Source organism: Lepisma saccharinum, chromosome 2 (assembly GCF_977018435.1).
Source record: "Lepisma saccharinum chromosome 2, izLepSacc3.1, whole genome shotgun sequence".
NCBI lineage: Eukaryota > Metazoa > Arthropoda > Insecta > Zygentoma > Lepismatidae > Lepisma > Lepisma saccharinum.
Genome location: NC_139230.1, coordinates 138,923,019 through 139,067,197, shown reverse-complemented (window position 1 = coordinate 139,067,197; position 144,179 = coordinate 138,923,019).

Here is a 144,179-nt window from a genome sequence, read left to right as displayed (position 1 = left end):
TCAAAGTTCAAAAAAATGTGGAAATATTTGGGTACGCAAACAAGGCAAATAACCACTCAATCACACTTGACACCTTTTGCGGATGGAACCTGTAAAAAGAAAGGCTGTCCTGCCAAAGAAAGTTTCTGCTCAGTAACATCCTAATGTCAGAATCCTCTTCTAGCCAGGGTACAACCATAACCTCCAATCCAACAAACGCATTCCGTTTCATTCCATAAAGTTCTCATATCCACTTGGGGTCCGGATTCCATTTTTGTGAAACACACTTCTCCAAGGACATCAGAGTGCTTCCCGCACAATGGACTCAGGAGAATACATTCACCATAGAAAGTACAGCCAATCCATTTCCACACAATCTTGGCGAAAAAAATCCATTTCTCGAATATTACGGAGCCGACGTCAAAATGCATCCCGCATAATGAACTCCATTAAAGATAATCTTCTGAAATCGTGCTACGAAGATTAAATATACAAGGTATTTATACATCCTTGAAAACGTTTCACTTTAAACACTCACATGTTGAGGTACAAAATACATTTGTGAGATAAGCACATTACACTCGAAAAAACACCTCGAGCGAACTTCACTAAGTGAACACATCCTTGGGATCCTTGCAGGAGAAAAATACAGTACCAAACATACCGGAAATCCATCGGTGTGAGCCCGTCTACACCGTCACAGAGATCCAAATTCCATTTTCCAGATGATCCATCGACGAAACGACGAAAATGTCCAATCCAGGCTGCGACGAAAAATGCAAGGCAGCGTCAACCATTGAAGAGCAGGTGCATGCGAACCAAGCAGAATCTGTAGTGGCAGGTCAGCAGGTGGCAAGCCTACAGCAATCGTGCATATATTGCGGAACATATCTCCATCGAAGTAAAAACATGAATCAAAAATAATAACCTAAGCATTAATAAGAAGAAAGAATAGAATAGAAGAAACAAGAAGGTATAGAAAAGAATAATGAAAATAGTCACGCAACAATTATTAATCTGCCAACTTTACTACAATTTTGATTCCGAAGTATACAAGATAAGCTTTACATATTATGCCCCTGTCGGGGGGGGGGGGTATTCGGTAACCTAACTACAGAATTTTTGAAAATGCCCCCATCGTAAACAGCGGCGGCATTGCACATTTCTTACATTATATGACCTCTGAATGGTGCCTGTTAAATTCACATTAGGAGAAGGCGTCGCGGTTAATCTTGGTATCGAAGTATCATCTATTGTATCATCATTTGCAGGAGCCACGTCAAATTCGTGCTCCATAGAAGACGTTTCTTGGGCAAGGCTTAATAATTCAGCCAAAGTTTTAGGTTTATTCTGAAACAATAGGAAACCCCGAGTCTGAGGGCGCAACTTGTGCAAAATTTCGGCCACTAGGACGTCTTCTTCCCATACCAGATTAAGAGTATTGGCACAATCAATGATGTTGGAGACAAAAACTGACATAGATTCAGATCGTGTTTGACGGCGGCATATCTTTAAATTAATCAAATTCGCCACTGACGAGGCCGGTGCCATATTTTTCCACACTTGACATTTAAGTGCAAACCAAGACGCCTTAGCGGCTATAGCTTCACGCCAAAGGGTTTTTAAGTTTCCAGCAGTTATCAAAACTTACTATTAATTGGACGTTAAGCATGAATGTAAACAGTTGTTCCAAAGAAGTGCCAGTACAAATTGATAAAGCATCAATTTCAGCGTCCATATTACGTAACATGATTTTATCGGACAACGAGGAGGACACCTGAGAAGAAACAGCACTATCCTTATCAGGTGTACCGGAATCCCCTTCCCCCGATGAACTAAACAAAACCTTGGGCGCCTTGACGTAATCAACACGTTTAGGTGTCGTGGAGGGATCTAGCTGCATATAACCCTTTAATTGGGATATCGTAAAATGGGAAAATATACCAAAAATCCTACAAAAATATATATATATCAAGTCAAAAGCAAGACGCAACTCTCGAAACAGTAGTGGGGGGGGGTACTCGTTTGCTCTGCTACCATTGAATGTTGTGACGTGGTCGCGTCCTTTGAGTATAGTGGTATAAATTTTGGAAGCTAAACAAAAATATGAAATAGGTTTTGTTATACCAGTAAGTCCACGACCACTTCACATCAGCACTGGCCAAAAAAATAGAGCCACAAAAAAGGTTGGTTGTCAAAAAACTAGATCTGTACGAATATTCAAATACCCACAACCCTTTCCTCTTTTCTGCTCTATTCCACCATTTATTGCCACTGTGGTAAAATCACCATTCATTCCAAAACGATGACCACAGATATAATTGGCCCCCTTGCGCTGACTCCGAAATTAACGTGGATCACGAGCACCAATCCCCACCATACAATATACTTCCCAGATTATCTAATCGTCGAGATTTAATATTGGTTTCCGTGTTCGTGGTCTTCTAGCCACGAAAACGGAAACGCTCTCAACATATATATATCAAAAGCAAGGTGGAAAGCTAGTGAACGTAAAAATAAGAACCATTGGATACGTCAAAATTCATTTTTAGTGTCCATTTATTGTAACAAATTGTCACCCGGACAATTAGAAACATCTCCCCAACAATTTAACAAAAAATCTCTCCCTATATATATATATACAGGGTGTTGCAAAATACCTGTTACAACGCTTGGGAGGTGATTCTACAAGTAAAAACAAGGAAAAAATGTCATGTGAAAAAATGTCGAAATCGGCACCGTTTTCGAGTGACAGGCGTGCGAAAATCGCCTCACACCATGTGTAAAGTACAATAACTCAAGAAGGAAGAAATATATCAATGTCGGAATAAAATAATACAAACAAAATCGTACCTGGTGAATACAATGGTGCATCAATTGAGGCCCAGTGTAAATTGCGCAAAGAAAGTGGGGAATCCCCTGATGGAAAATACAAGAAATTTACTACTATCTTCTACATAATGTTGAGATCGGAATGTAGCCAGTAAAAAATGGCGACGTATGTCCACATGTCCCACTACTGCTGGGACACCGTCCCACACCCGGGAAATAGGAAAATAACTGCAAATCTCCTGTTGTACACGGTTCACATTGCGGTTCGAAGAAAAGAAACCAATTTGTCGCATGTCTCACTACTGCTGGGACACCATCCCAAATGGAAAAAAATACTGGAAAATCATAAAAAAAAGTTTTCAATCCCTTAATGTTGACACACTACTTTGCAGTACGAAAAACAAAAGTTAAACAATGGCCACATGTCGTTAGGCTGTACATACGTATACTACAAGAGAGCTCCCCAAAGAAAGTGGGTAATCCTCGAAGGAATGAAGACGGAGAATGGCGAGAAAACGCACACAATGGCATGTAACATTTCCAGGCACAGCACATCTGGAAGGGATTCCACTGAGAAGCGCACAACCTCCGCACATGCAGATCGACGGTATGAAGTACAGCGATATCCAGCATCTTCACTCGTACCTTTCACTAAAGGACACTATGTGGTGCTGATAGGGGCTCACACAAACACCGGTATACTCAGAGACGTTGTTGAAAATGTCCGCCATTGACTTCAAGACAAAGATGGCATCGGCGAAGCACTGATTGTCTGGTACGTGCAAATACCTCTGGCATGTCACCAATTGTCCCAGCAGCTTCACTAACACGAGCAACGAGATCCTCAGCACTTTCCACAGGGGTTTCATACACGAGCCTTTTCATTTCTCCCCACACAAAGAAATCCAGTGGTGTGAGGTCGGGGGAACGAGGTGGCCACGGTAAAGGTCCACCCCTGCCAATCCAACGATCGCCGAAAATATCGTTGAGTAAGGCTCTGGCTCCCCGGTCGAAATGTGCGGGGGCGCCGTCGTGTTGAAACCAGATACGTTGTCTACCTGCCAGTGGCACGTTTTCCAATAGTTCAGGTAATACGTCATGTAGAAACACCCGATAATTCCCACCACACAAAGTAGATGGCAAAATGTACGGGCCTATCAAGTGGTCACCTACTACGCCACACCACACATTCACTGCGAACCTATGTTGATGATGGCGCACAATGATTGCATGCGGATTGTCCATATCCCAGACGTGGCTGTTGTGGCTATTGAACATGCCGTCCCTGGTGAACATTGCCTCATCGGTCCACAAAACTATTGTTGGGAACTCTGGAATGGAAAGAGTTTGTTGCACGTACCATTGGCAGAAATCCATGCGTAGGGGAAAGTCCGTGGGCAGTATGTGGTGCACCTTATGCAATTTGTATGGGTGCAATCCCTCCTCTCGAATAACGCGGAACACATTGCTATGGTGGGTTTGTTGAGTACGAGCAATGACACGTGTGCTGGTGTCAGGACGGTCTCGTATCGCGTCCAACACGTCCTCTTCAAATTGCACAGTGCGCACAGTGCGGGGTCTTCCACAATCCCACCTACGGGGTAGTAGAGATCCAGTTTCACGCAGTCGAGCATCAAGTCTTTGAAAGAGTGCATGTGCTGGTAATCGCCTATTGGGAAAACGTTCGTGATACAAACGACGTGCTTCACGGCTGTTTCGGTTTGCCTCTCCATAAACGAGATGCATATCAGCAAGCTCGTGGGTAGAGTACTCCACCATTGTCTTGTTCGAGAACTGCCCAGAAACAGGGGCACTTTCCCTCCGAGTGACGGATCACAACTACCGTGATTAGCACCCACGTAATGTCACACAGGTGTCCACGCAGTTGTTGCAAACCGAGAAAGAACACGGGAATACGTACTCTACGTACAGTATTCCTTAGCGCAATTCAACCATACACACACGCCAGACTAAACTCCACGCTGCGAGACGCAGAACAAGACAGGAAAAACAACGGTCGACTACAGTCTCTACGTAGTATCCACCAACACTCATACGTAACAGGTGACCTACACTCACAGCGCCTCTAGTGGAGCTTTCTGTACCAATTAGCTGAAATCAATCTGAGCGTAATTTGACGGCATAGCGTCATTTTCGAGTGAATTTCCTATTTCCCGAGTGTGGGACGGTGTCCCAGCAGTAGTGGGACATGTGGACATACGTCGTCATTTTTTACTGCCTACATTCCGATCTCAACATTATGTAGAAAATAGTAGTAAATTTCCTATATTTTCCATCGGGATTCCCCACTTTCTTTGAGAGTCACCTTGCGCAATTTACACTGGGCCTCAATTGCTGCACCATTGTATTCGTCAGGCACGATTTTGTTTGTATTCTTTTATTCCGACATTGATATCTTTCTTCCTTCTTGAGGTATTGTACTTCACGCATGGTGTGAGGCGATTTTCGCACGCCTGTCACTCGCAAACGGTGCCGATTTCGACATTTTTTCACATGACATTTTTTCCTCGTTTTTACTTGTCGAACCACCTCCCAAGCGTTGTAACAGGTATTTTGCAACACCCTGTATATAATTGTCTGTACAATATAATAAAACCCACGTGGAGAAATAAATAATTCCCTTTTATCCTACATGTCGTTAAAAATTATAACAATGAACACCCATTAAATAAATACAAAATCATGTTTATGGTTTAGGTGATCGGAATCCTATATCGACGAAATTCTCAACAATCAAGATATCCAATTTTTAATTGTACTACGTTTGGCATGGAATAAAATGCACTAAGTTCCAAAACACTAAATGGATAATTCAAAAAAGACTATTCCTGAAAATCGTTACTGAACTAAAAAAAAAAAAAAATGACCGGTCAATTAACTTTAACATAAACCGAAATAAATTAAATTATTATACCCCGTTATTCCATGTCCAGACATCAGTCCAATGCCACAGTCAAATTCGTATGTCGATGCGGATCCGATCGCCCCCGCCCGTGACCAAGGGAGGAGAAGGAAGCTCCTTACTATACCAATGCCTCAGCTGCAACGACTGTTCTCTCGGGAGAAAACTTCGCCCGCAGGCGAAGCTTACCCCCTTTAGTTACAAAGTTCTCCGCTAGGGGAAACAGTGTTGCCAAATTTACCTTGCTCGAAGTCTAGAGCCGAGCGTCAGGAACACCATGACGCAAAACTCCTTGTTAGAATAACGAGGAGAATGTGGTGGAGCTTTTAAAATTATACGAGTTATAAGCAAACACCACAACCTCTCCCGACATCGAGAAAAATCAACACAGGCACCTTACAAAACAGTCATAAAAAAAACCGAGGCAACAATCCTAATAATTTACAAGCATAACAGCAATGACGAATAAAAAGTGAAAATACTAAACATCAAAGTTGCCCATAAATAGCATGAGTAGATATAATTTGTAAGCAGATAGTACATGGCAAAATTCCCATAATTTTCCTGTTTTTGTCCTTTTGTTTGTTTATATTTTTTTTTACATTTGTTTTTTTTAACCCAATAGTAATTCCCATCAAAAGAAATGCGATATTTGAAATATACAAGCTGTTATCCCAACACAATATGAACACGAAAGCTCCATTATATTAAAGAAGCCCACAGAGATATATGAAATCTCACTCAAGTGATAAACATACACAGATATATATATACAAATATGATAAAAACATGACATGAATATACCTTTCCCCGAATGAAAAGATGAAAATAGCGAACCAGCGCTTTTAATATAAATACAAATCCATCCCTATGATGGATACTGGAGATTCAAAGTTCAAAAAAATGTGGAAATATTTGGGTACGCAAACAAGGCAAATAACCACTCAATCACACTTGACACCTTTTGCGGATGGAACCTGTAAAAAGAAAGGCTGTCCTGCCAAAGAAAGTTTCTGCTCAGTAACATCCTAATGTCAGAATCCTCTTCTAGCCAGGGTACAACCATAACCTCCAATCCAACAAACGCATTCCGTTTCATTCCATAAAGTTCTCATATCCACTTGGGGTCCGGATTCCATTTTTGTGAAACACACTTCTCCAAGGACATCAGAGTGCTTCCCGCACAATGGACTCAGGAGAATACATTCACCATAGAAAGTACAGCCAATCCATTTCCACACAATCTTGGCGAAAAAAATCCATTTCTCGAATATTACGGAGCCGACGTCAAAATGCATCCCGCATAATGAACTCCATTAAAGATAATCTTCTGAAATCTTGCTACGAAGATTAAATATACAAGGTATTTATACATCCTTGAAAACGTTTCACTTTAAACACTCACATGTTGAGGTACAAAATACATTTGTGAGATAAGCACATTACACTCGAAAAAACACCTCGAGCGAACTTCACTAAGTGAACACATCCTTGGGATCCTTGCAGGAGAAAAATACAGTACCAAACATACCGGAAATCCATCGGTGTGAGCCCGTCTACACCGTCACAGAGATCCAAATTCCATTTTCCAGATGATCCATCGACGAAACGACGAAAATGTCCAATCCAGGCTGCGACGAAAAATGCAAGGCAGCGTCAACCATTGAAGAGCAGGTGCATGCGAACCAAGCAGAATCTGTAGTGGCAGGTCAGCAGGTGGCAAGCCTACAGCAATCGTGCATATATTGCGGAACATATCTCCATCGAAGTAAAAACATGAAACAAAAAAAATAACCCAAGCATTAATAAGAAGAAAGAATAGAATAGAAGAAACAAGAAGGTATAGAAAAGAATAATGAAAATAGTCACGCAACAATTATTAATCTGCCAACTTTACTACAATTTTGATTCCGAAGTATACAAGATAAGCTTTACATATTATGCCCCTGTCGGGGGGGGGGTATTGGGTAACCTAACTACAGAATTTTTGAAAATGCCCCCATCGTAAACAGCGGCGGCATTGCACATTTCTTACATTATATGACCTCTGAATGGTGCCTGTTAAATTCACATTAGGAGAAGGCGTCGCGGTTAATCTTGGTATCGAAGTATCATCTATTGTATCATCATTTGCAGGAGCCACGTCAAATTCGTGCTCCATAGAAGACGTTTCTTGGGCAAGGCTTAATAATTCAGCCAAAGTTTTAGGTTTATTCTGAAACAATAGGAAACCCCGAGTCTGAGGGCGCAACTTGTGCAAAATTTCGGCCACTAGGACGTCTTCTTCCCATACCAGATTAAGAGTATTGGCACAATCAATGATGTTGGAGACAAAAACTGACATAGATTCAGATCGTGTTTGACGGCGGCATATCTTTAAATTAATCAAATTCGCCACTGACGAGGCCGGTGCCATATTTTCCCACACTTGACATTTAAGTGCAAACCAAGACGCCTTAGCGGCTATAGCTTCACGCCAAAGGGTTTTTAAGTTTCCAGCAGTTATCAAAACTTACTATTAATTGGACGTTAAGCATGAATGTAAACAGTTGTTCCAAAGAAGTGCCAGTACAAATTGATAAAGCATCAATTTCAGCGTCCATATTACGTAACATGATTTTATCGGACAACGAGGAGGACACCTGAGAAGAAACAGCACTATCCTTATCAGGTGTACCGGAATCCCCTTCCCCCGATGAACTAAACAAAACCTTGGGCGCCTTGACGTAATCAACACGTTTAGGTGTCGTGGAGGGATCTAGCTGCATATAACCCTTTAATTGGGATATCGTAAAATGGGAAAATATACCAAAAATCCTACAAAAATATATATATATCAAGTCAAAAGCAAGACGCAACTCTCGAAACAGTAGTGGGGGGGGGGGGTACTCGTTTGCTCTGCTACCATTGAATGTTGTGACGTGGTCGCGTCCTTTGAGTATAGTGGTATAAATTTTGGAAGCTAAACAAAAATATGAAATAGGTTTTGTTATACCAGTAAGTCCACGACCACTTCACATCAGCACTGGCCAAAAAAATAGAGCCACAAAAAAGGTTGGTTGTCAAAAAACTAGATCTGTACGAATATTCAAATACCCACAACCCTTTCCTCTTTTCTGCTCTATTCCACCATTTATTGCCACTGTGGTAAAATCACCATTCATTCCAAAACGATGACCACAGATATAATTGGCCCCCTTGCGCTGACTCCGAAATTAACGTGGATCACGAGCACCAATCCCCACCATACAATATACTTCCCAGATTATCTAATCGTCGAGATTTAATATTGGTTTCCGTGTTCGTGGTCATCTAGCCACGAAAACGGAAACGCTCTCAACATATATATATCAAAAGCAAGGTGGAAAGCTAGTGAACGTAAAAATAAGAACCATTGGATACGTCAAAATTCATTTTTAGTGTCCATTTATTGTAACAAATTGTCACCCGGACAATTACAAACATCTCCCCAACAATTTAACAAAAAATCTCTCCCAATATATATATATATAATTGTCTGTACAATATAATAAAACCCACGTGGAGAAATAAATAATTCCCTTTTATCCTACATGTCGTTAAAAATTATAACAATGAACACCCATTAAATAAATACAAAATCATGTTTATGGTTTAGGTGATCGGAATCCTATATCGACGAAATTCTCAACAATCAAGATATCCAATTTTTAATTGTACTACGTTTGGCATGGAATAAAATGCACTAAGTTCCAAAACACTAAATGGATAATTCAAAAATGACTATTCCTGAAAATCGTTACTGAACTAAAAAAAAAAAAAATGACCGGTCAATTAACTTTAACATAAACCGAAATAAATTAAATTATTATACCCCGTTATTCCATGTCCAGACATCAGTCCAATGCCACAGTCAAATTCGTATGTCGATGCGGATCCGATCGCCCCCGCCCGTGACCAAGTAAGGAGAAGGAAGCTCCTTACTACACCAATGCCTCAGCTGCAACGACTGTTCTCTCGGGAGAAAACTTCGCCCGCAGGCGAAGCTTACCCCCTTTAGTTACAAAGTTCTCCGCTAGGGGAAACAGTGTTGCCAAATTTACCTTGCTCGAAGTCTAGAGCCGAGCGTCAGGAACACCATGACGCAAAACTCCTTGTTAGAATAACGAGGAGAATGTGGTGGAGCTTTTAAAATTATACGAGTTATAAGCAAACACCACAACCTCTCCCGACATCGAGAAAAATCAACACAGGCACCTTACAAAACAGTCATAAAAAAAACCGAGGCAACAATCCTAATAATTTACAAGCATAACAGCAATGACGAATAAAAAGTGAAAATACTAAACATCAAAGTTGCCCATAAATAGCATGAGTAGATATAATTTGTAAGCAGATAGTACATGGCAAAATTCCCATAATTTTCCTGTTTTTGTCCTTTTGTTTGTTTATATTTTTTTTACATTTGTTTTTTTTAACCCAATAGTAATTCCCATCAAAAGAAATGCGATATTTGAAATATACAAGCTGTTATCCCAACACAATATGAACACGAAAGCTCCATTATATTAAAGAAGCCCACAGAGATATATGAAATCTCATTCAAGTGATAAACATACACAGATATATATATATACAAATATGATAAAAACATGACATGAATATACCTTTCCCCGAATGAAAAGATGAAAATAGCGAACCAGCGCTTTTAATATAAATACAAATCCATCCCTATGATGGATACTGGAGATTCAAAGTTCAAAAAAATGTGGAAATATTTGGGTACGCAAACAAGGCAAATAACCACTCAATCACACTTGACACCTTTTGCGGATGGAACCTGTAAAAAGAAAGGCTGTCCTGCCAAAGAAAGTTTCTGCTCAGTAACATCCTAATGTCAGAATCCTCTTCTAGCCAGGGTACAACCATAACCTCCAATCCAACAAACGCATTCCGTTTCATTCCATAAAGTTCTCATATCCACTTGGGGTCCGGATTCCATTTTTGTGAAACACACTTCTCCAAGGACATCAGAGTGCTTCCCGCACAATGGACTCAGGAGAATACATTCACCATAGAAAGTACAGCCAATCCATTTCCACACAATCTTGGCGAAAAAAATCCATTTCTCGAATATTACGGAGCCGACGTCAAAATGCATCCCGCATAATGAACTCCATTAAAGATAATCTTCTGAAATCTTGCTACGAAGATTAAATATACAAGGTATTTATACATCCTTGAAAACGTTTCACTTTAAACACTCACATGTTGAGGTACAAAATACATTTGTGAGATAAGCACATTACACTCGAAAAAACACCTCGAGCGAACTTCACTAAGTGAACACATCCTTGGGATCCTTGCAGGAGAAAAATACAGTACCAAACATACCGGAAATCCATCGGTGTGAGCCCGTCTACACCGTCACAGAGATCCAAATTCCATTTTCCAGATGATCCATCGACGAAACGACGAAAATGTCCAATCCAGGCTGCGACGAAAAATGCAAGGCAGCGTCAACCATTGAAGAGCAGGTGCATGCGAACCAAGCAGAATCTGTAGTGGCAGGTCAGCAGGTGGCAAGCCTACAGCAATCGTGCATATATTGCGGAACATATCTCCATCGAAGTAAAAACATGAAACAAAAAAAATAACCCAAGCATTAATAAGAAGAAAGAATAGAATAGAAGAAACAAGAAGGTATAGAAAAGAATAATGAAAATAGTCACGCAACAATTATTAATCTGCCAACTTTACTACAATTTTGATTCCGAAGTATACAAGATAAGCTTTACATATTATGCCCCTGTCGGGGGGGGGGGGGGGTATTCGGTAACCTAACTACAGAATTTTTGAAAATGCCCCCATCGTAAACAGCGGCGGCATTGCACATTTCTTACATTATATGACCTCTGAATGGTGCCTGTTAAATTCACATTAGGAGAAGGCGTCGCGGTTAATCTTGGTATCGAAGTATCATCTATTGTATCATCATTTGCAGGAGCCACGTCAAATTCGTGCTCCATAGAAGACGTTTCTTGGGCAAGGCTTAATAATTCAGCCAAAGTTTTAGGTTTATTCTGAAACAATAGGAAACCCCGAGTCTGAGGGCGCAACTTGTGCAAAATTTCGGCCACTAGGACGTCTTCTTTCCATACCAGATTAAGAGTATTGGCACAATCAATGATGTTGGAGACAAAAACTGACATAGATTCAGATCGTGTTTGACGGCGGCATATCTTTAAATTAATCAAATTCGCCACTGACGAGGCCGGTGCCATATTTTTCCACACTTGACATTTAAGTGCAAACCAAGACGCCTTAGCGGCTATAGCTTCACGCCAAAGGGTTTTTAAGTTTCCAGCAGTTATCAAAACTTACTATTAATTGGACGTTAAGCATGAATGTAAACAGTTGTTCCAAAGAAGTGCCAGTACAAATTGATAAAGCATCAATTTCAGCGTCCATATTACGTAACATGATTTTATCGGACAACGAGGAGGACACCTGAGAAGAAACAGCACTATCCTTATCAGGTGTACCGGAATCCCCTTCCCCCGATGAACTAAACAAAACCTTGGGCGCCTTGACGTAATCAACACGTTTAGGTGTCGTGGAGGGATCTAGCTGCATATAACCCTTTAATTGGGATATCGTAAAATGGGAAAATATACCAAAAATCCTACAAAAATATATATATATCAAGTCAAAAGCAAGACGCAACTCTCGAAACAGTAGTGGGGGGGGGGTACTCGTTTGCTCTGCTACCATTGAATGTTGTGACGTGGTCGCGTCCTTTGAGTATAGTGGTATAAATTTTGGAAGCTAAACAAAAATATGAAATAGGTTTTGTTATACCAGTAAGTCCACGACCACTTCACATCAGCACTGGCCAAAAAAATAGAGCCACAAAAAAGGTTGGTTGTCAAAAAACTAGATCTGTACGAATATTCAAATACCCACAACCCTTTCCTCTTTTCTGCTCTATTCCACCATTTATTGCCACTGTGGTAAAATCACCATTCATTCCAAAACGATGACCACAGATATAATTGGCCCCCTTGCGCTGACTCCGAAATTAACGTGGATCACGAGCACCAATCCCCACCATACAATATACTTCCCAGATTATCTAATCGTCGAGATTTAATATTGGTTTCCGTGTTCGTGGTCATCTAGCCACGAAAACGGAAACGCTCTCAACATATATATATCAAAAGCAAGGTGGAAAGCTAGTGAACGTAAAAATAAGAACCATTGGATACGTCAAAATTCATTTTTAGTGTCCATTTATTGTAACAAATTGTCACCCGGACAATTACAAACATCTCCCCAACAATTTAACAAAAAATCTATCCCTATATATATATATAATTGTCTGTACAATATAATAAAACCCACGTGGAGAAATAAATAATTCCCTTTTATCCTACATGTCGTTAAAAATTATAACAATGAACACCCATTAAATAAATACAAAATCATGTTTATGGTTTAGGTGATCGGAATCCTATATCGACGAAATTCTCAACAATCAAGATATCCAATTTTTAATTGTACTACGTTTGGCATGGAATAAAATGCACTAAGTTCCAAAACACTAAATGGATAATTCAAAAAAGACTATTCCTGAAAATCGTTACTGAACTAAAAAAAAAATGACCGGTCAATTAACTTTAACATAAACCGAAATAAATTAAATTATTATACCCCGTTATTCCATGTCCAGACATCAGTCCAATGCCACAGTCAAATTCGTATGTCGATGCGGATCCGATCGCCCCCGCCCGTGACCAAGTAAGGAGAAGGAAGCTCCTTACTACACCAATGCCTCAGCTGCAACGACTGTTCTCTCGGGAGAAAACTTCGCCCGCAGGCGAAGCTTACCCCCTTTAGTTACAAAGTTCTCCGCTAGGGGAAACAGTGTTGCCAAATTTACCTTGCTCGAAGTCTAGAGCCGAGCGTCAGGAACACCATGACGCAAAACTCCTTGTTAGAATAACGAGGAGAATGTGGTGGAGCTTTTAAAATTATACGAGTTATAAGGAAACACCACAACCTCTCCCGACATCGAGAAAAATCAACACAGGCACCTTACAAAACAGTCATAAAAAAAACCGAGGCAACAATCCTAATAATTTACAAGCATAACAGCAATGACGAATAAAAAGTGAAAATACTAAACATCAAAGTTGCCCATAAATAGCATGAGTAGATATAATTTGTAAGCAGATAGTACATGGCAAAATTCCCATAATTTTCCTGTTTTTGTCCTTTTGTTTGTTTATATTTTTTTTACATTTGTTTTTTTTAACCCAATAGTAATTCCCATCAAAAGAAATGCGATATTTGAAATATACAAGCTGTTATCCCAACACAATATGAACACGAAAGCTCCATTATATTAAAGAAGCCCACAGAGATATATGAAATCTCATTCAAGTGATAAACATACACAGATATATATATATACAAATATGATAAAAACATGACATGAATATACCTTTCCCCGAATGAAAAGATGAAAATAGCGAACCAGCGCTTTTAATATAAATACAAATCCATCCCTATGATGGATACTGGAGATTCAAAGTTCAAAAAAATGTGGAAATATTTGGGTACGCAAACAAGGCAAATAACCACTCAATCACACTTGACACCTTTTGCGGATGGAACCTGTAAAAAGAAAGGCTGTCCTGCCAAAGAAAGTTTCTGCTCAGTAACATCCTAATGTCAGAATCCTCTTCTAGCCAGGGTACAACCATAACCTCCAATCCAACAAACGCATTCCGTTTCATTCCATAAAGTTCTCATATCCACTTGGGGTCCGGATTCCATTTTTGTGAAACACACTTCTCCAAGGACATCAGAGTGCTTCCCGCACAATGGACTCAGGAGAATACATTCACCATAGAAAGTACAGCCAATCCATTTCCACACAATCTTGGCGAAAAAAATCCATTTCTCGAATATTACGGAGCCGACGTCAAAATGCATCCCGCATAATGAACTCCATTAAAGATAATCTTCTGAAATCTTGCTACGAAGATTAAATATACAAGGTATTTATACATCCTTGAAAACGTTTCACTTTAAACACTCACATGTTGAGGTACAAAATACATTTGTGAGATAAGCACATTACACTCGAAAAAACACCTCGAGCGAACTTCACTAAGTGAACACATCCTTGGGATCCTTGCAGGAGAAAAATACAGTACCAAACATACCGGAAATCCATCGGTGTGAGCCCGTCTACACCGTCACAGAGATCCAAATTCCATTTTCCAGATGATCCATCGACGAAACGACGAAAATGTCCAATCCAGGCTGCGACGAAAAATGCAAGGCAGCGTCAACCATTGAAGAGCAGGTGCATGCGAACCAAGCAGAATCTGTAGTGGCAGGTCAGCAGGTGGCAAGCCTACAGCAATCGTGCATATATTGCGGAACATATCTCCATCGAAGTAAAAACATGAAACAAAAAAAATAACCCAAGCATTAATAAGAAGAAAGAATAGAATAGAAGAAACAAGAAGGTATAGAAAAGAATAATGAAAATAGTCACGCAACAATTATTAATCTGCCAGCTTTACTACAATTTTGATTCCGAAGTATACAAGATAAGCTTTACATATTATGCCCCTGTCGGGGGGGGGGGTATTCGGTAACCTAACTACAGAATTTTTGAAAATGCCCCCATCGTAAACAGCGGCGGCATTGCACATTTCTTACATTATATGACCTCTGAATGGTGCCTGTTAAATTCACATTAGGAGAAGGCGTCGCGGTTAATAATGGTATCGAAGTATCATCTATTGTATCATCATTTGCAGGAGCCACGTCAAATTCGTGCTCCATAGAAGACGTTTCTTGGGCAAGGCTTAATAATTCAGCCAAAGTTTTAGGTTTATTCTGAAACAATAGGAAACCCCGAGTCTGAGGGCGCAACTTGTGCAAAATTTCGGCCACTAGGACGTCTTCTTTCCATACCAGATTAAGAGTATTGGCACAATCAATGATGTTGGAGACAAAAACTGACATAGATTCAGATCGTGTTTGACGGCGGCATATCTTTAAATTAATCAAATTCGCCACTGACGAGGCCGGTGCCATATTTTTCCACACTTGACATTTAAGTGCAAACCAAGACGCCTTAGCGGCTATAGCTTCACGCCAAAGGGTTTTTAAGTTTCCAGCAGTTATCAAAACTTACTATTAATTGGACGTTAAGCATGAATGTAAACAGTTGTTCCAAAGAAGTGCCAGTACAAATTGATAAAGCATCAATTTCAGCGTCCATATTACGTAACATGATTTTATCGGACAACGAGGAGGACACCTGAGAAGAAACAGCACTATCCTTATCAGGTGTACCGGAATCCCCTTCCCCCGATGAACTAAACAAAACCTTGGGCGCCTTGACGTAATCAACACGTTTAGGTGTCGTGGAGGGATCTAGCTGCATATAACCCTTTAATTGGGATATCGTAAAATGGGAAAATATACCAAAAATCCTACAAAAATATATATATATCAAGTCAAAAGCAAGACGCAACTCTCGAAACAGTAGTGGGGGGGGGGGTACTCGTTTGCTCTGCTACCATTGAATGTTGTGACGTGGTCGCGTCCTTTGAGTATAGTGGTATAAATTTTGGAAGCTAAACAAAAATATGAAATAGGTTTTGTTATACCAGTAAGTCCACGACCACTTCACATCAGCACTGGCCAAAAAAATAGAGCCACAAAAAAGGTTGGTTGTCAAAAAACTAGATCTGTACGAATATTCAAATACCCACAAGCCTTTCCTCTTTTCTGCTCTATTCCACCATTTATTGCCACTGTGGTAAAATCACCATTCATTCCAAAACGATGACCACAGATATAATTGGCCCCCTTGCGCTGACTCCGAAATTAACGTGGATCACGAGCACCAATCCCCACCATACAATATACTTCCCAGATTATCTAATCGTCGAGATTTAATATTGGTTTCCGTGTTCGTGGTCATCTAGCCACGAAAACGGAAACGCTCTCAACATATATATATCAAAAGCAAGGTGGAAAGCTAGTGAACGTAAAAATAAGAACCATTGGATACGTCAAAATTCATTTTTAGTGTCCATTTATTGTAACAAATTGTCACCCGGACAATTAGAAACATCTCCCCAACAATTTAACAAAAAATCTATCCCTATATATATATATAATTGTCTGTACAATATAATAAAACCCACGTGGAGAAATAAATAATTCCCTTTTATCCTACATGTCGTTAAAAATTATAACAATGAACACCCATTAAATAAATACAAAATCATGTTTATGGTTTAGGTGATCGGAATCCTATATCGACGAAATTCTCAACAATCAAGATATCCAATTTTTAATTGTACTACGTTTGGCATGGAATAAAATGCACTAAGTTCCAAAACACTAAATGGATAATTCAAAAAAGACTATTCCTGAAAATCGTTACTGAACTAAAAAAAAAATGACCGGTCAATTAACTTTAACATAAACCGAAATAAATTAAATTATTATACCCCGTTATTCCATGTCCAGACATCAGACCAATGCCACAGTCAAATTCGTATGTCGATGCGGATCCGATCGCCCTCGCCCGTGACCAAGGGAGGAGAAGGAAGCTCCTTACTATACCAATGCCTCAGCTGCAACGACTGTTCTCTCGGGAGAAAACTTCGCCCGCAGGCGAAGCTTTCCCCCTTTAGTTACAAAGTTCTCCGCTAGGGGAAACAGTGTTGCCAAATTTACCTTGCTCGAAGTCTAGAGCCGAGCGTCAGGAACACCATGACGCAAAACTCCTTGTTAGAATAACGAGGAGAATGTGGTGGAGCTTTTAAAATTATACGAGTTATAAGCAAACACCACAATCACTAAGCCTCAATAAAATGGAAACATGCAGTAAAGGCAGTTGGAGAGTTGTGGTGATCACATCATATGAAAAACATGCAAGAACAAGAATATATGGAACCCTACTTATATATTTTGGAAACTTTACCTACCCTACCTAACAGTAAAAAAATACCGAGGAAACTCTAAAATAAACAAACTTTCCTATGAAGCAAACCAAAAATAGCGTAGTGGAAGTCAATAAACCCTAACAACAACAAGATTCAACAACTACATCAAAACAAAAAAACAACAACAATAATAATAATAATAGTAATAATAAAGTTTGTGGCTAAAGTTTTAGTTAAAAGTACTTGTTCCTTAGTGATTAGAGAATTTTTTTTAAATAAAAAACAAAACTCAAAGTTAAAAATTAATAAATATAAGATACAAAAGGAAATAAATAGAAAAATTACTAAAAGAAGTTGAAAAAATGTCTTTGCAAGTCTAAACTGCAATAAACACTCCTGCCAGAATAGATGAAATTGTGATATTAGAGTAAAAAAATGGAAATAAACTTTTAAAATAACAAGTTAAAAGTTGAAAAATGTCTTGTGAGTCCAAAATTTAATAAAAATGTAGCCTGAATAGATGAAATTGTGATATTAGAGTAAAAAAAAATAAACCTAAACTTCAGCTAAAGTTAAAGACACACAGTTTGTGTGTCTGAATTGCCATGCAAACTCTAGCTTGAATCGTTCAAATAGCGTTTTCTGAGTAAAAATACACAAAAAATGCGAAATATTGGCCCTAACAGTAAAAATGTGGTCAATTTTATGTGAATCCTGATGTTTATAAGTCTATAATATAAGTCCGTGGTTCGCAACCTAGAAATAAGGGCAAATAGTGGATCGCATCCACTTTAACCTGTAGATACTGGAAATAATTGTTCCTAGTTCAGCCAAATTCCTTACACTTTAGGTCAAATAGTCTTTGCAATGTTACAAAAGGCGGAAGAAAAAAAGAACGCGTAAATTACTTCCACAAAATAAAATTGGGAACCTCAAAGAAAATCAATACACGCGTGTAAAGAAATTGGCGGCACCTGCCTTCCATTCAGCTCCCGTAAGGGGAACATAACAATAGAGTCGTTTCTCTCCTCGCACGTCAATGATCGTTCGCGGTTTGGGGTGACGATGAATGCAACCTCGTAACAGGTTCTTGCTGTAAGTTATTCTTCAATTTTTTAAGAGCAATTATTATTAATAACATGCATTCTGCCCGTATACTTCGTTTTCATATAGGCTACATCGTTCAATTTCTTCGCCTTTAAAGCGAACATAGGCTAACGCCATATATTGTGTTATAATATCTTCTACCTCCGATCGCATCGGCACCGGTTGAATTCGGGTAAATGCAGATCCTTAATTATAGCTAATATGATCCAGCACCGTCGCCACATGACGTCATCGACGCCTGGAAACCTTGCCTGACGCCATCAAATGGGTTGTACACTAATGGAAAAACCATTAACTTCAAGTACCACGACTGAATAAATCATCCGTGACTCATATCCGGCTGAAACACATATATAAAGTACAACAATAGTGTTACAATAGTCCGAAAACGAACTCCATAATAGTGCCTTTTGTACATTAATGGAAAAACCATTAATTCCAAACTCCCTCGTCTGTATAAATCATCTGTGACTCATATCCGGCTGAAACACATATATAAAGTACAACAATAGTGTTAGATTAGGGTAAAAAAACGAACTCCATAATAGTGTCTTTTGTACATTAATGGAAAACCATTAATTTCAAACTCACACTTGTGCATGAGTCATCGATGACACATCTCCTCCTCCACCCCCGACACGTGGCACTTGATTAATTAACAATAGCGTCACCCCTCGATACTGAATAAAAAACCCATTAATGTCAATTAAAGGGTCTATTGTTAGGTTTTATCTAATTCCAATTCTACTGTCTCTACTTTTCCTTCTGAAGATCTGATTTACATCAATGTGAAAGTAGATGCGGAAATTCGTCAGTTCATCGCGGATAGTGGAAGTCAAATTTCGGTAACGGGAGATAAGAACATATCAGTCAATACCAAGCGACTTAATTTAAATACTGCTATTAGAGGGGTCACTAATAGTCAACTGACGGTTAAGGAAATTGTGTTACTACCATTTGGAATATATGGTCAAACATTTGTTCACCCATTTAGAATCGTTCAGAATTTTAATCAAGGTACTATATTAGGAAATGAATTGAGGACTAAATTGGTAATCGCTGTAAGTGCCACAATAATTCAAACACCGTTTTCCACATTAAACTGTGAAATGTGCCATGCTTTTTAATGTGGTAAACGTGAAATATGGCTGGTAGCCCTGTAAGTAGTTCAAAGGGCGTGTAAAGAGGTCACTAGCGTGAATGTTCTTACGGGCTGATGTACTGAACGATGCGATTTTCCAACACTTTCACTTTTGGCACTTACAACGTTTACCACTTTTAGTCCTCACTTCTTGAAGGGACAAAAGGCTAAGTTAGATTGTGAGGAAAATAAGATTACATCGCATAGATTCGGTACACCTCCTAGAAACCAAATTAAAAATGAGAATAGGAAAGTTTTTGACTTGTCAATCCAAGTTACCCGTTTGTTACAGCATGATGTTTTGCAAGCAGAATTTGTAGCTGCTAAAAAGATAAAAGTGAAACCCGATACATTTATGTATTCCATTTAAATTGGTTAATTCATATAACAAAGATAGGATGCTTTTGGAATCGGACCTACAGTTTCAAGAGAAAACGAAATTGATGGCTGTCAGAGCAATTTTTAACCAGGATTCGAATCTTATTTGGATCACAAATCCTTTAAATTATAATGTTACAAATATGAAAGGCACTATTATCTGGAAAGCTGAAACACGGGATAAGCCAATCATGAGTAACAATAATGATGAGAATAAGGATGAAATTTGTGAACAGGCACAGGTTTTTGCGACGGAAGAGTCAGGGAACATCAGTGACTCACGGGCGGACCCTAGACATTTTGATGTGAATCCGAATTTAGAAACCCAGCAAAAGGAGCAACTTTTGGCTTTTTAATTAAATATCCACATGCTTTAGCGTGGTCAAAAGATGATATAGGTAGAGCTACGATTATAAACATCGAATTCAATTTAAAGATGAAACAAAATTTCACTTAAAATCCTACCCGATTCCAGTTCACCTTCGTGATGAAATTAAAGATCAGATTGAGACATTATTAAAGCAAGGGGTAATTTCTTCTACATAATCACCCTTCAACTCTCAAGTTATCCTTGTATAAAAGTGCAAAGGGTGTCATAGATTTTTCCAGGATTGTCGCAGACTGAATCTATCGTCTGTATTTGACGCTCTGGGGGTGAATAATATCAATGAAATAATATACAATATGGCGGACAAGAAATATTACTGTACGGCAGACTTAAAAAGTGGTTTCTTTAATATCCCTCTCACCGAGGACAGTAAGAAATATACAGCATTTACAGTACCAGGAATGTCACCGTATCAAATGAATGTAGTCCCACAGGGCCACGTCAGTTCACCAAGTGCTAGTAGGCCTATATCGTCTGTAGTAGTGATGTATGAGTCTCCCCTTGAAGCAAATAGGATCCGTAGTAGACTAATGTTTTAATGTTTTAGCGAGTACAGACGGGATCAAATGAAATGTACACAGGAATTCGAAAGAAACGCTCCCCCCTTACGGTTATGCAACCCGGAATTTTATATAATCTAGTTTCGCCTGGTAGAGTAGTTCCCGAGAAGAGCAGTGTTTCCAAACCTATAACTGTAGCGTTTCCAACCCTGTATTGGTTGGTTGGTTGTTGATTTGGTGCTTTAAGTCCACAATACACAGTATGACTAATCGGGACTGGACCTACAGTTTAAAGTGGGATCCGAACCCCTTTGTGCCTCCACCAGGATCCCTTGATTACAAGGCGACGACATTACCACTGCGCCATCCAAGCCTGTATTGCTTCGTAGAAGACGAAACCTTAACGTAAACTTCTTCATTCGTGAGTTACATTTGGTTTACAGACTCACATTACAGGACACTCTTTTCCTGCATTGCATGTGTTCTGGAGCATTTATTTTTCCTTCTGCGGAGAAAATTCTGTTATTATTTTACATCTTTTTTTTCGCAGCTTCTCTACCATTTATTGGCTAATCGCAACAATGAGGATGAATGATGACCCCATGAAATTGATAAGAAGACAGTCATAAAGAAACCATGGGGGCTAGATTCATATAATTATTATTACTATTATTATCTTTCTTTTTTTACTTTACTTTTGGCTAATCGCAACAATGAGGATTAGTGTATGATAAAATGCATGAAGGAACACTCATAAACAATCATACCCAGGCCGGGACTCCAACCCGGGAATTTCGGCAGCGAGATCAAAAGCCGACGGCTTACCATGCTCGGGCACAGAGGCGGCCAATTATTATTAGTGATATTGTCTTAAGTAGTGTATTTTTCCACCATATTCTTTCATACAATAATGAAACGGATGAAAATTAAAATGTTAAAATATCTGCCTACGTTCTTTTTTTTTTTTTCTCCTTCCTTTTTTGCAATATGAACACCTACTGCACGAAGCCAAATTGTGGGAATACGAAACAGAACCAAGTTAACATATCTTGAGAGTGGAAAGTGTTAATACAAAATCTAGAAAAGAGTCATTTAACAGTAGCCTGATTGCTTTTCCATTTGTTGTATGGGAAGAATTGTGTGAAATGTGTGCGTAGTGGCAGGCAAAAGAGAATACAAAGATCGAATAGAGAGGCAACACTGTCACTGTTCTGCACTGCACAGACAACGCGTCTCGTCAAGTGGGCGGGGCACTGTGGGTGCGAGCGAGCTGCTGTTGCTTCTGCAAAAAGAACACTCACAAACAACTGAATGACGCTCCGCTTAAAATCTAGTCAATCGAGAAATAATTTTTTGAGGAAGTGAATTGAAATATAAACGCCAGAATTTGGTCTAAGCCACCTCCCTTCTCCCACCTTAAAAATTCTTGGGTGACAGGCTACAAACTATACTAAAACTGAATTACATACAATATTTTAAGACCCAAAGTGTGACCTAGAACGTAGTGAAAAATCACTGGTTCAAAATTCAACGTAATGACGATAAAATGAAGGTAGGAAAATGGATGTGCTAGAAAGTTTTACATACACACACACACATAGTTAGTTCCGTGTAGAAGATATTTCTTCACATTTTTCTCACCTTGGCTTCCTTGAATTCACGAAACTGTAAAGCCATAAACTCGTTAACACCCTATAATCACGGAGTTCCAGGTTCGATTCCTGATGGAGACACAACTGCCTAGTGGTTCGGATCCAACTTTCAACTGTAGGTCCTACTTCGGGTAGTCTTTTTGAGCATGAAATGGGATTAAAACAAAATTGGAACACGGCAACCCTTCACAACACACGCGCAGAGGCCGTTGAACTTAATGACTGACAACTATTATATACATCGAACTTTCAGCGAAGCTGGAATAAGGTCTATTTCCAATGCCAAATAGTGTGAATTTTCAGTCTCGTGGTGCCTTCTATACGAAGTGCACGCAAGTTATCTAAAAAAAATCAAATGTGAGGGTGAGTCGAGCTATGTTTAATTCAATAAGACTCTTAACTTCAAACATATTTTGCTCTATAGCTGTCGATTTGGAATGGGCATCTAAGATTGGTTGCTTAGCGGACCGGATTTGGAAAAAATCACGGACTGTCATAGTTCCAATTACACTACAGACATAGAAAAAATTGTTCGCATGAAGATGAGAGAAGAGGTGATCTCTTGAATGTCTCGAAATATATAGATAGAATATATAGTCAATCAAAAAGAAAAACAATGGATAATGTCCAATTAAGTCGAAACGCTGTTTGAACCAGTGTTCATTCACAGAGCAGAAGGGTTATTTTGACAAAATCCTGTTTCCCTGCTGGCTGCTTCGGGGAGAAGGGCTTTGTAACGTTGTCGCTTCTTGCCCAAGCGGTAGGCCTAATTCGTTGTTTGGCCACGAGTTCCTTCGTAGGTAAACGCGGCTACAGAGGATCACTGCCATAAAGGTGGTTCCCGCGCCGGCTGAAAGAGCGACGGGAATTTAAAGAACCATTGTCACTAACTTCAGACAAACATCTAATAATTTCCTTAGGTTTCGAAGCTGATCCGAAGGGACAACAAATACTAGAAAAACGACATGAATTAAATGATCGGTTGATCGTCCTTCTGTTGATGGATGGCAATTCATATTAACAATAATAATCGTAAGCTTATCATTAAAGAGTCAACAATCAAAGCTAATACGTATCTATTGATCAGAAATTACTAGAGTGTGAAAGTTGTTTTTGTATCTTTGTTATGTTAACCCGCTCTTCTGCCACTTTCGGCTAATGAGGATGAGTGACGATTGGATTAAATTGACACCATGATACCAATACTGAAGCCGTGGCTCGAACCCGGAAATTTCGTGGCATCGGAAGTGGACCATTTAACGCGCTTGGCCACCAAAGAGAACCGGCTCTGAGGCCAAGCGCTGTTAGTGGTGGACTAACGATCCAGACACCGAATGTTCCGGGTTCGAGTCCCGCCCGGACCTTTGTCAATTTCTTAATCTTCAGAAATCCCTTCGCAATCTAAGACATAACACTTTATCAAAACTTCATTTCCCTCCCCTCCACCTCAAATTTCATACTCAATCTTCCCAACAAAATTTCCATGCCAATTTTAGACATCCAGTTGATATTGCTCCCTCCAGAAAAGCAATCTAAGACGTAATAGTAATACACAAGAGTTGGGATTCCCTGCCCCCCAAAATAATTATCAATCCCGCTACCTGAAAATACCACTAACTTCATTAATCGCCCACCATAATTTCCCTATCAATCTAAGGCCTAATATGTAAGAGTTGGATATCCCCCCCCCCCATCAATATTACTTATTACCCGTAACAATTCCCCTGACAATCTACGAATTACTATTTGTATAACAGCAATGGATAATTGATAAATTAATTGAACTTGTGCCCTGTTTACTCAGTCACACTTCCATCACAGTCTGCGCCATAATGCCCCTCCCCCTGGACACCACTGATTTAGAACTGTGACAACGTGAGAGGTGTAATGTAACTAATAGTTAAGTGTTAGGAATGGGTGCATTTGTGCTGCGCATTTGAATTTCATGTGAATCAAATCTGTCAATAATGTGAATATTAATGTTATAGAATATAATGTAATGGTGCAGGTGTGTGAAAAAGTAACCATGAGCACCAAGGTATCAATAAGAAAGATTTGGAAAGATAAGTTGCATATGAAGATGTGTGTAATTAGTTTTGTTCTGGGATGTAGCAAAGAACATTGGTTAAACCGTGCGGGGTATCATGGTCAATACTGTGTCCATCCGCCGTTGGATTCAAGCACCGCATCTAGTCGACGAAGCAAGGATTGCCCGAGCAGATGTTTGGTCTTCCTAAACTCTCCCAAACATCAAACACGTGAGCCAGTAGAGCTTCCATTGTTCTCAGCTGTCTAGGTTCCCACTCTCTCACCATCAACGCCCAAATGTTTTATATTGGGAGATTTCGCTGGCCAATCTACTCTTGATATTCCTGGGTGCTGATTAGTGTTACCCACGGGACGAGACGGGACAGGCTTTTAAAAATTCGAGAAGACGACGAGATTGATCATGTGTCCCGAGACAAACGAATATTTTCGAGACGAGACAGCATTTCACAGCATTTCCACGAGACGAGACAGGCCAAAGTCTCGTCTCGTGGGCAACACTAGTGCTGATTAAACCAGATGGTGGTCGCTTTCGATGTATGGACGCTGCTGTTGTCTTGATCGAAAGTCACGTGCGGAATCTCATCTTCAAGGTGTCTCTCTCGCACGCTGGGAAGCATGTGGTTTTCCAGCACTGCGACGTATTCCTGCGAATTCATTCTCGAGGACACTTCCACCAATCCATCTACTCCAGACGAACTGATCCATCCCCACACCGCCACGGATATCCTGCCACTCCTAGCATGGGTAGAAATGTTCTCGGGGTCGTAGAGAGTGTTGTCGCGCCTCCAAACATAAACCTGACCATTTTCGTCAGACGAAAATACATTCTCGTCGCTCAAAATTACGATCTGCCAAAATTCTTGAGGAGCTGGTAAATATTGTAAAGCAAAACTGATCCGCGCTTCGTGATGGAAATGCATCATTGCTTCTTTCTTTGCCGCTCGACGGTGCCGAACTGTTGCAGCATGCCACTCCAGTTTCAACTTTTGGCGAATCTTCGTTGAAGCCATGAAGGGGTTGCCCTCGCTCATCTCAATGATGCCTGCATCTTCTTCCCTGGTTGTCTTCCTCGGCGGCCTTTGTTGGGTCGTGACTTCATTCCTTGGTCCCCTTCTTCCTCGTAACACCGAATCCAACGCCTGACGCATGAATTGTCCACACCAAGGGTCGTAGCAATCTGTTGTGCAGCAGATCCGCCGCACAAGAACATGCGGACTATCTTCTCTCTTGTAAATTCCGAAGTGTAAGGCATGATGAAATGATATCGTAAAGGAACATTCGGACCGAAGGGACATGCTGCACGTGGCACATGCCTCTTGAAAACACCTTATCATTGGTGCATGTAGAGTTTCACGCCCATTCCGGTGCAGAAAGTTTCATTTTATTGGTTCCGTTGCAAGTGACATGCTCAAGGCATAGATACGAGTAAAACTGCTGCAGGATCTCGAACGAAGCACCCACCCGGGCTCGAATTAAAGCCAAAGCGTGCTGGCAAAAGGCAACCGTGAAGTTACTGCATCTGAGATTTACGTCAAGCAGGGCCTGCGTGGTGTGTGCAAAGAAACTCACGCTTGCTTTAGGAAATAAGGATACTATTGAATCAATGCAATATAAAAGAGTATATACCGTAAAATATACATTATTATTATTGACTCATGCATTCCCTGAAAAAGAATGCATTGTTTTCTCGCACATTTCTGCCTGCAATGAATATAAATGTATAATCTATTAAATTAAGCAGGTGCATGCAGATTTAAAAATATTGATAAGATGATTGAATTGAATTGTTGTTTTTTAAGTCCACTTTGTGCACAGAAAGGCTGATTGGGACTGGACCTACAGTTTATAGTGGGTTCCGAACCACTATGTTCCTCCACCGGGTATCGAACCCGGGACCCCTTGATTAAAAGGTGACGAATCTACGATTGCGCCATCGGGGAGGCCCTAGTCCTCTTACGGAGATAATTCGTTCGGAGCAATAGAAATGCCCTATCAAAACAATTGGGGAATATTATTTTCAATGTGGATATTCTTCAGAAAATATGTTTCTAACAACAATTTACCTAAATAGTGGGGACGTGGGGTGAGAGATAGGGACGGAGTTGGAAGAGAGAGAGAGAGGGAAAGCACACAATTTTGTGTTCAGTGCGAACCTTTGGGATTGCTTTTTCATAGTGCACCAAAAACACAATACGTATAACCCAAATACAACCCAAACCTTCAGTGGCGAAATTGTGAGTCAATCACTCAACTGGAATAAAAAGTACGGATTTAAATCTAGCAGGCCAGAAGATAGTTATTGCGCTACCATGTGCTAATCCAAAGAAAAATCCACTTTTCCCGCGAGAATTGTCATGCCTGAGTGACATGTAGTTTACGTTAGTTGTGAGAGTTGCTTCAATTCCATTGCCGGCCAAGAATAATGATAGCGCTGAAAGCATAAAATACGGAAATGTGCATGTTTGGCGAGCTATGAGAAAAGTAGATCCTTGTGTTTTCTTTTCGAAATTTGCTCATTTTATGACAACTTTCAAATATAGCCAATGGCGACAGAGGATGAATGATGCTTCAGGGAAATTTATGAAGATTGAAGAAACAACGAAAAAGAAAAACTCATAATTATCAGAGGCTAGGACCCAAGAACCCTGGCTACGCAGCATGTTATGATATTTAAGTATATCACGGATTGCTGCTAAATCCATTCCTAGATATTTGTAATGAATGAACCCCCGTCCCCGCTACGAGAAAAAGAAAGACTATGAAAAACTACAGGATGTGAAACATTCACAATGTAATTGCATTACTTTACATCGCTCTTGGCTGTATTCCAAATGTAGTAAGAGTAGTAGTTTTTTTTTTTTTTGCCAAGGTATAAGTGTATTTGAGCGCAAGGGCTACCTATTTCATCATTTATAAAGAGTTAACTTCGTCGTTACACTAGCACCAGGCACAAATGCGTCAATTTCTATTTCGGTTATTTTACATCACTCTTCTGCCTCTTGAGTTAATCGCGATAATACGGATGAATTATCAATTTATAAAATTGTGACGGGACAAACTCAGTGATACATTCATGCCTGACCAGAGTTCGAATCTGGAACATATGACCTCGCTTCGCTAAAAAGGCTGGCAGAAATGTATCGGAAAAGTATAGGAGCTCCAAGAACCGGTTTCACGCAGCACAGACGATGAAATCATTTACAGCGACTCGCTGTGGCAGTGTTGCTCGTCACCCCCTCCCCCTCGCTCGCAGATAGCCTAGCCTTCTCAGCACCCCACCTGCTGATTCGTTTCAGGCATATTCCGTCTGGAAAGTTTCTGGCACCCCTCCGCCTCCGCCTCCCCTCTTCCAACCATGGTTAATAAATGAGACTCTTGCACTTTCAAAACCCTTATCGCAAGAAAAAGCTGGCATCAATTTTACACCACCATACTATAAGATTTACGCGGGAAACATTTCCTAACATATTTTCTTGATTCGAACTAAGGGCAAATTAAAAATAGTCAAAGGAATTATACACAAGAGAATTAAATTACTGAAAATATGGAAAAGCGCGATACCGAAATCTGTAATGAGTGCGAATGGAAAATCGAGAAAAAAAAGTATGAAAATATTCGAATAACTAGATTAAGAGAAAAACTTATCACGGCTCGAACAATGCAAATGAAAAAAAAAACGGGAATACGAATTGAAATATATGACAATATGAAGTAGGCTGAAGGAAGCAAATTTTAATAAACGTGGAAAGAAAACATAATCAATGGAGCGCTGGTTCGATTCGCGACGGAAGCTCATATTTGTTGTTCGAATCCTACTCTACACTGTTTGTTTTTATTTTTGATTTGATTTAGTTTATTTTACTTCGCGTTTTGTGCCTCTTGGCTAATTTGCGAAGATGGGGATGAGTGATGAAATGATGAAATTGATGAATGAACATTCACAAACAACCAAGCCCGACCGGGATTCGAACCCGGGACCCTTGGCTTCGCAGCGCGATGTGCTAACCACTCGGCCACAGGGTCGGGCATACACTGTTTGTCCAGATGCATTTACACTTAAAACAAACTTCGTGGAACTTTTTCCAAATCAGATGTCGCCAACAATTTAAAAACAAAAAGAATAACTGTGAAGGAAAAGTGCCGAAAGCGTTATTGCAAAATGGAAAAAAAAAAAAAAAAAAAATCTTCACATATTCGTTCGGAAGTGGTAAAAGAATAATAAAAAACTCAAGCATAAATGTTAATAACACTTGTTATTATTACCAGAGACATTCTCAAAATAAACTTGTTGTCCGTTGAAATCAAATCAAGAGGAAAGCAAGATCTCCACCCGGTCGCTTGAATCTCTGGCTAGATTCAAGAGTTGGAAACACTACGCTTCTCGCGAGCTGCTCTTCCTGGCGAAATGATGATATAAAATTGATAGATGATATAAAATTCCGGGTTGCATAACCGTAAGGGGGGACGTTTCATTCGATTTTGAGTGTACTTCCCTTTTCCTACCAACTCAGAAGCTAGTTGGAAACTCTCCATTGCTCCTGTATAGATAAGAAAGTGGGGGAGGGCAGTAGCAGACAAGGCCAGCACGCAAACTTGTTTCCAGCAAGCTTTCTGTTGGAGTCTTGGCAGTTTGTGGAAGGATTTTGTGTTCCTACCTCTCTTTCTCTCTTTCGATTGAAGAACAGGGTGCGACGATTATGCGATAAAATACGGTAATATATAACGATAAAGCTTTATTTGAAGATAATAATAATAGTAATAATAATAATAATAATAATAATAATAACCCGTGCCGCAACAGTCCGTGAGGGCCAGGTCCTGCCTACCGACTGCCGGCCTCACTTCCACCTGCCGAGGTGGGAATAATGGTGTGACGTATGGTCAGCAAGACAAGCCTTCAGTCTTTGTAGGTTTCCGTGGCGGCGTCACGCTACTCATTTGTAGCTCCCCAATTTCCTCACGACGGTGGATGGCCACCGGCCCCAGACAGGCGGTGTGAGCCACGATAAAGCAAGCAAGCAAGCAAGCCACTGGCCTCATACACAAGCCGAAATCTCAGGACCAGGTGTTCCGGGTTCGAATCCCGGCATGGGCATGGATGTTTCTGAGTGTCCATTCATCATATCATCACTCATCCCCATCTTCGCAAAATAGACAAAAGTCGCACAAAAAGCGAAGTAAAATAAAATCAATTGTTAGGGAAGAACCATATATCACACAATATAGGTGAAATTGGTGTTGGTTGACGTGAATTGCTAATATGCCTAAACTCTTAAAAATACTCTTATATCAGGTTTTCTGTATTATTATTTCAATTTTGAGGGCCTCCATGACAAAGTGGTTTGCATATGCTACTGCTCTATGAAACCGGAGACCCTATGATCGGTTGATTGTTTTGCAGTATTTTAATTCGCTTTTTGTGCCACTTTTGGCTAAACTCGACGATGAGGATGGTCGATGAATGAAGGGACACTCACAATGATCACCGAATGAACACAATGCCAAGGCCGGTGTTTAAGAAAGCTGTGCTAACAACTCTACCACGGAGGCCAAAATCCTTTTTAATGTATAGGAGAAATCGTTCTTTGATATCGAAATAAGAACAGTTAATATGCGTCACCTCGGAGTTATTATATTTTAAATTTCGAACAATCAATTGAGATTTATTCTTCACCATTCTTTTGCCTACATCAAAACTTCCACACAATAAGATCAATTACACTAAGGACAACAACGTTAGAGTCTATGAGTTAAGGAATGATTAAGCACACGAAGATGACGGAAAATAATTCACATGATTATAGTGATGCATTACATCAGTGAAATATAAATTTTCGGACATGAACAAAAATTGAATAACGCAGGGACACAATAACTGATTGATTGATTTATTTATTTTATTTCGCTTTTCTTCCATTTCTGGGTAATCACAAAGATAAGGATGAAAGGTGTGTTAAGATGAAATTTGTGAAAGGACAGCTACAAACGTAAATGGATGGGACACAGTCCAAACCCCAACGACCATTATACTGACCTTATGTCTAGACGCCAGATCCTCGTTAGTGTGTAAATGCACTCCATGGTCACGATGATGTAAGCATTGTAAAATTGATTTGTATATCATTCTCTTTTTTTTTCAGAAAAACGCGAGTTAAACTATTGCGCATTATGAGATATGCTCATTACTTCTCAGGAACACTCGCGACCTTCAACCAGTTTTATCCTTAAACAAAATTGCGGGTTATGGTGTTAACAGATACTTCCAAGACAATATCCAAAGAATACTGTCACATACGCAGAATGCGAAACATTTTTATTTTCTCGTTCCTACTACATCCCTGGGGAGTAAAAACGGCTGGAGCGTGATGCTGATCATTGACCTCCAAAATGGCCGAACTCGAGAATATGCGGCGCCCTACTGCCACATCCCCTAAATGTGCCTTCATGGCACGGTTCTATACGCACGACGAACTTTACCTTACCTTTACTACTACTAACTACTTATGCCAGGAATTTTTGTATTTTTGATCCTTCATTATGTCTCCATTGCTAACCTGGTACATTTGCAGTCATGACAGCAATTAGTCGATGCAATAAAAATAAGTCAAACTTAAAATGAAACAGTTGTCGTGCACGCGCACACACACACAAACACAAGGAGAGAGAGAGAGAGAGAGAGGCGGAGAGGGGGGTGGTAGGAACACAAAATCCTTCCACAAAATGCCAAGACTCTAACAGAAAGCTTGTCGGAAACAAGTTTGCGTGATGGCCTTGTCTGCTACTGCCCTCCCCCACTTTCTTATCTATACAGGAGCAATGAAGAGTTTCCAACTCGCTTCTGAGTTGGTAGGAAAAGGGAAGTACATTTCATTTGATCCCATCTGTACGAGAAATGTATTACAGCGTGCTCAAATATGGATCTTAATCACTTTGTCCACGATGTCGATGATTTATTTTGCTTTGATTTGATTTTGATTTGATTTGATTTAGTTTATTTTACTTCGCGTTTTGTGCCTCTTGGCTAATTTGCGAAGATGGGGATGAGTGATGAAATGATGAAAGTGATGAATGGACATTCACAAACAACCAAGCCCGACCGGGATTCGAACTCGGGACCCTTGGCGTCGCTATTTTGCTTTGGAAACACCTTAGAAGAAATGCTCATAACTCTGGAGAAAATGTATATTGAATCTTGCAATAGAGAAATGTAATTTTGGCTTCACTGAGATTATTGATTTAGGACATAAAATTTCGAAATTTGGCTAACGGGTCAACGACAAAATCATTGATTCCATCAAGAAATATAAGACACACACAACTGTGAAGCAAGTTCGCACATTTTTCGGATTAACATCTTATGTCAGGAAATTTTAAAAATCATACTCCGAGATTGCACTCCCTCTTCAAAAGTTGATAGGGAAAAATAAAAAAAAATCGTCTGGAATGAAGAACAGCAAACGGCGTTAGAAAGGTTGAAAGAAGCTTAACTTGCAGCTCCTGTAATGATGGCATATGACCCATTTAAAGAAGTAAGAGATTTTACTGATGCCAGCAGTAAGGCTATTGGCCCGATGATTTTACAACCTAATGCGAATGGTGATTTTCAGCCTATTTCATACTGTAGTACAGTGATAAATGACAATGAAACTCGACTTTCAACCATCGAGCAAGAATTGTTAGCAATCATATACGCATTTCAGTCATTTAGATTTGTTCTACTTGGGCGACATTTTCAATTATTTACCGATAAGAAAGCAATCTCATTCATTCGGTCCTCAACACAACTTTCAAATAAATTTCTTAGGTGGTCGACGCTGATGTCTGACTTTGATTTTACGCCAATTTTACGCAGAGAGACAGAACATGATCCACAGGATGAGGTTGAGGAGATTAAAAAGCCACGTACATTGTTATTGTTAGATGAGACGATTGATATTGCTGTGCACCATCGAGGGGATCCTTTTTTTGTAACATCATTAATATTTTGGAAGGAAAAGAAGACGAGGGGGTCGACGACGCTACCACTGCGGTTCAGATACTAATGAAATAAATTACACGGTTATCTATAAGGGATATATCAGGATATCTATCATCTCGATTATCCGTATTAATTCTCACAACTTAATTACTGATTTCTAGACATTTCATAACATTTTGTTACATCTCCTATGTGACACTTTTCAGTGTACTGCATTATTTACCTTCTACGTGGTCACATCGTCATTAGGAAAGTAAGGGAGGATAAGGGTTCATAACGAGGATGGGGTTCGATAGAACCACAAACTTGCAAATGGGCACGCAAAAAGCACCGACAAATATTACATAGGTACTAAAATTGGTAAATATCAACAGATTTCTCGTCATTTTCCAGGATTAGTCAATCAAAAACCAGCTATCTGCGAAAAAACACTTATGACAAAAATATGCAAAAATAGCAACTAGGAATTTCTTGTATTCCTCTCAGAAATGTCCTGAAAGTGCAAACGTAAACACCTTCATTTTCTAGCCAAGGGGAAAGAAAAACATTTTAGTACAAATCTTCAGCCTACTTATGACGTATTGTTATTGCATAAAGTTATAAATCAAATCTCCGAGTTCAGCCCACCCAATGTTATTCAAAAGTTGGCGCCACAGCTTCTAGCTGTCTCATTGTCAACGTGTTAAACCAGCTTTACCGTATTCAGTATATCTCTGAAACAGGCGAACGATAACAAGTATCTGCGCAAGTAGCGACGAGAGACGGCAACACGTGAGAGGAACGGGATTGCGTGGAGGGAAGGAAAGCGACTTCAGTTACCAGTCTTCGTAGCAGCGTGTACTGTCTTGGTCTGCCCGCTCGATTTCCCCTCCTTGTCTTCAACTACTTACTCCGGCCTTACTCCACAGTTAGTTTGGACAGGTTGTAGTCCAAGGCGCAACCCCCTCCTCCATTCCCAGCCGATGGTGACGACGATGTGTTGACGGATGCCGCGGGATTACATGACAATCAACTGATTGCATCGCCCATGGACCCTCCTCCCGCTTGCGGTTGAAATGTCGACTACGGCGCAACATAGGTTTTCTCGTCTTGGTTGAACTTTACTTCGATTCTCAGCCGGTCTTTCGGTAACCAAGGTCTGGGAGAGCTTCCGCGCCTGCACACTTCTCCCATCGCAACAGCTAGGTATTTCCCTGCAAAGAGTTCTGGTTTTGACGAAGCATGTGCGTCGAGGAAAGACAGGTTTAAGCAGCTGTGACCTACGGTGATATTCGTCATGTGCCGGAGATCTTGTGTCTCGAAATTCACAGGAGTGTGCGTGAAGGTAGATGGAGTAACCAACATAGCAAGCACTTCGAAAGGATCTTCAGTTTCGAAAGCTGCTCTTCTACCCTCGGAGAACTCCATGAGAATTGCCAAGCGTCCGCTCCTCTATTGTTTCTCGTTTCCAGCTCAGTTTGTTATATTGCGACTGCCGGTTTGGATTCCTTGCGGGGCAGGTCGGTAGGTAGGAATTCTTAGTAGGGTGGGGGCAAAGTCAATCCTAAAGGGGGCAAACATTTAATACATTGTGTCGCATTGGCACATATAGCGAGGTACACAGGAGCGTATCCACCCCAAGCTACAAGTAACCGGCAAGGGATGATATGATGAAACTCCAACGAACAAAAGAAGTTTGAGCAACATCAAATAAGGATCATTCGATAAGGACTTTTCCGGTTAATAGACAATTTATACGTACCAGCAGTTTTTGGCCTCCATGGACAACTGATTATAAAATAAATCGTGCTTTAATGTTTTCCTCTAGTATTCAGTGTGTAAGATTTTTACGCATAAGGAATGTAACGGGAATTCACCACCACCATTGTGTTAAGTGTTATGAAAGAAAAATCGAATAAATTAAATAATAATGGTTACATATTATCTGCACTTTGATGAATACTACAATAATTTGTAATACATTTCTTGTACTAGCTAACACATTAAAACATTAGTCTACTACGGATCCTATTTGCATCAAGGGGAGACTCATACATCACTACTACAGACGATATAGGCCTACTGGTCACGTTAACCATTTTGCAAAATATTGTGGCCGCGGTGGTTCAGTCGGTAACGCGTCTGACTACCATGCTCAAGGTCCCGGGTTCGATCCCCCGGCCGGTTCAAATCCGGGAACTTCTCTAACGTTGGAAGCGGCCCCGGCGCCCACCAAGCGTCGAATAACATGGGTGCCTGGGGGAAACCCTGGGGGTAAAGGCGGTCAGGAGCGTGATGCTGAAAACATCACCCCCACTCATGACCGGATTAAGAAAGAGTGGGGCGTTACCCCCACACCCCCTATACGCCTTCATGGCGTAGTGCTAAGCACAGGGGAGCACTTTACCTTTTTTTTGTAGGAATTGTATTATTTTATTGTTGAAATACATTAGGGTAAAGTGTCCAAATACCGTCCTTTTAAGCCAAATCGGCAATTCTGATTTTTTTTTTTAAAAGTTGAAAATAATTCAACAAAGGATTGAAGCAACTCAACTCCATACCTACTAGTACTGCTGGTGGGATTTAACTAAATAAATATTTCTTAGCCAAGAAAAAGTAAATAATCAAAGGAAAGGCAAATTTTGATTTTTCAAAAAAGGTGTCCTAATTCCGTCCCCCCTTTCCATTTATTATGTACTCATTTATTTTATGGGAAAGTTGATTAAAACAGTGTTATAATCTCTTGTAATAAATTTATTGAGATGAAAACGTGTTTATACAGTTATATCTTTTTACCCATCGAGACAAAAATTGCAAACAATGGTTTTGACTTTTGTTGAAGACATCTCGTGGCACCACTGGAAGCATTTCGAACACTTTGCCCATTTCTCTCCTCGCTTGTCTTGGGAGAAACGCTTTTCACGAATAGGACATGACGCATCTTCATCGCTTGAACTATCTTCGTCATCGGTGGACACCAGTGGAACTTGTGTTTCATCCTCAGAGTCGCTTGAACTTGAGTCATATTTAATTGTTTTCTTTTTGGGAGGTTTTGTCGATGATGTTCCAAGCTGAAAATAGAAACACTCTCCAACTTTGATATTGAAAATTTAATTGAATACAGGGAATTAAATAAACACTTAAGAGGTGTCATCATGTCAGATTCCCTACCTATTTAGGGACCATATATAAAAGAGTGTGGTTTTGTCAATTTGGATAGTTTAAAAAATGAAGGCACCCACTAGATCTGTTATTACAAACAAGCTAACATAGATTTTGTTTTTGATTCTTTTGGTGGTATTCCACCATCAGTTTTAGTTAGTTATCTCAATACTCCTAATCTCTATTATAGTGACGAGCGTATCCAGAGTTTTGAGGATGTAAATTGTGGCCACCTATGTATTTCAATGCTGGTCTTCTTATCTCAAATAAATAAGCCATCAATTGAAGATTTTCAGAAAGCATTGTGGCACCTGAAGCATCGTGGGAGTGTTCCATCTTACTAGTGAGACTTCAGTATTGAAACTTAGATTACACAATGATATTATCTATCCTAAATCTATAGCTCTTCGTGCTTTCTACAGTATGTATCTTGTTCCTAATATCACAGAACACAATAATAGGGTTGCAGTAGGAAATGAAAAGAATATTATCACTCCTGGTCAGTATAATCTATCAACATTACAAGCTCATCTGCTAGAGGTGTGTTACTATCACAAAACTCTGTTACACGCAGGGTGGAATTAGTTTCTGCAACTGAAACAGTTGATCTGGGTACACTTGGTAACTTACTAGGTTTTGAGAATAATACAAAACTTGAGTCTGCCATCAAACACATAGGTGGCAAAATTCCTAAATTCTTTGCCATAGAGACTTTGAACATTCATTGTAATGTAGCAGAAGGAATGGTTACTAATTCTGATGGCAGCATAGGTAGTCACAAACAAACTGGATAATAGCAACTTTCAACCCAAATTCTGAGTTCATGGAGTCTATCATGTACACACCCTACACACCTATCAATTTTCCAGTATCCCACAATCGTATAGACCACATAGAGCTAGTAGTAACCAACGAAGAAGGTGAAGTAGTAGATTTTGCAGGTGTCTCCACAACAGCAATCATAGAAATTAATATATAAATAACCATTAACATGGAGCATATTGAAAGTTATGAATTACAATCTTTTCCTCCCAATCGTCGTACATTTGCTAATCTCAATGAACCCAATCGTGAAATTGAATTTGACGTGTAGGTGGGTGACAGTTTTGTACATCCTCACAGGCCTGACGTATATATTAAATTTGAAGTAGTAAAAAATGAAAATAATGAAGTATTTCGCCCTCGTGCAAACATAAAACTAGTAGATAGTTTTGTGCCACACTTGTTCTCTCAAGTAGAAATTAGAAAACATGGTACTGTGATAGATAGAGTAGACTATCCAGGCATTACTGATATTGCCATAGGAACACTTACATTTTCCAAAGTAGATGCAACATATTACCAGGCAGCGGGGGGGGGGGGGTTCGAATCAGGGACCAAAATTCTGACAAAACCCACACAGTACTCTTCCCCATGGGTCTGCTGCCAGGTTTCTTCTCAGACTACAAGGACATCATATGGAAAGGTGGTTTGAAAATTACTTTACGTAGGGCAGCCAATGATAATAATGCTCTTATGCGTTACAGTACCTTAAATGCAGATGATACAACACTTCCCAACACCCTACCTGAAGCAGCCAAGTGTATTATGAAGACCATGGGGCTAAGAATACCAGTAGTAGAATACGAAACTAATTATGCTCTCAAATGCAAATCAAATATTCTGAAAAATCCACAAGTTCCTATTGGATTTTACACTTACCAGTGTGTCCAAAACTAGCCTCTGGTGGACATTACGAATTTAATTCTACTAATCAATTTACTAGTATACAGTATGATATGCCAGATTTTGTAATTGTACTGTTCCAGACTGGGAGAAAAAACACACTAGAAAATTATTCCAGCAAATTTGATAATTGCAAGATTAAAAATATTTATCTTAAAAATGGACGTAATGAGATTTTCCCCCGTGAAAATTATATTCTGAACATAGCACAATATGATTTTGTTAAATTATATGAGGCTTACACTGCTTCCAAAAGAGTGACTGAGGGAAACATATATTTATACTATACTGCCAGTGAATTTAAGGCACACAGACCAATGTGTGTCATCAACACGTCAAAAAGAAAACGTGTAGTAGTGAATGATAGAACAAATATCAAAATTGTATGTGAATTCCATGAGCCTCTGCCTGACAACACTTTATGTAGTGTTATTCTTATCGCAAAGAAGACTTTTGTATATTATGTAAAGAATGAGAGAGTCACAGAATAATTTTAGTTGTTTAATTTATTAGACTAGACTAGACTAGTCTCTCACATAGGATGCCTCAAAAGTTTTTTGTTAATATTATTATCCAAAATAATATTTAAAAAACTACTTTAGGTATAAGCAAAGCAGGGTGTTTAAAAAATAACTAGTAATCAAGTAGTCCACCCCCCATACCCACTCCCCACACACATATATATATACACCGGGTGGTCCATTTATAATGATAGTATGGAATATCGCATGCAGAATGCATCCAATCGAGAAATTGCACAGAATAAAAGTTTGATATTATTGAGGGGGTAAGCCAATGCCGCAAAATTTCGTCGCCGCCATCCACCCCTTAGGGGGGGGGGTAAATTTCAAATTTCAAATGGAACACCCCCATTCGTTTTACATATTTGGATTCCGTGTTGAAAAAGAAGAATTTTTTGTTTGAAAAATTTTGTAAAAAAATTGAAAATTTCGAACATTTATAAACATTTGTTAGTTTCAGATTCATTTTGTTCCCTTTATGTAATAACAATTTTGGTTTCCGTTGAGAACATTGCATAAACGAATTTTATTAAAAAAATGTGTGCAAAGAATTCGGCAAAAGAAAATTGTTTGCAATTTATGTTTTTGTGTAACAATAAATAATATTCATTTGTTCCAACTCTTTGGTTTCAAGGAACAATTTCATATGAACAACACTACTCACTACTCCATTCAGGCTCGAGCCATGTTGGACACAAAGTTTCCTGGTCGATGGATAGGACGTGGAGGACCCGTTACTTGGCCAGCTCGTTCACCCGATCTCACGTCACCTGATTTCTGCCTTTGGGGACTACTTAAATAAAAGTGCTACCACGAAGTTCCAACAACTCCAGAAAACATGAGGCAACGAATTATTGATTCTTGTGCCTCTATCACTCCTGACATTTTGGGACGAACAGTGTGGAGCTTCAGACACCGTGTTTTGAAATGCATTGAAGAGAACGGTCATCATTTTGAACATTTGTTCCTTTAAACATTTATTTGTGTACCTTAAATGATAACTAATTTGTAGTAACATACTTAATTTTGTTGTTCATATGAAATTGTTACTTGAAACCAAAGAGTTGGAACAAAATAACATCATTCATTGTTACACAAGAACATAAATTACAAACAATTTTCTTTTGCCGAATTCTTTGCACACATTGTTTTAATAAAATTCGTTTATGCAATGTTCTCAACGGAAACCAAAACCGTTATTACATAAAGGGAACAACATGAATCTGAAACTACTAAATGTTTATAAATGTTCAAAGTTTGCAATTTTTTTACAAAATTTTTCAAACAAAAATTCTTCTTTTTCAACACGGAATCCAAATATGTAAAACGAATGGGGGTTTTACATTTGAAATTTCAAATTTACCCCCCACGCCCCCCTAAGGAGTGGGTGGCGGCGACGAATTTTTTGCGGCATTGAATTACCCCCTCAATAGTATCAAACTTTTATTCTGTGCAATTTTTAGATTGTATGCATACTATCATTATAAATGGACCACTCGGCATATATATATACATACATATATGCGTATATTTTAACGTGACTAGAAAAACCGCTTGAGTTCTGAACCATTCTGAATTTTAATTTAATAAATCCAATCCATACTTCTACGTACATTTGTAGACACAACATCATATCCTTATCCTTTATCTTGATTGATTGATGTAATTTATTTTACTCCGCATTTCTGCCTCTCTTGGCCAATCAGGATATTAAGGATGAATGGTGACAAGGTGAAATGATGAAATGGCAATCACAAACACAAATGGACAGCACATAACATAAAACCCACTGACGATTATACTTGGCGAGAGTCAAGAAACCAGAGTCTCGTTAATCTCAAAATTCAGTCCAGGGTGCACTAGGTAGAAGTAAGGTTGACATTTGGATGTATTAAGAAAAAGTCATCCTTTAAACACCCTCTTGTCCTTTCATATTCAATTTTTTTTTATGTAGCATCAAACGTTTCGCGGTTCTTTCAGTACCTATAGAACATTTCCGCATACAGAATATAAATTTTACTGTTGAATAAGTCGAAATGCATACATTTGGGAGCAGATAAATTTTAGATAAACATCTAATGATTAAATGAATATAACGTTTCTGCGAATTCTAGGCCACCACTTCGAGAGCCTGGAAAGAGTTCCGCATTCAGTAATCTTACATCCACAGAACTCACTCCACTGCTGCTTTTGGTTCTTGGCACGACCACCAGAGTTCGCTTGTGCTTGGAAGCACAGGGTATCACCACACTGCACAGAAAGCCCATATGCTGAACAACAGATTTATTTCACAAAAGGAAATAAAAAGAAAACCTAGTACACGAATACTCCAGCTTTACGAGTATCAACAGCCAGCCCACTTCGAAACACGGATTGCACATAAACATCGTGCACCGCTCACAGTCTGTACAGCAAGTGTCTGACGTGAATCACTCGTCCCCACCGGTCAGCTGTTGCCACTTGGCAGTGCTGCTTTTACACAATGGTGGAATTTACATGCACTACACACCTTATGGTCATATCTCAACCTCCATGGAGGGAATAATTTTTGACATAGGAAAACATTATTTACAACACACGAAATATACAAGAAAAATATAAAAAGTTTAGTCCAAAGTTCAAAATAAATATTTGAATATAAAAAATCAACTTACATTTTTATCCGGTTCCACACTTCAGGATATTTGTTCATAAAATTCATCCAAATAAAATTTCCTTTTTTCTACACTACAATTCCATTTTTTCAAGTTTTCTACATGATGGTTTTCAGTTACTTTTCCTTTACTTAATTCAATTAAACTAAATACATCTTTTCTGAGATCCTTAAATACATAATAGGGACCTTCATATACATTACAATATTTTCTAATTCTCTTGTCAAGAAGACTACTGAGATAATGTGTTTTAAGAAATACCAAATGATGAATTTTGATCTCATCTTCTTTCTGTTGTGTTACATTATGTCTCAAGTTTCTCATCTTTCTCTTATTTATATCCTGCATAGTGGCTGAAAAAAGTTTATCATCCCAATTCTTTTCTTCTGTCTGGGGAATATTAAACAATTTACTACACTGGCATCTAACTTACGATTGAACATTAATTCCACTGGTGCATATCCTAAATTGGAATGGATACTATGGTTTCTTAAATGAACAATAATATCTATATATTTGGACAGTCTTCTTGACTTTCTGAACAACACATAAGCATCATTCTATTCAATTCTGCATGTACCCTTTCTACTAAATTAGAACTTACATGATAATTTGGAGTATACATTACTTTAATAAATAGAGAACTTAATGTATCCACATATTTCTTTTAATGGAATGTTGTAGCATTATCAGAAACAATACCATCTGGAATACCCATATGTCTGATGTATCCTTCTTTCAAACATCTTAAAATACTATCTGTATTATAATTACGAATAGGATAAACAAAAAGCTATCTTGTTTTTAAATCTTGAATTGTCAACAAATATTTTTTGCCACACTTGTTTATGACAAGTGGCCCTTGCACGTCAAAAAATAAAATAACACCATTAGAAGAAGAATCATGAAACGAAAGTACATTTTTAGATGGGTGTATATCAGCTTTGGTTCTATGACATACCTCACAGTTCTTAACATATTTCTGCACATCTTTTCTCATTGCAGACCAATAAAATATTTTATTCATTCTTCTGAGCATTTTGTCTGCTCCAAAATGACCCATGTTCTCATGATATGACCTTAAAAGTATTGGAACTAAAGATATAGGTATACACAACTTATAATTCTTAATGAAATGAAAATCACAATACAACAAAATTCCATCTTGTAACTTAAAATACTTTTTCCAGTTTCTTGATGATAGGCTCTAAAGTACCTATAGTTATGTCTCCAGATAAATAATCAATGATTGGTTTAAAAATTAAATCTTTCTTTTGTTCATCCATAACAACTTCTTTTGGTATATTAATAACATCATTCCTTAATAAATCTACTACATTTACATGCAACTACTGAGTACTTTGATCTAGAAAATTTCTAGAAAGATAATCCGTTAACAAATAATCTTTTCCTCTGCAGTTCTCCACTTGAAATTTATAATTTTGGAGTTGTAAAGACCATCGCAAAAGACGTGAATTCCAATTTTTTGCATGTCGAAGCCACATTAGGCAACGATGATCACATACAATAGTAAATATGTTACCTAGGAGATATATCTTGCATTTATCAATACAAAAAATAATACTAAGGCATTCTAATTCACTAATTGTAGAGCGTGACTCATAATCCTTAAGAGTTCTACTCATGTATGATATTACATGCTTTTCACCATTAATAATTTGGTATAAGTAACCACCAAGACCAACAGAAGATGAATCGGTTTGAATGTAATATCTGTTTTCAAAGTCTGGATGATAAAGTTTGACATCCTGTACAATTGCTTCTTTTAACACATCGAAACTAGATTGTTCTTTGTCTCCCCAGTGCCATTTTTCTCTTTTCTCAGCAACTCATACAAGGGTGAACATAAATTCGAAAAATTTGGAATAAACTTCCTTAAGCAAGTAAAACATTCAATGATTTTTTAAGACATTTAACATCTTTAGGAGGTTGTAATTCAGAAATTGCCTTAACTCTATCAGGGTTCATACTGATACCATCTTTATCTATGATATGTCCTAAATACAATTGTTTTTCTTTGGAGAAAAATGTATTTTTCAACTTTATGGTCATTCCAGCCTGCCTATGTTTTTCAAATACTTCTCTCAGATCTTGTAAATGTTTTTCAAATCTTTCCCTGCGTATACACAAATCATCTACATATATTATAACCGAGTCACTTAAAGTGTTACCTAGAACTTTAGACATAGCCATTGTAAAAGCTCGGACACCGTTACATGTACCAAAAACCAATCTCTTGAATCGAAATTGTTTTCCTTCAAAAGCTAACGCCGTGTAAGGCCTAGACTTCTCTGTAAGAAGTATCTGATGAAATCCAGCGGACATATCTATGACTGAAACATAAGGTTTATTCTTAAATCCTCTTAAAGCAAGTTCAATATTTATTGGGCGCAATTGGCTGGTTTTTTTATATAAGTTTATAAACCTAAAGTCTGTACACACTCTTATACCTCCAGAAGATTTAGGCATTACAACTAATTGATTTAAATATGGAGCTTCACAAATTTCAATTATATCCCATTCTAGCAATTTTTCAATATAATCTGTCACATCCTTTCTATATTGGTAAGGAATAGGGTCAAACTTACTTACTAATGGTTCTTGAGTATCCAGTTCATATACATTCATCAAATAAATGTTGAAACTCTACAACCAAATTAATCAATTGCTTTCTTTCTTCTATTGGCAAGATTTCTGCCTGATCTACCTTGTTTCTCAAATCTGTAGTATTGGCAACCATTTCTGATACATTTTTATTATTATTTAATCCAACATTCAAACATTCTTGAAATATACCATCTACATCTTCAGATACATATGGTAAAAGCTTAATCAACTTATTACCTTGAGCCGTCTTGAATAACAATTCATTACATTAAAAAAATCAATATGGACTCCTATATTGTATAAGAAGTCTAAACCTGACAAGACTTCTGCCTGATCTACCTTGTTTCTCAAATCTGTAGTATTGACAACTATTTCTGATACATTTTTATTTCTATTTAATCCAACATTCAAACATTCTTGAAATACAACCTTGGTGACAATGAAGTTCGACCAGAAAGGAATACGTGATTAAATGCACAGCACAGAGGCATAGGCGGTGGAATGGGTGACCCGCAGAAGTGATGCATGTGTGTAAGAGGAGGCGTGTGAGCAGGCAAGAATCGTGATCCCAGCATGTTGCACCCAAGGTCACGTAAAGAACGAAAACGGGGAACAATACGCGTGACATTGAACTTCGACCCATACGGAAAATTCCAGACAGTGGCGCATTCGATTGAAGCATGACGTCACGGACACGATAAGGGAGTCCGCCGTATATAAGCGCGTGCTGTGCACCGAGGAACCGCAGTGCATTTTCACCATGGCCAGGGACAAACCTATTGACAACACCGTGAAGAGAAGAGTGGTGGAGTTGCAACGGGATGGACTCCGTGAACGGGAAATAGGGCGCCAACTGAACTTACCCAAGTCAACCGTCCACTGCATTATCAAACCCCACCAAAATACGGGTACTACAGAGCCAGGTAAGGCCCCCGGTCGAAAACGCCTGCTGAGCGTGCGTGACCTACGGATATTTAGGCGCTATATCCAGACCAACAATCATGTTTCTTTGGCCGAATTACGACTGTGGACTCGAGAACGCTTTCACATTGAAGTGTCAACCAGAACCATTCTCCGTTACCTACAGCGATGCGGTTACCGAGTGTACAAGGCGAAACGTAAACCCTTCCTTTCCATGTTGAACAAAGGCAATCGACTACGTTGGGCACGAATGTACCGGGGAAGGACATTTCGGCAGTGGAACAGGGTTTTGTGGACGGACGAATCCATTGTCAATGTTGTGTACGGGAAAATACGGAAAACAGTCATTTGTCGGAAGGAGGAACAGAATGGAGCAAAATGTTATGCACGTCGGGTACAGAAACCTGCGTCAGTGATGGTATGGGGATGCATGACGGCATCTGGGGTTGGCCCACTACACGTCTGTGAGGGCATTGTGAATGCACACGCCTATACACGCATACTGGAGCGGCATCTTCCCACAGTGCGAAGGCACCTGTTCCACAGGCGGAGTCTCATCTTTCAACACGACAATGCCAGGCCTCATACAGCGCGGCTGACAAGAGAATGGTTGACTCGCCATCACGTGCGAACTCTGCCATGGCCACCATCGAGTCCCGACCTCTCGCCCATTGAGAATGTGTGGCGTGTTCTTAAGCGACGTGTGCAACAGAGGGGACCCACGACAATGGCTGCTCTTATCGCCTGCCTGCAGGAGGAATGGCACCGCATCGATGTGGAATACCTTGAACGACTCGTCCGAAGCATGCCCCGACGCATTGCCACAGTTATTCGCCAACGGGGTGGCGTCACACCATGGTAAACAGGATCCCCTCTAACAGTGGTCGAACTTCAGTGTCACGTGTAGATGGACGAAAATGTTTTATTTTGTGTGGATACCATACATTGCTGCGTTGCAGCGGAAATTTATGTTTTCCTTTGTTCCATGTAGCCTGCTGAATAACATATGTTCAGCATATGCATGTGTTCTCCTTCTTTCACAACGCACTCCTATATTTGTGACTGGTCGAACTTCATTGTCACTAAGGTTGTATACCATCAACATCTTCAGTCACATACGGTAAAAACTTAATCAACTTATTACTTTGAGCCGTCTTGAATAACAATTCATTACATGAAAAATCAATATGGGCAATATTGTATAAGAAGTTTAAACCTAAAAAAATTCCAACATTTAGGTTATTTACCACTACAAATTCTATTAAAATATCTTCTTCATCAAAACTTAGATTGACAATGATCTTGCCTAATACCTTTTGTTGTTTCTTGATAGTATAATCTACAAGTATTATGTCTCTTACTGGTTGTAAAATTGGTCGTGTAACTTCTTGAGTAATCTCTTTCCATTTATCTTCAGAGAGTAACGAGATTTCACTACCCGAGTCTACGAGGCATTTATAATCTACCCCATTAATTTGACAATTAATAAAGCATGTACCTTTATTTATTGTCTAACATTAATAGATAAATTCATGTCTTTTCTACTGGATTTCTCTTCTTCTATCGTCAAGTCATTATTAAAGTTAACATCTACTTGGCAAATATGTACATAAGTGTTAAGCTTAGGTCTATACTGTGATTCTATGTCAGTAGTTTTCAATAAAGTATCATCACTACTGTCAAAATCTTGTATCTTATGTTGGTATGACACAACAGCATTATCTTCGCCTATTGTACCCTGTGTCGTCATACTAATAGGCTCACAATTCATTTTAAACTTTCATGAGGCAAAAATGTAGAGGCTTCAGCTCTCAAAGAAGAATTTTCTCTTACACCACTACTATTATTCCTATTTGGAAAATTTACTGCAGGTACTACACCAGTATTTTCTTCAAATTCAGTATTAGTGCTATTTGTTCGCATAAGAGGCTTCCTCTGATTAAACCTATTATATGGATTATATTTATTTCTATCATTAAATCTACTGTAATTTTCATTTCTGTAACCTCCTTGGTAATCATTGAAATTATTCAGAAATCTATTGCTTACAGTATTATTTTCAGATTGGTAATCTGTATTGTTGATATACCTTCTATAGGATCTATAGATAGGACAACAATCTATCACGATTGTTGTTACCAACTTTTCTTGCACTATTATTTACATTTCTGGATGTATTAGGTTCAACATTACCATCAAACTTTCTTACATTTACTTGCCTAACAAACCTACTGAATGGCTTTGAATCTACATCATAGGAATTATAATTAGCTTCATGTCTTGAAACTAATTTAGCTGCAATTCCCAATGAGATATTGGGTTGATTAAGTATAGCCTCTTTTACTTTCATTGGCATTTGATGAGCAATGAGAATAAGTTTTTGCTGATCACTCATTTCAGGTTGATCTACATTTATCACATTTACCTGTGACCAGAAATAACCTAACAAACTTTGTTTATTCTCCTTGGAAAATTTCTTACATAGTACATTTGTTAAACAAGTACTCTTCCATGATGGACTTTCAAACACATTTAGAAACAATGCTTTAAAAGTTTCATAATCATCTATCAACTCTTTGTTTTGATCGAACCAATGTTTTGCAACACCCTTAAGAACCATGGGTTTTACTTCATGTAATGTTTAATTGGAATGTCTGAAATTACAAAACTATGTTCACTTTCTTTTAAAAACTGAGAAGCTAAGTAATCTGTAATTGTAGCATCGAAATTTGGCAACTTTCCAATATCAGAGTATCTTAATATACCATGCCTTTTCTTGAACCTTGTATTAATTTCAGATTCAGTTTCACTAGCTACATAACCTTTTCTATCTTTATTAAAACTAGATTTTCTTTTGATAACACCATTTCCACTTGTTCTTAAAGAATGACTAACTCTATATAGTTTTTTCTTATATTCTATTGAGCTTTCAGTATCAGAACTAGAAATATCAGACTTTGTACTAGTAGTTCTCTTTCTAAATGTAACATTGGAACATTTTTCTACTGAATATCTCTCATCTATTTGACTGGAACTTGAAAAACGTACATGACTAGCAATACTACTATGATTTTTATTTAAATCACTAAGTTTACTAGTGCTTTGCACTTGACTTTTGTTAGTTTGTTGCTGAGCAATGACCTGCAATGCTTTTAAGTCTTTCGAAATATCTCTTGACTGATAATCAAAGTCAACAAATTTATTTTTTACTATTTCTACTTTTGACGCAATGTCCGTTACTTGTTGAACACAACCCTTATATGTAATTTCACATCCTGCAATTTTATGTGATACTAAATTAACGCTTTGACTCAGGTCCTGTATTGTTTGATCTGTCTTCGTTTAAAGTTCTGTGAATTCTTCTCGTAACTGAACAATATTAGCATTCTGTTCACCTACTTTAGTAACTACTGTTTTGTACCTAGATTGGTCAGTACCGAGAATGGACTTCATTCCTCGAAGATCAAAATCACTGTTTCACGTTTTCATTCAACCTTTCTTGTAACTTCTTACAGTTACAGTTTTTTGCAACCTCGTCAATTTTTGTTTCTACCTGATTACGAAAATACTCAAAATTATTCATTACATCAGTTAAATACTCACGAGTTTGAACACACAAATCAGTAACTCTTTTTTCAACCTTCACTTCAAGACGAACAAATTCGTCGTTAAAGTTAGATTCAAATTGATCTAGTTTTGTAGACACGTTTTCGTCAACATGCGAAACGCTCGTTTCCACATTGGCAATTTTCTCTTTCACGTTAGCATCACAGTCTTCTACTAACTTTAATTTCCTTGTAACACTCTTTTTCTACTTCAGAAAACTTCGAAACCAACGACGACAGCTGAGAATCCATCTTTTTCATCCCTCGCCGCGACGTTCTCTTGCAGGGAGGTAACATTTGCTTGCATGGAGGCAACATTTTCTTGCATGGAGGCAACATTTTCTTGCAAGCCTGTAATCTGCTGCTGCAATACGTCTCCTAGTCGAGATTCCAACTGTTTCAACGACTGTTCAATGTCTGGTTTCGCTGGCATTTTGCTGCAACTAGTGGCCTACTTATCCTCTCTACTAAACGCACGTGCCTGGCAGTCAAGGACCATCCTCAACATTCGCGACCATCACAGCAGATTGCACGGAACAGCTGCTTACCTTCGTTATCAAATCAACCTCTCCCTTCGCAGCTCAATTCGTAATGTAACGGTCAGAATCTTCGTGTTTCGTTCTTCGGGCGCAACTTATCACCACACTGCACAGAAAGCCCATATGCAGAACAACAGATTTATTTCACTAAAGAAAATAAAAAGAAAACATAGTACACGAATACTACAGCTTCACGACTATCAACAGCCAGCCCACTTCGAAATATGGATTGCACACAAACATCGTGCACCGCTCACAGTCTGTACAGCAAGTGTCTGACGTGAATCACTCGACCCCACCGGTCAGCTGTTGATACTTGGCAAATGCTGCCCTCACACAATGGCGGAATTTACATGTACTACACACCTTATGGTCATAAGGGCTAGAAGAGAAGAGCGTGCGGATAAAAGTGTACGTCGTTGTGTATGGACCGAAAAGCTCGCGTAACGTACTTGCGTAAATACGTTGCGGATTTGCACGGTTGTATATACGCGCTTTAGAATGTGAGTCAGCTAGCGTCTGCAGAGTGTTTTTAATTTAAAATATTGGGACCACCTTACATCTTATTTTCTCAAATTGGGTTGGCTACGCATTCAAGAAATACGAACGCAGCACGCTCTGATTTTACTTTTCAAAGTTCTCAACCTTAAGTCACCTTCCTATCTCCTCATTCGCTTCCAATTTCTTCACAAATTTCACGATCGCGACACCAGATCACTTATCTCATCGTCTCTCTCTATCCCCGTCCACAGATCAAACTAGTTCCCTAACTCTTTCTCCAATATCCGCTGTAAGGCTGTGGAACCAGCTGCTAGAAAGCACTAGAGGAGTAAGTTCCGTCGCTTCCTTTAGCAGACGTGTTCGCCACAGTCTTCAGAGTGAATGAAGTCTAAAAATACCTTGCAGTTACTTAAATACAATTTTAAATTTTGTATTCCATATTTTGCATTTTGTGTATTATATATTTTGTATGCTATATTCAGCTCGTTAAGACTTCTTTGTATCGTATCAATCCATAGGATTATTCTTTATTTTTATTTTAACTTTTCCTAAGCTTCAATGCACGTAAGTGCATGCACTTGTTTACACCAGCTGTCCGGTCCTCTGAGGTATTTGAATTATGCTCAGTCGAGTGCTAAGCAGACTTTCACTTCCTGATATATTGAGGATGCAAGGTTTACAATAGGTAAACAAGGAGTAAGCAGCTTGCAAGAATAGGAAGGTTAAAACTGACTGATCAGCGTATAGGAAGTATCCAGAGAGAGGTGTTGAGAGAGACGGACAGACTGGCAAGGGACTCACTTTTGGTTTTGATTAGAGACAGGCAACAGCACTTGGGAAAAGATAGAAGGAGACCAGTCTGCCTGAGTTAGGTGAACTACTTACGAAGGATAGAGACAGCTTAGTTTTACTTTACTCTACGCGATCAATTTCATTATCATTCTTCTAAGTGTAGACAGGTAATTATCTTAACCATAACAAATATGAATTAGGTTCAAAGGTTCACAAAATCGAACGAGTTACTATTTGCCAATTCTAGTTGTATAAGTTGGGTATTCTATTTCAGTTATACCTTTCGCAGCCAAGCATTCAACTTGTCATGAAGACAAGTGGTCTCATCATTAACGAGGATGAATGGCGAATAGCTACATTTTCCATTAATCTATTGGGAGTGGTTGGTTCGATCCCATCATTCTAAGCATGATACGTGATGGAGATGCGGAGTTTTCACTTATTTCATTATGAAATAAATGAAAAATTAAGTTTTATTAACCAGTTTTGAAACCCCACCCCAAAATTTTTCAATTTGTCTAGTTTCCCTTTAGTGTGTCATGCAACAATTATTTTTGAGAATACATAGGGTTAAAAGATTTCACTCATGTTATCATTAATGGGGGAATAATATTTTTATGCCATGATAGATGTCGAGCTTTCACCTTGCTGACGAACAAGATGCAATTTTGGATCAATTGTTAGAGATAGCTCCAGGGTCTGAGAGTCCACGCTGTTCAATCTGTAATTACAAAAATCACTCACCCACCACCTGTTTTCAGAACAAGGGTGCTTTAAACGAGCGGTGACTGTCCATAGAAGAGACGTATGTGAAGTTTTTGTAGGGAAGCAAATTTCAGTCTTTACGTTCCCCTACGAGGAACTTATATACTATATGAACGTAGCGATAGAAGGACAACGTCAAAGGTTTCTTGTGGATTCCTGGAGTCAAGTATCGGTTACTAGCGATCGAGGTATCCTCTCGACTGCAAAACGTTTCAAAATTAATACGGCCATAAGGGGATTAGCCAAGGAACAAATTGAAATTAAAGAGATTGTTCTGTTAACACTTACAGTAAACGGCCGCAACTTTACGCACCCCTTTCGGGTGTTTCCAAATTTTGAACATGGGACAATTCTCGGAAATGATTTTTTAAGAGCTCATAAAGCAACATTGGATTTTGAACACAATCGACTTTTTTCGAGGAGGTTCATGACTCCTCCTGGAAATCAGATTAGGAAGGAACACAGGAAAACCTTCGACGTGCCAATCAAAGTTGCAAATCTGATCAGGGACTTATTCGTGCCGGAGTTTGTAGCACCTAGATGAATTAGAATTAAACCTAGGTCTCATTTGTATATTCCTGTCAAATTGACAAGCTCTATGAATCAGACATTAACTTACTTGGAATCAGATTTACAGTTTCAAATGGACACGGGCTTGATGGTTCCGCGGTCCATTGTAAACCCTGAGTCATCATTAATTTGGATTACCAATCCTAATTCTTACAAAATTATTATCAGGAAAAGTGCACACTTAGGTACTGCAGAGGCATTTCAAAACCCATCCTCCAGTCAAAGTACAGATGTTGAACGACTTAACGTTACGGTTGCCAAGGAAGCCGGTACCATAACTAAGACAGTTCAAGACATCACAAAATTTGATATCAATCCGGTACTAGAACCTGATCAGAAGTTACAACTTACACAATTGTTAGAAAGGTATGTAGATATATTTTCATGGTCTGAGCAGGACATTGGTCGCGCCACGAATTACACGCATCGTATTAAATTAAAAGACGACTCTGAATTTCACTTCCCAGCCTACCCTATTCCTTTAAATCCTGCGTACAGAAATAAACCAGCAAATTGACAACTTGCTAGAAGCAGGGTCCTATGAGTATAATATGTGTGTGTTTGGTGGGAGGATAGTGGACCTATGTGAAATGACTTAATCCCTACTTTCTATTTAATACAGTCATGTATAATTTTATGTGTTTGGTAGAGTGGAAGAAAAGGCTTTGTACGGCCTTAAGAGCATGCGGGACAGTACCCGCTGTCAGTGTTGCCAACTTAGCTCTTTTGAAGCCAGATCTGGCTCTTTCATGCACTCGATTGGCTGTGAACTGAGGTGCACACTCCCGTGCCCCACTATGATACCATCACTGGTTCCGGCCACATAGACCAATTTTGGCCATTATTATACATTTTGCACGTCACGTGCTATTGTTATATTGGCTGCGTCGACCCACCCCCTCTTATATGCCCAGCTACTTTTTTATAGCGCGGTGTTGACGGGAAATTGGCATAATGTTGTTACCAGGGAATCCTTTATTTTCGATTTCATACGACCATGAGATGGGTGATGTCGCCGGATCTAGATAGTGTAAACTAAGAATAAATTTTCATCAATTTAGAGTAAACGGTAAGAGCAGCGCCCCACCCCTTTGACCATTAACATTACCCTAGGAAGCACTTTATCCAGACTTCGTAAACCTAGCTACTTGAAAGTCAGTTTTTTCTCCATTTAAGGTAAAATTTAGCTCTTTTATGCGCACCAGGTTTGGCACCATCTTTAGGAGGCAAGGAGAAATGCATTGGGCATATTATTTGATTTGTTATCTTGGGAATATTAAACTTCCGATAGAATAGAAAATGATATCAATGGGAAGAGGGCACTTTGAAGAAGTGATTGTCAACAGAAAAGTCGAAACTCCCATCTGATTAGCCATAACTTGATATTGAAGTTAATTCTCCATAAGGAATACATGGGAATCCGAAAATTCCTTATTTCATATTTTTCAAATATCGTGTCGTATATAATCAACATAAAAACGCTTCCACTTGCAACATGCGAGAGAAATTCATACTCTTGGTAGACCCAGGTTCTTTTTTTAGTAGCAGTGCCCATTTGGGCCATATTGAAATAAATGCACAATTGGTGCGTAACTGTATCTCCTCCCCTTTACTCATGACATTTAAAACAACGCGTTAGGGTCATTTGTTCAAAGACGGCCAGTTTGTAAAGACGGCCTACCTGCAACGTTTTGTTGTGCAGCGCCGCACGTGGCGAAATTTGGAGCTAACGGTGCCTGTTCCAACACGCAGTGAGGCTTTCTGAAGTGGGGTGACATAAGCGCCGTGTTGTTTAAATGAAGCATCCAGCTGCATACTCATAAATACAAAGGTAAGTGATAAAAGTATAACGATCAAAATGGCTGATATAACTCTCTGGTTAATGAAAAACTCTAGATAAACAAGCGAATCTGTAGTTGTACAAAAGTCAGGTTTATAGGAGTGTTAGATGAGGTGTGGAGCATACAGCGCTGCTTCCTGGTTTGAATTCCATAACGTACAAGCTTTTCCTTTGTTATTTTCGCTGCATGATACGCGTTGGGGTAAGGCGGCCCCTTTTGTGCATTAGCCATGTGGGGTAAGACGGTCCCCACTAATATTGTTATGCTAGTGGAATGTGTCGTGAATTTAGATTAATAAATATGTGTCTTGCAATGATACAGTATGTAACATTCTTATTCGTACACACGGATTTTCAAAGAAAATGCTTTAATATCTGAAAGGAAATACACTCTTTTGAAATTGTTTCTTTACAATTCAATAACTAATATCATTAGGAACATAAAATCTTACACAAATTCTGTATAACCAATGACAATAATAAATTAAATGAAACTGATAGAGAAACATGCCATTTTCTGTACAACTTTTCTATTCGTATACTTAATAATATAAAAGAAAAAAGTATATTCAGAGCAAATTGACGGTTCTAATACTTTGATGCGTATCCTTTGGCTTTAATTACTGCTCGACACCTGTTCTTCATAGAATTAACCAGTTTCCGACATGTTTGAGAGCTTATTGTATTCCACTCGGCTTGCACAGCAGTTTTCAACTCTTGTTTAGACTTGACGCCTGCTTTATGGACTCGCTTCTTCAAAATGGCCCATAAATGCTGAATGGGATTTAAGTCTGGACTTTGAGCTGATGTTTGTAGTAGTTTGGGCATATTCCATATTAGCCAATTCATGTTAACTCGCGCCTTATGATCACTGTCATTTTCTTGTTGCAATCTGTAGATAGGCGGCATATCCATTTTTTGGCCACTCTGCTTTACATTGTTCTTCAATATGTACAAATAGACATATGCATCCATGATACCATCAATAAACTGGATGGTACCAACACCTTTGAACGACATACAGCCCAAATCTTTAATGACCCACCACCGTGTTTAATTGTTGAAACTATGTTAATGTGATAATTGTCCTTATTTGATTTTCTCCAGACCCTATTTATCCCATCTGACAGGTATATATTAATCTTGGACTCGTCTGACCATATGACAATATCCCAAAATTCCTGGTCCTTTTGGATGTGCACTTTGGCGAATGAAAGTCTATTCCTGCGATTCATCTTATTTATATACAGCCTCTTTCGTGGTACCTGCCATGATATCCATGCTTCCACAAGGCACGTCGGAAAGTTTGATCGGACATCATCTTGCTAGCAACATTTTCTACTAACGGTCGTAACTGAGGAACACTTAGTCAGGGGTTTTCTCGCACTCTTTTTAAAATAAAGCGTTCATCACGTATATTCAACAGTTTCTCTTTTGGTTTTCTCGGCACATTCTGTGTTGAACCTTTCTCTCTAAATTTACTATGTATTGAACTGTGGAGTGTGATTTATTGACTGTTTGTCCAATTTTTCTTAACGAATAACCTCTAAAGGCCAAATTTATAATAACATCCTTCAGATCGGAACTAAGTTCCTTCACATTGCCCATTTCCAACCCGCTGATAGATAGACGATAGGCCTACAACAATACCTATGCCAGCATTCCGCTTGACGGGGAGCACGCCTGCATGTTCAAACTTGTTACGGAGCTGCAAACTGCACGAAATCGCCCGAATAGCGGTGGCGCTGTATGCGAGGAAGATAGAAACTCTTGCCTGTACGAATAACAATCTTGCATGAAACAGCGTGTTTTTCTCTTTTCACACAAATTATATGCTCTGTTCATACACTTTGAACGTACATTTTTATTGACATTTGTTGGTGAAACCTTCATTAACATTAATTTCCAGGTACATATGAAAATTATTATATTTACTAGTAGATATGACATTTTTTTCTCGGAAATTCTATGTGTACGAATAACAATGTTACATACTGTATGTAGTACAACAGTTACAAGGCTCGCCTCCTTTATGAATGCACATAACATAACCAGGTAATTACCTGTCATTAGATTGTTTAGGCGGGAGCATGCACTGGCGACCAGAAACAAAATTGTCTAAATTAGTGTAAGTCGTACTTTTGTATTGTGTGAACTTTATCTTTGCTGTAAGCATATTGTAGGCTATGTTGTACGTTGCTTTTATATGCTGTATTCTTGTATTGTGTTTTATGTAGGCCTTTCTGTGTGGAAGAAAATATATTTTTTGCTTTAACTTCGGCATTGCACATAAAAGTCGAAATAAAATAAATAATAAAATAAAATAAAAATAAAACAAGGAAGCAATAAATGTAATTAAACTGAACCGTAGGTTGGATTTTAAAAAAAAGTTTAAAAAATCACGTAGGCCTATTGTTGAAAGTTAATCTGTGCACTGATATGTTTTTCTCTGCAGTTATATTCTATTAGAAACGTCATAGAAAGTTTAATTATCCAGAGACCCGCATTCAGTGCTTGTTTAGCAATATTAATCATTCATGATTTTCACATGCAGGGATGATAATGCATGTCTTCGGGGAGCTCTTCACTTAGGCTATAGACGTAGGCTAGTATACAACTATTTAGGCCTATTTCTCTTTTTGAAACTTTTCCAATTGTTTCAGATGCCACGAGACTACCAAAGAAAGACCACCAGAGGGTCATGGGAGGAAGATGACATGAAGAGGGCATTGGATGCCATTATAAGCAAAGAAATGGGGACAAAACTGCTGCAGCCAAGTTCGGTGTACCTCGCGCTACTCTTCGTCGTAGGTTACACCGCATCAACTCCTGTGGTGAGGTGAATTTAAAAATGAAGATGGGACTTGAAGAATGTCTGGGACAACACGAGACAGAACTTGTAGATCTAGTAACTAGAATGGAACGTTCTGGTTTTCCAATAACAACCTCGGATGTCAGGAAACTGGCATTCGAATTTGCCAGAAGAAATAACGCGAATCACCCATTTAGTGTTGAGAAACGTTGTGCAAGCTACGAGTGGTTACGTTTGTTTCTGAAACGTCACTCCCAATTATCCATCCGAAGCCCTGAAGCTCTGTCCAGAGCTCGTGCTACTTCTCTCACCAGGGAAAATGTGGACAATTTTTTCGATAAATACGAGGCAGTGCTGGAAAGGGAAGGTTTCATCAATCAACCACACAAATTATATAACATGGACGAGTCTGGCTTTGTCATGGACAATGAACCAATTAAAGTGTTGGCCACAAAGGGGAATCGTTCATTGAGTATTGTGACACAGTGTGAAAGGGGTGAACATGTTTCTGTTGTGGCGGCATGTAACGCAGCCGGACAATTCATCCCACCTGTTGTGATATGTAAGGGCAAGAGACGGAAAGAAGAATTCGGTGGTTCACTTCCCCCAGGCTCAATATTTTTATGTCAGAATCGGGATACATAACTGGGGAATTGTTCCTAGAATATCTGCAACATTGTCGCAAATATTGTTCACCTGGACCTATATTCCTCCTGCTGGATGGGCACAGCAGTCACACAAAATACCTTCCAGCGTTAGAGTTAGCTTTATGTGAGAATATTCACCTCATGTCACTGCATCCACACACAACACATGTCATGCAGCCGCTTGACAAAACATTTTTCAAACCACTTAAGGGTCACTACAAGGTCTGTTGCAACAGCTGGGTGAGGAACAATCCCAGTAAGCCTATAAATAAGTTTCGATTTGGTGAAATCTTTACTCATGCTTGGATCAAAAGTGCCAGTGTAGACGTGGCTGTTTCCGGGTTCTCGAGCACAGGTCTATACCCTGTGAATAGATACGCAATTCCACCACATTACTTCAACATCGCTGATTCTACTGACAGACCTAGGGCTACTGCAGACGATGTCACAGCCTCCTCCACAGGTGCAACCACTCCATCCAGTGGTCCCAACGCTGATGTTGGCCTTGTTCAATCTCCAGTCAGATCTAGGGCTAACTCACCTGTCTCAACCCCCACCTTCGAGCCCATGCCTTCAACATCTCGTGGGACCATGAATGGAAATGCAAGCATGGTGCGCTTTGCAGATATAATGAAGGCACCACGTCTTGATACTGCTGGGCACAAGAAGAAACGCAGATGTGCATCTTCTGAAGAGTTAACTTCCCTTGAATGCATAGAGAAAGCAAAATGGAGAAATGAACAGTCAAAAAAGGAACGTACTCAGGCGTAAAAGAGTTGTGCAGATCGAGGGAAAGGAATATCAATGAAATGTAGTAAAAACCATTGTTCTAAGTGTGGCGGTTATTATTACAATGTAAGTGATGGGAAGGATTGGTTCAAGTGTAACGATTGCAAGGGTTGATTCCATGAAGACTGTTTTGGGCGAGATAGAGTCCAGGTTGGAATATGTGCTGTTTGTGGTGCTAATGATGGTTTATAGTGGGGTACATGGAATATGGAATGCTGACTTTTTTCCCACTTGTTTATTACATTTAATGTAATTTTTCATATATCGGTGTACCATTTAAGGGGGGCCCATCTTTGCACAACCAACTTTTTAACGGTGGGCCGACTTTAAGACATGTTTGTAAAAACGGCCTACTTTACACTACCTGCAATTTTGAATTATTGTGCAGACAGGTCACAAGTTCAAAAGATTTTTTTAACAGAAAAAAGAAATCAAGTTAACTTGTTCTAGTGCAATGACAATACACAATAGAAAGTATCCCAAAATATGTTGTTTGTACGAAATACCTGTATCGTAGAAACAAAAAACATCTTGCTTATATATTCAAGCTACAGGGTTCGGCTGGTGTTGATAAAGAAATGAACAGACTGATAAAATCATTTTTTTGGTTTGAATTTATTTGTTGTTTTAATTCCACTTTATGCACAGTAAGGCTAATCGGGACTGGACCTACAGTTTAAAGTGAGATCATAAACACTTGTGCCTCCACAGGGTATCGAACCCGGGATCCCTTCATTACAAGGCGAAGACGCTACCACTGCGCCATCGGGGAGACCTCATTTGTTTGGAAAGGGATGAGAAAGGATGTGAAGAGTTGGATAAATGACTGTATTATCGGTGCAAAAACAAAACCAGATAAACACCCTGTTAAGGCCAAATTAGGTATGCATGTCATTAATAACGTAAGGAGCAAGTATTTGTAGATTTACAAGGCCTGTTGCCTACTGGGCCTCGTAGAGGGAATTTTTTGTTAAGAGTGTTAAATGGTTTTTCTAGGTATTTAGATGCTTACGCAATATTAAACGCTACTACAGAAAAAGTTCTGGATAAACTGATTAATTGTTACTTTGTTCATTTGGGTATACCGAAAAGATTGATTTGTGGTAGAGGGTCTTGTTTTATTAGTAAACAGTTCAAACAGAAAATGAAAATGTTTGGTGTAGAAGTATATTACTGTAGCAGTTATCATCCTAAATCCTATTTAGTAGAACGCTCACCAGGAGATTAACCGACTTATGAGATTATATTGTGAAGACATGCATAAAGATTGGCCGTTGTATGTTAGTACAATTGTTAACTTATTGAATTAATCCATAAATTAAACTTTAGAAGAAGCTCTTGTGTCAGTGCATTTAAATGAACAGATTGATGGAAATTTTGACAGCTATGTTTGGAATAGAAAATGAAATTAATGCCAACTGGAATAATAAACTAAAAATGGTAAAAGTCAAAACTTGTGAAAAAATACAGAAATTTGTAGGTAAACATACTGAAAAAGAAGCAGGGAGAACTGAAATTGTAGAAGTTGATTTATTATTTTTAAAGACTCATATCATAAGCATACTTCTTTAATTCATAAAACTAAATATTTAATTTTTAAATTATTTTCTTTAAAATTTGTTTAAAGGCCCTTATTATTGTATGAAACAGACTAGAAATGGAGTTTTTGATCTAATAGATTGTGATACTGAGGAGTTGGTAAGTGACCAACATGTAGAAAACCTTAAGTTATGGAGATGTTCAAGAAAAAAGAAAAATGAGTAGCTACTGTCGAAAATTGAATGTAACTAATGCTAGGTTCTGAAAACCGAAAAATACTTTTCATGTGAATTTAGAAGGTACTAAGTTTTTCCCCTTTTCAATGAGAATTTGAAGTATATTTAGTAATTATTTGGTTAAAAGAAATCAGATACTTTTATATTTTAGATAAAAATTGGAATATAGGTTCCTATGTATTTGTTGTATTGATGGTATATTTACAGAAAGGACGTCGTTGCCTTGTAATCAAGGGGTCCCGGGTTCGTTACCCGGTGGAGGCACATAGTGGTTCGGATCCCACTTTAAACTGTAGGTCCAGTCCCGATTAACCTTTCTGTGAATAAAGTGGACTTAAAACAACAAATGAAACAATCAATCAATTACAGAAATGTGTTTAATAAGAACTTGATATATTATTATATATTAATTATTTTTAGGTAGACAATGTACTATTTCAAAGGACAAAGGAAGGTGGAGGAGTAAGCAAATTTACCTAATATTGTATTATCATTTGTACTTTATATTATTGTGCTTTATAAAATGAATGTCAAATATAAATATTGACAATACTATGTGGTGATAGGGAATGGTGATGCGTATTCGAGGAGTGCTCAAAATGTGAATGACTTACCGTGGAAGTCAAGTAATAGAACTGTTCACATAGGCCAAACCTAAAGAATTAAAAATTGCTCATCTTTGACTCGAAATATTTATTTCTGTCCAGGGAGGGGAAGATTGTGACCGATTACTTTGGGTCACGTATAATAACGCACACGTAAGACGAAAGGTTGATTTCGAGGAACAGGAATTGTGCGTAGGAAGAGTGTTTGGTTTCAGTGAGCGTGTTTAGTTACATGTGCTGAGCCGTGATCCTAGCTAAGCAAAACAACTAGGACAACGGATGGCATAGTGTCGCAATAGGGGCTGTAACCATGCGGGTAAGTAACTGAATGCCATGGGAGGACATTGCTTGGCGTCATTGTGTTAATACCAATCACAGTCTTGAAGTTATAATGAACTGAGTGGTGAAAAATGACGTGGACAGTTGAGTTTGCGACACAGAAAGCTTAAGAACGACTTCCTTGGTTTCCTACTACCTCCTTGGTTGGCTGTAGTGCCATCAAACGTCGCGTTGTGAGTTCCTCCCGGTTGAACAAACTTTATCCGGGCGTCTTGGAATTACTTTTGAATACGTTAGGAAGTAAAAGTACACTTGCGAATAGTAGTTATTGAAAGTGATTGCTACAGTATAATCCCACACCATATTCTCCGAGAAAGAAAGAAGAAAACAGAGCAGTATAAGAAGGAAAGTATATATTGGAAAGTGGAAATAACACGATTTATATTGTAAAATATACTCTGATGTAGTGATTATCAGATACGAAGATTAATTTTCAAATATTTGCTAATCTTATTAATTGTTCACTAATTAACTAACTAAAGACTTGCGAGTGACTAGTCGGTCTGATACTATAAACTCAGAGCTCACAAGCCGAATCAGGTCAATATATTCAAAGCAATGGTAAAATGTCTCGTCTAAATTAGAAAGTAATGTAATAGATCAAAAATTAAAAGCAAAAAGAAAGACGGTTGAACGTTTCGTGTTTGAATTAAATACACTTATTATCGTATTTTCTTTTCTGTGTTCTAAATATTAAAATAAATACCTCATATAAAACAACAGATTTTATATTAATATCTAGGGTATTACTATCTTCCACTGATGATGTATTGCTTATTTCTCTAATATGAACATATAACTAAAATCTCATGATTATCAATTTTAGTAGTCCAGGTGCACCGGTTCTACGCCCTCTTTTGAGGAGCTGAAGTGAGGAGCTCGCCTTAATGGATTTCTATCGTAAGGCATGAGCTCTATTTGATGGCGCAGTGTTGCTAGCTCCTTACTCGAAAAAATCACCAAGGTTTTTGGTCTAACCTAACCTAAAGCAAGGGGCTGGCAACCTTTTTCTCGCAGTGTTGCCAGCTTCTCACTCGAAAAAAATCACCAAGGTTTTTCTTGGTCTAACGTAACCTAAAGCAAGGAGGTGGCAATTTTGCTTGAGGCTTGTTTTACAGTGCATAAAGCAAGGTTGCCAACCTACTGGTACTTTTGCCATAGTTTTTTACAAAAAAAGAGAGAGAAGAGAGGGAGGGAAGAGTTAAACAACCGACAGCCTACCTACAGCTTATTTTGTCTAACCTAGCCTAAAGCAAGGGGCTGGCAACTTTGCTTGAGGCTTGCCTTACAGCGCATAAAGCAATGTTGCCAACCTACATATACTAAACAAGGAAAGCGGGCACTGCCGTAAAAGAGAGAGAGGGATGGATGGATGGTAGTGCAGTATGTGTGTGCGTGTGTGTGTGTATAATATGTAGCATTATTAACTAGAGTGTGTTGGCAACTTGCTTACAACTAAAAAAATAGAGATGCCAACGTTGCTGTAAGATAAAAAGAGAGACTAAGCTGGCAACAGTGGTGAGCGAATACGTATTATTTCCAAGTCCCGAGCGCCAATGTATATCATGATTTTTGCAAACCTCTCTCGGGGCAACGATGCGCCACACACACACGTACGTACTTTTTTTTTATTTCTGTATTTTCATCTACTGAAATGACTGAAGGGGCAAGCTGAAAATCTGTAGTCAACTCAACCATGTAAAAACTTTGGGTGGGTGACTGCGGGAAGCCATCAATCACAGCCTATCTACAATTTTCATCGACTGTTGGGGGTGACTGACAGGATAAGCTGAAAATCTGTGGTCAACTCAACTGTGTTGTGTGGAAACTTGGGCGGGTAACTACAGGAAACCATCAGTCACACAACAGGAAGCTGTCAATCGCCTGGGGTGTGACTGCAGGAAGCAGTCCATTGAGTTGATGGTATCATTACTCGACAAAAATCAAGATTATTTGTTACTGCCGGAAACCATCAATCACACAACAGGAAGCTGTCAATCGCCTGGGGTGTGACTGCAGGAAGCTGTCCATCGAGTTGATGGTATCATTACTCGACAAAAATCAAGATTATTTGTTACTGCCGGAAACTGCGCAAATTCTCAGCTTTTGCGACGGCTATGTGATTGACAGCTTCCTGCAGTCGCACCCAGACTGTGCGATAAACTCAACGATATTTTTTTTCTGGATTGCACTAAAGGGCACACAAGATTCAAATCTACTGGGTGACTACAGGAAGCAATCACTCACACAGCTGTCATAAATTGTGCACGAAACAAGTTCTACTTGTTTCCGCTAGAATACAGCTGGGCGTCAACGATATTTTTTCTAGGAAAGGGCGTTCACGCATAGCTTGAACCAACCTTGAAAGTTTAGCTGCCGGCAGGTATAAGTTTCTATTAGAAACCTCGCGCACATCAGTTGCAGTCGAGTATTGCTACTAGATAGTCGTATAAAAGTGTTTGCTATATCAAGTGGAATATCAAGTGTAATAGAAACCGAATTAGTTTGGTCTGTCAGGTGTGTACCATATCAGCATAAGTTATATACACACAAGTAGCTTGACCAGCTATAAAACTAAAATTTACGCAATTATACTACTGTTTCGTGTGTGTTAAATTGCTAGCAGCTTTTTGTAGGTAAGTTTTTTTTTTTTTTTTATTATTTTTTACATGTGTGTGTGTTAATAATAATTGCAAGTGGTGTCAGTGAACAGAAAGTGTTGTCTTCATTAAACAACGAAATTATGCTAAACAAAAAATATGAGCATATATAACATGCGCTTAAAAAAACTATTCTTCATTGCGAATAACATAACTGTTAGTTATGATCATGTTAGTTTACTTATAGTGGATAGTATTGACGCGTGTACACTGGGTTGGATTTGATGTTTTAAGTCTATTTTATGCACGTAAGGTTAATCGGGACTGGACCTACAGTTTCAAAAACCACTTGTGCGGATATCAAACTTTCAATTACAAAACTATTACAGTACTATTGCAGAGGCTAGTGGAAGTACTGATAGATTTGATGTTTTAAGTCTATTTTATGTACAGTAAGGTTAATTGGGACTGGACCTACAGTTTCAAAAACCACTTGTGCGGATATCAAACTTTCAATTACAAAACTATTACAGTACTATTGCAGAGGCTAGTGGAAGTACTGATAGATTTGATGTTTTAAGTCTATTTTATGCACGTAAGGTTAATCGGGACTGGACCTACAGTTTCAAAAAACCACTTGTGCGGATATCGAACTTTTGATTACAATGCTACCACTACACTATTGCAAAAACTAATGGAAGTACATAGTTATTCGAATCTAATTTATTTAAAATATTTAGTTTTTTTTTTTATACAGGCTTATTGATTTTTAAACCTAATGTTAAATAAAATCCGACAATTATATCCAAATATACTTATGGCTACAACGAGCATTCGCAAAAAATGGCTTGAGATTTTTTTTGCTACGTAAACAAAATGGTCGACATGCCAAATATGAACAGGCTATATAGATTTGAGAGATGGATAGGAAGAAATTAATTAAAATTTAATTTCATGATTACAACACGAACTTAATGATTGATTGATTTAGTTTATTTTAACTTCGTATTTTGTGCCTCTTAGCTAATTTGCGAAGATTGGGGATGAGTGATGAAATGGACATTCACAAACAACCAAGCCCGACCAGGATTCGAACCCGGGACCCTTGGCGTCACAGCGTGATGTGCTAACCACTCGGCCACAGGATCGGACAAGTGTTGGTATATACATAGATCAAAGTTACATGGTTCTAGGCCCCATAGGAGCCGAGAAAATCAATGTCTTGGAAAATGTCTTAAGACAAATATCTTAATCTTTAAGAAAGTCGACTTCCGGTATCTCAAGATGTTACTTCCGGTCTGTCAAGAAAATTTTCTTAAGACAAAAATCTTAAGATGTTTTCCAAGATATTGATTTTCTCGGCTCCTAATTGAGCTAGGATGATGATTTTAGGTTTGTTGGATAGGATTCGACGAGAACTATTCGACTAGCAAATAAAATCGATTCTACCCCCTCAAGTTTCGGAAATACAGACAATTTTTTATTTTTTTGAGAAACTTGATTTGCAGGCTTAGTTTTTGCCCTAATTCGAAAATTTTAATAGCATTCGATACAAAATTAGAAGTACTCTACAACTTATTGGAGGGGTGATGACTACTGCCTGCTGTTTTCGAGTTATTTTGGATTAAAATTTCAAGATGCAATTTCTAAGATGTTTTGTAATTCATCAACTATGGGTTGTAGGAAAACGATTCTTGCTCTATCTGCTATCGCTCGACGAATACTATAAACATAAATAATGCTTATGGTTTGATTTTTAAAATGGCGAGCGGAAAATAACCATGTTTTCTGAAATTATGATTTATACTTCATACGCCAAGAGGGCTGAGGGTTAGAAAAAAAAAATTGTTTGGTAGAATTATGCACACATAATATTTTTGTGTTTTCTATACACAAGCTTAATTATTTTTTTTTCAATTATTTACAGGATTCATTAAGAAGCAAGAAATAGCATAAATAACACACTCCCATCAAACCCAACACTATTGTGAATTATTGCACAGTATTTATTTTGTGGCACTCCACTATATATATATAATAACATACCCACAAATATTTTCAACAAGATGCACTCCATGAAAAGTTGTCCTGTGTGCAAGAGAACCATATCAAGCCAAAATTTTGCAAGACATTGTCGCACCTGCGTGCCAGGCAAGCATTTGGCTGCCACCGAACCATGTCCCAGGTGCGGTATACCTATTACCATTAATAATTTGCAGAGACATATAACATCATGCAAAGTTGTCGTCGGAACATCTGTTCCACAACCGTCGACCAGCTCGACCAAGAGGAAGGCGGAAGCCGACTCGCCACCATCCGCCAAACGCGTCAAGCCTGTGGCGAAAGCGAACCAGTCTGCTTTCCAGCAGTTGTTAGAGGATTTTGTCATCACTTCGGAGAGCTCATGCGACGTGCGTAGCTTTTTGGAGAACGTGCGAGCCGAAATTATTTCCATCCTCGGCGATGCGCTTGCAACGCACTCCACCAAATTCTACGCATCGCTACGTTGCCAGTACAAAAAGCCGTCCGACGAAATTTACAACTTCTGCCACAACACAAAGGCGAAGACGTTGCATCTGGCGGATGTCGATAACCTCGAGGTCATCTACAACCAGTTTACCGATGAGCTGGTGGCGAAACAGGAGGAACATCAAGCTAAAGGCTCGGGGGGTTCGCTGTGTGGCGAGCCTCACGAACTGTGTGTCAAACTTTGTAAGTTCATACCTCTCTCCGCCTCCAGCTACGTCCCCTTACCACCTACCATTGCGGCAAAAAGGGCCGTCCTGAACATTCAGAACGGTGACGCCAAGTGCTTCGTATGGTCGGTGCTTGCAGCATTACACCCTGTCCACTGGAAAAACCATCCACACCGAGTTAACCACTACCTACCCTACGAGGCAGAGCTGGAAGTTGCGATGGCTGGGATCGACTACCCGGTAGAGGTCACGGACATTCGAAAGTTTGAGGCCCGTACACACAACCCTCGGTTGGCCATCAACGTTTACGGTCTCACTGACGAAAATGCGGTGTACCCCATCCGGGTGAGTGACGTAAACGTTGATGGTGCGCAGGAAATCCATCTCCTACTTATCAAGGACGAGACCCATCACCACTACACTCTTATTCGCTCGCTCTCTAGACTTGTTTCGAGCCAGCGGAGCAGTGATAGTCACCACGTCGAGGTGTGTCGAAGGTGCTTGTCAACTTTTGACAATCAAAAACAGCAGGATTATCAGCGCATCAGAGGTCCCAACATCGCTGCAGAGAAGCTCGCCAGCCACAAGATCTACTGCAATGCCAACGAGCCGGGTGTGACAGTCTTGCCCAAACCTGGCACCGTGGAACGTTTCCACATGCACGGTGCCATGGTGGAACACCCCGCTATCATCATCGCGGATTTCGAGGCCTTCCTCAAACCCCTGTCCACTTGCGATCCCGCCCCCGAAGTTTCTTCCACCACCCCTTACCAACTCCACGAGGCTTCGAGTTATGCATACGTTGTGGTGCGACGAGACCAGCACATTGCCCCCGAGCCCTACGTGTACCGCGGTCCCGACGCAGCCAAACACTTCCTCGAGAGGATGGTTGTCGAGGCCAACGAGATAGGGAAGGTACTGTTGGCCCCCAAGTCTATGCTCCCACTGTCCCCCGACGATCAGCGTAGACACGACGAGGCCATCGCTTGCCCTGTCTGCGTCAAGGAGTACATCGCCAACAACCGTAAAGTCCAACACCACGATCACTTTACCGGTAGGTATGTTGGTCCTTGGTGCAACGGATGCAACCTCATGGCCCGGGACCCGCGATTTATCCCTGTGTTTTTTCACAATGGCTCGGGATACGACTTCCACCACCTCGTCAAGCATCTTGGGTACGACGACATGCGAATCAACGTCCTGGCGCAGAACGAGGAGCGTTACATCAGTGTGAGCAAGTGGGTGCGAATCTCAGGAACACACTCTACCGTCGAGCTTCGTTTCCTCGACTCTCTGAGGTTCCTCCCGGCCAGCCTCGATGCTCTCGCAGGGAAGCTTAGCGACGAGCAAATGCTCATCACCTCCGCGAACTTTCCGAACTTGGACGCCGGCCTCTTCAAGCGTAAGGGAGTCTATCCCTACGAATACATCACAGACCCTTCCAAGTTCGCAGAGACGTCGCTACCTCCTCGAGCAAACTTCTACAGCAAGCTGCGAGGCTCGAACATCACCGACGAGGAATATCACCACGCCCAGTCCATGTGGCGCGAGCTGGGCTGTCGAACTCTCGGGGACTACCACGACGCCTACCTCAGACTTGACGTGACGCTCCTCGCCGACGTGTTCCAGACGTTCCGTGCAACTGCGAAGACCATCTACAAACTAGACCCTGCATACTTCTACAGTCTCCCCGGACTGGCGTGGTCAGCCATGTTTCTGGTGACGAAGATCGAGCTGGAGCTTCTTTCGAACGTGGACATGATGCTGTTTGTGGAACGCGCCGTGCGAGGTGGAATGGTCCAGGTGTCGCAGCGACACTCACGCGCCAACAATCATCACATGGCCACTGGCTACGACCCCTCACAACCGTCCAGCTACATCATGTACACGGACGTCAATAACCTCTACGGACACTCCATGATGCAGCCACTCCCTTTTAGAGGCTTCGAGTGGACTGACCCTTCCAACTTCGACGTCGAAAGCTTCGACGATTCGGAACATGGGTTCTTCGCCGAGGTGGACCTTGAGTTCTCCGAGAAGCTGCAGGATTTGTTCTGTGATCTCCCCCCTGCACCCGAGTTCAAGTGTCCACCCGATTCCAACCAGAAGAAGCTCGTCATGGATTTCGAGCCCAAAGAGCGTTACGTCCTACACTACCAGAATCTCCGGTGGTTGATGCAGCGAGGGGTCACGGTCCACGCAGTTCACCGCATCCTCAAGTTCGAGCATTCTCCATGGTTGAAGCCATATATTGAAGTCAACACCAAACACCGCACCGCAGCCACGTCCGAGCTTGATAAGGATTTCTTCAAGCTTATGAACAATGCGGTGTTTGGCAAAACTATGGAGAATGTACGGAATCGCATGGACATAAAATTGGTAACGAGGAAAGCACAATGTCGCAGGCTCGTAGCGAACCCGTTATTCAAATCGAGAACCATTTATAACGAGGAGCTTGCTCTGGTGCATATGAGGAAGGGTGAGGTAAAACTCGACAAGCCAATTTATGTTGGTGCCTCAGTATTAGACCTGAGCAAGCTGCACATGTTCGAGACGTACTACGACATATTACGTCCACATTATAGCCACAACATCTCGCTTCTCTACACGGACACGGACAGCTTGGTGTACCACGTCCACTCAGCCGATGCATACGGGGATATAGTCACGGCACCAGCTTTGCTTAACCTCTTCGACACCTCGGGCTATCCCCAGCCGAACCAGTACGGCATCCTGCCCCGAAACAAAAAAGTGCCTGGCAAACTCAAAGACGAGAAGGACGGTGATGTAATTCTCGAGTTTGCAGGTCTTCGCGCCAAGGCCTATGCCATCAAAGCCGAGGGCAGCGTTACCAAGAAGGCCAAGGGTGTCGGCAGACAGGTGGTTCGGGAGCATCTCGCATTCGAGGACTTCGTCGATTGCCTCAAGACCAGGTCGTCGGTTCTAAGAGAAGAACAGCGCATCCAGAGCATCGACCATATCATCACCACAAACAAAGTTAGAAAAATTGCCCTGGATCCCAACGACGATAAGAGGTGCGTCCTCAAGTGTGGTATTCACACATTGCCGTGGGGGCACTATCGCTTAGCAGAAAGCAAAACCTGCAACATATGTCCATCTTCAACAGAAGATTCATAAAACAAAAACAAAACAAAAAAAAACACTTTGACTGTCATTACAAAAAAAAAAAACTATGACCGTATTCTTAAATAACCAGCATGCCTATGAATTTGTTCGGTTTCAAAAAACAGATCATTATGGAAACCATACCAGATCATGAAGTCTTACCTTCCGTGTTACCTAAACTCAACGGTCTGTTGATCATTCACCTCAACAGCATTTGGACGAAACTGAATGACGATGTGGGCAAGATGTTTTATGTTTTTAATAACAATTTACATTTCTACGAAATTCCGATCGACGGGAAACTTCAAATCATCGTGAATCCGGAAAACGCAGGCGAAATCAAAATTTCTACCGGCAAGAACATTTTTCGAATCAAGCACGACAAGATGCTTTCTAACATTACGTACGATGTGTCTGCAGGAGATTATTTTTACATGGAACTCCTCGGAGATTACGACAAACTTATTCCTCTCTTCGTAGAATTACGAATCGTCTATCCTATTATAAATAACCGTTAACCAAAAATGCCTAACGACATTTTCGGCAACACCAAGCGTGTAGACCACGCAGAAGAGATTCTCATGTTGGACATTCGAGTTAAGAAGTTGAGGACCGATTTGATCGCTTTGCAGGAGACCTTAAACAAAAGTTTAGAGTCGGAAATCGCTACGCTCCAAACGCAATGTCTCGACCCCATTCTGAAAATCGATTCCGAACTGAAAACGCTGATAAAAAATTATGTCGACGTACCTTCTTACGACAGCGTTCAAAATATACAGTTGAGCGTGGATTCGCTTCAAAATGATTTGGCCAAATTACAGCAATTTCAATCGAAAAATGAAGATTTGGAAAAATTGAAACTCGAAATCGAAGAACGAACTTCCGCAATAGAAAAAAATTTCTCCGAACTTCAAACCGTCGTGAACGATATAGACGCAGAACGCTTGCATGTCGTCGTTTCCAAATTACAAGAAGAATTCACCAGCACGTTGGAAGAAATTAAATCCAAGTTGCAGACTTTGGAAGATACAATGACGAACCTACCATCGTCGGACGAACTGCAGGTCATCGGTAAAAGCGTCGCGAACATAAAAATTCAATTGGAGGCCTATCAAGATTTCGAACACATTCAAACCACCATCGCTACGCTTCAGGCGTCTTTGGAATTGATCAACGAAGAAATTAAAAATATTCACGCCGAAGCGAGAGCGTTGACGAGCATTCAAGACACGTTGAGCACGGTTCAGCAGAAGATCGAATATTTAGAAAATTTGAACGTCGAAACGAATCTCGCTCATTTTCATCACGTACTCGACAACATACAGGGTGACTTGGAATCGTTACGGACGAGCGTACCTTCGAGCGAAGATTTGGAAAAATTGAAAACGGCGGTGACGGCACTATCCGATTCGAGCGACATCAAAAGTTCATTGAGCGATCTCGAGAGTAAAGTGGCCAATCTCCCCACCTCCAAAGAATTGCACGTTTTGAAAAGAAACATATCTCGAATGCTGAAACGACTGGAAACGGAAACGGCGAACGTGGAACAGATTCGAGACGAAATTAGTTCGCTGGTGTCGACGCTGCCCACTTCGCAGAGCGTCGCCGACCTTCACACGCAGTTTACAGAGATGGGAAGCATCGTGAACGATCTTACCGAGAAGAGCTCGAAATTGAATCAAGTCGAGAACCTTCAGAACATCGTCGTCAACATCAGAGATCAAGTTGGAGTGCTGGAATCCACGCAGGAATCGACGCTGGCCTCTTTCGGTGCCAAGTTGCAAGAACTCAACGAAAACTACAAGCAGTTGAACGTGGAAGTGAAAATCAAACCGTCGTTTTCTACCGTAACGGATACCATAGTCGAGCATTTGCTGCCCATCGAAAATAAACTCGGGCAAGTTCACAGTAATCTGCTCGGCGTCGACACTAAATTCGCTAAACTGCATTCTCTGCAAGCCATCGAAATCAACAGCGTACCCAATCAACAGAGAATCTCCACGTTCGTCGAAGGTAACAAACTGTACATGTTGCATCCTTATCATCCGTACTACAAGTTTCTCCTCGATGGCACGATTCAGATAAACGAATTTTCGTACTGGTCTCACGGCAGAAAAGCTAGCGTTCCCACCATGACTTTGATATCGAATCGTGGTGTCCAGAAAGCAGGAAACATTCCTCTGGCACGTTGGAACGAAACGCGCAACATATATGAAATACACGAAGACGAAGATCTCACCGTTTTCGACGTGAGTGCCGGCGATAAGCTGATCATTCAAAACACGAGCGAAGTGCCACCCTCTTTGAATCCCATCACGCTTGTGCTTCTCTTGAAACGTAATCTCTAAACAAAAAAAATGTCTAGGCAGGCCATCGTCGAAGAATTGCATAAACCTGCACGCCGCAACTACGAACGTTTGGCTGTGGTAACCAAGGGAATCGACGACCTCTGGCAAAGTGACCTCGTGGAGATGAGTAGCGGCAATTTGAAAAACGTGCATAAATTGAACAAGGGCAACAAGTACCTCCTCACCGTCATAGACACGTTTTCGAAATTCGCATGGGCTCTACCTTTGAAAGCCAAAACAGGAACCTGCGTCACGGAAGCATTCAAGACAATTTTTCGCGAAAGCGGCGGCAGACGACCACGGTTTCTGCAAACGGACAACGGTAAAGAATTTTACAACGCCGTATTCCAAAAGTTTATTCAAAAACACAAGATTCGACATTATTCAACCTTCAGTCACATCAAAGCCAGCATCGTGGAAAGATTCAATCGAACCTTGAAAACACACATGTGGAAACGATTCACGCTTCGGGGAAATTACAAATGGGTCGACATCCTGCCGGAACTCGTCGACACCTATAATGATACGGTACACAGAACGATAGGCATGAAGCCAGCCGACGTTACCAAGTCCGACGAGCAGCGTTTAATTTCTACCGTTTACTGTCCAAAGTACACTCCCACGACAAAAAAAGCTAAATACAAAATTGGAGACCAGGTGAGGATCAGCAAATTCAAACGCACCTTCGAGAAGGGATTCACAAAAAATTGGAGCACGGAACTTTTTACGGTGGTTCGAGTTCTACCCGGAAACCGACACACGTATATAATAAAAGATAGTAGCGGCGAGATTTTGAAAGGAAGATTTTACGAAGAGGAACTCTCTAAAACGAAACACCCCGACACGTACCTCATCGAGAAAGTATTGCGTAGGAAAGGTGACAAACTGTTTGTCAAATGGCTGGGACTTCCGGAAAAGAGTTGGATCGACGCGGACGAAGTGATCTTGTGAGTACGTGGAACGTGGTGAAGCGTCTACCGGATCCGGAAAGTCAAACGAAGAAAAAGAACGGCGAGTTGCTTCCCGACAGCATCCGCTGTCTGATCGTAGGTCCTTCGGGGTGTGGGAAAACGACACTGCTCGTGGACAATTTTCTCCTCGCACCGAATTGGTTAAATTGGAAGAACAGGCACCTGTACGTGTTCTCGAAAAGTTTGGAGCAATCCAAATACCAGCAACTGATGAAACTGTACGATGGTCTGGACATTGCAACGTTCGCCTCGGAAATAAAACCACTCGACGATTGTCGTGAAAATTCAGTCGTTGTGTTCGACGACGCCATCCTGGAAAATCAAAATGAAATTCGCAACTTTTTCACGCAAGGTCGTCACAAAGGAATGGATTGCTTTTACCTGGCTCAAACGTTTTCCAAAATTCCAAAACAGTTAGTGCGCGACAACGCCAATTTCATATGTTTGTTTCGTCAAGATCACACCAACCTCAAGCACGCGCACGATGACTACGTAGGCGGAGACATGAACTACAATCAATTTTCGGAAGGCTGCTCTACTTGCTGGAACGGTGACGATTTCGGATTTGTGACGATCGACATGACGAGGAAACCCAACGACGGAAAATACAGAAACAAAATCAACGACTTTCTAAACGTTGCAACGTTGTGAGAAACGACGTATATAAATAACGTCATGACGAAACGAAAAATCGAGGACGAAAATCTCAAGTTGCGAAAATACCTCGCGAAACGCTTCAAAGGTTGGAAATCCGAGAATCGCGGATTCTACGAAGAGAAGAAACGTCAGGATCAACCTGTGATCGATGCCATCAGCAGTCTAGGTAAAGAAATTAAAAGTGTCACGGAACAAAATAAAAATTTGATTAATGAACTCGTACCGCTCGCAGCTAAAAGTTACGCCGTACCCACGCCTATTTCGAGCATTCCTTCGACACCGTTCGAACTGAAGGATGCACCGGCACGACGTCGAGCCATTGGTAGCACGTCGTCGTCTTCGGATAAAATCGAGTTGGGACCTTTGGCACGAGACTACCTGAGCACGGGGAAATTCGACAAGGATGAAGTGTTCGGATTGTATCCCAGCATGGAAACCAGCGAAGGCGGCGGTGTGGTGTGGAAGATTGGGAAATCGAAGGTGACCTTCGAAGGCAACGACATTAAAGTCAATTTAGGCGACAAGGATAGTTGGAACAGGTATCCGGGTACGGTTGGACTGTGGGAACTCGTCGCCAAAAAGCAGCCGAAAGATTACACCGACGAAGATTACCAGAGTTACAAGGAAATTCTGATCATGACGGATGCCTTGTACCAGAACAACGACGCCTCGCAGAATAGGGTGAAATCGAGCAGCGGCGAGAAGTACAGGAATCTCATCAAACCGATTTGGAACCAGGTCAAAACAGGCAGCGGCGTCAAACGCTACAACACGTTACCCAAAGAATTTGTTTGGGTGGACGACGTGAGGAAACTCGTGGATCGATTGTTGGTGATAGCCGGCGAAGAGAATGCAGGCAATCGTAATTTCTACAACGAGAAGGTTGGCATCGTGGACATGATCAGCACGAAACTTTCCAACTTCATCGTGAACGACGACAAGGGCATAGGTTACCTGATCAAAATCATCAACACGCTGCCTCCGAAATTCTGGAACGTGGCCGAAGGAAAAGGACTCGTGAACGACATCATCAACAAGTTACCTTTCGAGATGCATCTACCTGGCTACCAGTACTGCGGACCGGGCACCAAACTCGAGAAAAGATTGGAGAGAGGAGACAAGGGTGTGAATCCGTTGGACGCCGCATGCAAAGATCACGACATCGCCTACAACACCACGCAGACGGATCTGGATGCACGTCACGAAGCAGACAGAAAGTTAGAGCACGCAGCTTTCGAAAGATTCGTGAGTAGAGACGCATCGTTGGGTGAACGGGTCGCCGCACTAGGCACCACCATCGCCATGAACACGAAACAAAAATTGGGGTGGGGTATATAAATAACATACAGTAAAAAACAACATGGATTACATAACTAATTTGCCACCCGAGCTACTATCTAAAATCTTCAAGAAAGTAGTTAACGGAGATGTTAATAAACTTGTGATCATGGCAAGAACGATGCCGGAATTTCGCATCCCTTGTGAAATGGTTCTCAAGGACCTTCTTCGGGAGATCAGCGGCCTGAGGTGCGGTGATCTCAATATTCTGCTTTCGGCTGCAGGGGAGAAATTGGACGATAGGTCGGACGAACTGAACGAGGCGATGCAGGGAAGAAGACAGTATACTGATGATTGGTACAAGTCTATGCAGGAGAAGGATGATATCACTACGCTCATCCTCGCGTTTTCCGAAGCACGGACTTTCTTCCTCTGTTAAAAAAATAATAATATATATACGTGTCAAAAAAAAACTTGATATATAAATAACACACATCGTGAAAAAAATAATCTTCGGTATATATAAATAACACACATCGTGAAAAACAATTAAATTTCTCTCTAACACTCTGAAATTTTTTTTGATATGACGACTGAAAAAATAAGTGATCTCCAAGCATTAAAACAAATGCTAAATTTGTCAGTCGAGTATGTAAAAATTCAGGAATTGGAAGTCGACAAACCTTACACGATAACTTCCGGTTCAATCGTTTCTACCCAGTATGGTCCCAAGGTACGCCTGTTGCTCAACGCACAATACAGTCTATTTTTACCAGATCGATACGCTAACATGTTATCCGACGAGAAGCTATCTATTTTAATCGAGAACAAAACTCGAATCGTGTACAAGGGGACAAAGGAACTTCTTGGCAAGAAAACGAAGCACGTAATAGAATTTGTGTAACGACTGCGAGGCCTTGAAAATATATAAATAACATACCGTAAAAACTACACAAGAAAAAATCTCAGAATATATATATAAATAACATACCGTGAAAATAACTCATAGAGCGTCAACATGAAGCCCAAGGGTGTCGTGTACCAGATACCATATTCGAATCTAAAAAATCTAGGTGCTCTCGATGGGTTACTTACCAAGAAACAACGCGAGAAGAAACGTTCTTGCTTGTCGAAAGGACACGGAATGAAATTACTTCTCAGCACACCTCAATTGAAAAGATTGCAGCGTTCGCGGAAACAGCAAAAAATCGGAGGTTTCATATTCAGCATCCCGGCCATCCTGGCAGCATTGGGGGCCGTTGGAAGTTTGGCCGGCGGAAGTGCCGCCATTGCGAAAACCGTCATCGACTCGAAGAAGAACATGGCGGAATTGGAAGAACAGAAACGTCACAACCTGGCCATGGAGAAGAAGGGGAAAGGTATAACCAAAAAACAAAAAAGCAACCTCGATGCTTTGAAGAAATATAAAAAAAAGAAACAGAAGCACTCACCAACCGAGACATTGAATCTCTGATCGAACCGTTACAAATCAAACACTTCAGAGGAGTTTTCATGTCCGACTCGTTACCTTCAAGCGTCAAAAGAAGAGAATGCGGAGTAGTCAACTTGGACGGTCAAGAAAATCCAGGCACGCATTGGATATGTTACCACAAAAACGACAATGATAAAGCATTCGTTTTCGATTCTTTCGGAGGTGTTCCACCTGCAAATTTAATTCATTATCTGAAAACGAACAAAACCTCCATATACTACAACGACGAACGCATTCAAAATTTCGGAGACGTGAACTGCGGTCATCTCTGCCTCTCCGTGCTCGCGTTTCTCTCTAAAATAAATAACCCTACGATCGAGGATTTCCAGAAAGCATTGTGGAACCTCAAACAGCATCACTAGGATGGGCGTGTTCCATCTCACGAGCGAATCTTCAATCTTGAAACTCACGCTGCACGACGACATCGTCTATCCTAAATCCGTGGCTCTGCGTGCATTCTACAGCATGTACCTCATACCTAACGTCACCCAGCACAACAACAAAATTAGCGTCGGAAGCGAACACATCGTCGTCACGCCAGGACAATACAATCTTTCCACTTTGCAAGCTCAATTACCCAAAGGCACATACCTTTCTCAAAATTCGGTCACGCACAGAGTGGAAATCCTGTCGGCGACGGAGACCGTGGACCTGGGCACCATGGGAGAACTTTTAGGTTTCGAGAACGACACAAAACTCGAAGCTGGCATCAAGCACGTAGCAACCAACATTCCTAAATTCTTGGCCATAGAGACTCTGAACGTACACTGCAACGTGGCCGAAGGTATGATCACGAAATCTTCGGACGGATTGTTAGGAAGTCACAAGCAGACGGGAATCATAGCCACTTTCAAACCAAGTTCCGAGTTCATGGAACCGATCATCTACACGCCCTCTTCGCCGATCTATTTTCCAGTATGTCGCAACCGCATAGACGACATAGAGTTGGTGGTGACGAACGAGAAAGGAGACGTGGTGGATTTCGCAGGTGCCACTACGACGGCCATTGTGGAGATCAACGTATAATAAATAACATACATAGTGAAAATGGAGCAAATCGAAAGTTACGAATTGCAATCTTTCCCTCCCAACCGTCGCACGTTCGCCAATCTGAACGAGGCCAACAGGGAGATCGAATACGACGTGGACGTAGGCGACGGGTTCGTTCATCCTCACAGAGCGGACCTCTACCTTCAATTCGACGTGGTGAAGAAGGAAAGCGGAGACGCGTTTCCCGCAGCAGCAAACTTGATACTCGTGGACAACTTCGTGCCTCACCTGTTCTCGCAGGTGGAGGTGAGGAAACACAACACCGTCATCGACAGAATAGATTATCCAGGCATCACGTCGACGGCAGTGGGAACATTGAAATTATCCAAAACGGACGCAGCGTACTACCAGGCGGGAGGATTCGAAGCCGGGACCAAAATATCGACGAGAAGTCACACGGCGCTCTTTCCCATGCGTCTGCTGCCGGGTTTCTTCTCGGACTACAAGGAGATCATGTGGAAGGGAGGACTGAGGATCACGTTTCGAAGAGCAGCCAACGACAACGACGCACTGATGCGATACGCTACTTTGGGTCCGGACGGCACCACGCCGATAGCCAACACTCTACCCGAAGCGGCGAAATGCGTCATCCGAAGCATGGAATTGAGAATGCCGGTGGTGGAATACGAAACGAACTACGCCCTCAAGTACAAAGCGGAGATCTTGAAAAGTCCGCAGGTGCTGATTCACTTTCACGGTTACCAGTGCGTGCAGAAGGTTGCGTCGGGAAGTCACATGGAATTCGACGTGACGACGCAGTTCAACAACATACAGTTCGACATGCCAGATTTCGTCGTAGTGCTCTTTCAGACCGGGAGGGACAAGAATCAGGAGAAAGATTCCAGCAAGTTCGACGACTGCAAGATCAAGAACGTTTATCTGAAGAACGGACGCAACGAAGTGTTCCCGCGCGAGAATTACAACCTCGACGTGACCAAAGACGATTACCTCAAACTTTACGAAGCTTACACGGCTTACAAACGCGTGACCGAGGGGAGCGTGGACATGTACTACACGCCCAGCGAGTTCAAAGCACGGAGACCCATGACCGTCATCAACACATCTAAGAGGAAGAAGGTTGTGGTCAACGATCGAACCAACATCAAGGTCGTCTGCGAGTTCCACGATGCCTTGCCCGAGGATACCCTATGCAGTGTCATCCTGATTGCAGAGAAGTCCTTCGCCTACGACGTGAAGAACGAGAGGGTCACAGAGCAGTTTTAACAAGTTTTTTAACATCTTTTCTTGCACAATAAGAAATTTTCTGTACTAGCACAATCAGTTACAATAGCACAATACGAATTTCACTAGTTCAGATCACTTACAAATGTTAATTTCATTAGTTATCAGTCACAATATCTTTTTTGCACTATAGCACGAGAGACAATCAGAAAATTTGCACAAAAAAAAAATTTGTTGTTTTTTACACGTGAAAATTAACAATAATTTTTTTTTTATCGTTTCAGATGCTGTCGAAACATCAAAAACACATACACACACTAAAAAAAAGCATGCAATTTTATTTACATACATTCTCCATCTTCATCAAGAAAATATTATAATAAACATAGTCATTTTTTATCTATATCTCACAATAAAACACTATATCCAAAAATATCACAACATCAAATAACACTAGAGTCGTTAGTACACGCTGCATGCATTACGGAGGTCCTCTGTAGGGTTTCATGGAAGTTTGGGGGAAAAAAAAAAACACGTGAAACTCTACAGAGGTGCGGTAATCTATAACCGCAGCCATTAGAAAACTTTTACATTTTTTGGTTGGGCACCACGCACCCTGGCGAGGTTATAGGGGCCAGGCATCCTAAAAAACAACAATTATTATTTTGTTTGTTTGTTTGCGTCACAACGTTCCCCCGAGAGAGGTTTACAAAGGTCGCGATATACGGAGTTGGAAAATTACGATATGGCGCATTCGCTCGTTACTGTTGCCAGCCATAAATCTCTCTCTCTCTCTCTCTCTTCATCTTACACCAACGTTGGCATCTCTATTTTTTTAGTTGCAAGTAAATTGCCAACACACTCTAGTTAATAATGCTACATATTATACGCGCACACGCACACACATACTATATTACCATCCACCCATCTCTCTCTCTTTTACGGCAGTACATATTTGTTGTCGGCTCTCCTTGTTTAGTGTGTAGGTTGGCAATGCTGATTTTTACTTGAGGGCGGTCAACCGGGTTGATTGCACAAGCAAAGTTGTCAGCTCCTTGCTTTAGGCTAGGTTAGACCAAAAAAAACCTTGGTGATTTTTTTTTCGAGTGAGGAGTTGGCAACGCTGATTTTTACTTGAGGGCGGTCAACCGGGTTGATTGCACAAGCAAAATTGCCAGCCCCTTGCTTTAGGCTAGGTTAGACAAAATAAGCTGTAGGTAGGCTGTCGGTTGTTTAACTCTTCCCTCCCTCTCTTCTCTCTCTTTTTTTTGTAAAAAACTATGGCAAAAGTACCAGTAGGTTGGCAACCTTGCTTTATGCACTGTAAAACAAGCCTCAAGCAAAATTGCCACCTCCTTGCTTTAGGTTACGTTAGACCAAGAAAAACCTTGGTGATTTTTTTCGAGTGAGAAGCTGGCAACACTGCGAGAAAAAGGTTGCCAGCCCCTTGCTTTAGGTTAGGTTAGACCAAAAACCTTGGTGATTTTTTCGAGTAAGGAGCTAGCAACACTGCGCCATCAAATAGAGCTCATGCCTTACGATAGAAATCCATTAAGGCGAGCTCCTCACTTCAGCTCCTCACAAGAGGGCGTAGAACCGGTGCACCTGGACTACTAATTTTACTGATTTACTACTATTTTCTTAATCGACTAACTCACCTTTAACTAATATGGCGTAATCTAACATAGAATACCCTAATCGACCAACCTGTATGTAGTTATATTTACGCGGAGATCTGGCAACATGGTACTCGGTTGCCACGACAAATGGTGATGCCATCTGTTATCGAAAATTTACCGCAAAATCGGCTTTAGTACGGCCTTAAAGACAGCACTTTTAACGGAGATAAAATTTATGTATTATGCCTCCAAATAATGGGTTTTAAAGGAAGAAGAAAATTGAATCTTTTAAGAAAAAGATTGGCATACAGCATGCCCCTTAGGCACAACTCCTTGTAAATGAGTCTGTTTCATGTCACAGAACTTTGAAAATTTGCACCTGCACTGCAAATTCATGATCAACTCACTACTATTGTCAAATTTGGAGGTCAGGTTGAAAAGTGTACATTTCTGTGTGATTTGGCCATCAACAAAAATATTCTCTTTTTTAAAATAGAAGGATGCAAACTTCTAAATGAGGCAACTTTTTCAAGTATACCTTGAACAACTCAATATACTCTAGAAAGCATCGTAGAACAAATTATCTGCTTTGCAGAGTGAAATGACTCTCAACTGTAGGGACAAGAATGAAAAATTGCAAATTTTACAAAAAAAAAAATGAATGCTGTTATGGTAAATACCATCAACCAAAGTGAATGAAGAGATGTCATATGAAACACTGTTTTTAAGCACTTTGTAAGGAATTTTCCATTTTATTTACATATGGAAACCTCAATAAATGGTAATAATTTGCCAAGGAAGTGCACATTTATTGGTAAAGGTAAGGTAAATTTCCCCATGCACATAGCACCATGCCACCAAGACACATTTAGGAAATGTGAGAGTAGAGCCCCCACACATTCTTCATCTCAGCCATTTTGGAGGTGATGTGATCATCACCATGCCCTGGTTACCTTTATCTCCAGGGTTGCTCACAGGTACCCATTGATTTGATGCTGGATGAACCCCAGAGCCACTTTATGTGGGGACACCCACAACGGGAATCGAACGTGGGTCTCATGTGTGACAGTCAGATGTCCTAGTGACTAGACTACTCTGGCAACACATTTATTGTTATATTAATGCAAGAAGCTAAATTGACTTGGTATTTTTATCACATTATTTTGCTGTTCTGCTTATTTAGGCTATGATGATGAACAGGCTGAATTATAATTAGATGAAATTGATGAAGGGACACTCACAAAGGAACACCATCAACTATGGTGATAAGTTCATGAGTCAACCAATCAATATGCTCGGCTGCCAAAGTGGCACAAAATGTCCATGCATGTCACAGTAATTTAAGAATGCTATGTTATGAAGAGATATCAGTACTTACTTATGGCAGTCAGTCTGGTGTTTTAAGTCCACTTTATGCACAGTAAGGCTAATCGGGACTGGGCCTACAGTTTAAAGTGGGATCCGAACAACTATGTGCCTCCACAAGGTATCGATCCCGGGAATCCTTGATTACAAGGCATTGACGAAATCAATGGCAAAAAATTATTTTCTGCTTTAAGAATAAAAAATATCTATTTTATGTTTTCAACTGAGAAATATGAAGTATTAGCTTCAAGATTTCTGTATGTTCTTGTTTCAAACTGTAACAGATCATGCATTCTAGGAAAAATTGTACGAGTAGTAACACTTCTGTAGTTAATTTAGCCAAGGACGATTCACACCATGAATCAGGCTTCTTCTAAGTATGCTTCATAACATCACAAACTAGGATAAGTATACATTTTGTTATGGATTTTTTGTTGCAGCTAAATAGAATGAAAGTTAGTACAGCAAAATTTCGACCTTCATGAACAAATTTCCTCAGAGTTCATGTTAAAATTCCTGGTCAGTATACACACCCTGAGAAAATATCGATGAAAGAAATATTTTGAATTTTTGGTAGAGGTACAGGAATGGAGAGTGGTTCAAACTCACAATATTCCACTGACAAATTTAAATCACGCATACACATATTAAACAACTGTGGACATGTTCTTAAAATAAAAACATCAAATTCATCCAACATGTAGAACGGCAACTCCATAGCTTCCCAAAACCTAGCTATGGTTGAGTATGAACGTTCACCACCTGATAGTGTTCTCACATTTTTCATTTGCTTCTTAGTGCCACTCAGCTAGGATACTTGATTTTCAATGTACGGTGTTGATGGTCTAATGTCAGGTCAACATAAAAATCAGCTCTTTTAATGATACACACTGCATTTAGCAGAGATAATAAAACAGGTACAATTAATATTTATTCATTAAGAAATATTTCACATTTCAGCACGACAAAATTTGCAACAATATTCATATATGAAACTTAAGATTGGAACAATATCCATGTATGAGAATTAATAAGATCTTTACAATTTCAGTAGAACACTGATTTTATATTTCTGAATTTAAGTTTCTCTGCTATATACATTTTAATTTTCTGATTACCAAGAAATCATCTTATAGTTTATTCCCAAAATTGTATATATTCCCTCTTTATGATTTTTAGCCTCAGTCAACTGAAATTTAACCTTTGACAGTATACTTCCAGGACTGATGTAAAAACTAATTAGGACTGAGCCAATACCAGTTTGAACCGATACTGATTCTGATATTCGGATACCGATACTTGTATAATTCAAATTTTAAATAACAAAGGCTAGTTATAACGTAAGTTGGAGCGTCGTTTCGGCGCTACAGTCGTTCAAAAAAGCCCTTTTTGCCGCCTGAATACTGTCAACCCAACACAACATTTGATAGCATTTGTGACGTCATATCCCGTCGTGAAGCGGTGCGTTACAGGGTTGCCAGGAACACACATATTCTGTGAAAAATTACATAGCTAAAATCAGCCATATTATGTACCGTTAACAGAGGGCTGCATATCGGTCAGAATCGCTTACTCGGCCCGCCTGGCTGGTCGGGCGGGCGAGTAAAACTATAAACCTGGGTTTTGACCCATCAAGCATCGAAAGCCCACGGGTAACTGGAAGGCCTTGCAAGACGAAGCTCGCTTATCTTCAGCGAACGCTCATTCCGGTTTTGCACCGTCTCCAGATACATGAGTCACGCAGTCACCGTTGCCAACTTTTAGATTCTAAACTGTTCTAGGAGCACTTAAAATGTTCATCACTTTTATTCCTTGGCAGAAAACATTTGTATCACTCACACCCAGTGGCGGCGATTGGGTTCCAAAACTAAGGGGCCAAGGTGCAAAAGTGTGTGTGGGAGGGGGGCAAGGACAGTTTAATTTCCCTTGACACATGAGGTTATCGTGGTGCAAAAGTGTCAAAAAGTCGGAGCGGGGGGGGGAGGCAACTGCACTCTCTCGGCCCCGCCCCTAATTGCCGCCACTGCTGACACCTGTGAAGGAGTACGAACTATACCAAATAAATGAATGAATCAATCAAACAGATTTTCTCTCTGGTGTAATTTTGCCAATTCAATATCCGAATTAGTTGGTCAAGTTCCCCCCCCCCCACTAAGGCACGATGGTCCATGAAATGGAACATGAAATCAGAATTTGCATTATAAAAGGTTTTTGAATATTGTCATCTCTTTCAACAACTCGTCATTCGCTCATGTTGTTGTAACACCATTAAGCCTTGTTTCCATGATATGAAAAACTCAATATGCTGACCAACGCAGAAATTTATTTTATTTTAAAACATAAACTAAACGTAACATTTTCAACCTTCTAGCAAGGTTTTCTTTAGACTCTGTACCCAGTACCAAAAAAAAAAAATGTTGTTGCAAGTTCTACAGACCACATTGATAGTAATACGATGCAAAATATAATTATTGTTAGCTTGTATCTTCATACGGGTGCAAATAGCAGGCAATGCTATTTACACATTTCAACAAACGAACAACGTAAAAATGAAACCGAGAGGAGATTTACGATTTCAAGACCAGAAAAGTGACATAAAATGAACAAGACACACAAACCTATTTCAAGACCTTCGAAACAAATTTGGAAAATATGTGGTAGTTGGTTTGACATAATAATGAAACTAATTTGAGAAGTTACAAAAATCTTAGGTACATTGGCGTTCATATCGTGAGACCCTGGGCGAGATTAGAATGCAAAGCTCCATCCGTTCTTTAAGTTTGAAATATCAATGTGAATCGATTCACAGTCATCAAGGAAACGTCTGCAAATTATTATATTTATATAATAGCCTATTATAATAATTAATTTCTGACGAAAATTATATTTAATTAACGTTTAACGTTTTTTAAGATGTTCTTTAGACACTAAGACAACTGAAATATCCTTAAATAAGAACCTTTAAATATAACCTATATATTATTTAATGAGTCGTTCTTTGTTTCCTCATTTCAAAATTTGTAGGATGTAAATGTCACAAACCATGGCTTAAGTAGAAAATATCGAAGGACGCACATAAAATGTCTGTGCTTGATAGAGCGGGTGGAAGGGGCTGCGCTAAACCACAATCCTGTCTAGGAGCCCAAAGTATCTACCTTCAAGGTCTTCAACACAATCGGTTTCAACATCAACAAATCTTAAAACGATAGTCATTTGCACCATAAGTGTGAAATCTTTGGTGTAATCAATTGATACAGCTAATTTGACTTTTCTAATTAGCAATTTTGACTTTGTTGCACATCAATTGTACCAGTTTACTTTGAATTTTAGGAATTAGATGATAATAATAATTGTGAATCTCATTTTGTTGTTACGTCTTAATATTCTTGTAATATTAAATATTTGACGCAGTGGCGTAACAAAATCGTAAAGTACGCGTCCGCAAGAAACAAATTTGGGTCCCTCAAGTACAGTCAGATTCTTCCAGGAAATGTATGTAATTACTTAGAATGGCTGGTTGTGGCTACACTTATATTAATAATTATACAAATCGATGCTCTACCTCTGAATTTTCACATATTACAACATATCTTTCTTTGACATTTATGTATTCAAAAGAAGAAAATACAAAATACTTACTTATCCCCTTCCCCACCCCTCTTAACAGCTGGGTGGATAAAAATAATGTTTTTTTAAATAATTTTTTATATATATTTTTTTAAATCGATCTTTTCTTTGGCATCGTACACATAGACATATTAATTAAGAAAGGCTTTTTTCTGATAAACGGCCCTGTAAAATATTTGAACAGTTTGATTAAAGCAAATAACAAATTACATGTAAATATGCATTTCTCTGTTTCTGGGACTGAACATAATGAACCTAATATGAAAATGTTTGTTAAGTGTGTTAATGAAACTATTAAAATTTCAGTAACTTTTCTTACAGTGAAAATATAAATTCTGGATGTACTTTATAATTTTAACTTAAAATAATATTTACAGTCCTTGTAGCCGAATTTGAGAGGTTTTAATGATAGTTAGCCAAATATCAGCTACCATATTTATTTACAGTTTAATGAAAATGACACTATTTACGGTTTAACATGATTAGTATTTTGTATATTATTCTATTTAAAAAATGTGATATTTTTGCTTATAAAAATTATTGAATTTTAAATCAAGGGAAATGTAAGTGTTTTTTTTCAGATGACATATTAAATTTATTTTCGTATGAGCTTCACTCCATCAGGACATATATTTTGTTTCCTTTATTTCCTTTCTTAGAGCATAATAAACACCATTAAATGAATACGAGATTAATATACTTTCACAAAAAGTGATTCTGATATCTACAAATTTCTTGTGTACATTATTCTGTAATTTTATTTAAAGTGATTTCAATAAGTGATTTTTTAAAATAGAATTCCCCAATTTAAATCTTGATTTAAATCAAACCACCTTGCTTAACAGTAAGCTGGCTTCTGGGCAGCGAATGACACTTTTACATTAGATCTTGCTCTTTCTCGTTCAAAAGTGAGATTACTGAGTCCGGTAAATTTTGGCTGAATCATACCATTCGACACTACCTTCCAGAAGTTTCTCCTAAGTTTCAATTTTAAGAAATATAGTTTTCTTTTCGTGGTTGTTACTTGAAGAGTAGGAAACAAACAGAAGGCGGTACAGGATACAGAGAACACAGGAAGCTAGTGTAGAGCTATCAAGGAGAAGAAACTTTGCCAAAGCACTTGATTTCAGATTTAAGCACATTCTTGAAACGTAAAACTTTATCAGGATATTCTGAAGATAAATAATCTTGGTGTCCGTTAGAGAGGGCAATAGCTGCATCTGAAGTTGTAGGAACGAAGGAAGAACTGCTAATATTATCCATACCCTTCTTCAGTTTAAAACACCGGAAGCATTTAAATGCCCCATGCTTTGTTCCGTGGCAGTTTGAGGTGCTTTATCATTAACATATTAAAATCGTGTAGGCTATGCAAGGTCACGAGACAGAAGAAAAGCCAAGACAAAGCGTTTTCTATTCAAGAAAATAATAACTGGATAAAATTGTCCAAGCAATTTTGCGTTAATGTTTCACATGAAAAATGAGAATTATTTTGACTTTTTGGGCCCCTTAGGCTTAGAGCTCCCACCCGCCTCTGATTTGACGTATTCATTCAAATTATAACGTTAAACTATAACATAAGGCCAGATAAAAAAGTTTTAATTTTATTGCCCACAAAAATTAGCCTTTTCTATCTTTCTCACTTCCATTTATTACGTTTTTCGTATCAACCTCATGGGACGGAGGCCCCTACATGCGCAAGGGCCAGGGTGGTCGCCCACTTCACCCACCCCTTGCTACGCCAATGGTTATACAACATCAAGGCACCTGCGCTGCGCCAAGCAGAAATTCAAATATTTCCATGCATAGTGAAATATAATGGCCGTTGGCAACACTGACAGCAGTGCTCGCGTCTACTTGCAAGAACTACATCGAGTCTCACGGGTCTTCTTAAGACCCGGGTAATAGAAAAGCCTGTCAGGCATCGATGCCTGTGCACAACTGTGACGTGAAGCTCGCTTGCGCGATGTCGAACACCTGGGCTTGACGTGCGTGTTGCATACTATTGTAGGCGCGCCTCCTCGCAGACGGGTTTTTTCCGGGTCTTGTGCAGGACTCTAACCGTTAAACAAAACGAGAAAACACGTTCTGTAACCTAACAGGAAGTAAGCAAACGATACAAAGAATGGTAGAAAGAAAGTACAATTCAAGTGGAAGTGGTCATATCGAATTTTGTCTCAGCTTACATGTCAAATATTTGCAAATCTAGTTACCAAGTTGCCATCTACAATTTAGTCTATCCACTTCGTCCTTCTGATACTAGTTGTCTGTGACACACTGAACAGATGACAAAATAGAAATGAAAGAACTCAAAATTCAAAAGGTAAGCAACACATAATATAATGTATATTCAGGGCATTATGAGGCAAGCGGCAAAAATGGTTGAAAATACAGGGATATACGTAAGTAGTAGTAATACAAGCTCTCCGACGACTGTGTTTATGTATGCACTGGATACACATGTAATAGTTTGCAACTGTGAACAGGGCAGTATATTCGCTACTGATTCATCATTACGTTGTTACTGTGGTTGTCCGTGTTTTAGCCGTAATGTAACAACGTGAACCTCGGATACTTCCGTTATCAGCACGAAAGTACCACAAGGTATCTGGACACAAACCTGTAGATATCAACCTTGCAACGAGATTTGCAAAAAATTGACATGTAGCTGGGCGTAAAAAGCAACATGTAAGCTGCAAGTCCAATAAAATTTATTGTTGTTGATATTTGACATTTCACATATCGTTGGTTCACTTCCCCCTTCCCCTGAGATGACTACTGATCTTCTGGCTGATGGACAGACTATGATGTTCGGTCTTCTGGACGCGTTTCTCGCTTCGTTTTACAGCTAATAATGTGATTGGTAGTTTGTCATTTTTCATAAAATTTGTGTCTTCCTTGCAATCCTGCCGTGCGCTGTTTCGCCGCAGGGAATGACGTCACAGATACGATCAAATGTTGTGCTGGGTTGCCTGCATCCAGGCGGCAAAACGGTCTTTTTGAACGGCTGTAGCGTCGAATCGACGCACCAACGAGAAAAATGTTACTGAGAAAAGTTGTTTGTTTTGATGTGCTCTATAGGAATCTGTGGTCCGTGGGCGCCATTAAAATGACACCCAGTGTATATATATATATATACATATACATATACAGGGGTTAGCCTAAAAGAAATAGACACTTTCAAAGTGTTACAGAAAGAAGACTTTTCATAATAGGGCTGAAATATTTAAATGGTTTGAAGAGTATGTCATAAAGTTTACATTAGTAAGTTACAAGTGTTCTATGTGTGCCCCTTTTGTACCATGACAGATATAAATGTGATAGTCCAATTCTCCCCAAACACGTCTCAGCATGTCCATGTCAACAGTCGCAGCAGCTACTGTGATGTGTTGTTTAAGATCGTCTACACTTGTAGAGAGGGGAGGAACAAAAATCCAGTTCTTGATGTATCCTCATAAGAAGTAGTCACACTCTGCTGAATGACAAGCACATAGAAAACCTTTTCTACCTGGCTATCGGCCATATGGCTCAACTGATCTCAAGGGCGTTCACGTGATGCTGACGTCACGAAAAGAAACAAAAAGTGGAGGTCGTAAACTTGAAGACTTTCTCTATACTCCATACAACAGTACTAAATGGTATGCTTTCAGATGGACCAAACAAATTTCAATTTATAGAGCATTTAAATTGTCTATTTGTTTTAGGCTATGCGTGTGTGTGTGTGTGGGGGGGGGGGGTGTGTGTGTTTTGTATTATTACACTTTGTAGACCTGTATTTCTGACAATGGGCGATGAATAAATGAACCCAACAAATTTTGCTCTGCTGCAACGATGCATCCCAACTTTGCAGATTTTATATAGATCAATAACAATTTTTTTTCCATATATTTACTACAAAAAATACAAGAGATCTTCATATGCAGATCGCATCTCCTATGTTAAATTACTAAATGAATTCTCATGTGATACACTTCAACGAAGACGCGAAATGGCTGACCAAATGTTACTATACAAACTTATTAACGGTATACTTGAGTGTGAAAATCTCTTACAGTTGATAAACTTCAATGTCAAATATAAGGTATTAAGAGTAAGACAGCCATTTTACTGCAATAAATCAAACACAAAATTTCATCAATTCTCCAAAGATTAGATTATTAAGTAAACACAATAATATTGTCTCGAATGGAAATGATTTGGACTTTGATTTGTATTCTCATAATCAGATAGTTCATAACCTCATTGATAAGAGAAGGCATACTACTATAATTGACGTTCGTACACATAGAGGTGCTGACTGTGCCAGTGACCATTATTTAGTAATTGCTAAATTAAGAGAAAGACTCGCAGTGATAAATCATAAGCAAAAAATCTAAAAGTTCTAAAATTTAATACAGGAAAATTTACTGATGAAAGAATGAAGAAAGATTACCAAATTAAACTGTCAAATAGATTTGATGTTTTGCAGGATTTAAATGATGATGAAAACATAAATGAAACAGACGTAAATAAGAATTGGGAGCAAATACGTAATGCAACAGAATCACCAAATAAAGAAAGTATAGGATACCATACACCAAGAAAAAGTAAGTCATGGTTTGATAAGAAATGTCATAATCTAATAGAAATAAGGAATCAGGCTAGACTTAGGTGGTTAAATAACTCTGATGATACAAATCTAAGCAATTATAATAGAATAAAGCGAGAAGTTAACCGCACGTTTAGAAGTAAAAAAAGAGATTACTTGAAAAGCAAAATTAACGAAATTGAAACAAACAGCAAAAACAAAAATATCAGAGATTTATATAAAGGTGTAAATGAATTTAGAAAGGGGTGGCAACTTAAAGTAAACTTGATAAAAGATAAAGACGGTGATTTTCTAGCTGAACCAAGTGATATTCTAAATAGATGGAAGAACTACTTTAATGACCTTTTAAATGTTCATGTAGGAGATAAATCAGAAGTAAATTAAGTGCACACAACAGAAACTTTAGTTCCAGAACCTAATTGACTGAAGTTAAAGATGCTATTAAAAGGCTAAAGAATAACAAAGCACCTGGCATTGATTTAATACCAGCTGAGTTAATTAAATATGGTGGAAATTCGTTAATATGTCAAATTCATAAATTAATTTGTTTAATATGGAATAAAGAAGAAATACCTCAACAGTGGAAAGAATCCATAATTGTTCCTGTGTTTAAAAAAGGTGATATAATGAACTGCAATAATTACCGTGGAATTACTCTACTCTCAACAACATATAAAATATTATCTAACATTCTTTTAACAAGACTAACCCCATATGCTAATGAAATTATAGGTGATTATCAATGTGGATTTAAACGTAACAGATCAAGTACAGATCAAATTTTTCACATCAGACAGACACTTGAAAAAAAGTGGGAATATAATCAAAATGTCCATTAGGTATTCATTGATTTCAAAAAAGCATATGATTCGGTCATAAGAGATAAATTATATAATATATTAGTAGAGTTTGGAATACCTAAGAAGCTTGTTAGTATGATAAAAGTATGCAACAGTGATACAGAGAGTAAGATTCGTGTGGGTATGAATGTGTTTGACAAATTTACAATTCATGCTGGGTTAAAAAAAGGAGATGCATTATCTCCATTGTTCTTTAATTTTGCCTTAGAATATGCTGTTAGGAAGGTAAAAGAAACTAACGAAGGACTAAAATTAAATGGTGTGACTCAGTTGTTAGCATATGCAGATGATGTAGACTTCTTAGGGGATGATATATGTACAATTAAGAACAATGCTAAAATATTTTTCAAAATTGTTAAAGAGATAGGTTTGGAAGTTAACAAAGAGAAAATTAAATATATGCTTACAGGCCGAAACCAAGTGTTAGGTAATAATCAAAATCTAATTATTGATAACAACTCGTTTGAACCGGTTTCCAAATTCAAATACTTAGAAGTAATATTAACAAATTCAAATTATATTTAAGAGGAAATAAAAGAAAAGCTTAATTCAGGAAATGCATGTTACTTCTCTCTTCATAAACTTTTGTCTTCTCGTTTAATATCTAAGAAACTAAATGTTAAATATATGCAAAACAGTAATTTTCCCTGTAGTATTATATGGGTGTGAGACTTGATCCCTTACATTGAAAGAGGAACACAAATTGAGAGTATTTGAAAATAAGATAGTTAGGAAAATATTTGGACCTAAAAGGGATGAGGAGACAGGTGAGTGGAGAAGGTTACATAATTTAGAACTACATAATTTGTATTCATGTCCAGATATTATTAGAATAATTAAATCAAGAAGACTTATGTGGGCAGGCCATGTGGCACGAATGGGAGAGGAAAGAGGAGTTCACAGGATTCTTGTTGGGAAACCTGATGGTAAGAGACCTGTAGGAAGGCCAAGACGAAGGTGGAGGGACAACGTTGAGATGGACCTAAGGGAAATCGGTAGAGATGGAAAGGAGTATATTGATCTTGCTCAAGATAGGGACAGATGGAAGACCTGTGTTCCTGCAGCCATGAACCTTTGGGTTTATGAAGGTTAGAGAGTTAGTTAGTTTGCTTTGTATTGATTATTGCTGTTTCTCATTTAAATAGTGGTATTTGTATAATTTGTATAAGTTCCATATTATTGTCAAGCTTTTATAGCTTGTTACTTTTCATTGTTTGTTTATTTTTTGATTCATCTGTTCCTTAGTTTTCTCTGTCTAAAATTTATAATATATATATATATATATCGTCGATGTTTTAACAAACTGACGATCATGTCAACTCCCCTACATCAAGAACCGGCGAATGGTCAAAATTGGACATTTTGAGTTTTTGACGCTGTATATGTTGTAAAAACTTGTAGTTTGCTCTCACAAAGTTTCAAGTTTCTATTACATATTGCTTAGGAGATAAAGATGGAGAACGTTTTGACGAATATAAAAACTAGTATTGTGATAATTTCAGGAACCGACGAATGTGAAATTCGCCGCGTCGTGGAGAAAAACATGATATCATTTTACAATCCATTCAGGATGTGTCATTTCGACTACATTTTGCCTAACAGATGCCGCTGTAATAAAAAGTTCTATATTTCATTTTTTCATAAGAAATATAACCCATTTGTAAGATATCAGAAAACATGTAAGGCACAGTTGTTTGTGTTTCTATTGGAACAATTTACAGTCTATATTTTGAGACTTTCAATGAAATTGGCAATCATCTGGTTTACTTCTCGCAACTAAATTACAGTGTATTTAGAATGGTTTATAAAAGAAATGCCATATTTCTTTGATATTATTTTGAAGATTAGCCTTCTTGTGGTGTGGCTCGTTCTGTAATTATTCAGAGGATATGAATTAGGACGTGCTTGTGAAGTGGACTGATGGAAGTACTAAATTCGTCAGAAGCCAAGAACTTACACTCCTCCATGGAATGAAGAAGTTGCAATATGGAGCGAAAGTAAAAATGTGGTGGGAAAATTTATTATGAAGGTGTTGTGATCGGGATGGAAGAAGATTCTGAAAGTGGTGATACAGGTGATGAACTTCCTCTGTCAGTGCCAAAGAAGAGCGCAGGTGGTGTGATCAATGACTCGAGTGCAGTAGTTAGTGACTTTGACAGTTCTTCAGAAACGTTAGCGGATGATGAGGACAAGGATCCTGATTTTCTTATATCTTCCAGTGATAATGAATCGTCCGTACATTCCTCACCGAAGAATGTTCACGCTGTATGTAGTTCCTTGCATTGTGAAGAAGAAATATTTGCTGCATGCGTAACGTGTCAGGATTTGGTTTGTTTCAATCACTTCATATTGGATTGCACCGAGCACAACAGACGTGTTAGTGTACAAGATAAAAACAACCCTCCGGGATCAAGCTACACAGATTTTAAAGTAGATGGTTCTCAAAAGGAGGATGTTACTCCAGTAAAGCGAAGGGTTTGCGAAAAAAAAAAAGTAAGAGAAAATTTAAAACCCTGAAGTTCTTTGGGTTATGAGTATGTAAGTGAAAAGAGCCATCAAGTTATTCCTTCTCGCAGATTGCTTCGTCCACGTTGTGAGTCACGGACATTCCAAACAAGAGGATTGAAGTGCAACGATTTTGATGACAACACAAGAATGAAAGTTAATAATGCGTATTATAATTTAGGAAATGTTTCCCGACAACGAAAATGGTTGAGTAAGTTCATCGCTTCCAATGCTCCTGTAAGGTCAACGGAGTCAGAAGACAAGAAGATGAAGGAAAGAACGCTTCATTATTTTTTACCAGATGACCATAACGTAAGACAAAGAGTATGTCGTAAAAGGTTTCTTAACACACTTGCAATTGCTGAGAGACAAATAAGGACAATGCTAATGAAGTTAAAGAACCAGTGCAAGGTAGAAGAAGAAAAGAGAGGTGGACGTCAGACAACGTTAAAAGGAAGAGACGAAAAAATGCGTACAGATATTAAAAAGCACATAAATATATTCCCTAGGATGGAATCTCATTTTTGCCGCAGAAGTTCTAGCCAAGAGTACTTGTCGTCCAACTTTAGTATTGCAAAGATGTATGAACTATTCAAAAAATAACTTCCAAACAGCTCGGCATGTTACTCCTTATACAGATCAGTTCTTAAATGTATGAAGTTAAAATTTCTTTCTCCAAAAAAATATCTTTGTGGTTTGTGTGAGACGTACAACTCATTGAAATCAGATAAGTGTTTATCTAATCATTCTGACTTTACTGAAAAATATAACAGGCACATACAGGAAAAACAGAAGGTGAGGGAAATTAAAGGTGCGATGAAAGATACAGCTGTAAAAAATTCACAGGAGTTCGTGGTTGCTTGCTTTGACATGGAGAAAGTCATAAATCTACCACAGAGCAAACGAACTGAACTGAATTACAAAAGAAAATTATCAGCCTACAATTTTACAATTTATGAATTAGCTAGTCAAAGCGGTCACTGCTACGTTTGGCACGAAGGATTATCGAAAAGAGGTCCGAATGAAGTTGCAACAAACTTAAGGAAGTTTCTGCTGATGAAAGATGAACAAGGTGTAAAACAGATAGTGTTCTTCGCCGATGGATGTGCACAGAGGGCTGCATATCGGTCAGTATCGCTTACTAGGCCCGCCTGGCTGGTCGGGCGGGCGAGTAAAACTATAGACCTAAGTTATGACCCGTCAACAATCGAAAGCCCACGGGTACCTGGAAGGACTTGCAAGACGAAGCTCGCTTATCTTCAGCGAACGCTCATTCCGGTTTTGCACCGTCCCCAGATACATGAGTCACGCAGTCACCGTTGCCAACTTTTAGATTCTAAACTGTTCTAGGAGCACTTAAAATGTTCATCACTTTTATCAATTTGAAATTGCAGACATTTATTGCTTGGTAGAAAACATTTGTATCACTCAAACCCAGTGGCGGCGATTGGGTTCCAAAACTAAGGGGCCAAGGTGCAAAAGTGGGGGGGGGGGCAAGGAAAGTTTAATTTCCCTCAAAAAGTCGGAGGGGAGGCAACTGCACTCTCTCGGCCCCGCCCCTAATTGCCGCCACTGCTGACACCTGTAAAGGAGTACGAACCAAGTTTCGCAAAAAGTGCCATTGTAAATATTTTGGAACTTTGTGTTACTGGTGGTTGTTTCACATTATACTTTTTTGGCGGGTGCTCCCCTAAGGCGCAGTGGTAGTGTCGTCGCCTTGTAATCAAGGGGTACCGGGTTCGATACTCGGTGGAGTCACATGGTGGTTCGGATCCCACTTTAAACTATAGGTCCAGTCCCGATTAGCCTTATTGTGCATAAATTGACCAAATAAATGAATCAATCAATCAAACAGATTTTCTCTCTGGTGTAATTTTGCCAATTCAATGTCCGAATTAGTAGCTCAATTGATACAGCTAATTTGACTTTTTTAATTAGCAATTTTGCCTTTGTTGCACATTAATTGTACTAGTTTACTTTGAATTTTAGGGCTTAGATGATAATAATAAATGGGAATCTCATTTTGTTGTTACGTCTTAATGTTCTTGTAATATTAAATATTTGACGCAGTGGCGTAACAAAATCGTAAAGTACGCGTCCGCAAGAAACAAATTTGGGTCCCTCAAGTACAGTCAGATTCTTCCAGAAAATTTATGTAATTACTTAGAATGGCTGGTTGTGGCTACACTTACATTAATATAATTATACAAATCAATGCTCTACCTCTGAATTTTCACATATTACAACATATCTTTCTTTGACATTTATGTATTCAAAAGAAGAAAATCCCGCCCCTCTTAACAGCTGGGTGGATAAAAATAATGTTTTTTTATTATTTTTTAAATTTTTTATTTAAATCGATCTTTTCTTTGGCATCGTACACATAGACATATTTCTTAAATAAAAAGGCTTTTTTCTGATAAACGTCCCTGTAAAATATTTGAACAGTTTGATTAAAGCAAATATCAAATTACATGTAAATATGCATTTCTCTGTTTCTGGAACTGAATATAATGAACCTAATATGAAAAAGTTTATTAAGTGTGTTAATGAAACTATTATAATTTCAGTAACGTTTCTTACAGTGCAAATATAAATTCTGGATGTACTTTATAATTTTAACTTAAAATAATATTTACAGTCTTTGTAGCCGAATTTTAGAGGTTTTAATGATAGTTAGCCAAATATCAGCTGCCATATTTACAGTTTAATGAAAAGGACACTATTTACGGTTTAACATGATTAGTATTTTGTATATTATTGTATTTATCAAATGTGCTATTTTTGCTTATAAAAATTATTGAATTTTAAATCAAGGGAAATTTAGGTGTTTTTTTTTTTCAGATGACATATTACATTTATTTTTGTATCAGCTTCACCCCATCAGGACATATATGTTGTTTCCTTTATTTCCTTTCTTAGAGCATAATAAACACCATTAAATGAATACGAGATTAATATACTTTCACAAAAAGTGATTCTGATATCTACAAATTTCTTGTGTACATTATTCTGTAATTTTATTTAAAGTGATTTCAATAAGTGATTTTTTAAAATAGAATTCCCCAATTTAAATTTTGATTTAAATCAAATCACCTTGCTTAACAGAAAGCTTTGTTTCTGGGCAGCGAATGATACTTTTACATTAGATCTTGCCCTTTCTCGTTCAAGAGTGAGATTACTGAGTCCGGTAAATTTGGGCTGAATCATACCACTCGACACTACCTTCCGAAGTTTTTCCTAAGTTTCAATTTCGAGAAAGATAGTTCTTTTTTCGTGGTTGTTACTTGAAGAGTAGGAAACAAACAGAAGGCGGTGCAGGATACAGAGAACACTGGAAGCTAGTGTAGAGCTATCAAGGAGCAGAAACTTTGCCAAAGCACTTGATTTCAGATTTAAGCACATTCCTGAAACGTAAAACTTTATCAGGATATTCTGAAGATAATTCATCTTCGTGCCCGTTACAGAGGGCAATAGCTGTATCTGAAGTTGTAGGAAGGAAGGAAGAACTGCTAATATTATCCATACCCTTCTTCAGTTTAAAACACCGGAAGCATTTAAATGCCCCATACTTTGCTCCGTGGCAGTTTGAGGTGCTTTATCATTAACATATTAAAATCGTGTAGGCTATGCAAAGTCACGAGACAAGAAAAGCCAAGACAAAGCGCTTTACATTCAAGAAAATAATAATTGGATAAAATTGTCCAAGCAATTTTTGCGTTAATGTTTGACATGAGAAATGAGAATTGTTTTAACTTTTTGGGGCCCCTTATGCTTAGAGCTCCCGCCCGCCTCTGATTTGACGTATTCATTCAAATTATAACGTTAAACTAGAATATAAAGCCAGATAAAAAAATGTTCTAATTTTATTGCCCACAAAAATTAGCCTTTTCTATCTTTCTCACTTCCATTTATTACGTTTTTCGTATCAACCTCATGGGACGCGAGGCCCCTACATGCGCGAGGCCCAGGGTGGTCGCCCACTTCACCCACCCCTTGCTACGCCAATGGTTATACAATCTCAAGGCACCTGCGGCTAGCAGAAATTCAAATATTTCCACGCGTAGTGAAATATAATGGCCGTTGGCAACACTGACAGCAGTGCTCGCGTCTACTTGCAAGAACTACATCGAGTCTCACGGGTCTTCTTAACACCCGGGTAATAGAAAAGCCTGTCAGGCATCGATGCCTGTGCACAACTGTGACGTGAAGCTCGCTTGCGCGATGTCGAACACCTGGGCTTGACGTGCGTGTTGCATATTATTGTAGGCGCGCCTCCTCGCAGACGGGTTTTTTCCGGGTCTTGTGCAGGTCTCTAGATGTGCATCTCAGAACGAAAACAGCATCCTGCCTTCTATATTTGTTTATTTTTTAAACAATAAAACACAATAAATTTATTTCTACTGTGTTCTTTCTCATGTGAACTACCTTCTCACACAGCATTTGTTGTTATCTCAAAATATAATTTAGCTCGAATATTTTTTTCAATGATTCGCAAGTAACGCAAAATTGGCTACTTTAAACTTCTTTTTCTCAAAATCAATATTTTGCACATTCGCCGGTTCGTGATGCAGTGGAGTTGACACATTCGCCAGTTCGTGAAAACTGTGTGTAACTTTTGTAGTTGTATAACTTTTTGGATTCGTATCTATCTAAGGTTTTGTGTAATAAGAACTATGTGTTTGTATTCATGTAAAGATATTTGTATATAATAAATTGTAATGCCTTTTGTAATTGGAGCATTCGCTCTGTCATAGGCGACTGGTTAATAAATAAATAATAAATAAATAATTTCTAGTAATTTCTTTTACGAAAAAATGCTTCTTACACCTTGATACGTTCAATGAAAACTCGGAAGTCACTATTAAAAATTTCCATGTAATAATCACTTATTTATATACATTCATTTGTTTCTTTTCTATGTTATGCTCCACATTTATATCAATTTATACAGCGTAATTCTACATACGTGATTATAATTAATTCCACATGATATTAATTCAACACTACACTTTCAAAAAATATATAAATAAAACAGCAATTAATAACAAGAATAATATATAATACATCATACTTATTAACGATAAATTGTAAAAATGAACATATTTGGACCAGTCACAATACACTCCTCCCCTTCCATGTGAAAAGTTGTGACTACGTAAAGATTGAAAAAAAATAATTGTAGAAACATCTATAGTAATCTTAAAATAACTGCATTCAAGAATTATTTGAGCAAAATTTAGCAACTCCGTTTTCTGTCAGTTGTACAATTAAACTTCTATATATTAGTAGATATATTCTACATAGTTGCAGCTTTCCTGCCATCTAGAGACGTAAGTTCTAAGTAAGTGTTCTCATGGCCGTAGCCAGGAAAAATTTTCGTGGAGTGGTTCGCTCGTAATTGTTCACATGAGCATTGCCAAAAATTTGGATAATAGAAATAATAACAATAATTATGTAATAATAATTTAAATTTCATGATAATGAACCAATTTATTCCAAAATAATAATAATATTTATTATTTTAATTACTAAATATTCTTATTGCTGTTATTATATCCTTGAGGAGACTTTTCTTCTCAATCCATCAGATCAGTGCATTGTATACAAATACTTTTCTTTATTTATTTTCTCTACGTTTCATACCATGTGTACTGAAATGCACCGTTATTATATTTCCTTAAACTTTAGATACCTTCAAGAAAAAGCATTAAAAGTTAGAGGGAAATTATTTGAGTCATAAATTTAATGTTGTTTGACCGTAGTAGTCACGTAGTGTTTGCACGAGCAAACACCCCCCCCCAAAAAAATCTAACAATTTCATAGTGAGCTCTCTTAGTGTAATTTAACTGAAAATCATGATTTTAGCTGATTTTCCAAGTGTAAAAAACTGAAAATTTGTTTTACACAAGAGCATAAATTCCAATTTTATTGTATAAAAATTCTAAGATTTAGATAATTTCCCCCTATAACACCCAATTTTTAAAATTTCACTTATTCAAATAACTAAAGCGTAATCCATTACTTCTTTAACTGTCAAAAATAATTGACTCATGTGAGTCAATTTTAAATTTTTTTGCAAAATACCCCAGTATACATTCGGTCCATTTATATCTGAACCGAAGATACCGTACTTGCATATTCTCATATCCACAAGTGTTAAAATTTAAAACTGATTTTTGATCAAAGTAAACAGAGAAGACTTTTGTTAATTACAAAAAAATATATAGTTTTGTATACTAACATATAAAAGAACAAATATTTATTACAATGTATAGTGTATTTTTATATTTTTTTTTGTTTTTTAAATAACATATAATTTTCAATTATTTTAATTAAAAATATGTCATCTTAAAAAAAGTCTCAAATTTTATAAATTTTTTAAATTAATTTAGAAAACCAAAAAAATAATGTATATTTAAAAATAATTCAAAAACTTAATTATAAAAAAAATGAATAATCAAAATTTTATAGATCATATTATATTTGATACAACTGATATAAATAATGAAGCATTAGATATTCCCCATTTTCTAACTAAACTTAAACCCGAAATTATCAATAAAATAAATAGTCAACTTACAATATGTTCTCTCAACATAAATTTTATTTTATCATCAAACTATGGAAATTCTTCTAAAAATCAAGAAGATATTTTTTATCATTCTACTCTTACAAAAATTCTACACTATAATAACAAACATCAATTAGATGATATTTATGATAGCTTTTGTAAAGAACTTAAGTTAAAACATGAAAATTTTGAAAAAAAAAATTCAGGATGGTCACTTTGTGATACAAATCATAAACTTGAATTGAAAATAGCAAAATTTCTCCCTCCTGGAGGGGGAAGTGGATCTAGTTATTTTAGATTACCAGAACAGATCAGAAACAAAAAAGGTGTATTGAATATTCAAAATGATGACAATAAATGTTTTCTGTGGTGCATCATAGCACATTTTCATCCAGCTAAACATAATAAATATTGTGTTTCCCAATATAAGAAATTTGAAATAGAATTTAAAAAAGTTATGAAAGGAATAAAATATCCAGTAGACATTTTAGCTATCGACCAATTTGAGAAACAATACAAAAAACACAATAATCGATCAATAGCTGTTCATGTTTATGCTTATAATGAAAAAGATGATGATATTTATGTACTCAAACAGAATCATTCATCAACACACGATATACACACTATAAATTTATTATATGTTAAAAAATAACAAAAAACATTACTGTCTCATACAGGATCTCCAAAAATTGAAAAAAGTCAAGTAACATCACATCATGGTAAAATTACTATATGTGATAGATGTCTAAAATATCAAGCGAACAACAATTAAAGCAACATATTAGAAATTGTAATACTCATCCTCATGTGACTTACAAATTTCCAAAGAAAATTATAAAATTTTCTATGTTTAGGGCACTGCTAAAACATCCATTTATAATCTCTGCTGATTTGGAAACAATACAAACACTAATAGCAAACAACTTTAACCAAGATTCAAGTACATCATATACAAGACATATAGCTAAGCATGAAGCATGTAGTTTTGGACTAAAATTAATAAATTCTTATGGGATCCAGATACCAGATAACTTAAGAGAACCGTTTATATATCGAGGTGAAGATGCATCCAAAAAAATTATTGAAACACTTCGAGAGTGGGAATATATTAATGCCATAGAATGTGTGTACTGTAAAAGTAATTTTGATTTAGATAATTAAAAAATTCTACACCACAACCATTTTAATGGAGAAGATATCCATACGATTTGTGATTCATGTAACTTGAAAATACAAAAACAATTTTTTATTCCAGTAATTATTCACAATTCAAAAAATTTTGATACACATTTATTTATTAAAGAATTAGATTATGATGCAGAGAATATTAATATTATATCAAAGACTAAAGAAAAATATATTATTGTAGATAAAACTATCAGATTAGAAAATAAAAGAACAGTTGTTCTTAAATTTTTGTATTCATATCAGTTTCTTTCCAGCAGTTTAGCTACTCTGGTCAAACAATTAACCGAAGACAAATTTATTTATACAAAAGAAGAATTTGGACAATATGATATAAATTTGCTAATGAGAAAAGGAGTCTACCCCTATCAATACATGGATGATTTTGAAAAATTTGAAGAGACACAGTTACCACCGAGAGAAGCATTCTATAACCATCTTCAATATAAAGAATGTAGCGAGGAAGATTATCAATTTGCACACACAATTTGGGACATGCTAGGTTGTGAAACAATGGGAGATTATCATGATTATTATTTGAAATTAGATGTTCTCTTGTTGGCTGATGTGTTCGACACTTTTCGAAAAAAATGTTTTGAAAAATATAATTTGGATCCTGTTTTTATGTGTACAACACCTGGTTTATCTTGGCAAGCTATGCTTTTAAATACTATAGTTGAAATTGGTCTTCTCGAAGACCAAATTACAGTTTACATTTGTTGAATCTGCTATACATGGCGGTATAGTACAGTGTCCTTTAAGATATATAAAAGCAAACAATAAATATTTATCTGATTATGATGCTAATAAAAAATCTAAATATATTTACTATATTGATATGAACAATTTATATGGGTATGTTATGACTCAATCACTCCCCATTGGTAATTACGAATGGATGACCCACGAAGAACTTGAAGACAGGGATTTTTTTAAATGGCCTGAAGATCATCCAAAAGGTTGTCTATTAGAAGTTGATATGCTATACCCACCATGGTGTCATGAGAAACACCACGGATTAGCTATGGCACCACTATCTCAAAAGGTTCCAGGTACAGAAGAAACAAAATTAATGTTAACATTCGAAAACAAAAATAATGATGTACTTCATTATCGACTGTTACAATATTACGAAAAGCAAGGTATAATATTTACAAAAATCCATAGGGGTTTAAAATTTAATCAAACAAAATGGTTAGCTCAATATATTGTGAAAAATACAAACAATCGAATACAAACAAATGCTAAAGTTTTGAGAGACCTTTATAAATTAATAATTAATGTCATATATGGAAAATTTTTAGGGAACAAAAAAAATCGATTGAGGTGTAGTTTAGTGACCAATTGAAAAAAAAAATTGAAACTTATTGCTGATCCTACATACAAAAGTTTTATAGAAATTACTGAAAATATGACTCTTATTGAAAGAAGTAACACCGATGTAGTGTGTGATGTGCCAGTAGCTGTTGGTGTTACAATTCTTGAATTATCTAAATTAGAAATGTATAAATTTCATTATGATGTGATGCAAGCTAGATACGAAAACATAAAAGTAGCATACATGGATACTAATAGTTTTATATATGAAATATAAGCAGAAGACTTCTCCAAAGATTTGCTAGATATGAAATAATATCTTGATTTTAGTAACTATCCAAAAGATTGTCCATTATATAATTTATTATACAGTGTTGATAACAAGATGATCCCTGAGAAAATGAAAGATGAAGCAGCAGAATCTATAATATCAGAATTTGCTGGACTCAGAGCAAAAATGTATTGTGTCAGAATAGATGAAAAAGAAGAAGAAATTAAAAAAGCTAAGGGTATGAAACGACCAAATACAGTAAGACTGACAATGGATGATTTTAAAAATTGTTTATTTGAAAATAAAAATGAAAAAAATTAATGTCTGCATATATTATCTTACCAACAAAAATCGTGATGTTTATACTACAATAAAAAATAAAATAGCACTCAATGGTCATGACAATAAATTAGAAATATTAGATTGTAACATCCATACTAGAGAATATGGACACTATGAAGATGTTGACACAAAACACTGTAATAAATGTAAATTAAAAAGTTGATAAAAAATATTTATATTTAATTTTTTAATGTTATATATAATTATTCATATATTTTTTTCGAGCCTAAAGCTCTGAAGTAAATAATAAAATAATAAAATTCTATATTCTATTCTATTTAAAATTGTTCTATCACTCTCTTATTCTTTACATCATATTCATATGACTTTTCAACTATTAATATAGCACTACATGTAGTATTTTCTGGTAGAGTTTCATGAAATTCACATATCAATTTTATATTAGTTCGATCATTTATAACTACCAATTTTCTTTTTGACGCATTTATTAGAAACATTTGTCTGTGAATTATGACCTCATCTGGATTATAATACATGTCTATGTTTCATTAAGTTACTCGTTTAAAAGCACTAAATGCTTCATATAACTTCAAATAATCTTGTTCTGCAATGTTTAAATTATAATTTTCACGAGGGAACACCCCATTTCTGCCATTCTTCAGATACACATTTTTAATTTTACAATTATCAAACTGGCTGCTATCTTTTATCTGATTGTCATCTCTCCCTGTCTGAAACAACACAGCTACGAACTCTGGCATATCGTATTGTAGAGATTGGAACTGATTAGTAATGTGAAATTAAAAAAAAATTACCCTCCACAGGCTTCTGAATACATTGATAAGTATAAAATTGAATCGGAATTTGTTGGCTTTGTATTTGAGAGCATAATTGGACTCATATTTAACTATAGGCATTCGTAACTCCATAGACTGGATCACACATTTCTCAGCTTCGGGTAAACTAGCCTCATTAGCTGTTCCATCTGCATTTTAAGTTTTGTATCTCATGATGGCATTATGATCATTGTGTTCTCTGCGAAATATGACCCTCAAACCACCTTTCCACATAATTTCTTTATAATCAGAGAAAAATCCAAATAGGAATCTCATGGGGAACAGTACTGTGTGACTTTTTGCTTGAATTTTTGTTCCAGCTTCGAACCCACCAACTTTATAATATGCACTCTCTGATTTGGACAGTTTCAATGTCCCAACGGTAGTGGATGTAATTCTAGGGCAATAAATCCTGTCTATGACCGTAGTGACTGACCTTCGGAACGGCAGAAGAGGCAACCCACCCTCTTGGGAGAAGAGGGAAACCACTGCCTTGTGGAGAAGGGGAACTTCAAAAGCTAAGGTAGTAAACCCCGAAAGAAAATCCTGGTCCCCCTGGTTGGGGCTTGGAGTGAGAGACTTTAACTCTACCCGTAAAACGTAGAGCAGAACAGCTAAGAACAGCTAAGCTATGCTCACTGCAAACCCAGAGGCAGAAAGGAGGCAGCCCCTCCACTGGGCTAAAATGCTGTAGGCCAATCACCTGCACATTTGAACCTACAATGATTAAAAGAAGAACAAGAGAGCAAGCCGGACACATCACGACGACGACGAATTGGCGAGGATATGGCTTAGTGGATGTTGGAACATGGAATGTAAGGGGTCTAAATGGGAAAGAATGTGAATTAGTAAGAGAGATAAAGGAAACAAAAGTGAAATACCTTGCAGTTACAGAAACAAAGAAGAAAGGAAATGGAATTGAAGAACTTGATGAAAACTTTCTTCTATTCTACAGTGGAGTACCAAAACAAGAAAGAGCAAGATCAGGAGTGGCATGTATGATACATAAAGATAGAAAGGAAAATATCAAGGGATGGAAATTTATAAATGAGAGAATAATGACAGTAGACATTTTAGAGCAGAAAGAATTAACTCTAGTGATTGTATATGCTCCTAACGAGAATGAAACTTTAAACAACAAAGATCAGTTTTATGAAATACTACAAAGAACTATTGAAGACATAGATAAAGAAGTTATCATCCTAGGAGATATGAATGCCAGAGTGGGAAATTTAACTGATCGATGGGGAAAAGTAATAGGAAAGTATGGAGAAGAAGTTATAAATAACAATGGAGAGAGACTATTGGAACTCTGAATAATAAATGATCTGATTATCACCAACACTATGATATACATAAAGACATACACAAATATACTAGAGAAGAACCAAGTAGAAATGAAAAATCTATAATAGATTACACGAAAAAGTTCATAAGAGATGCAAGAGTTAAAAGAGGGCCAGAAGTAAACACTGATCATAAACTTCTCACATTAGATACGACCATAGGGGTTAAAAGTAAGACATCAAGGATGAATAGAAGGAAGAAAACGATAAATTACAACATAAGAGAGAAGATAGAAGTATACAAGTTGAAAGAGAAAATGTCCAAGGAGAATTTAGAAAGAAAGTGAAAGAAGAACTAGCGAATGAGCAAGTAGATGAAAGAGAAGAGGACTTAGAAAAACTCTGGAGTAAATGGAAAAGGGCAATAATATCTGCAGCTGAATAAGTATGTGGAACATCTAGAGTAGGAAGCAAGAAAAATATAACAAATTGGTGGAATCCAGAAATAGAAGCTGAGGTAAAAGATAAGAAAGAAAAATGGAAGAAATACCTGTCAGTGGGTACTCTGCAGGCATTTGAAGAATATAGAAAGCAGAGGGATAAAGTGAAGAAAGTGGTTCAAGAGGCAAAGAAAGAAATGTGGGAGCAATTTGGAAGAAATATGAAGCAAAATCGTAAGGAAAATCAAAAACTTTTTTTACAAAGTTTTGAAGAACATGAGGAAACAAAAAGATTGCCCTTTAAAATTTATATATGATGAAAATAAGAAATTAATTACAAATTCTAAAGAAATAATGAAGAGATGGAAAAACTATTTCCAAAAATTATTAAGTGAAAACGAAAGAAACGTACCAAATGAAGAGGAGGAGGAGGAGGAGAGAAGGCCTGAAGAACCAAATATGCTAGATGTAGAACAAGAAGTAATTACAAGGGAAGAGTTAAAGAAACTTATTAGAAGAATGAAACTAGGAAAGGCAGCTGGTCATGATGGCATTGCACCAGAAATGATCAAGTATATGGGTAAGGAAGTAGAAGATCTGTTGCTCAGAATAATAAATGTGGCATGGAAGGAAAAGAAGATAGTGAAGGATTGGGAAATATCAATACTAATACCAATATATAAGAAAGGAAATAACAGGGAATGCGGAAATCACAGAGGAATTTCACTACTCAGTGTGCCTGGCAAAGTTTATTCAAGAATTTTGGAAACTAGACTAAGAAAAGAAATCGAGGATAAATTAGAGGAGACACAAAGTGGATTCAGACCAGGTAGAGGTGTCCAAGATCACATATTTACAATAAGGCAAATAATAGAGAAAGTTATAGAATACAATAGAGAGTTATACCTATGCTTTATAGATTTGGAAAAGGCTTTCGATAGGGTGCCATGGCAAGAGCTATGGAAAACCCTAAAGAAAAACAATGTAAACAAACAATTAGTAGAAGCAATACAAAGTTCCTACAGAACAAATAGGTGCTATGTCGGAACTGACAATAACAGATCAGAGGAATTCAAAACATCAACAGGAGTAAGACAAGGTGATATTTTATCCCCATACTTGTTTATCATTCTAATGGATGATGTTCTCAAAGAAATAAAACCAAAGATGAGAAAATTCAAAGTAGGAAATTGGAAATTGAAAACTGGAACTGTATCTGAACTTTTATATGCAGATGATATTGTATTGTTTGCAAATTCACAAGAAAACCTACAAAGAAATTTATAAATAATAAATGGTAATATGTCAAAGAAATATATAAAAATAAACAAAGATAAAACAACTGTGTTAAGGATAGGGAGAATAGAAAAACCCTGCATAATAAGCCTTGAAGATTCAGAGCTAAAACAGGTACAAAGTTTTAAGTATCTAGGTGTTACAATCAATAGTAATGGAAAAATAGATGAAGAATTAAACACTCGAATAAAGAATACAAACATAGTATATTATGCTATAAACAAAGGATTTTTAGGGAAAAAGGAAATAAGCCAAAAAGCAAAAATGATTGTGTACAAATCAACTTATGTACCAACATTGATATATGGAAGTGAATCCTTGATAATTAATGAAACCAAAAACAAAACTTACAAACAGTAGAAATGAAATATTTGAGGAGAACAGTGGGAAAGACCAGAAGGGACAAAATCAGAAATCAGACAATCAGAATAACATTAAACACAAACCAATTTATCAGGATGTGGAGCAAGCAAAACTCAGATGGTTTGGACACCTCAGCAGAATCCCTGAACATCGAATACCTAAACAGGTATGGGAAGCAAGAATGGGAGGATTGGGTGCAAAGAGACCGAACGGAAGACCACGTAGGACATGGAATGAGGGAATGAAGGATATCCTGAGCAGGAGGAACATCTCGTGGAGTGAAGGAAGGAAGTTGGCAGAAGATCGTGACAGATGGCGAGCTCTCTACAAAACCTCGACACCAATCGGTAGAAGAGGATCGGAATAAGTAAGTAAAAAGTATAAGAGTTGGGACAACCATGCCAACCACTTCCATGAAATTGGTAAGCTGTAGTGGTGGTTTCATCACATCCATCAACCTCACGTCCTAGTATAGTTTCTTCACCTCCGTTTAAAGCGTGTTTGATTCCATCACCTAATCTTCTTAACCATGCTATATACTTTTTAGTGTATGTTTCATGGTTGCTATTATTTGATACAGCAATGGTACCGATTTTATATGATGGTATTTAAATTCGGACGTTACCACACTATAAATTGTTATATAATGAAATGGGTCGATGTTACATGTATCTAGAAATGTTTGTCTAGGTTTTCTAACTGCTTGAATAAATATGTCTACATCTGACTGACAATACTCACTCATTTCTTTTTGAAAGTAAAATATGTAATTCTGTTCAACTCGTTCATGATGCCACTGCAAGAAGTGATTTCTTGTATGCCAATGTTTACAAGTCGCATCTGGTTTGCATTTACTACATTTTTCATAATGCTCTCTCCGTAATATGCTATATCCGGTATTGGTCCTACATAGGTTTCGTTTTCTGTTGTGTTGAACAAGTGAGGAAAGCATCCCTTTTTAACTCGGCTAATTCAAATCTAGCGTTGTGTGCAATAACTGTATAACCTCGATGTTGTTTAGATATTAACCACTTACAGAATTCATCACTATTTTTAAAATGAAATTTTGTTCAATATCCAAAGAGATATTCACCAACAACGTAATTAGGTTTATGTTCTCCGTCTTCCTGGTTAGCTTCAAAATCAATTTGTATATATATTTTTCTGTGTATGTGCATCTATGTTTTTTATTTCACATTCTTGACAGTTATTGCATTTGACCAATTCTACATAAATGGCTTGTGAGTAAGTACAACAATCTTTGCATTTGTAATCTTCGCAACATGTTAATTGACCGCACCAAAATATTTCTAAGTCCTGAATTCGTAAACTTAGCAACATTGCACTTCAGTGCCAGCTGAGAGTATCCAACTTTGAGTCGGTCTTTCAACTAGATGGAAAACGCTGTGGTGAAAGGTTTCCAATTTCGCACATTCCATGAATTTATAAACTATAAATCGCTAATAAAATAAACAATCAAACAGAATGAGTAAATAGAAATATGAATAAGAATCTTGCGGAATTGTAACAATTTTGCGTGCTCGACTTGAAATCACACTGAACGGGGGTTTTCTCCACCTGGGGAAAATTGCCATCAAGTTTGAGTAGAAAGAGGAAAATTTCTGAGGAGTTTATGAGACATTTTATTTACAATACCCTGCACAATATCCAACAGTTCTCAAAAAATCATTTCTTTCACGACTTGTGGAGAAAACGTGCTGGAACACAGGAAGGTCGATTTTAACATAAACGTCAACGTGTTTTTAAGGGGATATTGTCATTAAGTTACTGTAGAGCAGTTGGTTAAACGCTGGTATTCTTATTTTTCAACACGCTTGAAAGGTCGCGGGTTCAAATCAAACCCTCTTTTTTTTTGTAAGCTGAACAGAGACAGTTGATATTTCAACACTGTAAAAATATCCGATGCACACTTCGAGGGATGTCTCTTCTGCACATTTTTTCCCTAAGAAGGTTAATGCATTTTCAGTTGCATTACATGATTTAAGGTTAAAACCTTTTTATATTTGAGCTATTCTTCATAAGCTGAGTTAACACACCTTATAACTAATTCACATATCATATATATGCATTCAGGATGCTGTAGGTAATGGTATTTAATCTTGAGTTCGAATTCTGGTTAATCATGGGTGTTCTTTGTAAGTGTTCCTTCAAAAATTTCATCATACCATCTCCCATTCTCATATTCGCGATTAACCAAAATCGTCACAAAGGCGAAGTAAATTATACCAAATCATCAATCAAGTAATGGAATTTAAGATAAGTATTGTGTATGCTCTTCACTGTACACCTAAAAGATTAATTATTTCGAAATACTAATACGCAAATACACACAATCATAGTAGCAAATAATCCACTACATTAATTTGTGAACGAACGAGAGAGTTTAATGTGTTCAATTCGCTAAGATTGGTCATGTTATGTCCGTTTCTTTAGTAATGACTGTTCATATTCTCCTCACTTCTATCTTCCAATGCATCTAAAACTAATAATAAATCCCCAGTTGAAGTAAGTAAATGGCTATTGGAACCGAGGCCGATGCGATAAAAATATACTAATAACTATGTATATTACGTGCTGAACTTGAGAATGGTCATTAATTCGCCACTGCTTTGTATCCAAAATACTTGTCTAATTTCAACAAAATATTTGTGTCTTTTCAACAGAAAGTATATCTAACGAACTTTCCACCAAATTCGCAATATTCAAAACAACCACCGTCAGACTTTCCTATACGTTACTTGATTCTGCCATTCCACGTGGCACGTGATTGCGTAATATCATTGAAATTGTTTCCGGAAATGTTAACGCTTCATCATTACTTCCACCTCGTGAAATACACAGAGAGATCATCCAAGAAGAGTATATATTTTACGTCCGATGCCATACTCCTTTTAAAAATAAATGTCTGCAGCATGAGCAATCGAAAATACGACCACGCTTACCCAGAACAAGCACGTTATCAGTCATCACTTCAATCCCTGAAGATGAAAGAGCTCTCGAAACCTCGGAAGCCTATCCGGAAATAACCTGGTTGATATCCCGGTAAATCCTCTTCATCAAAGTTCGCATAAGTTTAACCAAATTTTAACTAAAATACATTGCACAATACCGGTCATTTCTGTAGAGAGCAACTTATCCACAATCTGTGGCAAATAAATGTTTGGAACACTGGCAGGTGGTTGTTGCTGCAACCGTGTTCGGAAACTTTTCGTCCATTTCCTTGTAGAACAGTTGATAAGAGACGTAAATGTTTCTTTTAATCTAAAATGAAACATCACAATTTCAATTCCGAGCCGCTTCGTTACTTTTCTGTAGGAATGAACACAGAAGTACGATATTTACTGAATACAAGAACATTGAAATAATTTAACCTTGATTATAACAGATTACTCTGGGAAAACAAATCGTAAGATTACAACTCGAGAGTTTCAAGAGTAATTCTTACGAATACTTTCATTCGACTTCTTATGCATATTTCTATAATAATGTAAGGATGCATATAAAGCATTGTGTCCCCAAAAGTATTTATCGTTCAATTTCGAACATGAACATTGAAACATGAATGTTTTGGTGATGTTGCATTGAGAGCCGAAAAAAGGAATTTTGTGAGTGGAATAGATTTTTATGTGAATAAATATGATGTTTCAATCATTGTCTTGGGGAAAAGATCGTTTAATTATTGCTTTTCTTGTTTGCTGTGGACGAAAAAATTCTGACAAGAAATTTACATTAGGTATTACATAAAAAAAAGTGGAATCTGACCTGGGATTGAACCAACACCTCAAAGAGAAAAGATGAACGTAAGAAGAGGTATGATCGTCTGACACGTTACCACTACGGTTCAGATGTTCTCATCGTGTGTGCGTGTTTAGTAATACCAAATACTTTTACGCATGGACGTAAAGAGAACTACTCGTTGTAGCACATTTTTCATAATTATTCTTTATTTGTTCATTAAATTAAACTAATGTAATTGTAAATAATGGTTAATTTATTTTATTATTCTTGACATCTTTTTCTCGTATGAATTAGTATGAAACTTTTCATGGTTGATTGTTATTGGATGTTGTCTTTGAACCAACTTCAACATAAAGTGATTAACTATACCAATAGAGGAACTTATTTCCCTTGAACTACGCTCTAAACAGAGGCATGCAACATTTCTTTCTTCAACCTCGAGAAGAATGGAGCTCTACGACAAATCCACAAGAAAAAAGGTGATCGGTTTAATCGAGGGAGCTGGATTGTCACCTCGTTTAGCTGTATTGATCGAGTTTGGAATAGAGTAATCTTCTCAGACGAGAAAGTATTTTCCATTGCAATGATGGTCCGGTTCTGGTCTACCGGCGTCAAGGACAACGATTTGATTCCCGTTTTGTTGCTAACTCACGTCACGTGAGCGTCCCTGTCTGGGGTTGGATATCTCTCGGTGGCGGAGGTGAACTACATCGCATAGGACGTCTCAACGGGATACAGTATGTGCACATTTTGGAGCATGTTATGGTTCCTGGAGTGCGAGCTTTGTATCCAGAAGTAATTATTGACTTCCAGCAAGACCACTCCCCCATCCATGATTCAGCCATTCTTCAGCATTTGTTTTCTGAACGAAACGACATAAATCTAATTGACTGGCCACCCATGTGATGTGATATCAACCCCATTGAAAATATGTGGGCCGAAGTCGTTCGGTGTTAGAAAGAAAACTGGCCTGATCCACCACCTCGAAGAAGTGAAGAACTATTTGACCACGTCAACAATGCCTGGAATGACGTGTGCACTTCACGCAGGTATATTCGACATCTTGTGCAATCCATTCCTCGACGCCTGTGATATGTCATAGATGCAAGTGGCTACTGGACAAGATAATAAATAAATGTTCAATTTTCCGAAACATTCCTTTTCAGTACTAAAAATTAAAAATAATACACACATGTAAGAACTATTTCGAAACCTTTCATATTATTGTCTTATAGGCCTTAATATAAATGAAAATATCCAGATAAAGTGAGGGTCGAATCCTTATCACAGACACAAGTGGAACTGGAAATGCCACAAAGCTACAACAGAGTGAACTCCTCAGCTAATACGATATCATACCTTTTATTTGCTATTCATGCATACACCTATTCCATCTGGAAGACGGTTTTATTTTAAAGATTTAGATCGAAAGAGTTTTGTTCACTAATTTTAACCATAAAGATCGTAAAGCACTGTCAATCGTTAGTTCTGCCCTTCGGTGCAAGATAATGGGAACCCACAACAAGGTAGTTTTGGGAAAAACGCCATTGAGTATTTTAGAAATTTATTAATTTCGCAAATATAAGTTGAAGCTCTTTAAACTCTACTTACTGATGAAATTTACTTTCAAGAACCATATACCCTATACTCCAAACATGAGACTCCATAAATCACGTTAAAAAGAAACAAAATTGATGTACATGTTGTGGGTAAACATGGACGTGGAATACCATTATATTGCAGCTAACTGATGTTTACCATGCTTTTTCCACAAAATTTATCAAAGAAATATGTATGATAATATGAATAATGCAAAACGAACTATTATTTTTTTAAGAGCGAAGTACAAACCAATGATACTAATGCTTTATCTTAGCATGTGAGGATGATTGTCAGTTTCTATAATCTTAAGCAATCAGGATTGACGATATTAATACAAAATGAGCACAATTTGAGACAGTCTAATTATGTATAAAAAAACATATTTTACATTGTTTGGAATGATTAATATCTACAGTCAGTCTTCATCTTTAATTTGTGCATCAAAATGCAGCTTGCTGTAGAAAAAAAGATACACTAGAGGCACGTACAACAGCAGATACTGTAAGTCCTCATACTTGTTTACAGAAATTGGAACCTGAGAACTGTATTTACGTGCAAGTTTAGTAAGGTCGATCTTGGGTCTAGGTCCACGTTTGCCAAGGGGAATGTCATGCCATGTTTCCATATCACTGTAGGTATTTTTAAATTTTACAGTCCAGGGATCAGCCTTTGTAAACTGAATGAACAAGCATCAAGAAATTTTAGCTCCAGACCATCAGTAGCAACTTTTCGTTTTGTGAAGTTCGAGGGCAGTTCACTGATATGGAAGAAATCTTTTTGGGACATCTTCTTTACTATTAAAAGCCTTTTCCTTGCCGCTGTGGCAATGATGATTATCCAATCATCAGGTGAATATACGAACTGGTGTCGTGATTGAGCCTTTTCTATAATGGCTTGATCTGAATCACATGGATGACGGGTATGTCCAGCTGGAGGCATAATGTGAGTAACAGTCTCATAAAACCCACATGACACAAATGCACTAAGAAGATACAACATGTTGTGGTTTTTGTTTTGCCCTGCACAGTTATCAGTATACAAAAACAAAAATTTCAACAAATGAGGCAACCACTGTCGCTGTCCTCGCATCCTTCTCCAAAATAGCACCAGACGTATCGCCCTTGAATCTGGAGTTAGCCGAACGTCCACACGGAGGAAACTTGCCGCCGTTAACAAGTGGCACCCATACAAAATTCAGATGCACCAGCATCTGACAGAGGACGATCCTGACCGTCGGGTACAGTTTGCCGAATGGGCAACGGAGGAACTGGAGACCAACCCAGATCTCCCCTTGCAGGTGTTGTTCTCCGATGAGGCACTGTTTTACGTAAACGGAGAAGTGAACAAACAAAACCACCGTTACTGGAGTGACAACAACCCACACTGGATTGATGCATCGCGGATCGTTGGTTCCGAGAAGGTTATGGTATGGTTTGGTATTTTTGACACGAGGATCATTGGCACATTTTTCATCTTCGGCACGCTGAACGCCGACCACTACCAGCGACTGTTGGATGAGGAGATTTTTCCGTCGGTTTTGTTGGAGAACGGTTCATACCCAAATGTTCTTCCAGCAGGATGGAGCCCCTCCCCACTACGGATATTGCGTACGGGACTACCTGGGCCAGCAGTTCCCTAGGAAGTTGATCAGACGTCGGGGACCTGTAGAATGGCCACCACGGTCACTGGACCTCACGCCTCTCGACTTCTACCTGTGGGGCCACCTCAAGGCCATGGTTTAAGCTGTGAAAATCCAGAATTTACAGCATCTGGTACAGCGGATTGTAAATGCCTGTGCTGCTGTGCGTCCGGAGACATTGCTGGATGTGCATGAGGACTGGAAGAGGCGTGTGGCACAAACCATTGTGCACGAGGGTGGTCATTTCGAGCATGTGTTGTGAGAAGACACAAAGAGGGAAAGACAGGCCATAATTAGGAAAAGGTTCACGATAGGACAAAACGGTTTGCGACATTGAACTCCTGACGAAAAAACAATTGGAAATCATATGTCACATGCCTATGGTTCCATTTAAGAAACCTAAGTTGCGTTCAAGATGGCGGATTCCAAGATGGCGCCCAGGGTGGTCACATGTGTCCTTGGGCTTGTACCACCCCTCAAACATCACACGTGACCAAAGTGGACCTCCAACACACCAGCCTTTCCTATGACAATGCTGTCACCTGACTTTTGGCCTACCCTGTATAATAACCCATGGCGCGACAACATTCGAAGGGCCTTGTCCTATCTTCCAACTGCCGGTCTCCCTCCCACAATCCTACCTAGTGGTGTGGAGTTCTTCATTTTGTAATGAGGTGACGTTGGGTCAGCACGTCGAACCCTCAGCCGTCATAGGAGATTTTTATGAGCGGGTTACGCTACTCACTCGTAACTTCCTAATTTCCTCACGTTGGTGTGTTGCCATATACACAGACCGAATACCCAGAGACTGAACCCAGACGGACTCAAACCCATGTGTGAGTTAAAACAATGCAGAATCTTCCGTTCCCCCACCTACAATTTTCCATTTTACACTACACCTCTACAGAAATGTCTATGTCTTCATCTTTCGAACAGAGTACTTAAAATAACGTGAGCATGTCGGCGTGGTGTAGGAGGATCGTGTTTGTTTGTGGAATCAAAGGTCGGTGACAAACTTTTTGCTTCTTTGCTGAGACTTTTTCAGAAAGTAAACGGCCTTGGACGAGAATACTTATCTACGTTTCTCAGAAATTTTCGTTTATATTTATGCAATTCACTTCCAGCATTTCCTGAAGACATTTTAATCGTAGTAAGCAAGATGCAGCGTGGAATGAGAAGAAACATGTTATGTAAATTCTGAGGTGGCGCAAAATATAGCCTAAAATTTGTGGTTGTATCATGGAAAACAAATTGAAGAGCGCAAGCAAACAACATTCTATTCGAATATATATTTGTATTGTTTTATTAAAACTACTTTATGCACATACAGACTTATCGGGACTAAACCTACATTATAAACTGGAATCCGAAACAATGTGTAATGTGACTCCACCGGGTGTCGAGCCCGGAAACCATTGATTACAACATCCTGTCAAGAACAGATGTTAATGACATGTAAGTTCTTAATATGTGTTAACTGATGACAGCTGAATGAAACGAAAAGTTTTTCCTGGAATCCTGCCAATCACTGAAAGATTAAGAACATTAGTAGAAGCATTACTTGAGGCATGCACAGTGGCGACGATTAGGGAGGTGTGGAGGGGCAGTTGCCCCCGCACTATGCTAAACCTTATCTACCAAGGGAAGAAAGTAAACTGTTCTTGCCCCCCACCAGTTTTGGCACCTTACAACATCAGTTTTGGAACTCAATCGCCGCCACTGAGCATGCATCGCATAAATATTTACAGTAATATCATATAATCTTATATTACGTTATTTCAACACTTCGTACTCGGTAAATAAAATGGAAAAAAGATAATCAGGAAAGGGCGCGATTTGAACCTACCATGTTTCGATCTTGACGAAAATCGTAAAAAAAGAAAAAGTTCTGTCATCTAACCAACTACTCCAGGAGATTACTAACGGAATACTCAGTAAAGCACGTTGATCTCAGTTGAAGCAACATTGTGCCGGAGTTTCGAACCATTTCTCGCCAAGAACCAAGGAAAAGACACACTTTGCAGAATCGTTTGGTGTTGTGCAAGGTATCTTTACTACAGATTTCGTACAAATCATCAGAAATTTATCTCTTTGAATTAAAATGTGACGGCAATTCTTTCCAGGTGGATGAGAACCTGTTCAGTGTTTAAAATGCACATACATTTCCCTATTTTCAAATTCAGAGCGAAGAATAGTGAAATATTTTCAACATTTGTATTTCTACTTAAGTTTTTTTGTCTACTCATGTATTTTATTACTGCTTTAGGGTATCTTAACTTCATGGAATATGAAAGAATGAAAAAAAATCACAAGAGCGTTTCCATTTAGGAAGAAGAAATGTTGCAAAGTTGGCTACTTTTAGTTGGCTCCGAAGCGATATGCTGCCAAATTTACGAATTCCGGACTTTGAAATTTTTCAGGGCGGTCAAATAAGATGTTGCAAAGTTTGCATATACCCATCTAGTTTTTCTTTGCCTCTATTAGTATATTTACGTTTTATATATACATTATTTGGTGAGCATTTTTCACACCCATGTACGTAACTCTCATCGTCTATTCTTCTTACACAGATTCCACCTTTACCTTTTTTCACTCCATATAACACAGATGAGTTTTTGTTTCAACTTCTCTTTTACAATTTACGCACATTTCGTTTCCACATTTATGCTCTCCATTTCTCTTACATATTTTATTACATTGTAAATATTTGTAAACTGTTTGACATACTTTCTTTATGTTGCTCAAACCATTCTTCGTTGTAGCAATATCTATTACAATCGTTGCAGTACTAGGCAGACTTTTAATAAGATGAATAAGAACACAACATGTTACGCATATTGCTTTAGATACATGATTTTTGTGTTTATAAGGCATTTCCCATTGATCACAGTAATTTGACATTCCTAAAAACGCACTCATTTTAGTAATCACGTGAAAGTGATTTTCAACTTTGTATAAGAATATAGTTATATCTCGTTTAATTATTCGCTTGTATATAATGCTGTTATACTTTTCGGCACAGACAATTTCTATACACACGTTCTCAAGATAGCGTTCATCTTTTCTAAAAGAACTCAGATCAAACGGTGCACCAGGATCGTGTCTAATTTTGTTGCTAAATCCTTTTGTAGAGTACGACCATTTCGTATATATGTGATATCACTATTCCTTAGTTCTCTGTCAAGTATAATGTTTGTTTTGTATGTCAATGCTGCAATTATAGCTCGACACCCACACAACTTATCGTTTGGATTGTTGATTTGCAGTATGCTTTCCCTTTGTTCTAACATCTTCAGCAAGGTTTATTATTTTTCTAAGTCTTCCTTCAGTTAGCATTTTAACTATTTGAATATAGAATGTTGTATCATCTAAAGCAATCTCATCATTATATTGTTCCAATATTTCGTTAAAATGGTTTACCAGAGCACCATGGTTGATTGTGGAGAAAGCTGTGGCCTGAAGACTTTGATTTTGAATAACAAAATTGATTCTATCTACATGATCTCTAAATCCAACAGTTGCTTTTCTTCTTGCAATAATTTGATTAATAATATCATGGAGACCAAATAAATCTATATTATTGTTATCGCCTCTAAATTACACTCTATAGCGGGCATCCGAAAAAACTTTAAGAGTATCAATATTCTCTCTATCGCGTCCTTGTCTACCATGTTCTTCAATAGCTACAAAGTTATCATTGGATGCGTAATAATCTATAGGAGCGTTATTACGTGATATGTTAAATATGTTGTTATACTAAGTATCAGTGTGAGAACTTGTTGTAAATATCTCATCACTGTTGGCGATATCTGTAAATTGTAATTTTTCTAATTGAGATCTTATATAGAATCGAAGGTCACATTTCTTTTTATATTTGCTATATCTAGTAATTCCATTATCTCTAGCAAATTGTTTTAAATTATTTATACCTTTCGTAATATCTAATAAGTCAACTGCTTGCGCAAATTCAAGATTTCGTGTTGCAAATTTTTGTAAATCCAACATATGTTTGATATAATCCCTTAGGTCATTGTCTTATATTTGTTACATCCAGTTATATTATGCTCTTTAGCCAACTTAACTAAATTACGTCTACCTTCTATATCATCAACAGCATGAGTGGAAGCCTCTTGTGTTAGTTGTACTTTCTTAATCCGTTTATTGTTGTGCATCTGTTATATCCTTTGATGCCATGCTGTTTACCAAAGTTTGTTAGATTACGTCTGTTTCTCATATTATCTAAATCATTGATATTCATTGTGTTATTTATAAGTAAAAGATTTGCATGTCCATTATTTGGTACCTCTATTTATTACGAAAAAATTTAGCAATGCATTTTTAACATACCGTAACTGCACGTGTAGTTTCTGTTTCAGGTTTATGCAGTTGTACTAATAATTCCCGATGGCGCAGTGGTAGCGTCGTCACCTTGTAATCAAGGGCTCCCGGGTTCGATACCCGGTAGAGGCACAAGTGGTTCGGATCCCACTTTAAACTGTAGGTCCAGTCCCAATTAGCCTTATTGTGCATAAAGTGGACTTAAAACAACAAATCAAATCAACCAACCAACTAATAATTCATGGAGTCCAGACTTTTGATGTCTCTTATAATGAAGATTTGATATATGTTTGTCACATGTATAACAATATACTTTTTCAAGCATTTTGTTAAAACGTAATTTTTGGAAAACATGACACGTATATCCAACACCATTTTTCTTTCACTTATTTTTAACAAACTCATTAAGAGCCTTGATAGTCTTACAGATAGAGCACCTTCTTGTAATATCTTGTGGTACTTCTATTTAAAAAGGAAAAATGTTATTTGTGCTTGTACTCTACTCTCTGTGTTCAATATGTTAGTTTACATATTTTAGCAGAATTATGGCAACAACAACTTAAACAGAAATTCATATTATTATTAATGTGGTGACATTTGTGAATAGCAAAATGTTTTAAAAGATCTGAAATTTGTTTTATCAGGTCATTTACTAAATAATAATATCCTTTTAAGGAACCCAACTATTATGTGAACTATCAAAACCAAGCCATTTAACATAGACCATATCTCCTTTTTTGAGTAATACATTCTCAACCAAGTACACATCGGGGTGTTTTGTTTTCTGTAGTACCTGTTCATAAAAGGTACCGATGATTTCCTCACCTTTAGAATCCTTAAGATGGTAATATGTTGGATCGTTTTTAAACACCTTGTCAACCGTAAATTTCTCAGTAGACCAGTTGGCTGTGTATCCTTTTTCGAATAGTCCTTTTATCTTACTAACACGTATATAATCACCAACTTTAAATTTGGGATAACTCTTCGTTACCTCACTACGATACCCACTTTTGTAGATCATCTTTTGGTTCTTTGAGTTGACATCGGCAGGCTTCATTTTGATAGTGCTATGTACTCTATGATTGTAGTCGTGCACTAATTTTGGTAATATGTCAATCCATTTATAATTTTCCTGTATGGAGAACTGTTTCTACATTTTTTCTTTAAGCGTTCTATTGAATCTTTCAACAAAGGATGGTTTGATGCTTGTATAACTAGAATAATGATTGATGTTGCATATGGTCATGAGCTCCTAAATTTTCTTGTTGTAGAACTCTTTACCTTTACCGGATTGCAGGTTTACAGGTTTTCGCTTATTTAATGTGTTCAAAAGCGTCGGTAACATGCTTTCCAGTTTTATTTTTTAAAGGAATAGCCCATGCATATTTAGAGAAGACATCTATAATGGTGATCATGTACTTGTACCCTTTGTTGATTTTAGAAATTCCTTTAATATGGCCAGAGTCCATTTCAACCAAATCAGCATGCAAAAGATCGTCTCTTCCAGTTATAACTTTTCTTGTTGGGTATTTTTTCTAGATGGTTTATGTAGTTCATCAATGATCTGTTCCCGCTCGTTTTCTGTCATTACACCTCCACCGAAGTTTTTTTAAAGCCAGATTTTTTGGATCCACATTTATTACATTTTGACAACACATATGATCTTCCATTTTTAGCCTTCCTTGTAACAGGATATTAGTTTTCCATTTGACGCAATATGTTGTGGTTATTTATAATAAATAAAAAACTGATATTGAAATTATTCCCTTATTGTATCAACAATAATATAGACAACAGTCAGCTCTTCCATGGCTGGTAGCCTATTTGGTTCAAAATGTAAAATATCACCCTCTTCAAATTGATATGGAAATTCTTCAATTCTACTTGAATTTATAAAAGCATGCATATTATTTTTATCAGTATCTGATTCGAAGTTTATCAGTGATCCTTTGGGGTGTAAGGGGAGCTACTTCCACGTAGTGCACCCAATAGTCAACCTCACTTCCACGTAGTACACCCTGGACTGCAGACTAACGAGGCTCTGGCGACTGGCCCCATGGCCAGTATAATTCTGTTTGTGTTGTCCTGTGTTTTGTCCTTATTTATATTGAGTGCTCCTTTACAGCCTCAGCTTTTAACGAAAGTCAGAAGATTTTAATATTTCATGCTTTTAGTTATGCAACACTAGAGTTGTTCTGTGTAACGATAAGGGGCTGGACCCCGTATAATGTGACGGGTGCAAAATAGCCTAAGTGCTGACGCACCCAAAATTTAAGAATCAAATCAAATCAAATCAAAATCTATTTCCGTAAAATATATGTCGTTATAATAAGTGTTAACAACTTATTTGTAGTATTTGAAAAAATGGCAAAGTGAAAATGGCAAGCGGAAAAAATGGCAAAGGGAAAAAATGGCAGAAGGAAAAAATGGCAAGGGTAAAAATGGCAACGTTAGAAATGGCAAATAAAATATACCTATTACGATTTTACATGAAAATTGAGAAATTATGTGTCTTGCATTTCACAGTTTGAAATTGAAATTTAATACATTTTTGGTATCCTTGAATGGATACATTTTATTTGATGTTTCCAAAAATAATGCCGTTTATTTCTTTATTTCTTTTGGCAGGAGTTACTGTCGCTATAGAATCACATACTAATAGAAGTGCACCTTTCTAAATAATTTGAAACATGTGGGATTGATGAAACTTAAGGGGGGTGCAGCATAGAATGGGTATTCATCTTGACTGGAAACAAGTTTACACTTTGCGCGCACCTCCTGACCAGTCACACATCCTACAGATTAAAGACTGTATGCTATATTGTTGATATTAATCAGGTGCATCCTGCAAGAAAATGAAGCAGTGAAAGCGATCATTCTCCACGCTGAGTGAGGAAAACTGCCAAAGAAGAAAACTTGCCATTTTCACTTTTGCCATTTTTCCGTTTGCCATTTTTTCCATTTGCCATTTTTACTAGTGAAACCATATTTGGCGTAAATTTTAAAAATAAGACAATATTTTGTAGTTACAGTTTCGAACTGCGTGAGATGCCTAGATTTTTTGTCCCATAGTCCATTTCACGAGTTTATAATTATTCCTCACCGACACGATTAACATGAGTGGTAGAAGAAAAGCGAATTAAAATAACTGAATCAGAAATAAAAGGAAAAACGGAAACAAATTTATTCATAGTATTCGTATTCACGGAATGCTACCTGTAAAGAGAGCCGTGGTCAATAATTTGCCTCTTCCCTTCCTCTGTGCTCTCGATTTCCCCTGTCACGATTGGTCTATAACTAATTAATGCGACGATAATTAAACAATCCAAACTACGAAACAATGCACAATCAACTGCATAAAAAAAACATTCCAATTGTTTTCGAATCGGAAAACAATTGAGATGCTGTAAAATGAAGCAAGATGCAGTAATGAAGTGGGAATTTTGTACCGTATTGAATTAAATCTCTCAAGATGTTCGATTTGATTAGAAGTTTGTTATATAGTGTAGCTATTATTTTACTTTTGGCAAATAGTGACGATGATATGATTACATTGATTAAGGGACTCACCAAGAACACCCATGCTCAAGTCGAGATTCGAACCAGGGGCTCATGCTGGCGTAGCTCGCTGTGCTAACCATCTCGCCAAGGAGGTCGGTTAGGAGTGGACATTATACCATATTTTGTGTGCGCAATTGGCACCTATCAATGAAATGACTAGGCATATTGTATTATTAATATATTCATACCATAATATCACGTCATATTATTCGGTACGAAGTAGCATCAGAGACATTCAATCTTGCACTTCTGCCAATCAACTAATTCTTCGACTTCAGGTTAATCACATCAATAAGATAAATTATGAAACAAATTATAATGAATGTGGGATATTGACAGTTATTACGAATTATCTGACAGAAGCAACATTAAGCAGACTCGGTGGGCAACCTCATTAAGTGGTCGACATTCGATCTCGTCACCAAAATTTCCAGGTTTGAGTATCGTCCTTGTTACAGGTGTTTGAGTACTTCGTCATAAATTTTATGTAATGGTCACTCGTCCGCGAAAGGGAAGCAAAGTGATGTTACGTAACAAGAATAATAAAAATAAACATGATCGAAGAGTACTTATTTCATTTCTCACGAAATCTCCTACAAAACCTGGATATTAGTACACTTCACATACTTTTTCGATTTCTATTTTTAACTAGTCGAGACGGAGAATAGGAGAGCAATTTTCAATTCGAGAATTCGAGAGACGGATACACTGTCAAGTCTTGTTTCTTTCTTGGCATCTCCCTAATTGAGTTGTTCTGTTTGTTATTCGCTATGTATTGGCAATTATTGTAATTACTCTCCACCTGTAGGTAAACCTTTAACGACGATTTATGATGAAATAAAGCAGATGAAAGGGCAAGATCAAGAAAGTCATGCCTGCCCAGGACTTCAACCCAGAACCTTACGTAACAAGATTTGAAATCCTGGAGAAGGCATCCGTGTTTCGCTTAGCTTTCTCTACTTCTGTTTAAAATTGATCTTAGAAAATATGTTGCGATGCATAATTGTGTTGGTTAGATGCTACAGATGTGAACTCCAACATGGAATAAAGTATTATCTTTTGTTTCGTATGTGGTTGGAAATATTATTTTTTACATTGTGACAATTTATTATTTTAGTTTTGGTTTGTGCACAGATAATCTAACCGGGACTGGACCTTCAGTTTAAAATTGGATACAAACATCAACGTGTCTCCACCATGTATGTATCGACCCCGGGATCCCTTCATTACAAGGTGACACGTTATCATTACACCATCAATGATGCCCAGTGACAAGATGGTATTCACTCGATCTATACAATAATTTATATCGACAGTTACATTTTCTTCTTTAATTTTGTTAACAACTCTTATACGATTCTTTTTGCGTTTTCGAATTTCTTCTTGTTTCAAAAAAAATATATATATATATGAAGGCTGTATAACCCCTCAAAGGAAGCTCACTCTCGAGAATAGTTAATTTATACATAACGTAACCATTAGGAAACTATTCGAACGTTAACTGATATAACTGAACATGAAACAATACTTACAAACGCTAACGAAATATCAATTATTATATAGTTTCACATGTAACAGGTATCTGGTGAGTCATTCACTCTTGGTAACTACGAGAGAGGTCACTGAACCAAAGGGTGCCAAACAGGAGTCTGCTTTGCGAAACTGGAGTTAGCAGACGACGCCACTTGCTTCTGTTATCAATGATGTATGAAATAAGGAGAACACGGCTTTCATATTAAAGTACACGTATGTTTTGGTCGCGTCATTGCATGAAGAACAAGTTCTCGTTGTGGCCTTGAATATCTCTCAAGGCACTCCTACGTAAAGGCTTCTCTGCAAGAAGGATAGCTTACCATTGAGGGGAGGAAAAGTGTGTGTGTATCGAGGTCCTTCAACTTTCGTATTCTTGTTCATTTCAGACTGCGTGCTGTATTGTGGACTTAATCCAATCTATCCGTTATAAGTTTTAGGTTTTCTTTCTGTTCGGTAATTTCACATTGTATTCCTCCTTATGTTATGCGCGACGAAGGTTCTGGATTCGATAATCTGGACAATAACGGGATTGTGTTGGTTTATTGATTTGGTGTCTTAAGTCCAATTTATACACAGTAAGTGTTGAGTTGGTGTTTTAACGTCCACTTTATGCACAACAAGGCTAATCGGAACTGGACCTACAGTTTAAAGTGGGATCCGAACCACTTGTGCCTCCACCGGGTATAGAACCCGGGATCCCTTCATTACAAGGCAACGACGAATATACATATTAAGACTAATCGGGAATGCACCTACAGTTTAAATTGACTGATTGAGTTGGTGTTTTAAGTCCACTTTATGCACAGTAAGGGTAATCGGGACTGGACCTACAGTTTAAAATATAATCCGAACCACTATTTGTCTCCAAAGGGTATTGAACCCGAGACTCCTTCATTAAAGGCCACGACGCCACCACTGTGCCATCGGGAGGCCCTACCTACAGTTTAAAGTGGGATCCGAACTAGGGATGGCCAAACGGATCCGGATCCGAAAAATCCGGAACAATTTGGATCCGGATCCAAAAGTTCCGGATCTGGATCCGGATCCGAGAGTTTCGTATCCCAATCCCATTATAATATTACCACACCTTAAAGGTATTATGATCTTGGATTACAAAGAAATTTTTGCATTAGTTAGTCCTACAAGATTTTTTGTTGTTCCTAAAATACTTTGCTACGCATCGGCTAACACACTCGTGCACAAAAATAATCTTACTTGTTTAACAAAATTTCAGAGCTGATTTTGTAAATGGAATTGAAACGAATATGTATTCATTCGAATGTATTGGAAATGGAAACACACATAAATGTGAGACATTCCAATCCAGGATGAAACCTTTAACACATTTAACAAGATAGAAATGTTATACAAAAATTATACAATTGTTCTACAGTGACAGTTTTAAAAATTAAAATAAAACATTATAATATATGTAGTGTTATATAATTACGAAGTGTAAGACTAACAAGGGAGGTTATTTAAGTGTCCCCCTCCGATTTCCATGAAACTTGGCAGGTGTATAGAGGGGTCCAAAGGAAGAAATACGTGTTTTTATTTGTTTCGGAAAAAAACTGTTCTAGGGGGCACCTCCCCCCCTCAAATGTCAAAATGAGAACAAATTGAAGTGTGTCCCCTTCCGATTTTCATGAAACTTGGCAGGTGTATAGAGGGTAGGGATGGCCAAACGGTTCCGGATCCGAAAAACCCAGATCTGTTTGGATCCGGATCCGAGAGTTTCGTATCTCAATCCCATTGTAATATTACCACACCTTAATACTTATTATGATCTTCGATTACAAAGAAATTTTTCATTAGTCAGTCCTACAAGATTTTTTCAAGTGTTGTTCCTAAAATACTTTGCTACTCATCGGCTAACACGCTCGTGTACAAAAATAATCTTACCTGTTTAACATAAAATGTCAGAGGAGATTTTTGTAAATGCAATTGAAACGAATGTATGTATTCATTGAATGTATTGAAAATGGAAACACACATAAATGTGAAACATCCCATTCCAGGATGAAACCTTCAACACATTTAACAAGATAGAAATGTTATACAAAAAATATACAATTGTTCTACAGTTATAGTTTTAAAAATTAAAATAAAACATTATAATATATGCAGTGTTATATAATTACAAAGTGTAAGACTAAGTGTATTAATTACAAATCGCGCACACAGACACCATATATATATATTAGCAGGTAACAATATGTTACAAACACATTCTTACTTTCCAAAGAAGCGCTCATGTGTCCCAAATATTAATGGTTATATAAAAACTTTCTCCATTGTCTTCTTTCTCCATTGTCTTAACTTTGATATGGATAGGAAGACGAAATAATAAATTGTATATATATTAAAAATATAACGCGTAATTACCTTATCATTTCATATGTCTATCGTTAATAAAATATTACAATAACATAACATATCAATATAGAAAATAAATTACAAACATACAACATCACCACATGAAAATTCATGGTAAGGGTCACAAGTCGCATATTGTACTTTGCAACATTGAGCCTGACTTGAACATTCTAAATAGAAACGTGAAACTTTGTTACGGTTCTTTTCAAGTATATCATAAATTGTTTCTACTGAAATAGTATAAAATAAAAGTAATATTCAGAAGGATGTATGAAAAACATTTGATGTCCACAGACAACAATTTTCAAAACACAAACAGTTCATGTATCTCAAAAACTAAGGCACAAAATCATCTTGTTGGTTGTTGGTTGATTGGTTGGTTGATTTTGGGCTTTAAGTTCACTTTATGCACAGTAAGGCTAATCGGGACTGGACCTACAGTTTAAAGTGAGATCCGAACCACTATGTGCTTCCACCGGGTATCGAACCAGAGACCCCTTGATTACAAAGCAACGACGATCTTGTTGGTTGTGTAGTTTTGAAATTCGTGATTGGGTATATCATATATGTGTTTCTTACAGAAAATTTCAAATACTTTAAGTCTACATAGTATTAGTATAATGTAGCATGCAAAGAGAATAAAAACATCCAGCAGAATAAATAAATAGAACTGCTGTTTCAGAAAGAAGTTGTGATATTACTTTATGTTTCTGAAGGAGTCTTCAACTTTTACAATATGAAATTACTAAACTAGGACACAACTAAATTAGGTTTGTAGCTGCTCATTTGTTGTATATACTTCGCAAATTTCCGTTGAGAAATATTAATTTGCCTGCATGTTCAGGCGTAAGGCAGCTTCTGTTGGCAGTAATAACTAATCCAGCTGTAGAGAAAACTCTTTCAGTTGGAACAGACGTTGCATGGATTGCGAGATATTTTCTTGATAATTTGAAGAGATTTGGGAGGCGAGGCTCATTTTTTTCCCACCAGGATAGTGGGTTCTCTGAAGGTGTCTTGAACATAGTCAGGGCCAAGTATTATGTCCATTGCCGACTCAAGTACACTTTGCCGCTCTGCTTCTTGTTGGACTGAGTCACTTTCGAAGGTTTCTTCAGAAATGCTGTCTAACTCTTGTTTTATTTGCTCGACGACTTTCTTCTGGTAGTCATCATTCAAGAAATGTAATCCTTTGTGGCGTGGATCCAAAAAGGCCGATATAATAGAACTTTTCGTGCACAAGATGTCAGGTCTATCTAAACACAGATATCCTGACAAAGCCTTACGGATTTTTTCTTTCACTCCGGCTATCTCTGGAATGTCAGACTCTGTCGCATCTAAATGCCGTGTAACAAGCCCGAAAGCAATTGGGAGAACCACTGAAAGTGACACATGATCCTCGCTACAAAGAACTGTTGTAGCTATTTTCAGTGGTTTCAAGCATTTTGCTAAGCATTCTCTTCCGCTATTTCCAGATTTTTATAGTCCGAAGCCTTGGTCACATTTCGGTCAGTTAGTACATCAGTCACAGCTCTTCTCTGCTCCAACATCCTCTCCAGCATGTCATATGCGCTATTCCACCGTGTTTTCACATGCTGATTGAGCTTGTGCTCTGGCAGATTAAAGGCCTTCTGCCTCCTTGTCAATTCCCTTGCAGCCACTTCACTATGTCTGAAGTGCGTAACTATTTTGCTAATCAGCTGCAACAGATTGGAAATGGGTTCCAAAGTTAGCCCTTTAGAGGTGGATAATTGCAATGTGTGTGCAAAGCAGCTTAAGCTTTCGTATGGGAGCAAGTTTAATGCGCTAACAATGTTACTAGCATTGTCATGGACAATGCCCACTAACTTTGCTGCAATATCCCACTCCTCAATTACACAAAGTAAATGTTCTGCCAGGTTTTGTGCTGTGTGTCTCTCTTCAATATCCACAGTAGGGTGTATCGAAAAAAACTTTTTTTCGAAATGTTAAGGTGGCTAGTGCGGAAAAGTGGCCATTTGTGATCAAAAACACGTCTGATTTTTTTCAGATTTTTTGGAGGTCGTTTAGGTGGCGCGCATCGACCTTGAAGTTTTGATAGTGATTTGGTTATGCAACACGCACAACAATTTCACAAAAATGTCATTATTTGGCTATTTCATGTGTTTTTTCTGCATTATGGTCGTTTATTGTTTTGTTTATGGCAAATATGTTACATTCGTGCCTTAGGGGTGGTTTCCTATGCTGTTTACGTATGCTTTTGGTCAAAAATTGTCAATTTGAGGCTAAAAACTCCATATTTTTCTATTGATGGTTTCCAATTGGTTTCGACTGTGTTTTATTCGAAGGTTTTCCGATATAAAAGACTAAATAAAATATTTTGGCTTTCTAATTGCTAACAGTTTCTCAATTACTGTCCAGCGCTTCGCTTATTTTCATAGCTTTTATTATGCTTTGAAAATAACCCAGAGCTCACCACGAGGAGGTGGCTGGACTGCGAGCTCCACCCACCAAAATGATGTTGGAAAACATAATTTTACTAACGGGCAGGCCAAGATTTTCTTCTAGTTTTCTCCTTGAACTTTATAGTCACTTTTTGTTCGAAATGTCGGCATATGTTCTCTAGATTCCAATTTCGCTTTGATGTAGCCATCACGTGCGCTGGCGCCGAAAACGGAAGAAGCAGCTCTGTGATAATTTTCACAAGTCGCTCCACTCCTTGTGTGTGGTAGGGGAAGTCTTTAATTTAGGAGATTTTCAGGATGGGCCAAGAATGCGTTTTGTTGAATGACCCTTTAATCAGATCTCTCAAGTGGTGTGGGAGAAATCGGGACAAATTCCACATACTACATAATGAAGATGTACGCACCGGTGTGGTTTGGGATCAAGAAGGACCCATCGATAACTGACGGAGACCGACTCCTCTGGAATTTGATCCACTTGTCCCGATTTCTCCCACACCACTTGAGAGATCTGATTAATAGGGTCATTCAACAAAACGCATTCTTGGCCCATCCTGAAAATCTCCTGCTGGCTTTAATAACCGACCAAAACCCAGAAATAAGAAGTTTTGGTTGGCAAAGAATTAAGAAAGCAAGAGGATTGAAAGAAGGCAAAAGAATTCGCACTTTTGTTTTACCAACCATCAATTTTAATGCAGACCAATATTATGACATGGTTGATTGGGCTTCATGCTCCCTACACGAGCCTACTTTGGCCAATAATATTACAAGTGAAGAAGCAGATGACTACAATAAAAACAAAAATATAGCGGAAATTAAAGACTTCCCCTGCCACACACAAGGAGTGGAGCGACTTGTGAAAATTATCACAGAGGCTGCTTCTTCCGTTTTCGGCGCCAGCGCACGTGATAGCTACATCAATGCGAAATTGGAATCTAGAGAACATATGCCGACATTTCGAAAAAAAGTAACTATAAAGTTCAAGGAGAAATCTAGAAGAAAATCTTGGCCTGCCCGTTAGTAAAATTATGTTTTCCAACATCATTTGGGTGGGTGGAGCTCGCAGTCCAGCCACCTCCTCGTGGTGAGCTCTGGGTTATTTTCAAAGCATAATAAAAGCTATGAAAATAAGCGAAGCGCTGGACAGTAATTGAGAAACTGTTAGCAATTAGAAAGCCAAAATATTTTATTTAGTCTTTTATATCGGAAAACCTTCGAATAAAACACAGTCGAAACCAATTGGAAACCATCAATAGAAAAATATGGAGTTTTTAGCCTCAAATTGACAATTTTTGACCAAAAGCATACGTAAACAGCATAGGAAACCACCCCTAAGGCACGAATGTAACATATTTGCCATAAACAAAACAATAAACGACCATAATGCAGAAAAAACACATGAAATAGCCAAATAATGACATTTTTGTGAAATTGTTGTGCGTGTTGCATAACCAAATCACTATCAAAACTTCAAGGTCGATGCGCGCCACCTAAACGACCTCCAAAAAATCTGAAAAAAATCAGACGTGTTTTTGGTCACAAATGGCCACTTTTCCGTACTAGCCACCTTAACATTTCGAAAAAAAGTTTTTTTCGATACACCCTAATCCACAGTCTCGAGAACGTGTGTTCTGAGGGCAAAATCTTCTAAAAGGTGATGTGCTGTGACCGTTATGTAAGATTGGGTAGCCCTGGACGTCCACGAGTCTGTTGTTAATGATATGGCATTAGCTCTCGCCAGTTCTTGACAGACTTCACTTTTCACAGAATCGTAAAGTTGGTCAGTCTTCGTGTCATGGATTGACGTGATAGTAAGCGATAATTTGGCTCAACCGTTGACATAAGTTCACGGAAACCACTCCCTTCAATTACCGATATAGGCATCAGGTCAAGTGCAATCATTTGTGCAATTTTTGAATCGAGTAGGTCAGCCCGTGAAGATGTACATGGTCTGGTATCGTGTACGAATGACGTAGCTTTTGTCTGCTTCGTTGCTTTTAGTAGTTTAGTTCGTTGTTTTTCTGTGCTCTTGTTCTTCTTGCTGTGCTCTGCTGGTACTTGTTTCCTCAGAAACTGGGACCGGTACAGTTGGCTTACTACTGCCAGAAGTTGATGGTTGTGATGTTTGAAATATGCTGAAATAAATTAAATTTCACTGTAGATTCATTACGTTAGGTGTCTTCATCTATAAATACACACATTTTAAGTTACAATTTACGATTTCTGTAAATATTTGACTACTCTTGGGCAGAACAGATCTTTGCAATGACCTCAAAAAGCTACATGAGATTTTCAAGAATTTTCCTCGAACAGAGAAATATAAATTATTGTACACTATCAAACACATTCGCAGTTGCCCAATAACTTTTCAGAAAAAAAAACACAAAACATTCTGACGCTTTTAAAGTCATATTTGAAAAAGAGAAATCCGAAAATGTACTCAATGGGCTGGCTACGCAAATTTAATTGTAGGTGTAGCACGAATATTGTGTCCGTGCGTGTGGTGAGTTTCAAACAGGAAACTGTGATCCCATTTAAACGCATGGGGAATTGTGATTGTCTGATTATATTCATTGTAACCTGGAAATTAAGTGGAAACAATATAAATGAATAACCAGTGCTGGATTTAAAGATGATCGTCGAAAACACATTCAAATTCCAAAAGAACTTAAAATGTGTATGATTTTCTTCCGGTAATTTAAATATCTATACTTTAAGTACTTTATTGTTATAAGCTTGTTGCCTAAATAATAACACATAAAATTCCGTACGAGTGAACTTTAAATTTAATCAGGGATGTGGTGTCGATTAGGGATGGCCAAACAGACCCGGATTTGAAACTGGGACATCTGGTATCACAGTATGTTTTGCACCACCACGCCCCTAGCCGCCTTCATCAGCATATCGCCAGTAATTCGAAGGGTGAAGTTTCAGTAAGTCAAACCCATGGAGTAAAATGAGAGAAAACACAGTGGAGCCATATTACAGACGAGAAATCACGGTATCACAACTCTGATGGACATGTTTTGATTTAGGGTCGCTCGTCCTGTGTACAGGGCATTGTGATTGGCCCGCTCAAGATTGCTAACCCCCTCCCACAACGACCACACACTCCCAATACCACAGAGCAACCCTCGTTTTCTTTCCATACAGCTGGCCTTTTCACGTGTTACTGTGACATAACTGGGACTGAAATACAGCGTCCTCCGTCCAGCCTTGAGCGCCTTGACGGCGGCACGCTTAACGGCTGCCCGGACGCCAACTCCCGTAAAATCCCGTGCGATACCTCCGCTCGAAATGATTTCAAGTTCTCAGAATTATAGTTACAATTACATTCGAAATAAGCACGTTAATTGTCACGGGGGATGTTGGAAATGTTGTCCTCGTCCATCCACTCGTTTTTGGAACGGTCTTAGGAAATTTATGGGCTGATTCCGGAGATTTGTTTTAAATTTTATGCAATAATAGGCTAACGATTTGCCATAAAATGCCTTTTCTTGTTCCTTGGCCAGATAATGTAGGCGTTTATGTTTAAATATCGTGTCGTGACATTTCTGAGTGGTATTCATTGATTGATTGATTTAGTTAGTTGGTGTTTTAAGTCCACTTTATGCACAGTAAGGCTAATCGGGACTGGACCTACATTTTAAAGTGGGATCCGAACTACTGTGCCTCCACTGGATATGGAACCCGGGACCCTTGATCACAAGGCGACGATGTTACCACTACACCATCGAGGAGCAGTGGACTTAAAACAACAAATCAAGCAATCAATCAATCAAAAACCATCGAGGAGGCACAGAAGTTGTAAAAGAAAGAATGCATGGCGTGGCGTGAAATTATTTGCGCCTTATTAAATCAATATTGATTACAGCCTGCACAAAAATTGGATCCAAAAATTTTCTTGCTCGCGTCATTGTTCTATGTAATGCATTGTAAATTACCAGAACCACTATGTGCCTGAGTGACTGGTATTCATGTTTCACAGGTGTAGTGTACTTTGGTGACTGTTTTAGTAACAAGTGCTTCTTTCGAATATAGCTTTTTCAGTGTCTAATCCATGAGAATAGTGAAAAATGTTCAGCACGTTTAGTTTGATTTGATTTCATTTATTTTACTTGGCGTCTTGTGCCACTTTTTGCAAATTTTTGAAGATGGACATGAGTGATATGATGAAATTGATGAATGAAAACTCACAAACATCCATGCCCAGGCCAAGAATCGAACCTGGGACTCCTGACGTCGTAGGACGATGTGCGGAACGATTATTACTTATTTTGTATTTTGTTCTTATTTGCCTGCTTATTTTGCGAGTTTCTAGTGCCTATCAATCCTCATCCTGTTTATAAGCCCTTATTTAACCTCCCTTAGATTGGTAATAGTGATGACCGTGGATGGTGTAAATTATATAGAACACTGAAAAGTCTCATATGTAAAATATAAAAAGTATGTAACATTTTGAAAACAGTTAGTAATTAAACTTGCGAGAATTCCTTCAGTCTTTAATGATGAAAACTTTTCTTCGTCGCCGAGACTATATTTCTAATATATATATATATATATATAACAGGCAAATTATTTTGGGTTCGAGCCCCACAGGCTCATTTAAGTTCACGCCACTGGCACTGTCCCCTATTTTTGTTTCACTAAACTACAATAATTTATTTACGCTGGGTGTACTTCTGGCTTCATGGCAATACTGGCGTCGAAAGCGTAGGGACGGGAGGGTACGGCCCTTAATAATTAGGAAAAAATATTTTGGAAGGTGGCAGATCGCACTCTCAGAGATGACAATTTTTACTGTAATGACCTAAAATGTCATGATAATTATTGCAAATTCATTCTTGCAACAAAGACAGTTACAATCATTAAAGTGTCAATTACAATTATAATCAAAATAAACAAGTACCTTGTCACAACAGATGCTGGAAATGTTGTCCTGAAGCATCCACACGGTTTTGGCATATTTTTCGGAAATATTCATTTACACTCAACAGTCCAGCTTCTGAAATTGCTACAGTTTCTCTCCTGACATTCTTCTCCAGTTCTTCTAATGTCTGAAGGTTTGTTGTATTGACTTTATTTTACAATTTTGCCCATAGATAAACACATTACTAACGCTAACCGATAAGTCAGGGTGACAAAAGAGGAACGGGAGAAGAAGCCACGTTAGTTTAGTGATTGAGATGTCGCGGGTTCGAGTTACGAGATGAGCGCGAAACACCTACGTCCATTTAGCCATGCACACTGAATCGGTTGATTTCGCTAAATTTGGCGGGAAACTGGGAAATGGTACATCATGCGATAAAAATGTGAGAGAAACATTGCAGAAATGAGAGATTGTTAAAGAAAGTTAAATTTAAACAAGGCTGCAAAACTGAAACTTAGAAAGTACAACAATTGAGCAAAAGCTCTCTCTCATTGATGAAAAACGACAGATGAAAAGACACTTCTTGTGATCAAAATGTGATAAAAGTATTTTAGGCCAGTGAGTTATTTTCAAAGAAAATTAAATTTAGAAAAGACTAGATATCCTTTTTTCAAAACGAGTTCAACAATAGACGCTAGGTCCCATTTCTGCTCGAAAAGGAGAGATAAAGTAACAATTTTTTATCAAAATGTGATAAAAGAATAGTTTATTTTCAAATAAAATTAAATTTAGAAAGATAGGCTAGATATCCTTATTCAAAATTATTTCACAACGGAAGTAAGGTTCTATTGTTCCCTGTAAATTGAACCTTGCTTCTTTACACTGTAAAAAAAAAAATACACTTCCTAGAAACTACTTTTGATCACTTCTTGCACACATGAGATATATCGCAATTCAGTACTCATACTTAGTTTCTAGAATAAAAATACAGTTCACTCTAGTGATGGGTCGTTCGTGAACGAGTCGTTCAAAAGTAACGACTCTCTCTTGTGAGCGGTGAACGACTCGTTCACCAGAATTGAACGACACGTTCAAAGAGTCGTATGTGTGCCACGACTCCTCCGCCCGCCAAGCAACTATTATTCCATTATTCCCTCTCCTTTCCACGAATTTTGCGAGGAAGGCGCATGCGCAAGTGTATACTCGCCTGGCGGCCGGAATTTTTGAAAGAAAGCAAGTCGATTCTGCGGGCAGCAAATGGGGACTGGAGAGGAGAGGGAGGGGGGTCCTCTCTGTTCCTTTTCCCGTAAAGCTGGCTGAAACGTGCCGTGTACGATGAGAGGGGAAGGAGCATGCTCGCGAGTCGACTCTTTCCTTCGTTCAAAGAGTCGTGGCACACCTTAGCGACTCTTTGAACGAAGGAAAGAGTCGACTCGCGAGTGTTGTTTGCAGAGAGAGAGCGCGCAACCTCAGCCCATGACGGGCAGCGAAGAACAGCCAACAAATTTGTCCTGTAGTTTCAAGTTCGGCCAAACCATTAGCGCTAAAATTACAAGAAATTAAATGTTAGTAAAAAATATTAGGGGAGTCTTGTAAAAATTTTGAGAAGGTGTTAGGCACAGACCTCTTGATTACAATATTCCGATTAGCCTTTATGTGCAGATAGGATAGTCGGGACTGGACCTACAGTTTAAAGGAGGATCCGAACCTCCACTTTGTATTGAACACGGTACCCCTTGATTACCGGCGACGTTATCACTACGCCATCGGGGAGACCCGATTAGCCTATTGGAGCATAAAAGTGGACTTTAAACATTGTCTGACAAAATCGTTTTCATATGACGTGAAATATTTCATTAACATTAACGTGTAAATATTTTACTAATGAAAACAGCATTAAAGAATAAATATAGAAGTTTAATCATAAATCTCATCGTACATGATACTGCAAAAAAGCTTTTATTGAATGACTGCAGAATTAGGAACAACTACGTAAGATGGACATGGGTCATGTTCACGAGTGATATAAACAACTGTTGGCCATCTGCGGTGAGCCTACGTGTTAAGGTGTTTTACTAGTAGAAAGCAACATTAAAAAAAAATACATACGTATAATTTGGCCCGCTTTATAGAAATTCGATCATACATTATGATATTGGCAGAAACTTATATTGAATGACTGTAGAACAACAAAAAGCTATGGATATGGGATGGACATGGATAATGTACAAGAGCGATATATATTTCTTAAACACAGCTGTTAGCCATCCGCGGAGAGCGAGCGGGTGGATCCTACTTTAAACTGTAGATCCAGTTTGCTGGCGAGACTGCCGCCGCCGCGCCTTGTGTAAGAGAGCTCGCGACTCGCGAGCGAACGATGAGTGAGCAGAAGAGTCGCTAAGACGAGCGAGTCGTTAAGGTGCTCCACGACTCTTCGTGCCGTCTCGAGAGTCGTGAACGATGAGTGAGCAGAAGAGTCGCTAAGGCGAGCGAGTCGTTAAGGTGCTTAATGACTCTTCGTGCCGTCTCGAGAGTCGTGAACGAATGATGGGGAAAGAGTCGTGGGACTGTGCTGTGACTCTTCGTGCTGTTTTAAGAGTCGTGAACGAGCGATGATGTGTCGCAGCGCAGATCTGGAGTGCATTTTGTTGACTCGCTTTCTCACATTTGTTGCGAAATTAAAACCAGTGATCGAATGAAAAAAAGGAAGAATATGTAAATGCACGTTATTACTAATAAAAGGTTGATATAATTATATAGCATTTCTGTGTATGCTATCGTACTGCATAATTTGCATTATCCGCAGCATGAAATGTAAACTGAAACAAGATACAAATATAGAAAATCTCACTCATGAGGCAGAGTAATGAAAACAAGTATGTGCAATAAATTTTGTTTGTGTGTGTGTGTGTTTACTGTTTACACATATATGTATATCCATACACATACAGAATCGTATTTGTATTTTTCTTATTTTATGCCGCTTTTCTTCAAATTTTAAGTAATCGCGACGATGAGGATGATGCGTGATGATATAGATGAAGGGACGGACACTCGTAAAGAATATCCTTGACCAGACCGGGACTAGAACCCGGGAACTTCTGTGGCAAGATCAAATGTCGATTACTTCAGAATCTTGGCCATCTAGTCGGCTACACGCACACACATATACACAAAAATGCAATACAATTTATTAATCTTGAAGGACGTACGTTGTGTTCGTTTACTTAAATACAATCATCTGCTTCAACACCTCCTACCCCCTTCCCCCTCTTCAGGCATGTGTTTCGAGAAAAAGAAGCTTGGCGACTCTTTTGAACGACTCATTTGAACGACTCTTCTCAGTGAGCGAGCGCTCATGAGTCGACTCGCACAAATGAACGGCTTGAACCCATCACTAGTTCACTCACATTTAACTTGACAATTGAAGGAGGAAAAGCAACAACTTTCAACTGTGAACCTTAAATTTTATGAGATGCGTGTTTGTTTTCCTGCGACACTTTTTTTTTTTTTTTTTTTTTTTTTCGTTCATCCGTTTAGAGGGTTATGTCCCTCTCTTCGGTACGTGCTGATACTTTTAAATATATAATAATAATAATACTAGATAGTCTAAGTGCACTTTTTCTATTTTTGGGATTATGAGATGAACACTAACCTGGTCTTGAAATGACCTTGGATTTTCATGGCTATATTATATAACACCCTACTTTCATTCTTATGTTAGTAAATAAATACCCTTTCTTGTAGTTTGATTATTAATTGCAATATGAAGGGTATAAATGTGGTCGTAATTGTGGTGGATGATGAATGTTGTATAGTTCATAATCAGGATGTCTGGGCCCGATGGTCAGAGTATACAGAGTTAAAAGATGTTGTAATGGAGTATACAATCTGTACGGGTAGCAGTCGTGTATTGCATCTTCACGGATTGTGTGAACCAACGGTGGGTGTTCTTTGTTCATCCTGTTATTTATATATTCTTTTCGCAATGCCTCTAGGTGAAGTGTTATATGTGGAAAACTTATTCGTGTATATAAGAGTCGAGTTGGACTTGGTAGTTTGATTCTGTATGCCAGTCGACATGCATGTCTCTCTATGATTTGTAGTCGTTCATAGAACGAGTCCTCTGCTGAGAGCCATGCTGTGTGTCCATACGTAAGTACGGGCCGAAGAAAGGCCAGATAGGTATTTAGGAGGATGTTTGCTCGAAGTCCCCAATTTGTGCCGACAAGTCTCTTCAGCAGCTGTAGTCTGTTTTTGGCTTTCTTTTTGATGTTCTGCAGGTGTGGTGTCCATGTTAGTTTTGTGTCAAATATGACACCAAGGTATTTGACGCTGTTGGTTGGTATTATGCGTGTGCCACGGATCTTAAGATCTAACAGACTTGGATTTCTTTGTACCCGTGAGCGACATCCTGTAGGAAGAAATATTATGGCTTGAGTTTTTGCGCTATTGATGGTGAGTCTCCAAGTGTCGCACCATCGTTGAAATACATTAATAGCTGGTTGCATAATGCGATTTATTGCTTGAATTGTAGAACCACAAGCCAGTAGAGCTGTATCATCAGCGTATTGGTATGTTGACACCTGAGAGAATGTTGGCATATCTGCGACATAAAGTAAGTAGAGCAGTGGAGATAAAACCGATCTTTGCGGTACTCCGGCGTTCAAGAAGATAGGGTGAGACATATTGTTATTTATTGTTACATATGCCATTCGGTTGGTAAGAAAGTTGAAAATTAAACGAATGTAACAGAGAGGAAGGCGAAACTTATGCAGTTTATATATGAGGCCGGTGTGCCACACTTTATCGAATGCCTTTTCAAGATCGAATAGTATTAAACAAGAGGGTTTAGATGTATTGTACTGGTTGTAGATTCGATTTGAGAGTCTTAGTAGGTTATCCAAGACGCTAAAGTGTGGCCTAAATCCGGCTTGGTGTATCGGGAGAAAATTATTTGACAATAAGTGAGAGTGTAATCGGCGGACTAAAATTTTTTCAAGGATTTTGCTGAGTGTTGATGTTAGTTGTATTGGTCTATAGCATTTTGGGTCTGTACGATCTTTATCAGGCTTCGGAAACATGAGTACCTTCGACACTTTCCATTCGACAGGGTAATATCCAGTGCGAAGGATTAAGTTGTATATCAAGGCGAGAAATGACAACATTGCTAGTGGAGCTTTCTTTATCAAAACATATGTTATGGAATCAAACCCTGGGGCAGTGTTTCTTTTGTTTCGGACTGCGTTTGTTATATCATCTGTGGTAATTAAAGTAGTAAGAGGGTGATTTGCGTTGATAGCATGATGAGGGCTGGGTTGCAGTTGTCTATTTTCAGGATGTACCTTCCTTGTTATTTGAGATTCTAATCTGCTATTAGGAGCAAGCGGAAGCGGAGGAGTAAATGTGTCTTGGAGAATTTGTGCAAATTCATTTGCCTTTTCGTAATCATTTGTAAGAGCTTGTTGTTGTGAGAGAAGAGGATACGTAGTACTTGTATGTTTTCCTGTAAGCATATGAAATCGTTTCCAGAATTTGCTAGGATGGCTTTCAGCATTAAGGTGATTGCAAGTGTCGATCCACTGACGTTGTTTGTGTGCCTTTATGTAGTTATGGACAGTTCTTATCCATTGACGGTGAACTCGCAGACATTCAGGATTCCTTGTTTGTACGTATTCCCGATAGGCACGACGTGATGCAGTCACTAGATGAAGGTATTTAGGTGGTAGTTTAGGTTTAAAACTGTTCACAGTTATCTGTGGTATATGTGTACTTGCTGCTTGTTTGACTTCTGACGTGATGTTTTCTACAGCCTTATCTAATTCGTTAGAGTTCGTTGGAGGGGTGAGATTTTGAAAGACAGTGGCGAGATCTTCTCGATAACCTTCCCAATTTGCTCTGTTATAATCATAGATCCGCTTTGGAGGGACCTGTTTGTGTTGAGTATAGTGGTGCACTGGTAGAGTTATTTTAATTGGTGCATGATCACTTCCTATCGGTGCAAGGACTTCTATGTTAATTTTGTCAGCTAAGGAAGGTGATACAAAAACTACATCGGGGGTTGTGTTACTCTCTGGACGAGTTGCAGATGGTAAATCTTGGAATATACCTGTAGTATTATTATCGATGGTAGTGTGGAAAGCTGTTCGTTCTGCATTTGTTCGACTATGTATATTAATATCAGCTAGTATGAAGTAGTGACGGTATGTAGTAGCGATATAAAGAAAGAAGTCCGTAGGTAGAGGGCTAGTGGGTCGTATATATACAGTAGCCAATGTCACATTTATACTTTTGAGATAAAGTGTGGCAATAGAATATTCTTGGTATGGAAATTGAGGTGGTAATATATTTGTTCTATAGGGAAATTTTGGTTTGATCCCTAGGGCTACTCCACCACATAATCGTTGCGCCGTTGTAGGACCAGGTGTATGTAGCAAGGAATACCTGGGTATGTAGAGGGGTGTGGCTTTGGGGATACGGGTTTCATTCAGTGCAAAGAAATGAATGTTTTCTTCCAGGAGTAGTTCCTGGAATATAGCTTTATATTTCGGTAGAGAACGGATGTTCATAAATAGAAAATTATATTGTATATAGCCCGCCATAATGATATAAATAACAGTTAGGTTTCTAAACTTCAGTTTCCAGTGGTACAATTTGAAAATGTACATGTGGACCAGAATATGTAGCGAACAGATGGACACGAAAAGAGTCTTAGCTGTCTGTACTATCTGTTGTAATATATGTTGGCGTAGAAATGGGTGGATATTTTGTAGGGTTAATGTTTGAAATCTAAGTAGATCTTCAACAGTCACTGGTTGTTTCAGAGAGTTCTGTGGTGGAGTTGTAGAGTCCATAGTTCTTAATGGTACAGTTAGGTCAGGGCGTGATGCTTCGGGGTTTGGGCGTGCAGCACAACGGTAACTATATGAGGGATGAGCCTGTTTGCACGTGTTACATTTGGGTGGTGCATTCAGATTTGTGCACTCTTTAGTTGTGTGTTGGCCAGAACAATAGCCACAGATAGGTGTTTCGGGGCAATTTGCCGTAGTGTGGACGTTGTATTTCTGGCAGCGTTCGCATCGTAACGGAAGAGGTGCCCTTGAATGCGATGGTTCAACCCTATGTCGTTGGCGATATATATAAGCCCCTTCATGAAGTAAGCGATCGATTGTGCTAGAACAATCTGTTATTACTCGCATCAGGTAAGTTGGTCCGTTGTTGTTTTGGATTCGAACGCATTTTATAACTTCATGCCCTTCCAACCGTAGTTCTTCTAATACTTCTTGGTCAGCGAGTTCTGGATCTACGCCTTTAATAACGACTGACATATGAGGTGGTTTGTTTGGGGGTGGTGATTGTTTGGCGGTTTTGGGTGTTAGTTGGGATAGAGCAGCCTGTGGTCCAAAAATTTCGAACGAAACTTTGTTTCTCAAAGTGGATAGAAATTGCGGATCTCTGGATTTGATAATGATGCCATTTCTGGTGAATATAATTTGTTCTACTTGTGCTCGGGGGAGGTATTTTTGTAACTGATGAAGGAGCAACTTAGGAGTTCTGTACTTGGGGTCGTAATTTTGTAGTAGGAAGTTATAGACAGTGGAATTTTCTTCAGTTCGATCATCAATTTGTGTGGTATCTCTGGGATTTAACTTTGGATTGCGTGTTTGTTCTTGATATTTTTGTTTCTTTGGTAGTTGAAGAGGAGATCGAGAGCGATCCCTGGGTGTTTTTGAATCGGCTGAAGTGCTTCTTGAGTTGCCTCGGTCTTGTTTTTGGATTATCCTGTCTCGAGAGTTTGCACCCCCAACTTGTTGGGGGAGCCCTTTATGCATGGTGAGCGAAGGGAGGCAACCTAGTAATCCTTTTCGAAGACGAGACAATTAGGAGACAGAGTTATTTCAGGTGTTGCAAAATAAGCAAAGTACAAGGTGCTGCAAACGTGGATTGCAGCACAGTTCGCTTCCAGTTAAGCAGAATACAAAGTGCTGTAAACGTGGATTACAGCACAGTTCGCGATGCACAATCAGGGCTTCAGTTGTCACCGTTAGGTTTCCACCTTGATTCTCGGGGATTGGGCCTCCCCGGATGCCATGATGTCCTGCGACACATTTTTTTTTTTTTTTTTTTTTTTTTTTTTTTTTTTTTTTTTTTTTTTTTGTCCTCGTTTTCCATTTAGAAGGGTACACCTTCTCTTTGGTAAGTGAATTGTTTCCATAAATGTTTTCCCTTGCAAGGTGATGGTCTAAGTGTTTTCAGTAATGAAGTGGTACATATTTACTTATTCTGAGGGTAGTTCACTTAGATCTTATTTATGCAGTAGTGGGAAAATTACTTCAGTTAGGAAAGTAATAATTTGTTATGGTGCGGCATGTGTTGGATATATCACGTGCCGTAGTTCCGGAGGATGATGGATATTATACAGCTGGTAGTCAGGATGGTGTGGATCTATCAGGAAGGTGTACATGGTTAAGAGATGCTGTAATGGTGTGCAGTGGTATGTGGGAAGGCAGTCGTGTAGAGCATCTTCGTACATTGTGCTCAGAAGTTGTGGATGGTGCGAGTTCATTCGACCAGTTATATATTTGTGACGGATGGCTTCGATGTGGGTTGTGATTTCGGGAAAGGTTATTCGCTCGTACAGTAGTCGTGTAGGACTTGGTAGGACTACTCTGAAGGCCAAACGAAGAGCATGTCTTTCCAGAACTTGTAGTTTGTGATAGAATGAGTCTGGGGCTGATATCCATGCAGTGTGGCCGTAAGTAATTGCTGGTCGAAGGAAAGCCTTGTAGGTATGTAGGACAACCTGGGAGTTGAGTCCCCAGGATGTTCCAATTAGCCGTTTGAGCAAGCTCAGACGATTTGTAGCTTTTTGGACGATGTTGAGCAATTGAGGTTTCCAGGTTAGCTTGGAGTCAAATATGACTCCCAGGTATTTTGCAGTGGTGGCAGGCAGAATTGGAGTTCCCCGTATTTTGATGTTTAATAATGTTGGGTTCCTTTGGATCTTCGAGCGACAGCCTGTCTGCAGAAACACCAATGCTTGTGTTTTGAGAGCATTAATTGTGAGACGCCATGTGTCACACCATCTTTGGAAGGAGTTTATAGCTGGTTGGAGAGTTTTGTTTATGGCTTGGATGGTTGAACAACAGGCGAGAAATGCGGTGTCGTCAGCGAATTGGTAGATAGAAACTTGTGGGGGTTTTGGCATATCGGCAACGTATAGTATGTAGAGTAATGGTGATAAAGCAGCACCCTGTGGAACGCCAGAGTAAGGGAAAATGGGGTATGACATTGCTCCATTTACAGTGACATAGGCGACCCTATTTGTTAGGAAGCTGTGTACAAATCTGACATAGGAAAGCGGTAGGTGGAATTTATGGAGCTTGTAGATGAGCCCAGTATGCCATACTTTGTCAAATGCTTTCTCCAGGTCGAATAGTACTAGGCAGGATGGTTTGGATGTGTTGAAATGATTTGTGATGCGAGTCGTTAGTTTTAATAAATTATCAAGGACACTGTGTTGAGGTCTAAAGCCTGCTTGGTGCGACGGAAGTAAACTGTGTGCTTGTAAGTGCATGTGTATGCGTCGAACAATGATGCGTTCGAATATTTTGCTAAAGGTTGATGTGAGCTGAATAGGTCGATAGTTTGTTGGGTTGGTACTATCTTTGTTTGGTTTTGGGAACATTAGAACCTTTGAAATCTTCCAGTCTGTCGGGTAGTGTCCTGTGCGGAGGATAAAATTGTAGATAATGGCCAGAAAGGACAGCAATGCAAGCGGGGCCTGTTTAATCAATACGTATGTGATATTGTCCAATCCGGGAGCAGTGTTTCTCTTCCTACGCACAGTATTGATAATATCGTCTGTTGTGATAGGAACAGTTAGAGCATTTGTAGGATCAATAGTGTGCGTATTACTGGGTTGCAGTTGCCTGTTATTGGGGTTTGTGACTCTGTCAATTTTGGTCTGGAGGCGGAGATTTGGAGCTAGTTGCGGTGTCGGAGTGAAAGTGTCTTGCAAGGCATTTGCGAAGGCATAAGCTTTTTCAGTGTCTGTGTTTAGAGCTGCGTCCTTGATTGTTATGGGATAAGGAGTACTACTGGATTGTCCAGTGAGCACCTTGAAACGTTTCCAGTATTTTGTGGGATGGCTTTCGTCACTCAATTGGTTGCACGTTTCAATCCATCGACGTTGTTTATAAGCTTTTATATAGTTATGAACTGTACGCAGCCATTGACGGTGTAAGTTAAGGGATTCAGGATTTCTGGTATGGAGATAGTCCCTGTATGCTCGTCGTGATGCTGTGATTAGGTGAAGATATTGCGGAGGTAGCTTTGGTTTGTAACTATTGAGAGTGGTCGTAGGTATGTTAGTGGTTGCCGCACTGGTAATCTGAGCAGTAAGATGTTCCACCGCCGTATCGAGTTCCTCTGAATTGTTTGGTTCTGGATGCGGGTGAGAAAAAGCATTCTGTAGCTTTTCACTATATGCCTCCCAGTTCGCTTTGTTGTAACACCAGATTTTTCGAGGTTGTATTGTACTGCTCGTATTGCGGTTACCAAGATTTAAGGTAATTTTCACTGGGTCATGGTCACTGCCGATGGAATCCAGCACAGATATGTTCAAGCAGGCACTTAGAGATGTTGATGTTATAACAACGTCAGGGGTGGTGTTACTTATGGGACGTGTGGCTCTGGGCAGTACATGGAATTCTGCTGTAGTGTTTTGGTCCAGAAATTGTAAAAAGTTTGTTTTGTCTTGCATGGTTCGACTATGATAATTGATGTCCGCTGCTATGATATAATGTTTGCTAAGGGTTTGGATATGTTGAAAGAATTGGTATGGAATAGTCTCCCCTGGTCTTACATAGATGGTAGCAAATGTAACGACCCGGGATGGAAAGTAAATTGTACTAGCAGTATGTTCTGGCAAGTGGAAGTGTGGTGGGAAGGTAACTGTTCGATATGGTAATTTTCTATCTACTCCAATTGCTGTGCCGCCGTTTACTCTTAAGCCCGGCGGGCCATCGTGGCGTAAGATGTTGTATGGTGGAATATGACAGATCATTTTTGGAGCAAGATAGGTTTCGTTTAGCGCAAAGCAGTGAACAGATTCTTCCAAGAGCAGGTGTTGCAATAAAGCTTTTCGTTTAGGAACGGATCGGATATTTAAAAATAGAAAATTATACATATTCCGTACTGCCATATTCAAAACCTTAAACCGCAGTTTCCAAGTGGGATATGTGGAAATGCACGTGAGGACCAGAGTATGTTGCATGGAGTTGCAAGTTGAAAATGGTTTTTGCCGATGCCGTTACTTGGGTTAATATGTGCGTTCTTAAAAATGGGTGCACATTTTGGAGAGTCAGTGTGAAGAAACGTATTAGATCTTCCACTGTTACAGGATGTCGTAGTGAGTTGTCAGGTTCCGTAGCAGTGTCATTGGTGCGCAGGGGGACTGTTAGGTCGGGGTGTTCAGGTATTGCTTCAGGCTTGGCTTTGCATTTGTAGCTGTATGTAGGATGGTTTTCCGTACATGTGACACATTTTGGTGGAGCAGTTTGGTTTTGACATTCTTTGGTTGAATGGGGTCCTGAACAGTATCCGCATTTATCTCGGTTTGGACATGCAGCAGTAGTGTGCTTGTTATATTGTTGGCATTTTTCGCACCGCAATGGAAGAGGTTGTTGAGAACGGGATGGTTCAACTTTGTACCTGCGTCTGTATATGTATGCTCCACTGTGTAGTAGTGTGTCTACAGCATTTTGTGAGTCTGTTAGGACCCGTACCATGTATGTAGGTCCGTTGTTATTGCGAATACGGATACATTTGCGGATTTGTACACCTTCGCATTCCAGTTCCTCAAAAATCTCTTCGTCTGTTAGACTAGGTTCTACACCCCTGATGACAACTGATAATAGTGGGGATTTATGTGGTGGTGGTGGTTGTTTTTGAATGGAAGCATTTAGTGTTTGGATGTTTGCTTTGGCTCCATAGATTTCAAAAGAAGCTTTGTTTCTAATTAGTTTTGCAAAGTCTGGATCTGGTGATTTCAATATGATGCCATTACGGGTGAACAGTATTTGTGCAATTTGTGCCCTTGGTACATACTTAGATGTTTGTTGGAACACATGTTTTGCTGTATTGAATTTGGTGTCGTAATTGG